The following is a 144,179-nucleotide window of genomic DNA, read 5'->3' on the forward strand; positions in this document are numbered from 1 at the left end:
ATATTAACTTTCATATACTCATAGTGGAAGACTTCAATACCCAACACTTGTCAACAGACAGGCCATCCAGACAAAAACTACACAGAGAAATAATAGAGTTATCTGACCTTATAAACCAGATGGACCCAACAGATATCTACAGAACATTTTATGCAAACACAAAAGAACACTTCTCACTACTTCATGGAATTTCCTCCAAAATAGAACACAAGTATCAACAGATACAAGAAAATTGAGAAAACACCCTGCATCCTATCTGACTACCAAAGATCAAAGCTGGACAACAATAATAACAGAGAAAACAGAAAGCTACAAATTCACAGATACTGGACAACTCACTACTGAATGAAAAATGGTCAAGTCAGAAATTAAGAAAGAAACTACCCTTCCCCTCTGAACCAGTGTCCTGAGCAGACCTTAGGCATTGACTCTGCACCCATTCCTACAACACCCAGAGGGAGCTCAACTCTCAGGTGCTCTGAAACACCCAGAATCACAGGAGAGGCCACATCTGCCCCAATACCTGCTCCAAAACACGAAATATATGTGTCCCCCAGGATCTAGGGACATAAGAACCCATGCCAAGACAGGGACATGGGTTCCTTCTGGTCTGAACTAGTACCCTGAACAGACCTTGGGCACTGGTTCTGCATGCAGTCCGACAACACCCAGAGGAAGTCTGACTCCCAGGGGCTCTAACACGTCCAGGATCAGAAGTGTTCTGAAACACCCAGGATCACAGGATCACAGAGGAAGCTCAACTCCCAGCAGATTGGACACAACCAGGAGCACTGGACTTCTGACACACTCAAGATCACAGTTGAGGCCACAGCATCTTTCCCAATACCCAGCGTAACTGGGACCCACACAAGAACCAGGGAAACCCAAACCCCATCAGCCAGAGGCACAGGTTCTTTCTAGCTTGCACCTGTGCCTGGAGGGAACCCAGGGCTCCGGCTCTCCACCCACTCCTGCAACACCCTGAGAAAGTTTGACTCCCAGAATCATAGGATCACAGAGACAGCTGAGCTCTGAGAAGTTCTTACACAACCAGGATGATAGGAGAGACAGGCTCCAGTCAAAGACAGCAAGGGCAGGTAGCACTAGAGATAACCAGATGATGAGCAGGAAGTGCAAGAAAATAAGCAAAAGAAACAAGGCTACTTGGCATCATCAGAAGCCAGTTCTCCCACTACAGCAAGTCCTGGATACCCTATCACACTGGAAAAGCAAGATGTGGATTTAAAATCACATCTCACGATGATGATAGGGGACTTTAGGAAGGACATAAATAACTCCCTTAAAGAAATACAGGAGAACACAGGTAAACAGGTAGATGCCCTTAAAGAGGAAAAACAAAAATCCCTTAAAGAATTACAGGAAAACACAAACAAATAGGGGAAGGAATTGAACAAAACCATCCAGGATCTAAAAATGGAAGTAGAGACAATAAAGAAATCACAAAGGGAGACAACCCTGGAGGTAGAAAACCTAGGGAAGAGACCAGGAATCATAGATACAAGCATCACCAACAAGAGATAGAAGAGAAAATCTCAGGTGCAGAAGATACCATAGAAAACATTGACACAACCATCAAAGAAAATGTAAAATGCAAAAATATCTTAACTAAAACATACAGGAAATTCAGGATACAATGTGAAGACCAAACCTACGAATAATAGGTATAGAACTAAAAGGGCCAGTAAATATCTTCGACAAAATTATAGAAGAAAACTTCCCTAACCTAAAGAAAGAGATGCCTGTGAACATACAAGAAACCTACAGAATTCCAAATAGACTGGACCAGAAAAGAAACTCCTCCCATCACAAAATAATCAAAACCACAAATGCACAAAACAAAGAAAGAATATCAAAAGCAGTAAGAGGAAAAGGTCAAGTTATATATAAAGGCAGACCTATCAGAATTACACCAGACTTCTTACCAGAGACTATGAAAGCCAGAAGACCCTGGGCAGATGTCATACAGACCTTAAGAGAACACAAATGCCAGCCCAGGCTACTATATCCAGCAAAACTCTCAATTACCATAGATGGAGAAACCAAGATATTCCATGACAAAACCAAATTTGCACAATATCTTTCCATAAATCCAGGCCTACAAAGGATAATAGATGGAAAACTCCAACACAAGGAGGGAAACTACACCCTAGAAAAAACAAGAAAGTAACCTAGTTTCAACTAACCCAAAAGAAGATAGCCACACAAACATAATTCCACCTCTAACAACAAAAATAACAGGAAACAACAATAATTGGTCCCTATTATCTCTTAACATCAATGGACTCAATTCCCCAATAAAAAGACATAGACTAACAGACTGGATACATAAAGAGAAGCCAGCATTTTGCTGCATACAGGAAATGCACCTCAGTGACAAAGATGGACACTACCTCTAAGAAAAGGCTGGAAAAAAACCTTCCAAGCAAATGGTCACAAGAAACAAGCAGGAGTAGCCATTCTAATATCAAATAAAATTGACTTTCAACCAAAAGTTATCAAAAAAGATAAGAAAGGACACTTCATATTCATCAAAGGAAAAATCTACCGAGATGAACTCTCAATTCTTAACATCTATGCTCCAAATGCAAGGGCACACACAATCATAAAAGAAACCTTACTAAAGTTCAAAGCACACATTGCACCTCACACAATAATAGTGGAAGACTTCAACACCCCACACTCATCAATGGACAGATCATGGAAACAGAAACTAAACAGAGACATAGAGAAACTAACAGAAGTTATAAACCAAATGGATTTAACAGAACATCCTAAAACAAAAGAATATGCCTTCTCAGCATTTCGTGGTACCCTCTCCAAAATAGGCCATATAATGTCACAAAACAGGCCTCAACAGATAGAAGAAGATTGAAATAATCCCATGCATCCTATTAGGTCACCAGAGACTAAAGTTGGTTTTCAATAACAACAAAAACAACAGAAAGCTGACAACATGGAAGCTGAACAATGCTCTACTCAATGGTAACTTGTTCAAGGGAGAAATGAAGAAATTAAACACTTTAGAATTAATAGAAATGAAGGCACAACATACCCAAACTTATGGGTCACAATGAAAGCAGTGCTAAGAGGAAAACTTATAGCTCTCAGTATCTCCATAAAGAAACTGGAGAGAGCATACACTAGCAGCTTGACAGCACATCTGAAAGCTCTAGAACAAATAGAAGCAAATACACTCAAGAGGAGTAGATGGCAGGAAATAATCAAACTCAGGGCTGAAATCAATCAAGTAAAAACAAAAAGGACTATACAAAGAATCAACAAAACCAGGAGCTGGTTCTTTGAGAAAATCAACAGGATAGATAAACCCTTAGCTAGACTAAGGGCTTAGAGACAATATTCAAATTAACAAAATCAGAAATGAAAACGGAGACATAACAACAGAAACTGAGAAAATTTAAAAAAATCATCAGATCATATTACAAAAGTCTATACCCAGCAAAACTGGAAAATCTGGATGAAATGGATAATTTTCTAGACAGATACCAGGTACCAAAGTTAAATCAGGATCAGAAAAACCATCTAAACAGTCCCATAACTCCTAAAGAAATAGAAGCAGTCATTAAAAGTCTCCCAACCAAAAAAAAAAAAAAAAAAAGCTCAGGACCAGATGAGTTTAGTGCAGAATTCTCTCAGATCTTCAAAGAAGACCTAATACCAAAACTCTTCAAACTATTCCAAAAAACAGAAACAGAGGAAACACTACCCAATTCATTCTATGAAGGCACAATTATGCTTCATAAACTACACAAAGACCCAACAAAGAAAGAGAACTTCAGACCAATTTCCCATATGAATATCAATGCAAAAATACTCAACTTCAAGTCTCTGAAGAAAGAGATCGAAGAAGTTCTCAGAGGATGGAAAAATCTCATGGATTGGCAGGATTATATATAAAAAATGGCCATTTTGCCAAAAGCAATCTAAAGATTCCATGCAATCCCCATCAAAATTCCAACTCAATTTTTCATAGAGTTAGAAAGAGCAATTTGCAAATTCATTTGGAATAACAAAAAACCCAGGATAGTGAAAACTATCCTCAACAATAAAAGAACTTCTGGAAGAATCACTATCCCTGACTCAAGCAGTATTACAGAGCAACAGTGATAAAAACTGCATGGTATTGGTACAGAGACAGGCAGGTTGATCAATGGAATAGAATTGAAGACCCAGAAATGAACCCACACACCTATGGTCAATTGATTTTTGACAAAGGAGATAAAAACCATCTAGTGGGAAAAAGACAGCCTTTTCAACAAATAGTGCTGGTTCAACTGGAGGTCAGCATGTAAAAGAATTCAAATTGACCCATTCTTGTCTCTTTGTACAAAGCTCAAGACAGGTGGATCAAGGACCTTCACATAAAATCAGATACACTCAAACTAATAGAGAAAGTGGGGATGTGCCTCAAACACTTGGGCACAGGGGAAATTTCCTGAACAGAACACCAATGGCTTCTTTATACTCTAAGATCAAGAATAGACAAATGGGACCACATAAAATTGCAAAGCTTCTGCAAGGCAAAGGATACTGTTCTGTTTTGTTTTGTTTCTATCTTTTAAACTTTTTCTTTTTCTTTTTTTTTTTTTTTGGTTCTTTTTTTTCGGAGCTGGGGACCGAACCCAGGGCCTTGCGCTTCCTAGGTAAGCGCTCTACCACTGAGCTAAATCCCCAGCCCCTTAAACTTTTTCATTGGACTTTTTTTATTTATTTACATTTCAAATGTTATCCCCTTTCCTGGTTTCCTGTCCATAGATTCCCCTACCTCATCCTCCTTTCCTCTTCTTCTATGAGGGTGTTCCCCCACCCATCTTTCCACCCCTTCCCACCTCTCCATCCTGACATTCTCCTACACTGGGGTGTAGAGCCTTGGCAGGAACAAGGGCTTCTCCTCCCATTGGTGCCCAACAAGGCCATCCTCTGCTGAATACACGGCTGGAGCCATGGGTCAATCACTATATAGTCTTTGGATGGTGGTTTAGTCCCTGGGAGCTCTGGTTGGTTGGTATTGTTGTTCTCATGGGGTTAAAAATCCCTTCAGCTCCTTCAATCCTTTCTCTAACTCCTCCAATGGGGACAAAGGACACTGTTAGTAGGACAAAATGTCAAGCAAAGATTGAGAAGAGATCTTTACCACTCCTACATCTGTTAGAGGGTTAATATCCAATATATACAAAGAACTCAAGAAGTTAGATTCCAGAAAACCAAATAATCCTATTTATTGGTTTAAAATGGGGTACAGAGTTAAAGAAAGAATTCCCAACTGAAGGAATATCTAAAGAAATGTTCAACATCCTTAGTCATCAGGGAAATGCAAATCAAAACAACCCTGAGATTCCACTTCACACCAGAATGGCTAAGATAAAAAACTCAGGAGACAGCAGATGCTGTTGAGGATGTGGAAAAAGAAGAACACTCCTCCATTGTTGGTAGGATTGCAAGCTGGTACAACCACTCTGGAAATCAACCTAACAGTTCCTCAGAAAATCGGACATAGTACTACCTGAGGACCCAGTTATACCACTCCTGGGCATATATCCAAAAGTTGCTCCAACATATAACAAGGATACATGCTCCACTATGTTCATAGCAGCCTTATTTATAATAGCTAGAAGCTGGAAATAACCCAGATACAGAGGAATGGATACAGAAAATGTGGTTCATTACACAATGGAGCAATGGAGCACAACTCAGCTGTTAAAAACAATGACTTCATGAAATTCATAGGCAAATGGATGGAACTAGAAAATATCATCCTGAATAAGGTAACCCAATCATAACACACATGGTATGCACAAACTGATAATTGAATATTAGCCCAAAAGCTCAGAATACTCAAGATTCAATTTACAGACCACATGAAGCTCAAGAAGAACAAAGACCAAAGTATGGATGCTTCAGTACTTCTTAGAAGGGGGAACAGAATACTCACAAGAGGAAATAGGGAGACAAACTGTGGATCAAAGACTGAAGGAAAGGCCATCCAGAGACTGCCACACATGGGGATCCATCCCACATGTAGTCACCAAACCCACTCACTATTAGGGATGCCAAGAAATACATGTTGACAGGAGCCTGATACAGCTGTCTCCTGAGAGGCTCTGCCAGAGCCTGACAAATACAGAGATGGATGCTCGCAGCCAACCATTGAACTGAGAGTGGGGTCCCCAATGGAGGAGTTAGAGAAAGGACTGAGATAGCTGAGGGGGTTTGCAAGAACAGCAATATCAACCAACCAGACCCTCCAGAGCTCCCAGGGACTAAACCACCAACCAAGGAGTACACATGGAGTGACTCATGGCTCCAGCTTCATATGTAGCAGAGGATGCCTTTGTTGGGCATCAATGGGAGGAGAGGTCTTTGGTCCTGTGAAGGCTCAATGCCCCAGTATAGGGGAATGTCAGGGCAGGGAGGCAGGAAGGAGTGGGTGGGGGGGTGGGGGGCTGGGAGAGCATCCTCATGGAGGCAGGGGGTAGGGCAATGGGATAGGGGGTTTCTGGAGGGGAAACTGGAAAGGGTGATAATATTTGAAATGTAGATAAAGAAAATATCCAATAAAAAACATGAAAAAAGAAAGAAAGAAACTAAAAGCTTTTTTATTGTTGAGTGAAAATGAATATACAACTATTGGGGTCACAGAGGTCTTTGTAATCACAGGGAAGTGCTAAGAGAACCAGGACTGTTAATCATGATGGACTGTCTCCTCAATGGAGGAGATAAAATCAAGGACCTACATTCCATCCAGAAAGCTGAGAGTGGATTTTGTTAATGACCTAATGGCCTTTTTGCTATCTGTGGAGGCAAACCTCACCCAAATTACCTAGAATGACCCTCCAGACTCTTTCCTCTCTAGTTTATTACCCTCCTTATGGGAATGTCACATGTACTTTATGGCCTGCTGACCTATATGGTATTGGTTAGAGAGCACATTAGATTCTAGACTTCTTAACTATAGAACCCACCCTCATGGTCACATGTACTTTGTAAAAGAGCTTCTATGTAGTCACACCTTAAGAAGCTTTATCACGTACATGGAGTTAGATTGATCTGATTGTTGCCTGAAAATCTTTTCTGAAATTCTACTGTGTTTAAAAAATGGTGACAATGAACTGGAATCCTCAAAGTCTAATTCAGGCTTAGAAAGTCAATCTGCACTGGGTTTTCATTCTTATCTCTTCACAGAATTTAATTCCATGTATAATACCTACAAGGACATATCAAAATTTATGGGGCACAAAGAAAATGATTATAAGAGACAAGTTTAAAGCATCAAGTACCTACTCTAAAAAGAAGAGGAAGAAGAAGAGGAGGAGGAGGAGGGGGAGAGGAAGAGGAGGAAGAGGAAGAGGAGGAGGAGGAGGAAGGGGAGGAGGAAGGGGAGGAAGAAGAGGAAGAAGAAGAAGAGAAAGAAGAGGAAGAGGAAGAGGAAGAAGAAGAGAAAGAGGAAGAAGAGGAGGAAGAGGAAGAAGAGGAGGAAGAGGAAGAAGAGGAAGAGGAAGGAGAAGGAGAAGAAGAGGAAGAAGAGAAAGAGGAAGAAGAGGAAGAGGAAGAAGAGGAAGCAGAGAAAGAGGAAGAAGAGGAAGAGGAAGGAGAAGAAGAGGAAGCAGAGAAAGAGGAAGAAGAAGAGGAAGAAGAGGAAGAGGAAGGAGAAGAAGAGGAAGCAGAGAAAGAGGAAGAAGAGGAGAAAGAGGAAGAGGAAGAAGAAGAGGAAGAGAAAAAAGAAGAGGAAGAAGAAGAAGAGAAAGAAGAGAAAGAGGAAGAAGAGAAAGAAGAGGAAGAGGAAGAAAAAGAGAAAGACGAAGAAGAAGAGAAAGGAAGAAGAGAAAGAGGAAGAAGAGGAGGAAGAGGAAGAAGAGGAAGAGGAAGGAGAGGAAGAGGAAGAAGAGGAGAAAGAGGAAGAGGAAGAAGAAGAAGAGGAAGAAGAGGAAGAGGAAGGAGAAGAAGAGGAAGAAGAGGAAGAGGAAGGAGAAGAAGAGGAAGAAGAAGAGAAAGAAGAAGAAGAGGAGAAAGAGGAAGAGGAAGAAGAGGAGGAAGAGGAGGAAGGGAAAGAAGAAGGAGAAGAAGGAGAAGAAGAAGAAGAAGAAGAAGGAGGAGGAGGAGGAGGAGGAGGAGGACAAGGACAGGAAGAGAGAGAAAGAGAGAGAGAGAGAGAGAGAGAGAGAGAGAGAGAGAGAATATCTCATACTAGTAATTTAACAGCATACTGAAAGCTTTAGAACAAAAAGAAATCCCACCCAAAAGGAGTAGATGGCAAGAAATAAACTCAGGCTGAAATAATAAAATAGAAACTCAATCAAATAAGGAAACAATACAAAGAATTAGTTAAACACAAAGTTGATTCTTTGAGAAAGTCATTAAGATTGACAAACCCTTATTCAAATTAACAAAAGGCAGAGAGAGAAGAGTCAAACTAACAAAATTAGAGATGAAAAGATGGGCATAGCAACAGACCAAGGAAATGGCGGAGAATCACAAGGACATACCCTAAAAACCTGTACTCCATCAAATTGGAAAATCTAAAAGAAATGACTAGTTTTCTCAATACATAGAAACAGTAATTAACATTTCCTAACCAAAACAAGCTCAGGGCCAAGTGGTTTTAGCTCAGAATTATACAAGACTTTCAAAGAAGAATTAATTGACATCCTCCTTAAATTATCCCACAAAATAGAAACAGAAGGGACACCTCCCCAGTTCCTTTTATGAAGCTACAGTTACCCTGATACCTAGACCACATAAAATTTTAAAAAAAAGCAAAAAAGAGAAGTATAGACCAATTTCCCTTATGAACATAGATGAAAAACCTCAATAAAATACTAACAAAGAGAATGAATCCAAGAACACATCAAAACAATCATCCACCATGATCAAGTAGGCTTTATTCCAAGGATGCAGGGATGACTTAACGTATGAAAAATCTGTTAGAGTAATTCACCATACAAACAAAGAAGAAGAAAAAACCCTGCATGATCATCTCATTAGATTCTGGAAAAGTCTTTGATAAAATCTAATACCCCTTTAATGGTTAAAGTCACGGAGAGATAAGGGTCACAAGTGACCTACTTCAACATAAAAAGGCAGTTTACAGCCAGCTCATAGCCAACATCAACTAAAATGGAGAGAAACTCAAAGCAATTCCACTAAAATCAGGGATGAGATAAGGTTGTTCACTCTCTTCACAGCTATTCAATATGGTAACAGAAGTTTTATCTAAAACATGAGACAACTGAAGGAAATCAAAGGGATTCAAATTGGAAAGGAAGAAACTAAAGTATATTTGTAAGTGGTATAATTTTTTTCAAGACAAATTCTTTTTTAAAAAGATTTGTTTATTTTATTTATAGGGGTGCACCGTAGCTGTTTTCAGACACACCAGATAAGGCATCAGCTCCTATTACAAATGATTGCGAGCCACCATGTGGTTGCTAGAAATTGAACTCAGGACCTCTGGAAGTGCAGAGGGCTCTTAACCACTGAGCCATCTCTCCAGTCCCTAGATGTATGATTTTATATATAAGGAACTCTAAAAACTTTATCTGGAGACTCCTACAGCTGATAAGCAAAGTAGTTGAATATAAAATTAACTCTAGAAAATTAGTAGTCCTCCCATATAAAAATGAGAAATGGAGCGAAACAGAAGTCAATGAAAAAAATCACCGTTTACAATAGCTTCAAACAATATAAAATATCTTTGTAACTCCAACAAAGCAAATAAAAGACTCATATGACTAAAAACTCTAAGACACTGAAGAAATTGAAGAAGGTATCTATCAGAAGATGGAAAGAGGAGTTGGGGATTTAGCTCAGTGGCAGAGCGCTTGCCTAGCAAGTGCAAGGCCCTGGGTTCAGTCCCCAACTCCGAAAAAAAAAGAAAAAAAAAAGAAGATGGAAAGATCTTTCATCCTCATTCAGTAGGATTGATATTGTAAAAATGGTCATCCTATCAAAAACATTCTAAAGATTCAATGCAATCCCCATCAAAACTTCAACATAGTTAGTTCTCCACAAAAGTTGAAAGGACAATTCTCGACTTCATATGGAAACACAGAACTTTCAGAATAACAAAAACACTTCCGAATAAGTAAAGAACTGCAGATAACAAAAGATCTCCAAGTCTCAAATAATAAATAATAAACACAGCATGGTATTGGCACTAAAACAGACATATTGAGCAGTAGTATTGAATAGAAGACCCAAAAATAAATCCACAAGCCTGTCGAGACCTGATTTTTCTTTTACAAAGAAGCCAGAAATACATACTAGAAAAAAGACAACATCTTCAACAAATGTTGCTGCTTAAATGTAGAAAAATGCAAGTAGATTCATACTTGTCACCCTCCACAAAACTCAATCAAATGGATCAAAGATCTCAACATAAAACCTGACACACTGAACCTGATAGAACAGAACCTGGAGACTAGCCTTGAACTCATTAGCACATGAACAGACTTCCTGAACAGAACACCAGTAGCCCAGGCACTAAGGTTAATCATTAATAAGCAGGACCTCATGAGACAAAAGCTTCTGGTGCAGCAAAGAACTCTGTCATTCAAAGTGGTAGCCTACAAATGGGGAAAGATCTTTTACCAACTACTCATCTGATAAAGGGTCAATATCCAAGATATACAAAGAACTCAGAAAACCAGATATGAAGTGAAGTAAAAACATAAGGGTTGGTTCTTTGGGAAGTCAATTGTGCTGGATGGTGTTTTACTGGGGCAAACACGTGTAGGAACATTTTGCTAAAGTGGACACAGGTAAAAGGCTAAGGCAGTAATGTCTGACTGAAGCAGACACAGGTGAGAGGATGTTCTGCTAAAGCGAGCATGTGAAAGGACACATGATGAAAGGATTCTTTGTTAACGACACACATGTATTGGTCCACCTTACATTGTGTAGTTGAACTGCATTTGTCAGGACTCCATAGACAGAAACAAAATGGAAAAACTTCTGGTGGTGTGATGTGGTTTCCTGTCACTTCCACGGATCTGGGCTGACTGGCAAAGTGATGTCAACTGATACAGACTCATGTGGAGTTTTGCTAAGTCAGACTCATGGGCTGAGACAAGACACTTGGTGAGGCAAGACCCATGGAGGACGCATGATTTTTGGGGGGATATAAATAGGATTTGATGGACAGTGCAGAAGGCTGAACTTGTCTTGCTTACACAGCTAAATGCTTCTTGGTCTAACATCTTCATTAATCTTCACTTCTCTGAGAGAGGCACAGCCAAGAAAATTTCCTAACATTCCTACTGGCCTTGGTCCCTCCTGCTGACGCTGAGGTTTGGTTGTCTCTGCTGGGCAGTGCTGATTCATGTTTGCTATCCTGACTGGACTGCTGGTGTATCTGGGAAGTGAAGCGTTTGCGAATGGTCTGAGCAGCCTCTGATGACCTATGAAGTGAACTACCAATTTCTAGGCAGCACAGACGGGAGTTGCTCCAAAGAACCGTTTTTAAACAGGTCTACTTCCCCCATATCCTTTCTTTTCCCCTGCCTCAGGTGGGTGGTGGGCTACAAGAAGGAGGTTAAAACATTTAAGAATCATCATTAAAAACAGGGTTTAAAAAAATTAAAGTTACAATCAAGAAGACAAATAACCCAATTAAAAATGGGACACAGATCTTAACAGAGAATTCTCAGAAGAGTAAATACAAATTCCAAGAAACACGTAATGAAATCTCTAACATCCCTTTACAAATGCAAATCAGAATCACTTTGAAATTTCATGTTAGTACGGCTTTCAGAATGGCTAAGATCAATGAAACCCATGGCAAGCCATGCTGGTGAGGTTGTGGAGTAAGAAGCAGTGCTCATCCAGTGTTGGTGGGAATGGCACCACAGAAATCAGTGTGGTGGTTCCAGGAAGATGGGAATTGGTCATACCCCAAGATTCAGTCATATCACTCTTGGCATATTTCCAGGGACATTTCATCCTACTGTAGAGTTTCTTGCTCAACCACGTTTATTACTGCTCTATTCATCATAGCCAGAAACCAGAAACAACCTCGATGTCCCTCAACAAAAGAGTGGATAAAGGAAATGTGCTACGTTCACATAATGGGATATTACAGTGTTTAAAAAAAATGAAACCATGGAATTCACAGGTAAAAGAATGGAACTAGAAAAAAAATCATCCCAAATGAGGTAAGCTAGACCCAAAACTACAGACAAGGCATGGATTCCCTTATATATGGATATTAGCTGTTAAGTCAATGATAACCAAGCTACAATCCATAAAACCATAGACCCCAGGTATGGAGTGAGGGATTTGGTGGAGGGCTTTTCGATCTCCCTGGGAAAAGGAAATAGAATAGATGTTATGGGTTGACGGGGGCAGGGGCTGGAATGGGAAGGTCAAGTGGGGAAGAGGAGGAAAGAGGAGGACTGACTGAAAAGAAGAAATAAAAGGAAGACATAGCTGCTCCTAAGGCTTGAGATTTTTATTAGAAATATAAGGGAGAGCATAGGCAGATGCATCTGGAGGGATCCAGACAGAATACGACCTGTAGATTGAATTGGGCCACATGAGGAGAGGGGAGAGGGGAAAGGAGAGAGCTGAAGCCAAGAGGTCAGGAGAGTGAGAATCAAGAAGGGCAGCCAAGAGCAACAAGAGTCAGAGACAAGCATAGCCAAAATGACTGGCTTATATAGGGAAGGGCATTTGTGGGAAGGGCAGTGAAGCTCAGGAAACCTGGCCCCCAGTGTTAGCTTCGATATGTTAACTAGGCTCCTCTGTCATTTTCTGGGGTTTCGTTGAGGCCTGATAGGAATAGGAGAGGGGAAATGGAGAGCCAGCTAAAATTAGGGGCCAGTTGAGGGTAGAAGGAAAACCTAGCACAGTAGAAGTTTGTAAAGATGTCCATATATGAAGGCTGTGTAAATGATGTTGCCAAACAACAAGGGAGACAGAACTCAAACTGGACATGTCTTGCCACTAAATGAAGCTTCCAGGAAGAGGATTCGGTTATATCTAATTCAGTTGTTGGCCAAAGGGGGTCCCATGGGAATTCCAAAACAACCCAGGCTCTTGCCAAGATTTAGAGGTTGTCCTCCATGAAGAAGGCCCCATTGCTGAAGACAACATCTACACTGAACATGGTGGTGTCAAATGGCACCTATATGAGTCTTCACCCCTGTGTGCTAGCTCTTTGGTATAGGAAGGTGTTTTGCACGTTACCAAAGGAGAAAGGGGAACACCAACTCAGCCACACACCCTCTGATTTAAAATGGTGTCTTGCCTGCAAGATACACTATTGCAATGGTAGCCTAAAGCTTTTGGGAATAACCAATATCTGATCTGAATTAAGGCCACTCCACAGGATGGAACCCATACCCAATACTGCGTGGCTGACCATCAAATACAGAGGCCCACAGCCAGACATTATACAAAGAATGAGAGAACTCGGAACGCTCAGACCTAAACAGGATATCATCTCCATCAAATCCCTCCCCTCAGGGCTCAGAGAACTCCTCAAAAGCTGAAGTAGAAAAAGTGTAAAAGCCATCGGGGATGGCGGACACCAAGGAAGCAAGGCCTCCAAAGCTTTAAGGTCAATGCACACGGGAACTCACAGAGACTGAGGCAGCATGAACAGAGCCTGCACGAGTCTGCACCAGATGGAGTCCTAGAGATGAAAGGAAGACGTGGACACATGCCCCATCCCTAACCAAGAAGCTATCTCCAATTGATAGCCACTTGAAAATGAAAATTTTCTCCGAGAGAGTCTCACTAGGGAAACACACTATCTCAGGGTAGCCTGCCTGCCCATCAGTGAGGGCCAACAGAAAACAAGCTCATTGGTGTCTGTGGAGGTTCCGTGTCTCATAATGTCGGGTCAGGGCTTTTTTATTTATTTCTTCGCCTTTTGATTTTATTTTTTATTTTATGAAAAAAGTTCTAAGGAAAGATACAGCAGATGAAGCAGTTTATGGTCATGATGGGTGGCTTGTTGGAAATGGAGACAGAGAAGGACAGAAAATAAATACATCAAAAATTGAGCAGAAAATAAGAAGACTGTAGGAGTCTGTATGAGTTTGAATGAGTGAACAGAGAGAGGCCCAGAGATTCAGGGTTCTTTGGTCTCCTCCAGGGGGTTCAGTTGCTATTGAAATGGGAAATGGGGCAGCTTCCTCTGTAACTCCAGCTCCAGGATTCAGATGGCACCCACACATGCACGCACACATTCATTTAGAAGATGAAAGGATATGTTTTAAAAATAATTTTTTTAAGTAAAATTGAGTGTTTTGAGGATTTGAGATGATGGGAAGGGAAAACAGGGAAGTTCATTCGTGTGAATGACTGGTTTATGGATTGGTGGGTTCTTTTCTCTATTACATTGTTTTGCTTTGTTTTACTGGGGTCACACCCAAGGCCTTGCCCAGGCTAGGCAAGCATTTAGACATTTGCCCCCATCCCTTGTCTGTACAAACATTTTTTTTTGAGCATCATCTAATTTGTATCAGACGTGTTCCCACCAAGCTGCAGTGTGATTTGGACAATAGTTTCCGCAGCCATTAACCAACACGGAACCCTCCCTCTGTGTGGCAGCCTTCACTGGCTAGTTTTACTTTTATTTTATTATTACCTAGAATATTTATTTTCTGCTATAGAATTTGGAAAGCCGAAATTTTCTTTTCCTAAAATAAATCTCTAGGCTTTGTTATATATGCATGGAATTCATGATGCAAAAGGAGAGACCATTCAGTTCACAATTGCCTTATTGCATTGCAAAGTCCTCTAGTGTGAAGCTTTATTTTACACACACACACACACACACACACACACACACACACACACGTATATACATGCATGTTTATATACATACACATACATATACATGAGTTACAGATGCCTGGTCCTCTAGAAGAGCAGCCAGTGCTCTGAACCAGCTTTCTCCATGGCGGGGAGGGAGTAAGAGAAATCCTTTCACTCTTCCTATTTTCCCACTCTAGTTATGGCCATGGATTCTTGAATCTGATGGCTTGAGATATGGCTTCAGGGACCAGCTTCCCAGGTTCAAAGGAAGAATTACTTCCGGAGACCAAATTCTGCCAAGGACTTCAGTAACAACTACTGCAATGTATTGAACTCGCTCTGCTTAATTCCATTTCCTGTCCCGAATCATTCCTAGTAACCCCTCTCATGTTGTGACAATATTGGAATTTTCAGGGACACAGCTTTGGGGAGCTGTTTTTGTTATAACGGATCATGGTATGTTTACTTTACCTCTTCCCTCTCCCGGAGAGTAAGCTGGCAAAGTGGATCTGAGGTACTCGGACAAGCTTTACCTCCTGTTTGCATTCGCACATGGTGTATAAACACTGGGTTACATGGTTCCTCTGCCCTGCTGGCTTAGGAAAACAGGGAACATTTTCATTCCCTACTGAGCAGTGTTTCTTCCTCTGCTGGGGAGCACCTGCTACTGGCCAGCCACAAGTGTTTTTCTAGAGAAGTAGTTTTCATCTTCTAAAAGTTTTCCAGTGAGGGCTGGAGAGATGGCTCAGTGGTTAAAGCAGTTCCCGCTCGTGCAGAGGACCTGGGTTCAGTTCCCAGCACCCACATCAGGTGGCTCACAACCCCTTATAACTCCAGTTCCAGGGGACCCAATACCCTCTTGTGTTGGCCTCCACAAGCACTGCATGCATGTGCTACACATAAACTCATGCAGGTTCACACACACACACACACACACACACACACACACACATAGAGGAATAACATAACTAAATCTTTAAAAGAAGAAGAATCTTCCTGGCTGGGCATGGTGGTGGCTGCCTTTGGTCCAACACTGAGGAAGCAGCGGCAGGCAAGATATCTTGTGAGTTCAAGGCTAACTTGGTCTACATAGTAAGTTCATAGGCTAGCTAGAATTAGATAGTGATACTCTCTTAGAAACAAGACAAAAGCTTTCCAGCATGGTGTATATTCTAGTCTCAAGCCCTAGAACTAATAGCTGAGGTACTTTTTTTTAAAGATTTATTTATTATATATAAGTACATAGTGCATTGTAGCTGTCTTCAGACACACCAGAAGAGGGCATCAGATCATATAGATGGTTGTGAGCCACCATGTGGTTGCTGGGATTAGAACTCAGGTCCTCTGGAAGAGCAGTCAGTGCTCTTAACAGCTGAGCCATCTCTCCAGCCCCTGAGGTACGTTTTAACATATCAAAGCTGACCTGGTTTCTCCCAGAATTCCTCAGTCCCTACCTGTTACAGTGGCTGGAATAAGCACCTTCTACCCTGAACTCTCCAGCCTGGGCTGGACTTTCCCCAGAGGCTCTCCCATATAGATTCCAGCCATTTTGATTACATGCTCCTTTTTAACCCTGTGCCCCTCTTGGCTACTGCACCTGCTCCCCACCCCCACCCCCACAGGCTCAGGTCACATCCACTCCGGACTCTTCAGATGTCCAGATGTCTCTGCCTTTGACTACGCTCTCCCTCTTTATCTACAATTAACTCTTCAATGCATAAAGCCATGCCTTTTCCTTTTTACTTCTTTTTTTCATTCAATGCAGAGCAAAGGTTTGGCACGTAGTGGGCACAGGCTCTCACACCAGCCTTGGGATTCTGGCACATTTTCAGACTTTGCTAAGGCTTGCTTTCCTAATGTTCTGACTTGGGATGTAATAGCAGATAAGTGTGAAGCTTAAGTTTATGGAGTAAAAACACAGGCTGGCCAGCTGTCTTCTCTGGCTTATAACTGGAGCCGTTCTTTGGGGGTGACATGCGTTCTAACCACAGTTTCACCACCACGGTAGCTGAATAGTTGATTGATTCCAAGAGCAGGCGATGAGAGAGGCCTATGACGTCCCCACTCATGTGAGTCTGTAATTACTACATGCACTCTAATTGCGATACTTCTTACCTTGGTATTCTTGATCAAAGAAAATACACTAACCTTGCTTTTATTTCAGTCTACTGGTGCTCTTGGGGTTAAACTGTCAACAATTGCCCGGTTATAGCCTAGGCTCCACCCCTTGAAGGGGTCGTACAGAGGTGACTGGGGCATACCGATTGGCAAACACTGTAATAACAACCTGAAATTGCATTTTCATGCAAGCTGAACTGTATGATTCACTACCAAAAACCACCCTCTGCATCTGGGTGGATGGGATCCACTGCTCAGGCTTCTCTGAAGTGTGGGTAGGTGGAGGGTGGAGAAAAAGCTTGCAGGCATTAAAACCATGTCACATAATCGTGCCTCTGTCCCTGTCAGCTAACCCACTGATCTCGCTGGCTAGGTGTTTGTTTTGTTTTTTGTTTTTTCTTCTAGTAATTGCAGCAAAGTCATATGTTATTTTTGAAACATCTTCCCACACTTTGCTGTGTGCTTCAGGTCCATGAAAAGTGTTGTTGGTGTAACAAAGCACAGCTCTCATCTTAGAGAGAGTAAGAGAAAGTTTATCCTGGAGCCACAATGCGTGACCGTGGCCCAGGGGTACAGGCTTAGAGCACCCCAGCTTCCATGTTCCAGCATGGAATCGGGTTCATGAAGTTTTTATTTTAAAAGATTTATTCATTTATTATATATAAGTACACTGTGGCTGTCTTAGACACACCAGAAGAGGGCATCAGATCTCATTACAGATGGTTGTGAGCCACCATGTGGTTGCTGGGATTTGAACTCAGGACCTCTGGAAGGGCACTCAGTGCTCTTAACTGCTGAGCCATCTCTCCAGCTCATGAATTTTTTTATGGTTTACAGAACAAAGAAAGTCAGAAATATAAAGGCGTGGTTAAAATACATTGGTGGGCACACCAGTGCGAGGAGGCGGGAGCTATTTTATAGGCCCAAGACACCCTCTCTCGACATTCTTTGCTTTTGGATTGGTGGAAGTTAGTGTTCTGCTAAGTTAAAAGCGTCTAAGAGGTTTGGGGTTTGTTGTTGTCGTTTGTTTTTGGTTTTGTTTGTTTTGTTTTGTTTTTAACATGCAGTATTAGTTCAGATACGGAATGGGGCAAGGGATGGCTGACTGTTCCAGAAGCTAAAACTAGTTCAAGATAAAGTAGTCTCTGAACCTACAAGATTCCAATCTGTCTACAGCACTGAGGTTCCAGGGGGTCCATCGGCCTCTGCAGATGAAGGCTCTTATCAGGAGTCTGTTTTCGCTTACTTCCAGGAAATTCATTTATAATGCAGAACCTCCTCCCAAAGTCCAAAGTTGGTGTTTTTGTTTGTTTGTTTTGTTTTGTCAAAACCAACATTCTTCTTATTGCTTTGGACACTTTGAATTCTGTTCCCCAGTGTGGGACTGGCTAATTATACAGAGTGGTAAAAAATATTTAGTGACTGTTTTGTTTTATTGTCTTGGAAAAAGAAAAGAAAGGAAAAGAAAAGAAAAGAAAAGAAAAGAAAAGAAAAGAAAAGGAAAGAAAAGAAAAGAAAGGGTGGGAGGATCCAGGAACTTGGTTCAGACAGTAGGAGAGCGATGTCACCAAGCTGGTTACTCAGTCTCAGGCCGCTGTGGTTTCTTCGCTTCAAGTTCACAGATAACGGCTTGGCTGTGATTTAACGGTAAGAAATACTGGCTGTGATTCTGGGGTTCACATAGGAAAAACACCAGATGTGTCTGGAACAAGGATGACTAAGTAAGCTGAAGTGCTGGGAGTCTGCAACATCTTAAGAGAAGGCGTAACCCTGCGGTGTAGACGCTTTGAGTTAACTGCGTCTCTGAGAATCTGGGTTAAGTACAGCAAGGCTAACCAGAAGCCTTCCAGGACAGCCCTTCTTTATCTGAATCTGATAAGACGAATGAAGCCTTTGATCTTTGATACTCCCTGTCCTAAGACACCAACCTTGTCCCCATTCACACCCAGCCCCATGCTTTGGCCACCCCTCCCCACACTGATCAGTCCTTATGTCCCCCACACCAGTCTGTTTACCGTAAGTAAGCGACTGCTCTTTCTTGCCTGCCCTGTTGGCCACCTCTGCTCTTCTCACCTCCCACTGCTGACCCTACCCTGCCATACTTATTTCTAATACAAGCGAAAAGACGTGCCCTGTGCTCGGGTTGTTCCCCATTCTCTTCTACTGTAGAGAGCAAAATTTACATTTAAATGTTTGTCTGCATAACTACTTAAGTGTTGCTTCACACAAGGTTTGTAAAGTCAGGGGAAGGGGGCCATACCTGCCTGGTCACAGGATCAGCTCAGTGCACTAATGTGGAGAGAAGGCAAGATGGAAACCAGAAGAGACAAACAATCCTTTAATGATGTATTCATGTTTACTTTATGTGCATTGGCATTGTGCCTTGATGTGTCTGTGTGAGGGAGTCAGAACCCTGGAACTGGAGTTACAGACAGTTGTGAACTGTAATGTGGGTACTGGGAAGTGAACCATATCTTCTGGAAGAGCAGCCAGTGCTTTTAATCTCTGAGTCACCTCTCCAGTCATTTCTTTAGAAAATTGTAATACTTCTCTGAAATATTTGTTATTTTTTCCTTTAGAATTACTTTGAGCCATTATAAATAGAAATACCTAAAAATTAGTATATCACCCCTAATTTTGGTTTATTAATTGCTTCTTTGCAATCATGATCTATAGTTTTGTCTGTCTGTCTCTCCTCTACGTATATATGTATATATATACATATACATGTATGCATACACACAAGTAAATACACATATATGTGCGTATGTATCTATGTATATACACACAATCATACTTAAGTATGAACTGTCAAAACAAACAAACCAAAAAATGAAAGAAAGATTCGATAGTGACTTTCTAGCTGTAAATGTCCCCAGTGGTTTTGGAGATGTCTTCAAAGGTGGGACAGAGAGTGGCTGTGACACAGTGACATCCATTGAGAGAGTCCATATGAAAGCATGAAGAGCACAGATAATATATTGGTCAGGAAGCTACGATTGCTAACACAATCTGCTTCCTCTTTGTCACCTCTATGCTTTACAGACAGCATGGGAATTCTTGAAGATTTAGCCACAGGGTCTCATAGAGTGCCGGCACCCTCAGTATACACACTCACACACGATGTACACGTGCTCACGAGTTTCGTGTGTGTTCAGGTTGTGGTCAACTTTTCCACTTAGTTTTATCTTCTTCTTCCGTTATTCGTTTTACTGGTCCACATTGTGACACACTGGGAACATTAAATACTTTCCTGTTGGGGACTTAGTCTATCTGCAATCTTAAATAGTCACGGATATTGAACATTTGTAGACCTTTATGCAGGAATATTTACCAAGTTGTATTTTACCAATGAGGTTATAAGTAAGAGATTTGTCACATTTTCATTCTTCTAAAGATTTTTGAAAGTTTCAGTTTAAAATTAATATATATTTTAAATATATATATAATATATGTTCTATATATTATATATAATATATAATATTATATATAAAATATATAATATATATTCTCCCCAAAACGTTTAGAAATAGTACCCTAGACCTCTAGCAGCAAAGGGTCCATTCCATTAGCAATGCAGACACAGACTGTAGGTATTAGCATTGCCTTGTGGAGTCATGATTACCATGGCATCCAAGTGCTGGAATGTCCTTCCTTCCTGAGAAAGAGACAATGCATTGACACTTCCTGGGGTGAAGAGGCTTTCACACACTGGCAGAAACAGGCGTCTTCGTAGTTAGTGCCACTGTGTCCATGGTCACAAGACCTATGCTGGCTAGACAGTGCAGTCTGCCCAGGGCACAGAGGTCTTCCTATCCAGCTATTGCAATAGAAATGAGCCCTCCCCCATCACAGATTTATATCACGGAGCAGTTGCAACTGGACAGACATCTCCCAGGTACCCAACAGGCTGCTGTGTAGCTAGAGAAAAGGCTTGGAGTAAGGAGGCTCAAGACCAAGCCCTGAAAAGCCAGGACACATTGAAGCTCCGTGATGTAAATCCTGCTCTGTTTTCAGTCATTCCTGAAGCTTGGCCTGTCTTATGGATCCCTCTGCATGTGACTGGTCTCTCCTTTACTTACACTGCCTTGGAGGATCTTGGGTAAAAGCCACTTGGAGGAGACTGAATGCTAAGACTCTAGGCTTTCCTTTACCACCTATTCTTCCATTAAGGTTCTGGGCGAGGTGACCTGAAGAACATATATACAAATATACATATATACATATATATATACACACACACACATACATCTGTTATATATATATGCATACATCTGCCATATATACACACATCTACTATATATATACATACATCTGCTATATATATATACATATATCTGCTATATATACACATACATCTGCTCCATATATACATACATCTGCTACATATATACCTATATCTGCTACATATATACATACATCTGCTATATATATACACATATCTGCTACATATATACATATATCTGCTATATATACATATATCTGCTATATATACATACATCTGCTATATATACATATATCTGCTGTATATATACATACATCTGATATATATATACATATATCTGCTATTACTTTCATCTTCACTTTGCAAGAAAGAAAATAAGATATAGGTGTAACAAAAGCAGTAAATAACTTGTAGATAACTGCGGGAGTGGAAAGAATATCATCCTCAAATGATTGGACTGAGGGTAACTCTAGCTGGGTCCCACTACATAAATCTATGCACAGATCTTTCCAGAAGAATCCAGAAGTGTGACCGAAAGCCTCTGTTTGCTCCAGAAAACTTTATGTGTAGTCTTCCTCTCATAGCTAGAAGATAGAAGTGAAAAGAGGAGAAAGGGGGGATTTAGAGAGGGAGAGAAGGAGAGAGAGGGAGGAGAGAGGGAGGGAGAAAGAGGGAGAAAAAGGAACTTGGAGAGAGGGGGAGGGGGAAGGGGACACAGAGGGGGAGGGGGAGATAGAGGGGTGGGGGAAGAGAGAAACAGGGAGGAAAAGGGAGAGAGAGAGGGAGGGGGAGAGGAAGAGGGAGGGGAAAGAGGGAGAGACAGTCTCAGGAGAACTGCTGTGGGATCCTAACTTCAGCCCGTGTACCCATGATGCGGCTGAAGCAGAGAATGGAAAGACTAAGCAAGATGTTTCTAATTCTCACTGGTAGAAAGTACTTGGAAATGAGGCATAAGAACATTCCCAACACAACCCTGCTAGAAATAGGGCTGTCATGTGACCTAGTGATTGTGAGAACCATGGAGCATCTAGAGGGTCATTTGAAATGAATTCCTATCTTATCTTGGATCTCTGAGAACATTTTGAAAACCATTTCTCACTTGTGTTCTGCCTCCTTGTGCCTATTTTGGGACTACCCAAACATGCTACTCCAGACATGCTAACATGCATAGGTTTATGTAGTGGGAACTTGGGCTTCTTTAAAAACACAGAAATATTATAAGAATGTGTTTCGTTCCCATCCCAGGTGTGGGAAACGGGGCTGCTTCCCAGCAGCTGCCTAATGTGTGTGACATTTGAAAGTCTGGGAACGTTTCAGAGGATGTATAAACACTAGGGCACTGAGAGATGGGAGGTGTTGGCCGGCTGACCTGCTGGTGGGCGCACGTCGTTACTGTTTGTCAAGTAGTCTTGCGCAAAGAGGCAAGAAAAAGAAACTAGATGTCCTGACAAGAGGATCAAGCCTGCCCCAAGGAACTCAACTCGCCTAATCAACAGGAAGAAGTCTGATGGCAATGCTGTCCCCTTACCCCTCCATCCTTTTTCTCTCTTATCTGGTGTTGGGGGTTGGGAGGGTGGAAGCCCCACGAAGTAGCCAAAAGTCTGATTATAGACTTAGGCCTTGCCGTTCCTCCTCAGCCTTGCCTGTCTCTTATTTCCTGCAGTTTCCTCCTTATCTTCATTCCACAGAGACCCAGAAACTGGGGAAGGGCGTGGAGAAAGAACAGAGAACTTTTGAGAGGAAAATGGGGAAACTTTGACATTTAAAAAACCCTCACATGTAGGATGATGTCATCACACAGGTGTAGGCAGGTACGAGATAGAACTAGGCCTGTCATTGGATGAGAAGGAAGGATGGGCGGAAGAAAAGTTTTAGAGAGAGGAGGAGACTGGAGCAAGGCGGAGAAGCCACGGGGAGAACACGGAGGCTGATGTTAAGATTCCTCTCTGCACATTTACAGGCCGTTATGAATATTCTTAAGAGATGGATATGTACAGGGTTTTGTGTGTCTAGATGAGCAATTATATCTTATCAATTGGATCAGAGGTTATTGTGTTGTGTGTTCTTTTACATGGCGATTTAAGTTTAAGAATTTGTGGTGGTGGTGAAGACACTGGGCCACCACGGAATTGAGATGTATATTTCTGGCATGGTGGCAGCCTGCCTTGGGAACTGGATGGGTAGAGAGATTGTTGCCAGGCTCAGAGAGAAGCCTTCGGCAGTGGGATATGGGATGGAGCACAGCCAGTGAGATGCTTCGCTGGCTGAAATGAAGACGTCTACCAGATAACTTGGGACACTACGGTGCCGGATCTAGTGCAGGGTAAAAGACAGCATTTTTTATAATTTTACAGCAACAGTCACACCTACCACAGAGTTACCATGCACTTTCCTATTTGTTTATTGCCTAAGCTGACGGGTCGGCTCTCAATTGAGATAATGGTATGACCAAGTCAAGAGCTCTCTTGATTTAAGATTTATTATTGTACTTCTATGTCCTGGCCGCGTCTATAGAGACTTCTGAGAGAAAATGTGGGGCTCGTAGTCAGGGTCTTAGGATGTGTTTAGAGTCCTTTATAGTCTCTGAGCTTTGTGGGAACGTGTGCTGTCATTCTGTACTTTTGACCTATGACATTGGGGATTTGGGGGAAATTATTGAGGCCAAAATTTCATTAATCAATGAAATAATATACAAGTCTTCATCCTTAGTCACTTACAAATTATTAAAAGAGTTTGGGGAGTCTCAGTAGAGCACTTGCCTAGCATAAATGAGCCCTTAGATTTGTCCCCAGCACTGAAAAAAAAAGGGAAGAAAAGAAAAAAATATAAAAGGAAACTGTAATCTAATTTACATTTGTGGCACATCATGACAGAAAAGGTGTAATGTAAAATATAATTACCACTATTATTCAATTGATGTGATGCTGCTTCTCAGGACAGAATATTAAATTTGTGATCTTTTTCATTGCTGGACCTGCCCTCCACACCTTTAGTTTCTACCTCAAGGGAACCTTTCCCACTTGACTGTGATTTCTGTTGAAAGCTGTGTTCTCCAGGACCGCCATCAGTTTTATCTTCAAGCTGATGCTTTTGTGTTACATGTTCACCCAAAAGGGAGGGAGGCTAATTCTGCTAATGGGAAACAGCTCTGGGCCCACAGCACAGACCTAGGAACGTGGGCTGGAATATGGACAGGGCAAAGAAAGGGTTGGTGAAACAATGTTTCAAACCACGTTCTCCACACGTGTTGGCATGAGCCTGTGTTTGTACTAGGATGAATGTGAATCCTAACGGGCCTGATTGAGAAGCTGCTGAGTTGCTACACGTGGGGAGAATGGCTCCGGGCTCCCGGCAAACCCCAGCTCTCTGTTCCCAGTCCTTCAACGTTTGTTTCATCCTGATGTTCTCTGCCCTTCAAAGTCTAAGGGACCTGTACTTTATTTTTAATTGAAAGGTTCTTTCTCTCTCTTTCTTTCTTCCATTCTTTCTTTCTTTCGTTCTTTCTTTCTTCCTTCCTTCCTTCCTTTCCTTCTTTCTTTTTTCTTTCTTTCTTTCTTTCTTTCTCTTTATCTCTCTCTCTCTCTCTCTCTCTCTCTCTCTCTCTCTCTCTTTCCCTCCCTCCCTCCCTCCCTCCCTCCCTTTTTCTCCCCCCTCCCTCCCTTTCTCTCCCCTTGAGTCCATACCCCAGCCCACACTCTGGTAAAAGTTCACTGCTCTGCCCAGGGCTGTACCAGTATTCAGAACCCTGAGGTTCTGATCCCACCCGCCTTCTGCCAACACACCTTAGAGCCTTCCCAGATTCCCCAGCAGCTCCTCCTTCCCTCATCCCCACATCCTGCACCTCAACTCTGACAAAAGACTCCCATTTTACCCAAGCTAAGGCTGGTATCCAGAACCCCAGAGGCCACATGGGTACCCAGAAACCCAGAAACTCTTGCTCTACCAAAGGCCATGTGTATATCCAGACCCCAGAGGCCATGCAGGCTGCGAAAACCCCAGGAGAGACCTACTAGACCTGAGGACTTGCTGGTAACCAGAGCCACAGTCTACTCAGACCACAAGACCATAAAGGACACAAAAATTAAGGGGAAAAACATCATACAACAAAGTTAAACTCAGAAATCAGCACCTAAACCTGTAATTGCCCCAAACCCGGATGCCTAGAGACCAGTATGAAAACACAATCAACAATAGCCAGGACAATATGGCTCCACCAGAGCTCAGCTATCCTACTACTGTAAGCCCTGGATGTTCCAACACAGCAGAAGCACAACAACAAAAAAAACCTTAAAACCAATTTATGAAGATGATAGAGGGCCTTAAAGAGGAGATGACCGAATCCCTTGAACAAATCCAGGAAAAAAAACAAACAACTGGAGGAAATCAATAAATTCCTTTTAAAAAGCCAAGGGTAAACAAACACGTTAAGGAAATGAGTCAAAGTATTCAAGACCTGAAGATGGAAATAGGAGCGATGAAGCAAACACAAACTGAAAGAATTCTGGAGATGGAAGTCTAGGTAAGTGAACGGGAACTCCAGACACAAGCATCACCAAGAGAATACAAGAGACGGAAGAGAGAATCTCAGAAAAGAAGGTACAATAGAAGAAATGGATACTTGGTCAAAGAAAATGTAAGATCTAAAATGTTCCTGACACAAAACATCCAGGAAGTCTGGGACTCTATGAAAAGACCAAAACCTAAGAATAGTAGGAATAGAAGGAAGAGAAGGATCCCAGCTCAAAGGCTCAGAAAATAATTTTAACAAAATCATAGCAGAAAATTTCTCCAATCTTAAAATGGACATGCCTATAAAGATATGAGAAGCTTACAGAACATCAAAACTATTAGACCAGAAAAGAAAGTCATCCTCCCAATAAGAATCAAAATACTAAACATACAGAAGAAGGCGTGTTAAAAGCTGCAAGGGAAAAAGGCCAAGTAACATATAAAGGCAGGCCTATCAGAATTACACCTGACTTCTCAACGGAGACTCTAAAAGCCAGAAGGGTCTGGACAGATGTTCTGTAGACACTAATAGATCGCTGATGTCAGCCCAGACTACTCTAACCAGCAAAACTCTCACTCACATTCGATGGAGAAAACAAGATATTTCATGAAAAGTCAAATTTAAAGAATGTCTATCTACAAATTCAACCCTACAGAGGTGTTAGAAGGAAAACTCCACCCCCAAGGAAGCTAACTACATCTATGGAAACACAGGAAATTAATAATCTCACACCAGCAAAACCCAAAGAAGGGACACACACACACACACACACACACACACACACCACCACCACCACCACCACCACCACCACCACCACCACCACCACCAACAACAACAACAACATAAGAGGAATTAACAATCATTGGTCATTATTATCTCTCTATATAAGTGGTCTCAATTCTCCCAATTAAGAGATGGATGCTAACAGAAGGGATGCAAAAACAGGATCCATGCTTCCACTACTGCACATAAGAAACACATTTCAACATCAAAGACACATGTTACCTCAGAGTAAGGGGCTGGAAAAATCTTTTTCCAAGCAAATGGACCCAAGAAGCTAGCTGGTATAGCTATTCTATTATCTAACAAAATAGACTTCCCAACAAAATTAATCACTTACATATACTATCATATAATCTGCAAATATAGTATTACTTCTTCCCTTCCTATTTGTAACCCCTGATCTTCTGTTGTCTTAATGATGTAGCTGAGACTTCTGTGCTGTATCGAATAGGTATGGGGAGAGTGGACAACCTTGTCTTGGTCCTGATTTCAGTAGAATTCCTTTGCATTTATCTCTTTTTAGATTAATGGCGGCTGTGGTCTTGTTGTAAATCACCATTATTATGTTGAAGAATGTCCTTTGTATCCCTGGTCTCTCCTTGACTTTTACCGTGATGGGCTGTTGGCTTTTGTCAAAGTCCTTTCCCGCATCTAATGAATGATCATGTGGGGTTTTTTCTTTCTATCAGTCTGATTGTGTGGTAGATTACTTTTAATGATTTACATATGCTGAACCACCCCTCAACTTCTGGGATAGAGCCCGCTTGATCATGATGGATGAGGTTTTTTATATCATCCCATTGCATCCTATAGATTTGCATATGTTCTGTATTCATTTTGACCACTACAGACTTTAATTTGTGTTTTATTGAGAAATGTTGCATCTATGTTCACAAAGAGTCTAATGAATAGAATTGAATAAGAATATTGGTCTAACTTTCTTTGTTGGGTTTAAGTATCAGAGAAATTATAGTTTCATGAAAAAAATTAGGCAATGCGCCTATTTTGTCCACTTTGTGGAATAATTTGAGAATTGGCTTTACTTCTTTAAAAGTCTGGTAGAAATCTGCACTCAATGCGTCTGGCCCTGGGGTTTTGGCTGAAGACTTTTAAACACTGCTTTAGGGGTTTTAAGTCTGTTTAAATTGCTTATCTAATCTTGATTTAACTTTGGTAAATGGTGTCTACTGAAAAAATTATCCATTTTCTTTAGATTTTCCAAGTTTCTGAAATACAGGTTTTTAAAGTATGTCCTTATATTCTTTGGATTTTCCTTTGTGTCTGCTGTTATATCCCATTTTTATTTCTAATTTTGTTAATTTAGATCTTTTCTGCTTTTTAGTCATTTTAGTTAAAGGTTTGAAAATCTTATTGATTTTTTTCTCAAAGAAGCAACTCCTTACTTCATTGATTCTTTATCTCTATTTTATTAATTTTATCCCTGAGTTTGATTATTTCTTGTCATCTACTCCTTTTGGGTGGGATTTCCTTTTCTGTTCTAGAGCTTTCAGGTGTGCTGTTAAAATACTTCTATAATATCTTCCTTTTTAAAATGTAAGCACGGAATATTGTGAGTTTGCCTCTTAGAGTCACCTCTGTTGTAACCCATAGATTTACATATACTGTGTATGCATTCTCACTTTTCACTCAATCCTGAAAAGGTTTTCATTTCCTTCTTCATTTCCATGCTGACCCACTTTTCTCTCAAGAGTGAGTTGTCCAGTTTCCATGAATTTGTAAGCTTTCTGTTATGGCTGATACCCAGTTTTAATCTGTGGTGGGTTGCATAGGATGTGAGGTGCTATTTCAATTTTCTTATAGTGATTGGGACTTGCTTTTTATCCAAATGTATGTTCAATTTTTGAGAAAGTGCCATGAGCTGCTGAGAAGGAGGTATAGTCCTTCGTGTTTGGGCGAAATGGTCTATAAATATCTATTAGACTCATTTGGTTTATGACATCATTTAACGCCAGCATTCCCCTATTTAGTTTTTGTCTGCACCCTGTGTGCTGGTGAGTGAAGCCACTCTGTCATTGTGTGAAAGTATGGGATTTCGGTGATAACACTGTTTCTTTTATGAATTGAGGTACCCTTGTGTTTGGTGTATAAATGCTTAGAACTGCAACGTCCCCTTGGTGGATTATTCCTTTGATAAATATGTAATGTCTTTCTCTGTCTTTTCTGATTGGTTTTGGCTTGATGTTGATTTTGTTAGATATTAAAATGGCTACACCGGCTTCCTTCCTGGGTCATTTACTTGGAATGTTTTTTCCTATCTTTTTACCCTGAGGTGATGCCTACCTTTTATGGAAAGATATGTTTCTTGGTTATAACAAAAAGAGTAGTCCCTGTTTTCTAATCCAGTCAGTTAGCTGTGTCTTTTATTGGGGACCCGAATAATGGAGAATTATCAATTAGCAGTGTTTACTGATTGCTTTTGTTGTTATGCCTTGGGGTGTGCCCTCTCTTGATTTACTGTTCTGGGATTATCCATTGCTTGTATTCTTGGGTGTGGTTAACCTCTTCTGACTGAAATTTCCTTCTACTGTCTTCTGTAAAGCTGGATTGGTAAATAGGACTTAAATATGGTTTTATTGGCGATTTTTCTTTTCTGTCTATTGTAATTGATAGTTTTTCTGTGTATAGTAGTCTGGACTGGCATCTGTGGTCTCTTAGAGTTTGTAAAACATCTATCTAGGCCCTTCTGGCTTTTAGAATCTCCATTGAGAAGTAGAGCACCATTCCAATAGTCTGCCTTGCCTTCATATGTTACTTGATCTCTTTCTCTTGCAGCTTTTCACATTCTTTCTTTGTTCAGTACATTTAGTGTTTTGATTATTACGTGCTGTGGGGACTTTGTTTTCTGGTCCAGTCTGTTTAGAGTTCTGTATATGCTCTTTTCATGTGGATAAGCCCACCTTTCTTTTCTTTCTTCTTTCCTTTTTGTTCTCTCTCTCTCTCTCTCTCTCTCTCTCTCTCTCTCTCTCTCTCTCTCTCTCTCCTTCTCTGTTGTTGTTTTGAGACAAGGTTTCTCTGTGTAGCCCTGGCTGGCCTTGAACTCACAGATCTGTGCCAGTCTCTGCCTCCCAAATGCTGAAATTAATGACATGTGCCACTATGCCTGGCTGTCCTCCTTTTTTTAGGATAGGAATTTTTTTCTTCTATGATTTTGTTGAAAATGTTTTGTGTGCCATTGGGTTTCTTCTCCTTCTTTGGTTCCTATTATTTGTAGATTTGGTTTATTCCTAGTGTCTCAGACTCCCTGTGTGGTTTTTGCCTAGAGTATTTTAGACCTTGTTTGAGGCATTAAAAAGCGTAAACCCACTGCTACTGGACCAATCCATAATCATATGATGCCACTGCTTCCCTTGAGTCAGCATGGCTGTGAAAATGCTCTGTGCAGTGCATAGGGAACCAAAGTCTTCAACCTGGAAACAGTACATCCAGTCAAGGGAACTCAGACAGGGCCGTGAAATATCCGACCTGACTGAAGAACTTACAACCACAGAGGTGTATAGGGTTTGACCTGACTTAGAAATGCCTGGACTGGGGTTGGGGATTTAGCTCAGTGTAGAGGCCCTGGGTTCGGTCCCCAGCTCCGGAAAAAAAAAAGAAAAAGAAAAAAAGAGAAAGAAATGCTGGACTATGGATGGCTCTGCCACTTTCAGACCCCCAGAGGGTAAAACTCTTCAGACAATGGCAGGCCCAAGTGTAGAGCAGTGCAGAGGCCCCAGCATTGGGCCTTAGCCAATGGTATTGCAATCTGATCTAAACATTGGAAAAAGACAAACTTACAATTAATGGAAAAGGTGTTTGGTTTAAAGAGGCCTGAATGTTTATAGCAACTCTGATATCAAAATATCTATGAAGTATGTAGTACGCACACCAGCAAAGGTACAGAAGCAGCCAAACATAAAACTACCATCGATCAACTATCCAAGGTCAACACAGCCAGATTAAATAAGAACAAGTACCTAGGAATAAACTCAAAGGGGAAAATGACACATGGGAGTAAATACTGCCTGCTGCTACACTAGAGAAGGTGACTTCCTGTCAGAACATGATCCAAGAATAGAGTGTGTGAGGTTTATGAGTGCTTGTGAGAAGACTCCACGGAACCAATGAGAGTCTCGTGACCTCAGTATCTTCAAAAACATTGAGTTATTCTTGGATCACGCTTCCGTGCTCCTCGCAGGAGCAGCCGATAGGAAAGGGTTGCTCTAAATTATTCATTACAGCTAGTTATTGTTATTGGTTTTGCTGTGTGTGACTTATCCACCATGTGTGGCTTGTCTGCCACGTGCAGCTTGCCCTAGTGATTGGACACTTTACTCATGTGACTCCTCTTTACCCTCAGAGTATAAATTGTCTGATGCTCTGAATAAAATTGGCCATTGCATGAGATTTTAGTCTGCCTCATTTACTGGTTCCGTTCTCCCAGGCCCCACCACTTCTATAGCAGTAACCAACTTACACCACCACGTCAGAAACGAGGACATCCAGGAACACGTGAACTAAAAACTGGCTAGATAAAGGTAATATTCAGGCACCCAGGCATGCTACTAAGAATACTAGTGAAGGTTGGGGGAAACAAATAAACAAACAAAATTGTCCACAGAAGTCAACTAGATACCACCGCCTTGGCAAGACCACATATTACGAGGTAGATGTATTTAACTGTATAGTTCAAATAGACTCTATAGGGCCATTGACCACATTTAGGAATAAATACACATGTCCAATGGCGGGTGACTTGCATGACTAGGCGTAGCAATAGCACACACTAACCCCACACAGCAAACCATCATGAACACCCTGGTTCTGGTACAGGCCTTTCCTAAGTCTATGGGAACAGATTCTGAGCAAGGCACACACTTCTCGGGGAGAATGACCCAAGAACTGGATGAAGAGTTAGATATCCAATGGAATCTCTATGCAGCAACCTAGAGCATCAGGGAACAGAGAGGTTGGCATGGCCAAAGAAGAATTAACGCTGTCTAATAAACGTAAGCTACGGTTGGCTCTTATTCACCAAGGAGCAAGCACCCTGAACTTGAGACCCAGACCATGCATGATACTTTTTTCTGAATCACCCCAAACTAAAAATCCCATGATTAATTTTAAAATATGTACAAATAATCTGAGAGATAATTCTATTCACGGAGATCTCGACGGTCGCAGATGGAAATTCTTTCGGACAATGAATGCAGGGATGTTCTCCAGCTACGCACCAGCAGACAAACAGCACATGCTGTGCTGCCTCAGTCACCAGCCTTGAAGGTCACTGCCATCGTCTGTATTGCCCCCTCTGTGCTGTGCCTAGCCTTGGACATTGCTTGCTCTGCCCCCTGGGTCCCCATGAATACCTGGATACATAAGGTACTAATTATACTATTTGCTTCACTGACACCTTGATTAGGAGATAAAACTCTGGTATTGCCACCCTCAAATTAATGTTTCAGCAACTGGACAAGAACATAGTCTTACTGGGACTGGAGAGATAGATGGCTCAGAGGGTAAGAGCACTGGCTGCTCTTCCAGAGGTCCTGGGTTCAATTCCCAGCAACCACATGGTGGTTTCCACCCTCTCCTGGCATGCAGATGTACATGCAGGCAGAACACGATATACATAGTAAATAAATCAATCTTATTTTTAAAAGGATCAACTAAGAAAAAGAACATAGTGTCACACTAATTGTTCAGCCTCCAGAGGGTCTACAGTACCTCATAGCTGCCTCTGACTTTGTTAAGCTTTATCAGTTCCTTGCGTTTGATATGCAGAAGGATTGGAATCTGAGATTCTGTCCTTCTGGTTCATCTTACCTTGCTCTAGACTCTTTTCAGTTAGGAGGGAAATTAACCAGCTCTACCAGCCTACCCTCCGAAATGAGCTTGTAACACACAAGCTCATATTGGGGGTGGATTTCACTTTGGCTCTGGAAGTCAAAATGAGACTATATCCTAAGACTTAAAGGCAGGAACATACCTGATCACTCTCCTCACCTTTCCTATCTCTTTAACTGTAGTCCTACTAGCCTCTCTTTTTAATTGGCTCTCTACCAAACCCTATGAAACCTCCATCCTGGTGCCACATGCTGACTGGGACAGCACACAGAGACCTGATGTTGATCAACCGCCCTCCTTATACTGATGATATATAGATAGAGACAGAGACAAAGACATAGATCTAGACATATTCTGAAGATACTACCACTGGTGTTAGCAGCCACTGCACTTGGCCTACTACATCTTCCCCCAAGAACTTCTAATCTTGTAGAAGGATAGAATGGACTGAGTACTTACTAATACCAATGCATAGCCATTATTTGGAATATAACAGAATGGAATAAACTCTATTGAATTACAGATGAGGACCATAATTGTAAACAAGTATGCAAATTTCTAAGCGTTATAACCAACGGGTTAGACGTTTACCAACCCAGACAAATGGAGCAGCCCTCCTGAAACCTCTCTCCATTGTAATTGTTGTAAATATCTGGAAGATTATGGAAAGGTGCAATATGCTAAAGCAATTTATGCAGACCGCTGGGTACACTTAGACTAACGTACAAACTTATTGGCTGGGGCGTGTCATCTGCTGGGAAACCATCTCTACAAGAGGAGCCTCTAATTATTCAAGAAACTATTAGCTATGATGGGACTTTGCATGAAGCAAACCTGTGTAAGTCGGCTTTGCATCCAAATGGTATCAGTTCTGGTTCCAACCCAGGATGAAGCAGACAAGAACTATGAATTAGGAACTGAGGGGCCCAAGAATGAAGATGACATAGCAACAACAACAACCAAACCAGCCCTTCGCAGACTTTATTTTAAGCCACTTAATGATGTTATGAGATCTGCTTAAATCCAACATAACTCGAATACCGGCTCAATGCAGATGACAAAAGTGTATTGTTATCAAGCAACTACTGACTGATCAGGGCTGCAGAACAGACCGGGTAGTTGAATTGCACAAGACCATATCATAGAACATTTAAGTTTGCAAGCCATAAACATCTATGCAAGTTATGTTACATTTTCCCATCAATCAGGATAGGAGTTGGTTCCTGGGCCTGGGAACATGAACTTAGTTTAACCCTGCCAGCAAGATGGGGAAATTGTCCCTGAGATGGCTGGACTCACACAACTGAGAAGTCCCCAATTCCCCTAGAGCCTGGTACCTTGAACTCAGTTTTGCCCTACGATTAAGTGAAGTCTGAAAACAAAATGGCAGTATTTAGAACAAGTTTTTTTTTTCTTGTTCCCAACAGTACATACCTACATTTGGAATAGAGGAAGGAACAGGAAAAAATGGTGTGTGTGTGTGTGTGTGTGTGTGTGTGTGTGTGTGTGTGTGGTGTGGTATGTGTGTATATGTGTTTGTGTGTATGTGTGTATGTGTTTGCGTGTATGTGTGTGTGTATGTGTTTGTGTGTCTGTGTGTATGTCTGTGTGTGTGTGTCTGTGTGGTGTGTATGTGTGTGTATGTGTATGTGTGTGTGTTTGTGTGTGTGTGGTGTGGTGTGTGTATATGTGTGTGTGTGTGTGTTTGTGTATCTATTGAGTATCTTGACCTATCCACCCCTAAGGTGTAGAATACTTCACAAGCATCATCTTGAGACTGGTTGATGTCTAATATCTCTCAAACAGATACTCAATCACTATAGAATTCTAATGCCTTTAGAATGTATCAGGGATACGTAGCAACACCCACTTGTGTTACTGAGCTTGAATATCAACCCTTAGGATACTCTCTAGGAAGCTCCTAGCAAAAGAGTTTAAAACAAACCCAGGTATTCACCCTTCTAAAACGCAACCTTGTGTTTTTACACTATTACAAACCAGACTTTAGGGGCACATGTAAGTTTAATTCCACCACAGTCCCAAACCACACCTCTCTATATTGTCTAACTTAGAATTAATTTGTGTATGCTTAGAAGTAAAATGAAACTCCCAACACCTGTGGGCATAATTTAACAATATTTGGGGCAATGAACCTGTTGGACACTGGATAGCTTATGCAGAAAACCCCAACTCTAGATCACTGTCCTACAGGGATGAGATGTATATGGAGTAGGTGCACCCCCTCGTGGTGTACAGTGGTACTACACTAATATGAGCAAATTGGATCAACCTGCGGAAAGGATTCTGATCAAGATAAAGAAAACTTCAAAGTCTTTAGTGATCAGGGAAACGCAAATCAAAACGACCCTGAGGATTCCACCTTACACCAGTCAGAAAAATCCTCAGGTGACAACACATGCTGGCGAGGATGTGGAGAAAGAAGAACACTCCTCCATTGCTGGTGGGGTTGCAAACTGGTACAACCACTCTGGAAATCAATTTGGAGGTTCCTCGGAAAATTGTAAATAGATCTGACAGAAGACCCAGCCCCTGGTACACCACTCTTGGGCATATAACCAAAAGATGCCCCACCATGCCACAGGGGCACATGTTCCACTATGCTCACAGTGGCCTTGTTTGTGATAGCCAGAAGCTAGAAACAGCCTAGCTATCCCACAATGGAAGAATGGATACAGAAACTGTGGTTCCTTTACACAATGGAGTACTACTCCGCTATTAAGAATGAGGACATCATGGGTTTTGCAGGTAAGTGGATGGAACTAGAAAGTCTCATCCTGAGTGAGGTGACTCAGACCCAAAAGGACATGCATGGTTAGGTGGATAATAACCAAAAAAGTAAGGAATGTTGAGGATACAGTCCACAGAACTCAAGAAGGTTAACAAGAAGAAGGTCCCAAGTGAGGATGCCTGAATCCTACGTGGGAGGGAGAAGAAAGCAATCACAGGGGGCAGAGGGAGTGAGGGATAAGGGTGGGAGAGGGGACTGGGAAGTGAAAAGAGGAACACGCTCAGGTATTGGGGGAGAAAACAGGAGTGAAGCCCTGAGGGACAGGAGAATGAATGGAAACAGGCGACCTCAGGAGGTAGGAGGTGGGGGACCCTCTAGAATGTACCAGAGACCTGGAAGGTGAGAAATTCTCAGAACTCAAAGGAAGGGATCCTAGATGAAATGCCCAACAGTGGGGAGAGGGAACCTGTTGAGCCCACCTCCATCAGAAAGACAGGGCTTTAAGTGAGGGATGGGGTTGCCATTCCACAGTCAAAAACTCTGACCCATAATTGTTCCTGTCTGAAAGAACTGCAGGGACAAAAATGGAGAAGAGCCTGAGGAAAAGGAGGTCCAGCTCAAGGGGAGGCCCCAAGACCTGATACTGAGGCTATGGAGTGCTCACAAAAAGGGGCTATCATGACTGCCCTCCGAAAGACCCAATAAGCAGCCGAGTCAGATGCAGATATGTGCACCCAACCAATGGACAGAAACTGCTGACCCTGAGGTTGAATTAGGGAAAGGCTGGAAGAAGCTGAGGAAGAGGGCAACCCCATAGGAAGACTAGCAGTCTCAACTAGCCTGGACCCCCAAGATCTCCCAGACACTGGGCCACCAGCCAGGCAGCGTACAGTAGCTGATATGAGACCCTCAGTGCATATACAGCAGAGGATGCCTGATAAGGACTCAGTCAGAGAAGATGCACCTAAGCCTCAAGAGACTGGGGTCCCCAGGGAGTCGGGAGGTCAGGTGGGTGTGGGTTTAGGGCAGAGGTGGAGATGGGTGTGTGGGGGAGGAGGTATGGGATGTGGAACAGTCAGAGGGTGGACCGGGAGGGGGATAAAATCCGGACTGTAAAAAAGATTAAATAAAATTAAAAACAAAACAGAAAGTATCAAAACAAAAACAAAACAAAACAACAACAACAACAACAAAAGCATCTAGGGTGATGCACCAGGCATGGAGAATATACGATGATTCTGGGATTGCGAGAAGTCAGTCAGGAGCTCACACAACAGGACTTTACGTACACAATCTAATTGATAAACTAATTGTCTTGAAGGACACGAGATACATTTGTGGTTAGGTTCTGGAATTCTGGACAGGGACAACCTCGAGAATCTACCAGTCACGATGTGGTTATATGCGGGTCATAGCCACCCTCAGAGGATACCATGGTAAGACTGCACGAGTGGACTCGAGACGGTTCATCATGGAAGACAAAGACCACGTGCCCACCGATAAAGGCAGAGTCTTGGCCATCATCTAAACATGGGGTTACCAGATTCAGTACCTCTACATACCAATGACATGGTCAACTGAACAAGCTAACTAACATCAAACACGTTTGACTACACTCACAATGCTTTGTCAGGGTTTTAAAATGCATCTTTACCTGGGTATTCTGTATGCTTCTTGGAGGTAGCAGAAAGATTGACCCTGCTTCTTAGTCCAATCTGTTAGTCTGTGTCTTCTTACTGGGGAATTGAGAGCTGTCAGTGAGCAGTGTTTGTTGACTCCCGTTGTTTTGCTGTGGTGTGAGTTTCCCCTCTTCTAATGTACTGTTCTGGGATTGTTCATTCCTGGTGTTTTCTTGGGTATTGAAGTTTCCCTTCTAGTGCCTTCTGTAGATCTGGGTTTGTAGATGTAGATTGCTTCAATAAAGGTTTTATCATGAAATGCTTTTTTTACTTCATCTATTTTGAAGGGCTTTTAGTGTCTCCACTGAGAAGTAGGGTGTTTCTAATAGACCTGCCTTTTGTGTTACTTGGACTTTTTTCTTTACAGTTTTTAATAGTCTTTCTTCATTCTGTATGCCTAGTGTTTTCATGATCACGAGTCCCGGGACTCCCTTTCCTGGTCCAGTCTATTTGGTGTTCCGCATGTTTCATTCATCTGAATAAACCCTTATTTCTTTAGGAAAAATTTCCTCTGATTTCTGTTGGAAATATTTTATGTGCCTCTGGCCTGGGTTTCTTCTCTTTCTTCTGTGCCTATTATTTGTAGATTTGTTTTTTCATGGTGTCCCAAATTCCCTGTATGCTTTTTGCCTGGATTTTAAGATTAAATAATTTTCTTTGCAGTATCTTTGCTTCATCTTGTCTTCGGTGCCTGAGTCTCTCTCTCTCTCTCTCTCTCTCTCTCTCTCTCTCTCTCTCTCTCTCTCTCTCTCTCTCTCTCTCGTCTCTCATGTTCTGTTGACGAGGCTTGCCTCTGAGGGCTTGTTCAAGTTCCTGAAATTTTATTTCCAGTTTTACCTCAGTTTTGGTTTTCTTTAGTGATTCCTTTCCACTTCCATGTCTTGAACTGTTTTCTTCATTTAATTCCACTGTTTGCTGATGTTTCCACAGATTTCCTTAAGGGATTCATTCATATCCTCTTTAACATAGGTGGTGGTTTGAATAGGAATGACCCCCCTAGGCTCCCATAGTTAAATGCGTAGGAATCGTGGAGGTGTGGCCTTGTTGGAGGGAGTATGTCAGTGGGGTAGACTTTGAGGTTTCAGATGCCCACGCCAGGTCCAGCGGCTCTCTCTCTCTTCCTGTTTCCGGCAGATCTGGATGTAGAACTCTCAGTTCCTTCTCCAGCACAATGTCTGGCTGCATGCCACCGTGCTTCCTGCATATTGAAAATAGACTGAACCTCTGAAACTGTTAAGCAAGCCCCAATGGCTTATAAGATCCTTATGAGATTTGCCGTGGTCATGACGTCACTTCACAGCAGCAGAGCACTAAGACAGGTTCTTACAATTTTCATAATTGCTTCTTTGAAGTCCCTGTCCTGTGCTCCAGCTGTATTGAATTTCTTGGGACTAACTGTAGTAGAGTTTTTGGTCTCTAGTGAAGACATACTGTCGTGGTTGTTATTGGTTGTGTTTTTATGCTGACACAGACATCTAGCTTTGAGATGATTGTAATTCTAGTTGTTAATATCTGGCCTTATTTTCATTGGGTGAGTTTTTCATTCCTTGGTTTCTGTAGCCCTCCCTGGATCTTAGGAGATTGTGCTAGGTGTGGATTGCCTGGTAGGAAATACTTCTCAGTCCCTGTCAGGCACGGCTACTGGGAATCCTTTGTAGAATGTATCTCTAGGTATTGGGAGCTGGCATGAAGTAATGTGGATGGGCTAGAAGGGTGGGGGCTCATAGTCCACAGGAGGAAGGAAAGGTGGGTTGGCCAAGAGGATCTGTGGAGTCCTCAGGGAAAAGAGAAAGAGAAAGAGATGAAAGGCCCCTGTAGGTGATCTGCTCCAGGTTTGAGGATGAGGTACTGAGTTTACAATGGAGGATAAGAGAGAGAGAGAGAGAGTGAAGATTGCCCACCTGATTCCCAGGCTGGTGTGAGCAGGGTTTCCGGGAGAGATTGCCTCTGGTTGCTAGAAACTGAGACAAAGGGATGGGGTGAGAGAGGAAGGCTGTTTGTGAAGACCTGTGCAGTCCCCTGGGAATGGGGCCAGAAAACTTTGTGATTTTTGTGACTGGGTCTCACTCCATAGAGTGACCTGGGTGGGAAAAGGGAGTGGGAGTGGAAAAGGGGAACATGAACAGGTATGAGGGTGGGGGGGGGCAGGAGAGAAGTCCTGAGAGCCAGTGGAATAAATGGAAACGGGTAAGCTCGGGAGGTGGGAGTTGGGGGACCCTCTAGAATGTACCAGAAACCTGGGAGCTGGGAGATTCTCAGGACTCAAGGGAGAGACCTGAGATGAAATGCCCTACAGTGGGGAGAGGGAACTCATAACAGAGCCCACCTCCAGTAGAAAGACAGGGCATCAAGTGGAGGGATGGGGTTGCCATCCCATAGTAAAAAATTCTGACCCAGAATTGTACATGTCTAAAAGAACTACAGGGACAAAAATGCTGAAAAGACTGAGGGAAAGGTCCAGTGACTGGCCCAGACTGGGATCCATCCAGAGTGAGGCTCCAAGGCCTGACTCTATTACTGATGCTATGGTGTGTTTAACAGACAAGGAGCCTAACATGGCTACCCTCTGAGAGGCCCAACAAGCAGCTGAGACAGACACAGATACTTACACCCAACCAATGGACTGAAGTTGAGGAAGAGGGTGACCCCATGGGAAGACCAGCAGTCTTAACTAACCTGGACCCACTACATCTCTCAGACAATTAGTCATCAACCAGGCAGCATACACTATCTGTTTTGAGGTCCTCATCACATACACAGCAGAGGACTGATTGGTTTGGCCTCACTGAGAGAAGATGAACCTAACCCTTGAGGCCCTAGGGAGTGGGAAGGACTGGTGGGGAGGGTTGTTGAGGGATAGCAGGGTGGGAGTGTAGGGATATCCTATTGGTGATGGGGAGGAGGAATGGAGTGAGGAACTGTTGGAGGGCAGACTGAGAGGGGGATAATGACTGGACTGTTAAAAAAAATTAAAGATAAAAAAAAAGAGGGGTTGGGGATTTAGCTCAGTGGTAGAGCGCTTGCCTAGCAAGCGCAAGGCCCTGGGTTTGGTCCCCAGCTCCAAAAAAAAAAAGAGCTTAACTCTAGGCAGGGTTCAAAATTTCTCACAGAGAGCCAGCATTCTTTCTAGATGAGCTCCTTAAATGGTGGGTGGGTTAGGTTTTGTTTAGTTGTGATTATTTTTTGAAATGGCATCTTTTTCTTCATTATGTTTTCTAGTTAATCTTGCTTTGCAAAAATAAAGTCCAGTATTTCAGGGGGCAGTGCATCACCATACATAGCCATGCTGGGGTTTTAAAAGACATGTTCTGGGAATCAGACTCAGATTACAATTACTCTATCAATAGAACTATTGTTTTTTTTTAATGGATTTTTAAGGCTTAACATGTTTCTTTCATTGAAACTAAGATATTTTTATAGAATATCATCATAATATGATGATAATCATAATATGATGATATCTCAAATGGCCCCAAACACTGGACAGGAAATGCTACAGACCCACTGAAGTCATTAACAATATGGCTCTCTAGAATGTTCTGCCATTTTGAAACTCTTGGGGTCCAGAAGTTCCAGAGCAGTTAGAACAACTCAATGGATGGATATGAGCAAGGTATATGTAGCTGAATCAATTTAGTGAGAAAAAAAAGTCTGGAAGATACAGTAACAGTCATCTTCAAAACTCCAGAATAACAATGAGTCTTTGGACTATCTTATATCACCCAGGGCCATAATGAAATCCCCTTGTATAAAGCTGGACTGTGTTAGTCCACTGTGGTAGAGGCTATCCCCCAAGCCCTATAGAGCCACATGTCTGAGATAGGACAGTAGTTAGAATCGTGTACTAGACTGCAAAAACTCCAACACATGTGCCTTCATTATCTGTTTTCCTTTACAATATAAAACTATAGAAATACAAAGAGAAAATCCCCAACTCATAACATTCATTAATAATAGAAAAAAACTATTGTTTGCTATGAATACATTAATTGAAACTTGGAAACATGTTTATAAATAGTGCTTACACATTTATAGGAACATATTATCTTTCTCTTTAGCCTAAGAAGAAATTTTCGAACATAAGAATGAAATAATTTTATTAGTTTATAAATATTTTATTAGGCAAATTTATTCTCCACCTTGTAAAAAAATTACAGAATAACCTTGGTTGCAACACTTAAAGTAAACGATTAGCCTACAATTTAATTATGATGCTGAGCTTCAGAAAGTGTTCATGGAAAGCTTGAACTTCTTGCATACATATTTTCAAAGTACTCTCTGCTCTACCCTTTATTTGGAAAGGATGGGAAACGGGAGGGGATAATACTCTCCCTCTACTCTTTTTTTAAATTTTTATTATATATTTCTTTACTTACATTTCAAAGGTTATTCCCTTTCCCAGTTTTCTGTCCATAAGCCCCCATTCCCTCTCCTCCCCTCCCCCATATGGGTATTCTCCCTATACATCCCCCTTATTGCCCTCCCCCACATTCCCCTGCACTGGGGGTCCAACATTGGCAGACCAAGGACTTCCCCTTCCACTGGTGCCCCAACAAGGCTGTTCTCTGCTACATATGCAGTTGGAAGCCAGGGTCAGTCCATGTATAGTCTTTCGGTAGTAGTTTAGTCCCTGGAAACTCTGGTTGGTTGGCATTGTTGTTTTTATGGGGTGGCAAGCTCCTTCAGCTCTTTCAGTACTTCCTCTAATTCTCCCCAAGGGGGTCCTGTTCTCAGTTCAGTAGTATGCTGCTAGCATTGACCTCTGTATTGGAGGTGCTCTGGATGTGTCTCTCAGGAGAGATCTAAATCCAGTCCCTTTCTGTATGCATTTTTTAGCTTCATCAATCTTATCTAGTTTTGGTGGCTATATATATAGGGGCCACATGTGTGTCAGGCTCTGAATGGCCATTCCTTGAGTCACTGCTCTAAATTTTGCTTCAATATCTCCTCCTATGAATATTTCCCCCCTTTTAAGAAGGAGTGGGAGAATCTGCATTTTGGTCATCCTTCTTCTTGAGCTTCCTGTAGTCTGTAGATTACATCTTGGGTAATTTAAGCTTTTTGGTTAATATCCACGTATCAATGAGTGCATACCAAGTGTGTTTTTCTGTGATTGAGTAATCTCACTCAGGATGATATTTTCTAGTTCCATCCATTTGCTTATGAATTTCATGAAGTCACTGTTTTTGATAGCTGAGTAGTACTCCATTGTGTAGATGTACCACATTTTTTGAATCCATTCCTCTGTTGAAGGGCTTCTGGGGTCTTTCCAGCTTCTGGTATTATAAATAAGGCTTCTATGAACATAGTGGAGCATGTGTCTTTGTTGTATGTTGGAGCATCCTTTGGGTATATGCTCAAGAGAGGTATAGCTGGGTCCTCAGGTAGTTCAATGTCCAATTTTCTGAGGAACCTCCAGATTGATTTCCAGAGTGGTTGTACCAGTCTGCAATCCCACCAACAATGGAGGAGTGCTCCTCTTTCTCCACATCCTCACCAGCATCTGCTGTCACCTGAGTTTTTTATCTTAGCCATTCTGACTGGTGTGAAGTGAAATCTCAGGGTTGTTTTGATTTGCATTTCCCTGATGACTAAAGATGTTGAACATTTCTTTAGGTGCCTTTTGGCCATTCGATAATCCTCAGCTGAGAATATTTTGTTTAGCTCTGTACCCCATTTTTTTTGAGCTGGGGACCGAACCCAGGGCCTTACGCTTGCTAGGCAAGTGCTCTACCACTGAGCTAAATCCCCAACCCCAACTGTACCCCATTTTTAATAGGGTGATTTGGCTCTCTGGAGTCTAACTTCTTGAGTTCTTTGTATATTTTGGATATTAGCCCTCTATCAGATGTAGGATTGGTAAAGATCTTTTCCCAATCTGCTGGTTGCCGTTTTGTACTAATGGCAGTGTCTTTTTCTTTACAAAAGCTTTGCAGTTTTATGAGATCCCATTTGTCAGTTCTTGATCTTAGAGCATAAGCCATTGGTGTTTTGTTCAGGAAATTTTCCCCAGTGCCCATGTGTTCAAGACTCTTCCCCACTTTTTCTTCTATTAGTTTGAGTGTATCTGGTTTGATGTGGAGGTCCTTGATCCACTTGGACTTAAGCTTTGTACATGGTGATAAGAATGGATCGATTTGCATTCTTCTACATGTTGACCTCCAGTTGAACCAGCACCATTTGTTGAAAATGCTATCTTTCTTCCATAGGATGGTTTTAGCTCCTTTGTCAAAGATCAAGTGGCTAAAGGTGTGTGGGTTCATTTCTGGGTCTTTAATTCTGTTCCACTGATCTACCTGCCTGTCTTTGTACCAATACCATACAGTTTTTATAACTAGTGTTCTGTAAGACTGCTTGAAGTCAGGGATGGTGATTACCCAGAAGTTCTTTTATTGTTGAGTGTAGTTTTCGCTATCCTGTGTTTTTTGTTATTCCAAATGAATTTGCAAATTGCTCTTTCTATCTCTATAAAGAATTGAGTAGGAATTTTGATGGGGATTGCATTGAATCTGTAGATTGCTTTTGGCAAAATGGATGGCCAAATTTACTATATTAATCCTGCCAATCCATGAGCATGGAAGATCTTTCCATCTTCTGAGATCTTCCTCAATTTCTTTCTTCAGAGATTTGAAGTTCTTGTCGTACAGATCTTTCACTTGCTTGGTTAAAGTCACACCAAGATATTTTATGTTATTTGGGACTATTGTGAAGGGTGTCATTTCCTTAATTTCTTTCTCAGCTTGTTTATCCTTTGAGTAGAGGAAGGCTACTGATTTGTTTGAGTTAATTTTATACCCAGCCACTTTGCTGAAGTTGTTTATCAGGTTAAGTAGTTCTCTGGTGGAACTTTTGGGGTCGCTTAAGTACACTATCATATCATCTGCAAATAGTGATATTTTGATTTCTTCCCTTCCAATTTGTATTCCTTTGACCTCCTTTCGCTGTCTGATTGCTCTGGCTAAGACTTTGAGTACTATATTGAATAAGTAGGGAGAGCGTGGGCAGCCTTGTCTAGTCCCTGATTTTAGTGGGATTGCTTCAAGTTTCTCTCCATTTAGTTTGATGTTAGCTACTGTTTTGCTGTATATTGCTTTTACTATGTTTAGATATGGGCCTTGAATTCCTGATCTTTCCAGGACTTTTAATATGAAGGGCTGTTGAATTTTGTCAAATGCTTTCTCAGCATCTAATGAAATGATCATGTGGTTTTGTTCTTTCAGTTCGTTTATATAATGGATCACGTTGATGGTTTTCCGTATATTAAACCATCCCTGCATGCCTGGGATGAAGCCTACTTGATCATGGTGGATGATTGTTTTGATGTGCTCTTGGATTGGGTTTGCCAGAATTTTATTGAGTATTTTTGCGTCAATATTCATAAGGGAAATTGGTCTGAAGTTCTCTTTCTTTGTTGGGTCTTTGCATGGTTTTGGTATAAGAGTAATTGTGGCTTCATAGAAGGAATTTGGTAGTGCTCCATCTATTTCAATTTTGTGGAATAGTTTGGGTAGTATTGGTATGAGATCTATGAAGGTCTGATGGAATTCTGCACTGAACCCATCTGGACCTGGGCTCTTTTTGGTTGAGAGACTTTTAATAACTGCTTCTATTTCTTTAGGAGTTATGGGGTTGTTTAGATGATTTATTTGTTCCTGATTTAACTTTGGTACCTGGTATTTGTCTGGAAAATTGTCCATTTCCTCCAGATTTTCCAGTTTTGTTGAATATAGGCTTTTGTAGTAGGATCTGATGATTTTTTAATTTCTTCAGATTCTGTTGTTATGCCTCCCTTTTCATTTTTGATTTTCTTAATTTGGATACACTCTCTGTGACCTTTGGTTAGTCTGGCTAAGGGTTTATCTATCTTGTTGATTTTCTCAAAGAACCAGCTGCTGCTTTTGTTGATTCTTTGTATAGTCCTTTCTTTTCTACTTGATTGATTTCAGCTCTGAGTTTGATTATTTCCTGCCTTCTACTCCTCTTGGGTTTATTTATTTCTTTTTGTTCTAGAGATTTTAGGTGTGCTGTCAAGCTGCTGACATATGCCCTCTCCTGTTTCTTTCTGCAGGCACTCAGAGCTGTGAGTTTTCCTCTTAGCATTGGGAGGTTGTATCTTCATTTTCATTCAATTCTAAGAAGTCTTTAACTTCTTTCTTTATTTCTTCCTTGACCAAGTTGTCATTGAGTAGAGAATTGTTCAACTTCCATGTATATGTGGGCTTTCTGTCATTTTGTTATTAAAGAACACTCTTAGTGCATGGTGATCTGATAGGATGCATGGGATTATTTCTATCTTCCTGTATCTGTTGAGGACTGTTTTGTGGCCAATTATATGGTCAGTTTTGGAGAAGGTTTCATGAGGCTCTGAGAATAAGTATATAATTTTGTTTTAGGATGGAATGTTCTGTAAATATCTGTTAAATCCAATTGGTTCATAACTTCTGTTAGTTTCTCTACGTCTCTGTTTAATTTCTGTTCCCATGATCTGTCCAGTGATGAGAGTGGGGTATTGAAATCTACTACTATTATCATGTGAGGTGCAATGTGTACTTTGAGCTTTAGTAAGGTTTCTTTTATGAATGTAGGTGCCCTTGCATTTGGGGCATAGATATTTAGGATTGAGAGTTCATCTTAGTGGATTTTTCCTTTGATGAATATGAAGTGTCCTTCCTTTTATTTTTTAATGACTCTTGTTTGAAAGTCAATTTCATTTGATATTAGAATGGCAACTCCAGCTTGTTTCTTTGGGTCATTTGCTTGGAAAATTGTTTTCCAGCTTTTACTCTGAGGTAGTGTCTGTCTTTGTCTCTGAGTTGTGTTTCCTGCATGCAGCATAATGCTGGGTCCTCTTACGTATCCAGTCTTTTAGTCTATGTCTTTTTGTTGGGGAATTGAGTCCGTTGATGTTGAGAGATATTAAGGAATAGTGATTGTCACTTCCTGTTATTTTCGTTGTTAGAGGTGGAATTATGTTTGTTTGTCTCTCTTTTGGTTTCATTGCAAGGAAATTATATTCTTGCTTTCTGTACGGTGTAGTTTCTCTCCTTGTGTTGGAGTTTTCCATCTATTATCCTTTGTAGGGCTGGATTTGTAGGAAGGTATTGAGTAAACTTGGTTTTGTCATGGACTATCTTAGTTTCTCCATCTATGTTAATTGAAAGTTTTGCTGGATATTGTAACTTGGGCTGGCATTTGTGTTCTCTTAGGATCTGTATATCATCTCTCCAGGATCTTCTGGCTTTCATAGTCTCTGGTGAGAAGTCTGGTGTAATTCTTATTGGTCTGCCTTTATATGTCACTTGACCTTTTTCCCTTACTGCTTTTAATATTCTCTCTTTGTTTTGGGCATTTGGTGTTTTAACTATTATGTGACAGGAGGAATTTCTCTTCTGGTCCAATCTATTTGGAGCTCTGTAGGCTTCTTGTATGTTTGTCGGCATCTCTTTCTTTATGTTAGGGAAGTTTTCTTCTATAATTTTGTTGAATATATTTTCTGGCCCCTTAAGTTGGGAGTCTTCACTTTCTTCTATACCTATTATCCTTAGGTTTGATCTTCTCATTGTGTCCTGGATTTCCTGTATGTTTTGGGCTAGGAGCTTTTTGTGTTTTAAACTATCTTTGACAGTTGTGTTGATGATTTCTATGGTATCTTCTACCCCTGAGATTCTCTCTTCTATCTCTTGTATTCTGTTGGTGATGCTTGTGTCTACGGCTCCTTGTCTCTTCCTTTGGTTTTCTATATCCAGGGTTGTCTCCCTTTATGCTTTCTTTATTATTTCTATTTCCATTTTCAATTCCTCTACCTGTTTGGTTGTGTTTTCCTGTAATTCTTTCAGTGATTTTTGTATTTCCTCTCTAAGTGTTTACTTGTGTTTACTTGTGCTTTCCTGCATTTCTCTAAGGGAGTTCTTTATGTCTTTCTTAAAGTCCTCCATCATTATCAAAAAATGTGATTTCAAATCTAAATCTTGCTTTTCTGATGTGTGTGGATATCCAGTATTTTCTTTGGTGGGAGTACTGGGCTCTGATGATGCTAAGTAGTCTTGGTTTCTGTTGATTAGGTGCCTGCTCTTGCCTCTAGCCTTTGGGTTGTCTCTGATGTTTGCCTGTCTTGCTGTTTCTGGAAGTGACTTGGCTCTGCTGCAGGGCTCTGTGTCAGCACTCTTGTAGAACTGTTTCCCTGTTTTCTTTCAGCCTTTCCTGAGAACAGGTGCTCTGCTCTCAGCTGTGGTAGTGCTCCTGGAGACTGTCTTCCAGCTCTAGGCGTGGGCAGGAATCAAAGGGTCCTGCCCCTGATTGCTCGTGTAGGTCCTTGCACCCAGCGGGCACAGTTGGCACTATGCGATTCCCTCTTGGCTCTGAACTGTGGGCAAAGGGTATTCTCCTCTGACTTCTCACCCCTGTTGGTGACATCACTTACCACGTTCATTCAGCTTTCAGGCTTAGGCGTGCTTAGTTTGATTCTACAACTCTTTGCCTTCATCCTGACACACAGAAGGCAGGCTTATATTTTTCAAAACGTACTTTAACGAGAGTTCTTAAATGCTTTAACCTTCCTTCTAGTCTACTACCCCTCAGAGGTATCAGAAAGGCAAGGTTATTAGGGCAAAGGGGTAGTGGACCTGTTTAGAAGTAGTTCTTTGGTGTAATTCCAATCTTCGTTGTCAGGATATCAGCAGTTCAGTTCACACAAATCACCAGTGGTAGCTCCATGGAAAACACCATTCACAAATCAGCAATGGCAGCTTGATCTGGAAGAAACCACAGGGATCTGCCAATGGACCTGAGTCCACAGAAGCGGCAAAAAGCTGAGGGCATATCACAAGAAGTTCTTCAGTGTGCTTCTCTCCACAAAGTTAAGACAGTTATCAGTGAAGAAGGCAAGGTGAACCAATGCCTGAGTGTTGTCATCAGTGAAGACCAGCATCAGCAAAGTCCAACAAAGACCAGCAAAGAGTAGCAAGATGACCTAAGGCCAGAGTATCGTCCACTGTCTGTTGGCCTATACCTATACTCTTTCAAAACATTACATGTCCTCCCAAGCATCTGCTCCAGGAAGTAGCTTCCAGAAAAACACAGCAATACATACTGTTCTCAGAAATACATCCTCTGGTAATACAGTTTCCAGAAAAAAAAATCACATGACTCAACTGAGTCTCCGCAGAAACCTGAAATTTCCACTTCAGCAAGGCAGTTTATCTGAAGCTGGCCCCTGAAAGAGACACAGTTTTAGGCTATTCACTGGATATACAAATCAGAATAAATAATAATAATAAATATATATAATAAATAAAATAAATATAAATAATAAATAAATTATCTGGGTGTGTGTCTGTGTACCATGTGTGTGCAGAAGTCTACATGGGTCAGAAGAGGTATCAGAGCCCTGGAATTGGAGTCGTGAGCTGTCATGTGTGTGCTAGGAATTGAACCCGAGACCTCTGAAAGAACAGCCAGTACTCTTAACCACTGAGCTGTCTATCCAGCCCCTACAGGCAGGTTTAAAAATCTTATTCTGAAAAAAATAGTTGGAATTTTTGTCTTGATTAACCCCTACCCTATCTGTTGAATCTCTTTATAAAAGTGCTCACCTCTCTTGTACTCAACTCTTCTGCACAAAAGGTATATGTGAAAATTAAAACAAATACAAAACAAAAAAAATCAAGTTGTAATTACTAAATGGGCACACAAAATTTATTATAACAGAGAAAACAAAAGCCCAACACCTAGGGAGGTGGGGAGAAATGGAGAAGGCATCAAACATTAAAACCTTCCTAACTGGGGCTGGGGATTTAGCTCAGTGGTAGAGCGCTTACCTAGGAAGCGCAAGGCCCTGGGTTCGATCCCCAGCTCCGAAAAAAAGAACCAAAAAAAAAAAAAAAAAAAAAAAAACCTTCCTAACTGTTCTCCTCTAGAGAAAAGAATCTGCTGTGATCACTTGAAATTCAAAGTGGTCGCTAAGCCTCCCTCCAACCAGACAGATAGAAGACAGCAGGGTTGGCTCCTACTTCTGTCTTTCCCACAAAACACCTTTGTACATAGTCTAGATACAGACAAACAGAAGCCAAGGATAACTAAGTCTTTCTAACTGACTGCCTGAGAGAGTCCCTCTGAAACTAAATTCCTTAGGATGACATAGGAACAAAGAAGAGAGTGGAAGGCTCCACAGTGGCAGACCATACTGGGATGGCAATGACCTTAGACCAGTCAACAGATCTCCTGAGTAGAAGCGCCCTAGCAATTGTGGAGTACACTAACACATGCTGCATGGGACTGTGTGTGTGTGTGTGTGTGTGTGTGTGTGTGTGTGTGTGTGTGTGTGTGTGTGTGTTTGCGCACACACACATACACACTCTATAGTGTTAACAGCTTAACCCAAGACAAGTCAGAATTATGTTGTTAAACTGAAGACCAACTTTAAACGTTAGTACAATTCAAGACTGGCAGCCTTGAAACACTTGAAAGGCCATGAATCCTGAGCTCAAGACTAGCATGTGCAAGACAGAAAGACACTATCTCAAGAAACAAACAGAAGCAACAAAAAAGTCAATACAAAAACTTAAATAATGGGGCCAAGTGTAGTGACAGTCACCTTTAATTCCAGAACTTAAGAGGCAGAGGCAGGGGGATCTCTTTAAATTCTGGCCTTCAAGCCAGCCTCTCTGCATGGTGAGTTCCAGGACAGCTAAGCTTACAGAGAGATCATACAACACCAGAATCAAACAAACTTAAGAATGAAACCATGTAAAATTTAGCTGGTTATGTCCAAGACACTTAAAAGATACAGCTTGGTCTCACCCCATTGCAAGGAATCTGAGCTTTCTCTAGATTATGAGGCTTCTTGTATGGGGATATTTTCATCTTCTTTCCCCTAGCTCTTCTAGCTTTTACCAGAAAGGAGAACTAGAAAGGAGGCTGGATCAGTATTTGGGAGTAAATCAGATCTCTACTGCGTTTATCGCTTTGTTCCACAGATATCATAAATCCACCAATTTTCACCATGTGCAAGGCAGTAGGCATGCAGTGCCTATGAAGAGCTTATCTTCAGTCAGAGACCAATCAAGTCAGCCACACAGTGAGTGAGGCAGGCGTCAAGGACGATTCCAAGCTTCAGTAATAACTGGATGCTGGAGAAGGAACAGAATCTGACGGAACTAAGGTTATTATTTTCAACAAAGCAACTATGTCTGTTAGATTATCATTCAAGGGAATTACTAGAAGATAGAATTTAAAACTTAGGAGTCAATGGCACAGAGAGCCAGAAAATGTTTCTTTGCATATGGAAAGGGGAAGGGGCATGATAGCTGGGGAAAGGTGTTCTGATGAGGTCACAAGGCAATCTAGCATTTAAACAGAGAAACAAGACCTAAAGAAGACAGAGAGTAGGCTGGAGAGATGGCTCAGTGGTTAAGAGCACTGACTGCTCTTCCAGAGGTCCTGAGTTCAAATCCCAGCAACCACATGGTGGCTCACAACTGTCTGCAATGAGATCTGATGCCCTCTTCTGGTGTGTCTGAAGACAGCGACAGTGTACTCATATAATAATAAAAAAGTAAAAAAAAAAAAAGGACAGAGAGCATTGACTAAGACAGAAGGAAAGCCAGGACAATCAGGAAATCATGAAAACTAAGCTATGTGCATAAAGTGGAATCTTATTCGGAAGGTAAATCAATGGAGCCTTGTAGTTTATACGGAAGAATACACAGGAGAACCAAGTAAGATGTGGACAAAAGTGCAAAATGGTGCGTCCTCCATAGCTCAGGCCCCCCAACATGGATTCGACCAAACACAGACCAAAAATATATTTTTAAAAGTTACAAACTGCATCTGTACTGAACATGTTTAGATTCTTCCCATCGTGTAAGAAATACAATATGACAACTATTTACATAGCACTTATACTGTATTGTGTATTAGGGAACCTAGGAATGATTCAAAGTTTACGGGAGGATTGCATGAGTCATATATAAGCACCATACCATTTCATATGAGTTATCTGGGCCTCAACTGATCTGGGTAAGCTTGAGTGGTCCTAGAGCCAAGTCCCTAGAGATGCCGAGGAACAACTATAAGTATATTAATACTTCGTGGAATTCTGGCATCATGATGGATGATAAGCAATTGAGACTATGAAGAGATAGTGAGGAGGAGGAAATGATGGATGTGTTTAGTTTACTCCTTTTAGAAGCTTAGTGGTGAGGGCAGGGGAGGAGACTGAAAAGGCTTCATGGAAAAAAATGTATGGTTTGAGGGGTGAAGACGAGAGAGGAGTGTGACTGAGAACTGAGGTGAGAAGAACCAATGGAGAGGAAGATGAAATACACAACGAAGACATGGATCAAATGATTCATCAAGGCCCTTCATGGAATCAAACACAGCAAGGCCCTTCATGGGGTCTGGTGCACAAAGACAGAGACAGGCACAGGCTATCTGCATATGAGGTCTATCAAGACCTTTCTGGGCAAAGAATTATCTACCTGTAGTTATATTTTCTGTTTGCTTTCCTTTATTTGAGTAGCACACTGGCCTGGGCAATGGGTGTCTCCCATATACACCAGAAGGAAAGATAAGCAGTCAACAGTCCAGCTTACTGAAGGGAAACGATGGCATGTATAAAGAGAAACATTGCGTATTTTTATGAGGTATCACATACCACACTGTTGAGTAGCATATGAAGATTGATTGCTCTAGCATCCAACAGCTACTTCTGGTGACTCTATCTGGGATACTCTCGTTTTTTAACAGATTATCAGTTCATGTCACTGTTTTTTAAGTCACCCTTCCAGATGCGCAGACCCCTGTTTCAGCTTTACTGTCTCACAGATTTTTCTCTCTAGAGACCCAGTCTACTAAGAAATTCCAGACTGTTTTATACGCAGCCTCCACTCCTCTTCTTCGTGTACCCCACAACGTATTTCTCTAAGAATGCAGACTAAAGAAAGCCATCCTAAAAGTGGGGATGACATCACTGAAGACAAGATGTGCTTACAGCTAAAGAGACTGTAGTAAGCCGTGGTTATGGGTGGATCACACTGCAGATGTGAAATGTTTCTTCTAACAACTTAAAGGATGCAAACCTGGGCCGTTTGGTCATCTGCACCAGATTCACAGGCTGGTGGCACAGCTTCAGGGTCGGGAAGGGCAAGGAGCCTCGTTCTTAAGTTACTGACCAGACGGGTACTGGGGACACAGCCGATAACGTTTTCTGGTTATCAATGTGACTGACATCCAGAGCTAAAACTAACTTAAAATGAGCATAAAAAATTCTTAAGGCTGCAACACTTTTCAATGAATGAAATAGATTTTCATTAAACATATTACCACATGAATTCCAGACCCAATCTTATACCTATTAGTGTATATACACACCTCACGTTGTTTCAATATATGTGTCTATGAAACCAGTATTGCGGCCACACATGTTCGTAGAAGGTTAGGCACCTCATATACATTAACATGGAATTCAGACTCTGAACTGGAATTCAGTTTAATGAGGGAACTCAGGCCTGGAGAGGTTAATAATTTAACCAAGAGTCCATACTTGAGTAGAAGCAGAATTTCTCAAGGGTCTGTGAGCCTCGAAAGCCTAGGCTGTCATTCCCTGAGATTAGTATGGCTTTGTTTTCGATTAAGCTTTTATACATGTATATATTGTATGTTGAACATAGTGTCTCTCAATGCACGGTAAGCGGTTCATACTTTTCTAAAGTTAGAGATAAACATAGGTAGAAATAAGGATAAAGGTGGAGATAGATATTCGTGCATAGATAGGTACCCTTACAGGCATAACTAACAAGATTAGGTGAAAACATATAAATATCTTTTACCTTATGTTTTAAGGACATAGTATAAACTTTAATGCATTTAACAAAGCTGAAAGTTATACTAGTTGGCGAAAATTACTAAGTACGTCAAGGATGTGACCACATAAAACGACCTGTAACATGAAATACTATGTTATGATTTAGCATATTTCAAAAACACTGGGGATAATGAAAAAAGTTCTGGAGATGTGTAGAGATGATACAGCACTGTTATATGTGACTATACTTAGTCCATTCAATTGTACTTTAAATGATCAAATGTTTATTTGCTACATGTAGTTTATCAAAATGGGGGGAGGGTAGCAAAAGACTTTTAGAGTCTACATAAAATTACGGACTTTAAAGCTGAAATGAGGGATTAAGTTTGTCATACAGAACTATCATAGACACCATAGAAGCCAAAGTCACTGAGCTGAAGTCACAAGATGGAAGGGACATCTGACCCGGACAATACAAATGTGAGGTCAGACTTGCAGCGAGCTCTGTGTTATGTACATTTCCACTTATTTTCAGTGCATGTTATAATCTGAACAAACATGACCACGTTCTCTAGAGTAAGTCATCATTTCCAAAGCACCACTTGGCATTATTAACTCTTTAAAATTTGTTATCTCTGAAACCAGCATTTTCTTTCAATCAAATAAATGACCAAAAGTCAAAGAGGAAAAAGTCTTGAGGTCAAGATCAGGTGCTCAATGCTGTCAAAGTCTAGCATTATCTTAATAAAGTGCATGAAGCACATAAACACTCTAAACAAAGACAGCAGGCGTAGCTGAAGGGCACTTGTGAGATGTTATGCTTAGGAGAATATCTGTCTACTGAGGGGAGCCATTCTTGATTGATTCACTTTCGAAGACACAACTCTGCAAATAAAACCCAGAAGGTCCCTTAGATGGCGATCGGCAGCGTGTTGTTTCTTAAGAGCAGCTGAAAAACAGATTAGCTTACATTTGAAGGCAGCAGGATAATGTTTACCTTATCCAGATTACACGTAGACAGCAGATTTAAAACACAAATTTAATTCATAGTCTAGGTTTTCAGTAATAAATTTGAAAATTTGAGAATGGAAAAAGTAAAAAATTAAATGGAGTGTAATGAGGCATTTTTATGTGTGTGTATGAGAAGAGCAAGCATGTTAGCATGCTCATGTGTATCTAGCCTTTGCTACTTTGTAGTTTTTCTTTTTCCCAGGCTTTATCTGTGCTAGTTTCACCCCTATCACTAGATAGGAGAGAAAGAGGGGGGTGGGGAGGGAAGGGAGAGGGGGAGGGGGAGGGGAGAGAGGGAGAGAGAGAGATCCCTGAATTTAATTTCTTTCCTTTTGTTTCTTCTTTGACCACTGATCAAACTGAAGCCAAACCCCTTGAGCCACCGACAGCCACCAACCCTGCCACTCGGGGCTCTGGCATTTATAGACCCTATGAAAAGTTCCCAGAATTCCAAATGTCACACAATTGCAGAATCTATCTGCAGCTGGCAAATTATGCTTTTTCTAGAGCACAAGGCAAATCATAGCCAGCTGCTGTGGTCGGTCCAAATCTGTCCCATATCCCCACACTTGGGATTAAAACAGAAACCCACTCTTAGAATATTTCTGGGTTTTAAAAAGAAACCACAAACCTGGAATTCTCATTACACACATGGGATGGTTCAATCACCATTGTCACCTTGGGTGGGTTTGGAATCACCTAGGAAATACATGTCTAGGTGTTATCTGTGAGGATGTTTTCAGAAGTTTAACAGAAGGAAAGACCCACCCTGGATGTGGGCAGCACCACCCCAGGTGCTGAGGACCCAGAATGAGTCAAATGGGAAAAGAGAAAATGGCTGGGCGCCAGCCTTCATCTCTGTCTGCATCCTGACTGTGGAGGTGATGTGACTGCTTTGTCACACAACTGCTGAATGCCTTCTCGATGTGGTTATAATAAAAATTAAGTGAACGCTGATGAGCCATTTTATGTATATGTATGATGAGAGTCATTAGAATCCCCAACCAGAACCACAGATAATTCTTTCGCATTACAAATGTTGTTTCTTAATTGGTATTTGGTCTTTGATACCTAGTATAGTGTGTGTGTACTTGTATCTATTTTTAAGAATTGTTATTTCAAAAAAGCAATGGATGGCTAGTCGAGTCCAGAGTTCTATTATAAAGAATTTGGGGGAAGGTGATCTGAAAACTTCTAAAAATATATCGACAAATATATATTTGCATGTATTTGACAAAGAAAGAAGTTCATAGCTTTTATCACACTTTCAAAAAATCTATTATTCCTGATCCTCTCACCCAATTTTTAATATCATATTTCTAAAAGAGATCTTATGATGAGGTGACTAGGTATGACCCCCTTAGACTCAAGTGTCTGAACAAGCCTAGGGGTGGCAGGAAGTGTAATGTGGTGGTGTAATTATGCTTGTGCCATGGGAAGTGGCCTTCTCAGGAAGTGTGGCTTTATTGGAGGAAGTGTGACCTTGTTAGAGGAGTGTGTCACTATGGAGGCTTTGAGCCTAGTTCTTGCAGATGGAGTCTTCTCTTCCTGGCTGCCTTCAGACCAAGATGTAGAACTCTCAGCTCCTCCTTCACCATGTCTGCCTGTACGTGCTTCCTACCGTGATGATAATGGACTAAACCTTTGAAACTGTAAGCCGGCCCAAATAAAATGTTTTCCTTTATAAAAGTTGCCTTTTATTTCATGGTGTCTCTTCACAGCAATGAAATCCTAACTAAGACAACAACAAAGTGAATCTATAAAATTTGCAAAAATTAGAGAGACTTTATGTTCTTAGATCCTAAAACAAATCAAAAATGACAAGTCGCATTCTAGAACTGAGTCTGGATTATTGACTGGTTAGAGTTAATCCTGCCCTAACCAGTAATTTCAGTTTCCAAACCAGCATCAGCATCAGCTCCAGCCTGTCTCTTAGGAGAAGCATCAACATCAGCCTGTCTCTTATGACTAACATCAGCATCAGTCTGTCTCTTAGGAGCAGCATCAGCTCCAGCCTGTCTCTTAGGAGCAGCATCAGCTCCAGCCTGTCTCTTAGGAGCAGCATCAGCTCCAGCCTGTCTCTTAGGAGCAGCATCAGCTCCAGCCTGTCTCTTAGGAGCAGCATCAGCATCAGCCTGTCTCTTAGGAGCAGCATCAGCATCAGGCCTTCAGTAACACATGTACCTGTTACACATTTCAGGGTCCATGCTGGCATCCTGTCTCTTCTCACTACACCCCTTAACCCAAACTTCCCCAGCTTATGGGTTTCTGTGCCTCCAGTCACTCATTTTTCCTTATAGCCCTGCTATTTTGGCTCTCCTCTCTGTCTCTGTTTCTCTGTCTCTCTCTGTCTCTGTCTCTATCTCTCCTCTCTCTCTTTCTCCCCTCCTTCCTCCTGGCCAGGTCCGGTCTGCTGGCCATGTTCAGTGCACTACTTTCTCTGCGCGCTGGACTCTTCCAGATGCCTCTAACTATTGTCTCCCTCATATCTACAATAAAAAAAATCTGCTTAACTGAACCTTGGAGAAGTCATGTCCTCAGTTTATACATTTACAAGTTTGCCGCTATTGTGACCCTCTGTCAATCACAGCAGGAACAATGTTTTATCGCTGTGCATTTATACAATATTGTGTCTTTATTCCCCCCTCATGTAAGTCAATATTAATATTAATATTAATTGGGATTTTAATATCATTTAATTTTAAATACTACATATTAAAATATTAAATACTAACAATTACCAAGCTTTTATTTTATCCAAGATACTGGTTTGAGCTGTACACGTATCAGTTATGTAACCTCAAAACAATCTTCCCAAGTCGGCTGTGTCGTTACCCTTGTTTCACAGATAACAGACATGGGGCACAGTGTGAATGAAGCAGTTTGTTCTCTCTCTACCTATGCATCTAACCCAGAAGAGACACGAAGAACTCCCAGAGGTATCGTGTTAATGAGACACGGTGACTCACAGTATTTTGGAAAAAAAAATGGCCAATTTTAGCTACTTATCCCCTTAATTACATTAAAGCCACAGCTCACAGTTCCACTGCTCAGAATAGAATTCTACTGGAAACCATGGCTTTAGTTTCATCTCTCCGGCTATAATAACATATCCCAAGGACAGTGAAAGCATGCTTGTCCTCTGCTCCTGACTATGGATGTGGTGTGACCAGTTCCAAGTCCCTACTGCTGTGGCTTCTGTGATACCAGAGACTAAATATGGAACTTGAAGCCAAGCATAAGTCCTGCACTGTCATCGAGACTAGGTGCAAAGTCACTGCTAACTCAGAGAAGACTACTAAATGAACAGCTCAGCAGGACCCTGAGACCACCTACTGCTCCTCACAACCCTGTCCTCAAATGGAATTTTCAAAAGGAACAGAGCAGAGCTGGAAACCATCACATATGTAGGCGAGCTAAAGGGGGAATTTTTCTAAAACACGTCATTATGTAGTTGCTTGAAGTTCAACTCTTCAAAAAGGAGTAAATACATGAGATAACATTTACACATATCCTTTATATAACTTGAAATACACAAATGAAATAGCATTCCACCCACTTATCTATATCATGAACATTAATAAATGTTTCTAGCATTACTTTATCGATAAAATATTAACATCATACTGAAAGTCCCGAGGAAAGGGGTGCCACTTTAACTAATAAGTTTACCTAACCAGGGGGCTGGGGATTTAGCTCAGTGGTAGAGCGCTTACCTAGGAAGCACAAGGCCCTGGGTTCGGTCCCCAGCTCCGAAAAAAAGAACCAAAAAAAAAAAAAAAGTTTACCTAACCAGGCCTCGGACACTGCCTTCTAAAGTGTTCCAAGAGCCTATCACTTCTCTACAGCAACTCCAGTTTAAATATGAAGTTAATATCGAGCATCGGCAAAGGTTTGGTTTACCTGGGAGTGCTCAGCTCACTCCGTAGTTACAGTGAGCCTCTTAGGTATTGGTCAAAGTAACACATGTCAACACATTTTGGTGAGTTCTGTTGAGAATTTGATAAGCGTATTAAGTGAGCTCACATGTGTGAAATGCTTAAGAGAATGCCTAGCAATGACAAGCAGTTTGTAAGCTTCTTAACATAAATCTCACATTGCCCCCGAGGACACAACTTGCTCCATCTGTTCCTCTTCACAAAACCTGTAGCTTAGTTTTAGTTTTAGAGTTTAGCTTTGTTGTTCCTGATAGGGTCTTGCTATGTTGCTTACGCTGTCCACAGCTCTTAGAGTCAAGCAATCCTCCTGCTTCAGCTCCTCCCACCCCCACGTAGCTGTTACTACAGACTCTTGGTCTAAAATTTAACACTGATGTCACTTTGAAAGACTGAACAAAGTGGTCAAGCTAAAGGTCATTTGCTCGCATTGCTTTGTGCCTTTCGTATTTGCCTTTGGAGACTCCAGAATAAAAAGGAGGATAAAAAGGGCAGTCGTATTTCACTAGCATGAGTCTTAATATCCATAATACCAAATATTGAGTGAATGATAGATGCCCTTTCAGGAGTTGTTTTTGGAGGCATTAGGGCATATATATGACCATGAATTATCATTTAGGCATATATTTAATAAATGAGGTGTAATTAAACCTTTTATTTCTCTCCTATTCTTCTTATCAGACTTCCAGCAAGTTAGGACCACTGAGACCAATAAATGCAAAAGCTATTCAAGAGAAAAATCATCTCTGAATTTCCTCCTCAAATATTGGAAGAGAGTAAACGTGCATATAAAAGATTTCTCCTTTGGTCAGACAATGTGTTTATCATTGTACAAACCAGTCTCACACCTGACAGTTTGGTCCAAATAGTTCTCCTTGGCAGGCTTCCCCAAGTGAAGATGTGCATATTATACTTATGACATCTTGTGCATGTTGACATGTGAGGAAAAATACAGTGGATTATTGTTCCATTCTTTAAAAGCGAAACAAAATGCATACTTCTGCCAGTGTGATCCAAAGGTAATCACTAAATATTCTAGATCTGTTAAAATTTAGAAACATTACTTCCTAATTAAAGATTAATTTAATTCAAATTCCATGCATATGTGGAGTGGGATGGTGGTGGTGGTGTCTGCGCACTTGAATACTAGTGATCGTGAAAGCAGGAGGGCCTGTGACTCCCCTGGAGCTGGAGTTACAGCCAGAGCAGCCATATGAGTGACAGAAGCCAACTCCAGGCCTCTGCAGGACCAGCGCGTGGTCCAAGCCATCTCTCCAGACCCTCCTAAATGTGCCTGCAGGGTTTTTTGAAGAAAAGTATCTATTACAGTGAAGAAAAAATAAAATCTTTAAGGTATACGTTTTTATCGTTTTATTAAATCTAGGCTTCTGAGGCTGCAAAGTAACGATTTTGCACAAAATTCCTAAAATAATAACTCATCTACTTTGTAGTCTCTTGTCTCTAAGAATAAAATCAAGAGTGAACTTGTTCCTGGGAACATTAAAAACAGAGAAATTAACACAACACATTGGTGCCACATTGAGTGACATGATGAAATCTCACATAACCATTCTGCATCCTGTTATATAATTTTTCAAATGAGCAGATAAAGAATTCCATGAGGCCCTCTGTTCGGGTTTTTATTTAACAGAAAAGGAAAAGACAAGAACATTCCATTCCAACATGGTAACAGAGCAAAGCTGGCGCTACCTGGAGACGGCGTGTCCACAAATGAAATAAACACTAATGGCTTAACTAACATATCTATTTAGAGCTAAAGCTATAGAAAATGTCCATACAGTTTTCAGATTTTTTTTTTGAAAAATACCAGAAGGTAGCAATTCAAGGATATAATTTTTAAGATGGTGGTTCATGAATAAATTATGGGCTGCTCTGAATTTGGAGATAAATATTCCACTTTGTTTATTTAAAAGATACTGCTTTGTTACATGATTAGGAGGAATTAAATGTCAAACTATATTCCCATGAGCATTATTAAAAGCTCTTAAGGAAAGAATAACTACAGTCAATGGACTACAGCTTAAAGTTCAGCTATGACAGACTATTAGGAAGCTGTCAAACTGTAGGTTAACTCCCCTCTGTGACCCAGCAAGTCTGCAGCCGTCCGCTCCCTTGTATCAATAATGTCCACATGGTGATTTAATGTTCCTGCTGCTACCCTTGGGTGCTACAAGCTTGTGCCACCATGTCAAGAGTTAACATGAAACTTGTAAGTTTTATCAGGGACAAGACAAGGCTGCCCACTCTCTCCCTGTTTATTCAATATAGTACTAGCTAGAGCAAGTAGACAACAAAAGGAGGTCAAAGGGATAAAGATTGGAAAGGAAGAAGTCAAGGCATCACTACTTGCAGATGATATGATAGTATACATAGGCGACTCCAAAAATTCTACCAGAGAACTTCTACAGCTGATAACCAACTTCAGCAAAGTGGCCGGATAAAAAACAACTCCAACAAATCCGTAGCCTTCCTCTATACAAAGGCTAAATGAGCTGAGAAAGAAATTAGGGGAAAAAAACAGCCTTCACAATAGTCACAAATAATATAAAACATCTTGGTGTAACTCTAACCAAGCAAGCAAAGGATCGATATGACAAGAACTTCAAGTTCCTGAAGAAAGAAATCGAAGAAAACCTCAGAAGATGGAAAGATCCCCCATGCTCATGGATTGATAGAATTAGCATAGTAAAACTGGTCATCTTACCGAAAGCAATCTACAGATTCTGTGCAATCCCCGTCAAAATTCCAACTCAATTCTTCACATAGATAGAAAGAGCGATTCTCAACTTCATATGGAATCCACCCAAGATAGCAAAAACAATTCTCAACAATACAAGAGTTTCTGGAGAAATCACCATCCCTGGCCTCAAGCTGTACTACAAAACAATAGTGATAAAAACAGCATGGTATTGGTACAGAGACAGACAGGTTGATCAGTGGAATAGAATTGAAGACTCAGAAATAAACCCACACACCTATGGCCACTTGATCTTTGACAAAGAATCCAAAACTATACAGTGGGGAAAAAGACAGCATATTCAACACATGGTGCCCATCTAAGTGGCAGTCTGCCTGTAGGTGAATGCAAATTGATCCATATTAATTTCCTTGTACAGTGTTCAAGACCAAGTGGATCAAAGACCCCCACATAAAACCAGATACACCAAGTCTAATAGAAGAGAAAGTGGGAAATAGCCACAAACACATCAGCACAGGGGAAATTTTCCCAAAAAGAACACCAATGGCTCAGGCTCTAAGATCAACAATTGACAAATGGGACCTCATAGAACTACAAAGCTTCTGTAAGGCAAAGGACACTGTCAATAGGCCAAAATGGCAACCAACAGATTGGGAAAAGACATTTACCAATCCTACATCTGATAGAAGGCTAATATCTAAAATATACAAAGAACTCACAAAGTTAGACTCTAGAGAATCAAACAACCCTATTAAAAATGGAGTACAGAGGGGTTGGGGATTTAGCTCAGTGGTAGAGCGCTTGCCTAGGAAGCGCAAGGCCCTGGGTTCAGTCCCCAGCTCCGAAAAAAAGAACCAAAAAAAAATGGAGTACAGAGATAAACAAAGAATTGTCAACTGAGGAATATCAAATGGCTGAGAAGTACCTAAAGAAATGTTCAACATCTTTAGTCATCAGGGAACTGCAAATCAAAACTACCCTGAGATTTCACCTCACACCAGTCAGAATGGCTAAGATAAAAAACTCAGGTGATAGCAGGTGCTGGTGAGGATGTGGAGAAAGAGAAACACTCCTCCATTGTTGGTGGGATTGCAGACTGGTACAACCACTCTGGAAATCAGTCTGGAGGTTCCTCAGAAAATTGGACATTGAACTACCTGAGGACCCAGCTATACCTTTCCTGGGCATATACCCAAAAGATGCTCCAACATACAACAAAGACACATGCTCCACTCTGTTCATAGAAGCCTTATTTATAATAGCCAGAAGCTGGAAAGAACCCAGGTGTCCCTCCATGGAAGAATGGATACAGAAAATGTGGAACATTTACACAATGGGATACTACTTAGCTATTAAAAACAAGGACATCACAAAATTTAAAGATAAATGGATGGAACTAGAAAATATCATCCTAAGTGAGGTAATCCAGACTCAAAAGGACATACATGATATGTATTCACTGATAAGTGGATATTAGCCAAAAAGTTCAGAGTACCCATGGTACAATTTACAGACCATATGAAGCTTAACAAGAAGGAAGGCTCAAGTGTGGATGCTTCAATCCCATTTAGAAGGGGAAATGAAATAATCACAAAAGAGAGAGGGAGGGAGGGGCCTGGGTGGGAGAGGGAAAGGAGAGGAAAAAAGAGGGCAGGATAAGGTATGGGGCGAGAGAGGAGAAAATCCCAGAAAGCCAGGAGAATGACTAGAAATATGCAGCAGTATGGGGTAGGGAACGGGGGGTGTGTGTGTGTGGGAGGGCACTAGAAAGTCCCAGACATCAGGAGTGAGGGAGGTTCCCAGGACCCAGTGGGGATGCCATTAGCCAAAATGTCCAACAGCAGGGAGATAGATCCTGACGAGAACACCTCCAGTAGTTAGGCATGGCCCCCCAGTTGAAGGATGGTGAAACTCACCTATCGCAAAAATTTTAACCGAGAGTTGTTCCTGTCTAAATGCAGGGACAAAAGAATGGAGCAGAGGCTGAAGGAAAGGCCATCCAGAGACAGTCCTACCTTGGGACCCATCCCCGACACTATTGCTGATGGCAAGATATGCTTGCAGACAGGATTCTGGTACGGTTGTCCTCTGAGAGGCTCTACCAGCACCTGACTGAGCCAGGTACAGGTACTCACAGCCAACCACTGGACTGAGTCTGGGGACCCCAGTGGAAGAGTTAGGGGAAAACCCGAAGGAACTGAAGGGGATGGCAACCCCATAAAAGAACAACAGTATCAACTAACTGGACCTCTCAGAGCTCCCAGGGACTAAGCCAGAAACCAAAGAGCATACATGGGCTGGTTCATGTCTCCCACCCTGCTACATATGTAGCAGAGGACTGCCTTGTCTGGGTTCAGTGGGAGGAAAGGAGCTTGGTCCTGGGGAGGCTTGATGCCCCAGAGAAGGAGAGGATACTAGAGGCGGTGAGGTGTGAGTAGGTGGGCAAGCAACCTCTTAGAGGAGAAGGAGAGAATGGTGTAAGGGGCTTGTGGAGGGGGGTCTGGGAAGGGGGACAACATTTGAAATGTAAATAAATAAAATAATTAATAAAAAATATTCACTTGAGTTAAACAAGTTAGAAAAGTGTGTTCGAAAAACTTACTTGCTAAATCAAATTAACTTAATTTTCAAAGTATTTTAAAATAAAATGTATATTGCTCATTAGATTAATATCATATACTTTCTTTTGTATCACAAATGGCTTAATCCAGGCAAACAAGAGTAAAGACCATTACCCAAATTCTTTAGTCAAATTATCCATGTTTCCTTTTCTGACAGGTAGGGCTATCTCCCTGAAGCAGGGTTTGAAAAGTAGCGTTGAACACAGAGAGAGCAGGGGTTACATAGGCTCCTAAAACTGTAAGACTGTGGGGTTTTCATGGGCTCAGGAATTTCTAGAGGAATTTTGGTTACATAGGAACTGGACTGAACATTTAGAAATTATTTGGAAGAACATCTTATAAGGGTGGATGCCAGGATGTAGGGTCATGTCAAATTCTAGAAGATGGGCCAAGATCTGGTCAAATCCAAGTTTTACAGAAAACAAAAATGAACGTATTTTGACCTTGTAATACAATGTCTTCTAATCTTAAGATCTTGTCAGGCTGGTCCACCAATAACCTTTTTTTTTAAACCCAGAACCTTTGCTATGTTGTAATTTCAAAAGATATTTCAGTGTAGAAGGATCAGTCTGGGCCTTAATATTCCTAATATTTCAACACATTTTAGTATTCGAGGACAGTATCTTCTCTTCTTAGTGGAGTTTTGGGGTTTTTTTCTGCTTTGTTTTTGTATGAGGAGAAACAGGATATAAGAAAAAGTCTCATTTTGAAGAACAGAAGATTTAAACAAATTTTCTTCACAAGCTTTATAAAATTACCACTAGTGGAAATACTTAACATGATGTATTTTCATAAAACTCATGTAAATGACTTTATTTTTCCCCCCTGGGGCTGGGGATCGAACCCAGGACCTTGCGCTTCCTAGGCAAGCGCTCTACCACTGAGCCAAATCCCCAACCCCTGTAAATGACTTTAAATGAGGTGAATTAGTATATAATAGCATTTTCAGTTGTTCTTAGATTTCTGATACCCAAAACCACTGCTTTTTTTTTCTATTAGTATTTGTGTTAACTAACTGAAACTCGTTAAAACAGAGATTCGAATTGAAGTGTCCTGATAACACAGTAAAGTCATTTCTCCTCAAGGGGAAATTAGTGTTTGTGAAAAAGTTAGTTTACCTATTACACTTTGTAAATTGAAAGAACAAAAGGGCAAAGCAATCTAGAAACTTTCTATTTAAAGGTGTGTGTGTGTGTGTGTGTGTGTGTGTACTGAACACACATACCCTAAACACACCTTCCCTGAGCACACCTGCCCTGAACACACCTGCATTAAGCACACTTGCATTGAACACACCTGCCCTGAACACACCTGCATTGAACTCACCTGCACTGAACACACCTGTACTAAACACACCTGCAGTGAGCACACCTGCCCTGAACACACCTGCAGTGAGCACACCTGCCCTGAACACATCTGCACTGAACACACCTGTACTAAACACACCTGCAGTGAGCACACCTGCCCTGAACACACCTGCAGTGAGCACACCTGTACTAAACACACCTGCAGTGAGCACACCTGCCCTGTACACACCTGCAGTGAGCACACCTGCCCTGAACACACCTGCAGTGAGCACACTTGCACTGAACACACATGCTTCGCATGCACCGGTCACTCAAGCAGAGAGATTTGCATTCATTACCACAAAAAAGTAGGTTTCCTTTGCTGCTACACTTTCCTCATCCCTGACTTTCAGTTTCCAATTACAGCATGAGCCTGCAAGGCTAGCTATGGGCCTCCTTCTGCCATCCCCTCTCTCTCCCCACTCTCTTGCCAGCACACTGGCAAATTGATCCATCAAGGTTCTGAGGCATTCCTTTGCTCATTTTAGAACCTACTTTTTGGGATTCCAACACAGATTAAAGACCAGGAGCTCTTTAGGAATCTTCTAGGACCCTAGCACCAGATTGAAACTGCTGAGATAACTAGACTCCTGGACAGAACCAAGGATGCTCCTGGACAGAACCAAGGATGATTGGCCTTTCCATCAGTAGACACCCATTATGGCCTACCCAGACCACAGCCTATAAACAACTCTAATAAATCTAACTTTAATATTCATCCTTTAGGGAACCCTGAATAATACAGGTGACTTTGGGTGGAGGTGGCACATGCTTTTAATGCCAACACTCAGAAGGCAGAGGCAAATAGTTCTCTGAGTTCAAGGCCAACCTGGCCCAGGGCTACATAGAAAAACCCTGTCTTAAAAACAAACAAAATGGGGTTGGGAATTTAGCTCAGTGGTAGAGCGCTTGCCTGCCCTGGGTTCGGTCCCCAGCTCCGAAAAAAAGAAAAAAGAAAAAACAAAACAAACTGAAACCAAAGTGGGCAAAACAAAAAACCCCAAAAACCAACTAGTAACTAGTACATTCTATATTATAATCTGACAGAGAAGCTTAATAGCTCTTCCCTGCCTGGGTAGGCCTCGTGGAGTGAATATGCTTGACCCAGGGACTGGCACTGTTAGGAGGTGTAACCCTGTTGGAGAAAGTGTGTCACTATGAGAGTGGCTTTGAGACCCTCCTCCTAGCTGCCCATGAGACAGTCTTCTGGTTTCCTTCAGAACAAGATGTAGAACTCTCAGTTCCTTCTCCAGCACCTTGGGGTCCATTCTGGATACAAATTATAGCAGTGTTTGAGAGAAATAACCCAAGGAGAGTAGGTTTTGTTCAAGGAAATAGATATATACTATGACTTTTCATTTTAAAATACTGTTACACCAAGTAAAACCTAAGGATACCTTTTCATCGTACATCCTAATTTTATTTTAAAGAGAAACCACCTTTCAGTCATTAATGCACATTTTCAATGGAGACTGTGCCCTAAAATGGCCATTATGACAATTAGAACAAACATTGTAAAAAGACCACACACTGGAAGAAGCCTTTGGGGTTATCATCAGTCAGCAGGTTTGTATTTAAGGTAGTAATCATTTAAAAAAAAAGGTAGTAATCATTTGTAAATATTTGACTTTACTTTTTAAAATATTTGTATCACACACACACACACACACACACACACACAATCTATTTTTCTAGTTATCTTGAAAAATACAGAGTACAGTCGTGTTGGTGTTGGACTTTATACTTGCCAACAAACCCCAAAGCTATATGTCACACACACACACACAAATCCATTTTTCTCGTTATCTTGAAAAATACAGAGTACAGTCGTGTTGGTGTTGGACTTTACACTTGCCAACAACCCCCAAAGTGTCTGTTTGGGCAGGAAGCGTGCTGTCTAGTTCAGTACAAATCCCACGAGACACTGCTCACAGCTTGTTTCTGGCAGGTACACACATGTGCAGTTGTGTTTGTTCTGAACTACCCAAGCTTATAAAAATCATTTAAATAATTGATTTCTTATAATTAATATTAAAAGGGTGTACTGGTTGCTCTTCATTTCTTCAGGATTCCTCTTTTTTATCCTCAGTTTCTGAGCAGACAAGGACTGAAGTCCTAGAACCTGGAAGGTCTGAACTTCAGGAGAGGCAGGGGTAAAAATCTCACATGATGTCTTGATAGGAGCTGGAAGAAGAGAGAGGCCATTAGGAGAGAAAAGGAAGGAATAAAGGAGGGCTGTGGAGGAAAGGAACACATGGACATGGGAGACTTACCGTCTCCTTTTCCTGATGATATAGTAGGCCACAGCACACACCACTAGAACCAGTACGCCTACTATCAAGAAGATCAACACCGGGGATACTTGTCTGCCACCTGTTTTGGAAGAATACAATGTAACTCTCAACAAAGAACCTGTCTCCTTTTCAAGTTCTCTATTCTACTTAAAAGTATATCCCCCCTTTTTTTATTCCTCATGAGTTTAGATTGACCATCTCTTGTCAGGATCTGGCTACATGCTATCCAAACAAGTGTGAATCTGTCTACTTCCAGCCCTTTCTGTGTGAATCTGGGTGGTTATCTTCTCTTAGCAGCAACTCTTCATTCTCAGAGTCAGAATAACAATACTTGCTTCAAAGCTAAGTGACGAGTTGAAATGAAGCGCCCAGAGCAAAGTAACCAGTGCTCACTCAGGATGCACCCAAATATACTACAGTTATGTCTGGGGTCCTGGGTCCTCTCGACCAGGGGATGGATCTTCCTGAACCTCTTTATTTGCCATGTCCTCTGGATCCTTTGGGTTTCTTCTTATACATAGTGCATCTTATCTCAACTCTTTTTATCTAGAATCCCCTCCTTCTCTCTCTTCTTTAATAGAAGCTTCACCTCTGAAAGTAGGTTTGTTCCACTCTCACTCCATGTTTGAAGGGCACCTCTACTCACTGGCAACCCAGGCTGCAGTTCTTTCTTACCCCAGTAGAGGATGATGTCCTGCCCCTCTAGACTGCTGTGCTTCACCCTGCAGGCCAGGCCAGCCTCGTCTCCAGCCTCCACATCCAGGGTTGCTTGAAGATACCATGTCTCATCCGCATTTGGCAGGATGTCACCTCTGTGAGTACCCCCTTGCTCCTGGTCACCCCGCATCCACATCACCCACACAGGCTTTGGGTGGAAGCCAGAGACATGACATACCAGCTGCAGATGGCCATGGGCAGGGTTGGGGCCACGGGATAACCAGGCCACTGGCTTCTCTGTACCCATCAAGAGAATAAGAAAGTGTCTTAAAGCAAGAATTTTTATATTAGGGGCTCCAGGGCACCTATCAAGTTCATGATTCTCACAGGCCCACCTCTGGAGATGAAATTGCCTATAAGTTTAATCTATTTCTACCCCTCTGACTAGGAAGACCATCCCGGATACCGCTACCCTCATCTGAGCCTCCGGTAGCCCTCCTCTGTACTCTAGAACAACCTGAGCTCAGCTGATATAGCCTGTCTCAAATACCACATGGCTTAGCTTTTATCCCCAGTGTTTATTTAACTCAATTTATAGAATCCAAGAATGTCAGTGAAAAGAATAAATCCTGCATGCCTTAATCATCTCTTCCTGGGCCTTGCCCTTCCTCTACAGCTGACAGCGATGGAAAAAACCTAGATGGATCCAAGTGGAGAACCAGGGTGAAAATAGCAGGCTGACCTTGCTTTTCTAGGTCTGGCTTCCCTGCTTCTAGGAGGCCACGGACAAACTGGGGGCAGGTGTCGTTCAGGAGTATCTGCACTGTTTCTCTCGTTCCTTCATCAGCGTTGAGCATTTTGATGGGCAAATCTAACCAAGATGGGGCCTCTGGGACCTTCTGCCAGGATGTTCCATGGAATCTCACGACATATTCTCCTTGAAATGCTACGTGTAAAAAGCTTTCTGAAGCATTCCCAGGGTACGTTTCACAGCCAACAGACAGTTGGACCTCGATAGGATCTGTAAGGAGGAGTGGGTGGAGACCAAAGAGCAATTAAGGGTTTGGAAGAAAGGAGAAGTTGGCATGAAGATTATAGTTAGGTGTTGGGAAATGATCATGGCTGATCTAGGGCAGAAACGGGTTATTTTTAGAAGGGACACAGATTATTTTTAAACAGAAGTGAAAATCAGAAGGGTGCACAGAGAGAAGCTCATCATGTATGCCCAGTTATCCAGTCGGGGTTCTGGATCACTCTTGCCCACTGGGTTCAGGGTTCCATCCCTCCACTCACAGTCTTCTTTAGGTGACATCATTTTGACTATTTCCTTGATGTCCCTGGTAAAGCTGGTTCGATACACTTGAAACATATGCTGCAACTTCTCCCACTGCTGGTTACTGAATTTGCCCTGGGACCACGGCTTTGTGAAGCTGATGGTGTCTGAGTCATTACTCCAACGGTGTGTCTGCAGATCCCCCAGCCAGACCACACTGTCTGTGCGGGACCAGCTTCGGTTGGCGAAGGAAGAGATCTGCAGGCAGCGGAAGGTGTAATTCTGCTGGACTGGAAACAATGGGAAACGAAAGGACATAGCGAATCAGCAGATAGACTGCAGGAGGAAAAAGCACCGCTTTAGGTGGGCTTGAGAAGTGGCAGGCTCAGCGAAGTTCTGTACTGTGCTTGTTGTGAGCCTGATCCACACTTTGTACCTCCCACTTGTTGCTGCAAGGCAGGAAGCGATTCTCACCCCCACCCGCCCACTACCGCACAGCGATTCCAGCCAGGCTCTCTCCCTTCTTTCCCCAGCTGGTTCTGTGTGCGCTTTTACTCACCTTCGGATTGTCCCCAGACCTGTGGGAATGCCCACAGCAACAGGCACGGTAGGTACAGCATAGTGCCGGCGGTCTACACAGCCCTGGGCTCCGACTTCTGCACTTTACCCTGCTCCCCGCCTGATGGGGCTCTGTGGCTTTTAGGCACTGAGCCTACCAAACCCGGAAGGAGGCACAGGCACAATTGATTGGTAAATTACTCTTTTACAAAGCCAACTCCCCTTGCCGCCGCCAGAGTGCAGCTTTAATGAGTATCCTTCACAAACCACTTTCCTCAACCGTCTTTCTTTAATGCTAAAGAGTGAGGTGGAGACTGTTTGCCATTGTGTTACAACTCCGATGGTATTAAAAATGCAAGGGGAACGACAGAAGGAAAGTTTTGGTCTAGCTAGCAGAGACTGTCTGCAGGTGCTCTGTTTTACATGTTTGGCTCCTCCCAGATCTCCACAAGTATCACATTAGTAATAACAATGATGATGATGATGATGATAATTATAATAATAATAGACGTGATTCTCACAGTGGTGTATTGAGAGAATAGGACTAGGTGGGTTAAGTTCCTTCATGGCTTTCGTATCTCCACAGTCTCCCTCGTCAGATTCTTTCTCTTCTTCCCAGGTGTCTGTTCTCCCTTGCCTTACCTCTGGCTTTCCTGACTCCGTTTTGGGAGAGTACAAGCATATTTTAATTGTACTATATATTGTACTATGTCATGATTTGAGAAAATCGAAGACTTGTGGCAGTCTGATGTGGAGATGAGCTAAAAGTGACGCGATGTGCCCACTCAAAAGGCTACAGCCCAGTGAAAACACGCGCCCTGTACACCTGCATACAGGCGCATTTCCCTCTCACTGGCAAAGAACGAACCTCTTGTTTTTGAGAACAGAGATAAGATTGCAGGGTGTGCCCGTGAGTTTGTATGGCTATTCCCAATTTCTCATGCTTAAAACAATCAGTGACAGAAACAGTTGCTCAAAATTTCAGTTACCGTGAGAAAGGAGAAGTCGTCCCTCGTAAATCGGACTGTCGCAGCCTCCTGATAGCATCTTCCTCGTTCCTTTTTAGTCACCCCACTGTATGTTTTGCTCTGTCTTTTTGTCTTGTCTCCTAAGTGGGTCCCTTCTCTATGTCTACCATTAACATCACCACAACCTTTTTCTTCAACTGTATGAAATACCTTCATGAGAAGTAAACAAACAAACAAACAAACCAGCCTGTAGGATCATTCTGGCCCTGCTCTGGCTTGCCTTGGAGCATTGTCTGGGAATCTACCTCAGCCTCAGATACTTTCAGTCCCTTAGATACAGCTTCTTCCTGACTGTGGTCTGCACAGATAGACCCCTTGAGGAACTCCTGCCTCCAAGACCCTGCCTAGTTTCCACTCAGACTTCAAACTCCAATGTAATTCTCCCAGGAGAGCCTTCTCAAGCTCCCCAGGCAGTGTGAATAAGGGCAGGGAAGCTAGTCAGTCTCCACACCCTGGGCGGGGGCTATGCTTGGGGGGTCTTTCTTCCTAACACATAGGCCTTGTAATTACAGAAATGTCAGTTTGACCCCTTCTTTGTCCTCGCTATAGTTAGCTGGAGTCTTGTCAGAACACAAGAATCACATTTCTTAACCCGACTCCTCCCATTCTGCCTTCACTAAGACTTCACTCCTGCTGTGCCCCACTCTAAGTCCTAGTGGACAAGCTTCTCCCTCTAGGCTGTGCTTCTGGAGGTGGCTCTGATCCACTAGCCCTTACTTTACTGGATATTGCTCCCAATGGTTTGACATGACACTGAAAAGTTTTGTTTAAAAAAACAAAAACTAAATGGTTAAAACAATAATTATTTAATTAAAAATATTTTGTTTTATTTTATTACAATATAATTATCTTTTCCCTCCATCCTTTTCCTTTCTCCAATTTCTCCCATGCCACCCCTACCCCCACTCATTCTAAGTTCCTTGGCCTCTTCCTCATTATTGCTTTAAACACACACACACACACACACACACACACACACACACACGCACGCACGCACGCACTATCACATATACAAACACTGCTACCCTCTGTCCATTTGGTGCTTTTCTCAAGTAAATGATGTCAGAACTTACTGCTTGTATTGGATAACCACTTAGTAGTTACTGTTCCCTCCCTGGGGGGTAGGAATACATCTTTCATTTTCAACATCTCTCAGTTCTTTATCTAGAGGCAGGGCCTTGTGCATTGGTGTTGTACTTGTTCAGAACTTGTTTGGGTAGCCATTTTGTTGAGGTGTCATTGATGAAGCTTCTCCATCATCCCTAGGACATAGCCCTACCATTCCCGTGTCCTCTGTCTCAAACATTCTTTCTGTCTCCTCTTCCATGATGCTCCCTGAGTTCGAGGTGAAGGATTTGTATTGTAGATTGTCCACTGGGGCTGCTCACCCCATGATCAGTTGGTGTTTGCACTTTGACCTCTTGTGGTTCCCTGAACTGTTACCTGTCTGCTGCAAAGAGAAGCTTTTTGATGTGGGTTGGGTGCTACTCTTATCTGTGGATATAAGGATATGTGTTTAGAACACAGCCAGGGATCATGCTGATCTAGTACAGTGGTCGGGGTAGGTTCTCTGAGATCAATGACCTCAGTAGCCCCAGCTAGTCTGTTAGGTTTCCAGTACTAGGCATGAGTGGACCGTCTGTTCTATTAGTGAACTGCTGGTTAACACCAAGATATGAGTGACAGTGCTGTGTCTTCAGAGAGATCTTGTCATGCTGCTTTTTGCCGTGTTTCATAGACTTTACATGTGGGAGTGACTCCCTTGGCAGCTTGAATGGCACCTTCTGAGATTATAAACGCCTTCAGGGAGGAAGCTCTCAGGTTGGATCCAACTGGAAACTTCCGAGCTCTGTGTCTTCAGCAATAGGGCTTACCTTCAACCTCTAAAAGGTGACGTAGGACAATAGTAACAGCCTATAATGTGTGGAGTCCCCTTACCAACAACCCCATGCCTGTATGCTTACACAAATTGTATGTCATTTTAGGTAAATGCAAAGCAACACAATGCCTTAAGGCTTTTCCAAGCATCCTTAGTGTTATTTGTCCCACATGTCCCTCTCTCCTTGTGCATTGACCCCTTCTCAAGTAAGAGGTCCCCTCCTTGTTTTTCCCTCCCTCTTTCATAGCACCTGTATTCAGTGTCCCCCTTACCCCCCCCCCTTTATGTGTTGGTTGGTTTCATGCCAACTTGACACCAGATAGAATCATCTTGGAAGAGCGATCTTCTCTTGAGAAAACATCCCATCTGACTCTGTTGTGGGCAAGCCTGTGGTGCATTTTCCTGATTGGTGATTGATGTGTCCAGCTCACTAGGAGCAGCACCACCTCTGTGCTGGTGGTCCTGGTTCTGTAAGAAAACAGGCTGTGAGGAGCAAGCCAGAAAGTAGAGCGCTTTCATGACCTCTGCTGCAGCGCCTGCTCCTTCAGTGATGTAAATAAATCCTTTCTTGGGGTTGGGGATTTGGCTCAGTGGTAGAGCGCTTGCCTAGCAAGCACAAGGCCCTGGGTTCGGTCCCCAGCTCCGAAAAAAGAAGAGAAAAAAAAAATAAATCCTTTCCCCTCCAAGTTGCTCTTGGTCCTAGTGTTTCAATCACAGCAGTGGAACTCTAAGACATCCTCTCCTGGACCCCTTTTCCCTTTCCTAGTTTCTGTGGTTACTCGAACTTATATGCTCACAGCTCAAGTTTGGAATCAAGTTTATGAAAGAGAGAAGAGAGAACACGCAGCACTTGTCTTTTGGGGTCTGGTTTACCTGACTCCGTGTAACATTTCCTAGTTCTACTCATTTACCTGCAAACTTTGTGATTTCGTTTTCCTTTATAGTTAAGTGGTATTCTGTTGTGGTTATATACTGCGGCTCCATCATTCCTTTGTCAGATGAAAAGCATGTAGGTTGTTTCCATTTCATAGGTATGGTGAACGGCGACAGTCACGGCTGGGGCAGTGTCTGTGGAGGAAGGGTTAAGTCCCTGGAGCATATGCCAAGCAGTGATGTGGTTGGGTCATGTGCTGGGTGAACTTTCAGCTTTTAGAGAATTGTCCAAACCGTTCTCTAGAGTGGCTGCCAGTTTATAATCTCTCCAGGAATAAATAAGGGCTCCCTTTCTCCACATTCTCTTCAGAACTGCAGCCGGGAGCTGCATCTCGCACCTTTGCTGTTTTAACTGAGACGAAATCTCAATGTTGTTGCTATTTGCATCTTCCTTTTGCCAACATAGGAGGATGAACATTTTCTGAAATATTTGGGAGCCATTTTTGTTTCTTTGTCCAAGAACTCTTTAATCTATATGGGTTTTAGATGCTTTTAATTTATATGGGTGTCTTGCCTGCATAAATGTCTGTGCACCTTGCAGAGGCCAGAAGAAGTCAGACATTTTCCTGATCCCAGAGACATAGAAGGCTGTTACTGCATGTGGGTACAGGAAATTGAACCTGGTTCCAGTAGAAGAGTAGACGTGCTCTTAGCCACTGAGACATCTCTCCAGCCCCCATTTCTGGTTTTTTAAATGTGGGAACTTAGAGCTATGAATTTCCTTCATAAGACTGTTTTAGTGATAGAAAGATACTGTCTGAAAGTGTGAAAGAATCACTCCAAAGAAGGACAGAGAGACAAAGAAAGGACAGAGAGACAAAGAAGGAGGACTGAGGTTTTGTTTTCTTTGTTTAGTTTGAGGAATTTTTTCTTTTTTGGTTTCTATCTTTGACCCATTCATCAGTGGTGAGTAGTTCAATCTCCATGAGTTTGTGAACTAATTAGAGCTGTGTTTGATGTCTATTTTACATTTTATTGCATCGTGGTCAGGTAGACTGCAGAAAGATAGTTCAATTTTTCTGAGTGCTTTTAGGGTTTGTCCTGTGTTGCAGGATTTGGTCTATTTGAAGAAGTTTTCGTGCGCTGCTGAGAAGAATGTGTATTCTTTGGTGTTCATTATCTTTAAGTCCATCTGATATTCAATGTCATTTCTTTGTTGTTTTGTTCAGATGATCTTTTGTGTGCATTAGAGAAAGTGGGAGTATTGAAGTTGCTTATTCTTTTTTTTTTCTTTCTTTTCTATTTTTCGGAGCTGGGGACCGAACCCAGGGCCTTGCGCTTCGTAGGCAAGCGCTCTACCACTGAGCTAAATCCCCAACCCCGAAGTTGCTTATTCTTAATGATTGACATCCATCTGTCTTTAATTCAGTAGAAGGTTCTCCATAAAACTAGAGTATGGTGCATATATATTCAGAGTTATAAAGGCTTCTTGGTTAATCGTACCTTTAGTTAGAATGAATTATCCCTTTGTCTCTTCTCATTAGTTTCAGCTCGAAGTCTATTTTCTCTGATGATAGAAGAGCAACACCTGGTGGCTTCTCGATCCATTTGAGTGGAATGATTTTTCCCCATGCTTTCAGGTTGCATCTATCTTTAATTCTAAGGTAAGTTTCTTGTAATCAGCACAAAATGGATTTTGCTTTAAATCATTCAGCCAAGCTTGTCTTTTGATTGAAAAGTTAAAGCCGTTAACATTTAAAGTCATTAGTGAGAGGTGTATGTTACAGTCATTCTGAAGCTTTTGTTTGCTTGCTCTTTGTGTTCTTGTTGTTCTATAAATTTAATAACGATAGCGTCAGTTCTTTTCTTTCTAGAGGCCCTTCACTGTACTCATCTCTATCTTTAGTCCAAAGTGTTATTTCCTGAATTCTGCTTAGGGTTGGTTTTCTAGATAGAATTGTGTTAGCATAATCAGGTCACGGAAAGGTTTTCTTTCTTTTTTAACCACAGCATTATATGTTACAGTAGTCTAGGTTGGTAGTCACGGTCTTTTTGAACGTGGAATCCATTGTTCAAGGTTCTTGTGGCTTTTAAGTTCCCATTGAGAAATCAGGTATCATTGTGAGGAGTTTTGGTTTATATGTAGCTTGTGTTTTCTCATAGCTTCCAATAGCTTCTTTGTTCTGTGCAGTTAGTGTTTTAATCGTAATAATCGCCATAAGGGATTTCTTTGCTGGTCTTGTCTACTGGGGGCTCTGCATGCTTCTTGCATCTGTATGGTCATGTCTTTCCTTAGTTTGGAGACGTTTTCTTTTGTGATCTTGTTAAAGACCTGGTCTGTGCCTTGTCTTCTCCCTCATCTATGATTATAATTGGAAGATTCAGTCTTTTCACAGTGCCCACATTTTCTGCTTGTTCCTTTTCTGTGTCTTTTAAATTTTTTCAATTCTTTCTTTGTGTGGCCTAACTCCTCTACTTTATCTCCAGGTCCTGATGTCTTGTCTTCTGTTTGATCCATTTTACCTGTTCGCCTTTCCTGTGAGTTTTCTAGTTGGGTTATTGTGTTTTTCAATTCCATTTCATATTAGCTTGCGTTCTCTTCGATGTTTTTATCTCTTTATTGAATTTGGTTCTCAAACCCTGGATTATCTGTGCTGTTACATTCCCCCTTGTGTTTGTGTTTTCTTGAATATCTCAGGCATTTTATTCTTTTTTTAGTTCATTTTCTTTATGTTCCTTGAGCTAGTTGTGTCTTCTTTAATTTCTTGAAGTCTTTGATGATGTTTATAACTTTTTAAAAAACATTTTGTGTTCTGGGGTTCCTATGGGCAATTCTCACTGGAGAGCATTTCTATAGGACTGGTAGATTTTGAGGAGTACAAACTGTCTTGACCTTTCATGTTTTTATGGTGTGACATAGGCATATATGCCTCTTGTGTTGGCTGTGTGTCTGAGGTAGACACAGCAGGCTAGGTTGTGCTACCTGGCCTGAACTATGTAACTGCCAGGATGTACAGGTTGGTCATCTGCATCTCTGCACAATGTGGTCTGACTAAAGGATTACTGGTAGGACAGAGTGTAGAGTCCAGGGAGTTTCTGTGGGACAGTGAAAGGCACCCTGGTTCCCAGTTGAGCAAAGGTTCCCAGTGATCCTGAAAGGGACGATAGGCATTTTCGCCTGACTCCCGGCAAACCAGGCCCTGTCACTAGCCACAGCCCTCCATTGATTTGTGGCCATCAGTCACGTAAGGGCAATGGCCCAAGCCCAAGGTTCAAGAGAAGGTCATGATCTCTACCAAACAGCCAAGGGCAGACTGGAGTTGATCCACCTTTAGTTCTTGGGATGTGAATTTTCAGGCAGTATTTTCTAACTCTTTTTCTAAATACAACTTGTCCTTTCTATCATGGCTTTATCTTCGCAGAAAGCCTTGTTAGAGTTCTCTGTTTCCTCATGTAAATGCCTTTATACAATCTGTATAAGACTGGATAGGCCAGAGACATAGGGGAAACCCAAATACTATTGTTTTGCTAAAGGAATGTACCAATAAAATGACTCCTGATGACATTCTGCTATAGTCACAGATCAGTTGCTCAGCCATTATCAGAGAAGTTTCCCTCTGCGGTATATGAGAGTAAAAATACAGAGGCTTACACAGCTGGACAATGGGCAGAGAGTGATATACATTGGAATACTCTGTCCTTAGTGGAATGTCTCTACCAAATCCCCCCTCCCCTCAGGGCTCAGGGAACCCTGTAGAAGAAGAGGCAGAGAGAATGTAAGAGCAGAGGGGATGGACAACACCAAGAAAACAAGGCCTGAATACAGCAGGACAGCTGCACATCTGAGCCCGCACATAGTGTGGCAGCATGCAGGGAGCCTGCACAAGCTGCACCCACTGGGACCCAGTGCTGTGAGGGGACACGGACACAAGTCCATATTCCTAAACCAGGAGCTATCTCCAACTGATAACCACTCACAAATGAGAAATAAGCCTTCTCCAGTGGAGTCTCACTGGGTATACAAGCCATGCTTACGGCCTGCTCAGCCGTAGATGGCTGACAGATAATAAACGCAATGGCATTTTCAGAGGTTCTTAGTCTCATAATGCTTTGTTGGGGTTTGTCTTTTCTTTTTTCTACTTTACAGGTCCTTTGCATATATACCATGGTTTTTGGTTTTGAGTTTTTATTTATTTATTTATTTTGTGAATTTGTGTGTTTCTGTATCTCTATATGTTTCTGCAGCTTTCTCTATTTTTCTTTGATCTGTTTGTTTTGTCCTATTCTGGTTTATATGTTTTTCCTTTATCTAATTTTATATTATTATTATTATTATTATTATTACATGATTATTTGTATTCTAGTGTGAAATAAAAAGAAAGGATGTGGATTTAGTAGGGTGGAGCAAGTGGAAATGATCTGAAAGGAGTTGGGGGAGGGGAACCATAATTAATATATAATAATATATAATATTTTAAAAATTTGAAAAGAAAACTGTGTCACAAGTTCTTCTGCCAGAGCCCTTAGAGTATCAGTTGGATAGTTCTTGATTTTTAGTCAGTTTTTAATTTACTAGCTGTGATTCACCTTATATAGACAACAAAATGTATTCTCAAACCAGAACATTTCACAAGCCTAGGGTTTTAATTTCTCCTGGATACCTTTTGTTCTTCTAAATCTAAGACTACCTCAAAGATTCTCATCCCCAAACATGGCCGTAAGACAGAAATGTCCTTATGCTTTTGTTGCAGACCTTATGAACAACAGAGGATTGTACTTAGGAGACTTGTTTTTTTCCATTGTCACCTCTCATCATTCCATGGCAGTCTACAGGCCCCTCATGGATGTTAGAAAACATTGCCCAGCACATAGAACCAGAACAGTCCAATGTCACTTTGTCAGCTCACTCTCACTATTATAGATTTCTTCCTCCCCCCCCCCCGCCTTTCTTTGTAGGCAAGCTTCTTTGAGTTTATATCCAAGATGAACATTCCATGTAGCCTTCCCCATACTGATGACAAACAGATTGAGAAAGACATCAGGGAAACCTGTCTTTCATAGTAGCCTCAGGAAAAATAAAATATCTCATGATAATTCTAACCTAGCAAGTGAAAAACTTATGTAGTAAAAATGTTAAGGGGTTGGGGATTTAGCTCAGTGGTAGAGCGCTTGCCTAGCAAGCACAAGGCCCTGGGTTCGGTCCCCAGCTCTGAAAAAGAGAAAATGGAAAAAAAATGTTAAGACATTGAATGAAGAAGTTGAAGAAGACACTGAAGATGGAAAGATTTTCCATGCTCATGGGTTGGAAAGACTGATATAGTGAAAATAGACACCCTACCGAAAGCAGTCTGCAGGTTCAGCACAATCCCCACTAAAATTCTAAACATAATCCTTCACAGAAATTGAAAAGACAGCTTCATATGCAAACACACACACACAAAAGGTCCTAGGATAGCTAGGACAACTCTGAATGATAAAAATGCTGGAGATACCATATTTCTGATTTTTAAGTTGTACCACAGAGCTAAAGTAATAAAAATGTCATACTATTGGCATAAAAACAAACATTTTAATGGAATTTTAGACCCAGATATAAGCCCACATACCTACGGACACCTAAGTTTTGACAAAGAGGTTGAAACACACACTGGAAAAAAGAAGCATCTTCAACTAAGGGTGCAGTAGACTAGATGACTGCATATAGGAGGCAAATAGGTCCATAGTCATTACCCAGCCCAAAACTCAACTCTACATGTATCACAGACCTCAATGTAAGGACAGATACCCTAAATCTCATAGAAGAGAAGGTGGGGGATAGTCTTGAACTCATTGACACAGAAAGTACTTTCCGACACCAATAGACAGGTACTGAGAACAATTAATATTAAGAACCAAAAATCTTCTGTATGGCAAAGGATGCCATCCTTCAGGAAACGTGGCAGCCTGCAAAATAGAAAAAGGTCTTTAACACATGCCTTAAAGGGTTAATATCTAGAATATATAAAGAACTTAAAAAAACTGGACTTCAAGAAGACAAATAACCCAATTGAAAATAGCCATATCCAGCACATTGAAGGCTAAAACTTGGAGTTCCGGGAAGAGAAGAGCACAAAAATTGATGACATGAGCACTCTGTGACATGGCTAAGAGGAAGGTTTTATAGTAGACATGAGACGGAGAACAGTCAGAGGGATCTAACAGAGTTCAGAGCAGAGAGAGAACGTAGTAGACTGAACATGGTCCACAGACTGGACCTGGCCATGATAGAAGCAGAAGCTGAAGAGAGAGAGAGAGAGAGAGAGAGAGAGAGAGAGAGAGAGAGAGAGAGAGAGAGAGAGAGAGGATGAGGGAGAGATGAAGTCAAGATATAGCTGGAACAGCAGGGTTTTAAAGAGAAGGGAGTGGCTGAGGGGGAGAAGCTCATGAGGTGGAGAAGTGTAGAGTTGGGGCTGCTATGTACCTGTGATACTGAGAAAACATGGAGGCCGATGTTTGCTTTGGTATTCGAATAGGCGCCATTTTAGAGAGAATATTGTGTGTATTGTATGGAGGCATCACCTGTCAATTAAAAAACTATGGCCTAGGGCTGGAGAGATGGCTCAGCGGTTAAGAGCACCCGACTGCTCTTCCAGAGGTCATGAGTTCAATTCCCAGCAACCACATGGTGGCTCACAACCATCTGTAAAGAGATCTGATGCCCCCTTCTGGTGTATCTGGAGACAGCTACAGTGTACTTATATATAATAAATAAAATAAATCTTTAAAAAAAACTATGGCCTATGGCTTAAGCAGGAAATAGAGGTGGGACATCCGGGAAGAGAAAAGACTTCTGGGACAGAGCCAGAGGAGTAACTCACTGGAAAGATGTGAGAAGACAGAGAGCACAGGTGAACAGCCACATGGCAGGATATAGGCCAGAATAAATGTGATGTTTTACATTATATCTAGTCAGACAAGAGCTATATGGCCAAGGTACTTGCAAATATATTTTGAGTCTGAGTTTTATATCTTGGAGCATGGGGTAGGAGGAAGATCCAGGCCTAACTCCAACACACCATTTGTCCCTTTTGCCATTACTAAGGGAAATGGCTCCTTTTATAGAGTAGAACCTGCTTCACAAGTTCCTGAGGAATGCTGGCTTTTGTCTAACTGCCAGAATTTGGGGACATAAAGTTTCCTTTGGACATGACAAAGATCAATGACCACGCAGGCAGAGTCACTCAGACTCTTTGTTTTTTGTTTTTTGTTTTTTTAATAGAGAAAGAAAGGAAGGAAGGAAGAATGAAAGAGAAGAAAAGAGAATGAAAGGGAGGAGTGAACAACTTTATTTTACTGTGTGCTGTATTTAAAGGACAGGGTTGTGTAAGTGGGAGCACCAGGCCTTGCCTGGATGGAGCTTTAGAGGTTAGAAGGCTCAGAGCTACCACCTGAACATATTTCCTGAAAATGCTCATCTATTCACACGTTCCTCCTGGCTATCAGATTGCCCTGTGGTATTCCACAGAGACATGTGAGAAGCCAAGGGGAGGTTACCTCTGAAGAGAGCTTTACAGGCTTCTGTATAACAACAACAACAAAACGGGATACAGAACCCAAATGATAACATTAGACTCTGAGAAACAGAGTCCTCAAATGATAAAACATAAATGGCTGAGAAACACATGAAGAAATGTTCAACATCCTTAGTCATCAGGGGAAATGCAAGTCAAAACTACCTGGAGATTTCAACTTAAAAATCCAGAATGGCCAAGATCAGTTTATACAAAAAAGACAGTTCATGTTGGCGAAGATGTGGATAAAAGGGAACACTTATTCACTGCTGGTGGGAGTGAAAACCTGTACAGCCACTGTGGAAATAACTGTGGTGGTTTCTCATGGAGCTGGGAATAACCTCAAGATCTACCTATACCACTCAATCTTGCACATGAATCCAAAGGACTCTACACCCTACCACAGAGACACTTGTTTATCCATGTTCGTAGCTGGTCTACTTACTGTTGTGTTATAAAAAAGATAAGGAGAGGGGAGATTATGTTCTATGGAGGTCTGGGGAAAGGGGGTGCCTCAGAGGGTCCATGCTAGGCATCCCTTCCCCCTGAGGGACGAGAGAGAGAGAGAGAGAGAGAGAGAGAGAGAGAGAGAGAGAGAGAGGAAGAAGGAAGAGGAGAGGAGAGGAGAGAAGAGGAGAGGAGAGGAGGGGAGAGGAGAGGAGAGGAGGGGAGAGGAGAGGAGAGGAGAGGAGGGGAGGGGAGAGGAGAGGAGAGGAGAGGAGAGGAGAGGAGAGGAGAGGAGAGGAGAGGAGAGGAGAGGAGAGGAGAGGAGAGGAGACCAGCCATGAGCACGTGGAGAGAAGGGGAGAGGGGAATGGGGCAAGAAGGGACAAAGGGGCAAGAGAGAGCAAGAGGAAGCAGGAGCAAGAACAAGAGACTGAGTGGGGAGGGCAAGCAGCTCCCTTTATAGTGTCAGGCATACCTAGCTGTTGCCAGGTAACTGTGGGGTAGAGCTTAGACAGAATGCTAACACTTAGAATAGACAGGAAGTAGGAATATCCTAGATGTCCGTCAAGGGAAAAATAAATAATGAAATTGCCGCATATTTACACGAGGAATATTATCCTGCTTATTAAAGATAAACAAAAACAAACAAATGTGAAATTCAGAGGTAAATGGATGGAGCTAGGGGAAAAAACCACCCAGAGTGAGATAACCCAGACTCCCTACAATATGGTATGTATTTATGTAGCTGTTACTTTGTAAGCTGTTGCTAGACAGGCCAGAATCATGTAACTGTTGGGTTCGGGGTGGAAGCCACGAAAACTCACCTCAGAAAGTGAAGCTTAAAATGAAAGCTTTTTTCTGTGTGTGCAGACAGGAAGCTATTTTGGGATCTCATTCCCAAAGGGAGATCTTGCTGATGGAAGCAGGCGGCAGGTTCTGACAAAAATCACACCGTGCAACAAGTCTCATGTGAGGAGTTTATTAAGAGGAAGAGGTATAGAGGCTACCTGTGGATGGAAGGAAGAGAGGAAGGGATAGGGGAAGGCAAAACAGCTTCTTATTGGGGCCCTGGCTCATGCTCAAGAGGACATGAAACAGGGGCCTCTGGGCATCTAATGATGTGTCTTCTCACAGGGTCCCTGGGAGCAGGTTGTGAAGATGCCCGATTGTCAACATTGTCCTCGGAGTCCCTTTTGCTGTCTGTGGATGCACCTGATTGCTAACACAATATTTTTAAAGCATTGGGGATAGCATGGGCTGTTGCATTGACCAATCATATTTTGACACAGGGGTTAACATTGATGACTGGGACTTCTCCGGGTCACCTGGTTTGAGGATCCTTGAATCAACTTTTGCTGTCAGGTCCCTCCTGGACTCTGAACTGGAATGTAGAGTGATGAAGGAACAAAGGAGGGGCAAGCAGCATGACATCAATTAAATCAAGACAGGCAACACATTTATGATGTGTGCCTTGGTTTAGGGAACAGGGTAAAAGCATCTCCCTTCTTTACATCCCTTGCTGGTTAACAGACAAACATGAAACACGTGAAGAAACAGGATAAGAGTTGGGTTCAGGGCTTGGGAGAATGAACTTAGTTTTGATCCTGCCAGTAAGTGGAACTTGTTCCTGAGATGGCTGAACTTGAGGAAATGCTTCCTAAAAATAACCTTAGAGGTTAGATACAGAGAAAGGGACTGGGGGGAAGGGAGAATCTCACAAGGAAGGGGAAATAGAATTCATAGGTATGGAGATATGAAAACCTTAGTTAGGGTTTCCATTGCTATAAAAATACACCATAGCCAAGATAACTCTTGTAAGGACAACATTTAATTGGGGCTGGCTTACAGGTTCAGAGGTTCAGTCCATGATCATCAAGGCAGGAGCATGGCAACAATCAGACAGGCATGGTGCAGGAGGAGCTGAGAGTTCTACATCTCTCCTCTGCCAACATACCCCCACAGCAACATGCTTCCTCAAATAAGGCCACACTTACTCCAACAAGGCCATACATCCTAATAGTGCCATTCCCTGGGTCAAGCATATTCAAACCACCACGTGGAGAGAGAGGTGGGGGGGGGTTGAAATGGGATGATCAAATGGGGAGGAGGGGAGTGGGGAGGAGGGAATACAACTAATTCCAAGGGTCATTTGAGTGTTGATGGTGGTAGTAGGAGTCATATGGAAACACACTACTGTAAATGCTTCTTAAAATATATACATATGAGGGTGGGAGAAATATATATATATACATACACACACACACACACACACACACACACACACACACACATACACACACATATATATGAAGGAAATCTAACTGGAGTCACCAACTAACAGGAGAGACAAAACCCAACCAAATATCTTTCATCATCAAGTAAAACATCTATTGCCAGGAATGAGTTATATCTAGTTGAGTCATTTGACAAAGGTGCATGATAGAAACCCCCAAACAACTCAGGGCTAACACCAAGGCTGACACTCCTTGGGTGGCCAAAAACCTGAGCCTAGATATGCCATAGACCTAGACTTAGTGGGGGAATGATCAGACTCTTGTCTTGGTGTCCTTCTTGGCATCTCTTGCCCCCCATTCTCTCCTAGGTGGTCCCCAACCTCCGCTGACTGCCCTGCAGGCTGGGGCATGTTTGTTTGGTTGGTTTATTGATCTTTTGTCTGTTTTGATTTTCATTTTTGTGGTTTTTTTGTGGGATTTTTTTTGTTTCTTCATTTAGTTTTTTTTTTTTTTTTTTTTTTATTAACTTGAGTATTTCTTATATACATTTCGAGTGTTATTCCCTTTCCCGGTTTCCGGGCAAACATCCCCCTCCCCCCTCCCCTTCCTTATGGGTGTTCCCCTCCCAACCCTCCCCCCATTGCCGCCCTCCCCCCATAGACTAGTTCACTGGGGGTTCAGTCTTAGCAGGACCCAGGGCTTCCCCTTCCACTGGTGCTCTTACTAGGATATTCATTGCTACCTATGGGGTCAGAGTCCAGGGTCAGTCCATGTATAGTCTTTAGGTAGTGGCTTAGTCCCTGGAAGCTCTGGTTGCTTGGCATTGTTGTACTTTTGGGGTCTCGAGCCCCTTCAAGCTCTTCCAGTTCTTTCTCTGATTCCTTCAATAGGGGACCTATTCTCAGTTCAGTGGTTTGCTGCTGGCATTCGCCTCTATATTTGCTGTATTCTGGCTGTGTCTCTCAGGAGCGATCTACATCCGGCTCCTGTCGGTCTGCACTTCTTTGCTTCATCCGTCTTGTCTAATTGGGTGGCTGTATATGTATGGGCCACATGTGGGGCAGGCTCTGAATGGGTGTTCCTTCAGTCTCTGTTTTAATCTTTGCCTCTCCCTTCCCTGCCAAGGGTATTCTTTTTCCTCATTTAAAGAAGGAGTGAAGCATTCACATTTTGATCATCCGTCTTGAGTTTCGTTTGTTCTAGGGATCTAGGGTAATTAAAGCATTTGGGCTAATAGCCACTTATCAATGAGTGCATACCATGTATGTCTTTCTGTGATTGGGTTAGCTCACTCAGGATGATATTTTCCAGTTCCAACCATTTGCCTACGAATTTCATAAACTGGTTGTTTTTGATAGCTGAGTAATATTCCATTGTGTAGATGTACCACATTTTCTGTATCCATTCCTCTGTTGAAGGGCATCTGGGTTCTTTCCAGCTTCTGGCTATTATAAATAAGGCTGCGATGAACATAGTGGAGCACGTGTCTCTTTTATATGTTGAGGCATCTTTTGGGTATATGCCCAAGAGAGGTATAGCTGGATCCTCAGGCAGTTCAATGTCCAATTTTCTGAGGAACCTCCAGACTGATTTCCAGAATGGTTTTACCAGTCTGCAATCCCACCAACAATGGAGGAGTGTTCCTCTTTCTCCACATCCTCGCCAGCATCTGCTGTCACCTGAGTTTTTGATCTTAGCCAATCGCACTGGTGTGAGGTGAAATCTCAGGGTTGTTTTGATTTGCATTTCCCTTATGACTAAAGATGTTGAACATTTCTTTAGGTGTTTCTCAGCCATTCGGCATTCCTCAGCTGTGAATTCTTTGTTTAGCTCTGAACCCCATTTTTTAATAGGGTTATTTGTTTCCCTGCGGTCTAACTTCTTGAGTTCTTTGTATATTTTGGAAATAAGGCCTCTATCTGTTGTAGGATTGGTAAAGATCTTTTCCCAATCTGTTGGTTGCCGTTTTGTCCTAACCACAGTGTCCTTTGCCTTACAGAAGCTTTGCAGTTTTATGAGATCCCATTTGTCGATTCTTGATCTTAGAGCATAAGCCATTGGTGTTTTGTTCAGGAAATTTTTTCCAGTGCCCATGTGTTCCAGATGCTTCCCTAGTTTTTCTTCTATTAGTTTGAGTGTGTCTGGTTTGATGTGGAGGTCCTTGATCCACTTGGACTTAAGCTTTGTACAGGGTGATAAGGATGGATCGATCTGCATTCTTCTACATGTTGCCCTCCAGTTGAACCAGCACCATTTGCTGAAAATGCTATCTTTTTTCCATTGGATGGTTTTGGCTCCTTTGTCAAAAATCAAGTGACCATAGGTGTGTGGGTTCATTTCTGGGTCTTCAATTCTATTCCATTGGTCTATCTGTCTGTCTCTGTACCAATACCATGCAGTTTTTATCACTATTGCTCTGTAATACTGCTTGAGTTCAGGGATAGTGATTCCCCCTGAAGTCCTTTTATTGTTGAGGATAGCTTTAGCTATCCTGGGTTTTTTGTTATTCCAGATGAATTTGCAAATTGTTCTGTCTAACTCTTTGAAGAATTGGATTGGTATTTTGATGGGGATTGCATTGAATCTGTAGATTGCTTTTGGTAAAATGGCCATTTTTACCATATTAATCCTGCCAATCCATGAGCATGGGAGATCTTTCCATCTTCTGAGGTCTTCTTCAATTTCTTTCCTCAGTGTCTTGAAGTTCTTATTGTACAGATCTTTTACTTGCTTGGTTAAAGTCACACCGAGGTACTTTATATTATTTGGGTCTATTATGAAGGGTGTCGTTTCCCTAATTTCTTTCTCGGCTTGTTTCTCTTTTGTATAGAGGAAGGCAACTGATTTATTTGAGTTAATTTTATACCCAGCCACTTTGCTGAAGTTGTTTATCAGCTTTAGTAGTTCTCTGGTGGAACTTTTGGGATCACTTAAATATACTATCATGTCATCTGCAAATAGTGATATTTTGACCTCTTCTTTTCTTATCTGTATCCCTTTGATCTCCTTTTGTTGTCTGATTGCTCTGGCTAGAAGTTCAAGAACTATATTGAATAAGTAGGGAGAGAGTGGGCAGCCTTGTCTAGTCCCTGATTTTAGTGGGATTGCTTCAAGTTTCTCTCCATTTAGTTTAATGTTAGCAACTGGTTTGCTGTATATGGCTTTTACTATGTTTAGGTATGGGCCTTGAATTCCTATTCTTTCCAGGACTTTTATCATGAAGGGGTGTTGAATTTTGTCAAATGCTTTCTCAGCATCTAATGAAATGATCATGTGGTTCTGTTCTTTCAGTTTGTTTATATAATGGATCACGTTGATGGTTTTCCGTATATTAAACCATCCCTGCATGCCTGGGATGAAGCCTACTTGATCATGGTGGATGATTGTTTTGATGTGCTCTTGAATTCGGTTTGCCAGAATTTTATTGAGTATTTTTGCGTCGATATTCATAAGGGAAATTGGTCTGAAGTTCTCTTTCTTTGTTGTGTCTTTGTGTGGTTTAGGTATAAGAGTAATTGTGGCTTCGTAGAAGGAATTCGGTAGGGCTCCATCTGTTTCAATTTTGTGGAATAGTTTGGATAATATTGGTATGAGGTCTTCTATGAAGGTTTGATAGAATTCTGCACTAAACCCGTCTGGACCTGGGCTCTTTTTGGTTGGGAGACCTTTAATGACTGCTTCTATTTCCTTAGGAGTTATGGGGTTGTTTAACTGGTTTATCTGTTCCTGATTTAACTTCGATACCTGGTATCTGTCTAGGAAATTGTCCATTTCCTGAAGATTTTCAAATTTTGTTGAATATAGGTTTTTATAGTAAGATCTGATGATTTTTTGAATTTCCTCCGAATCTGTAGTTATGTCTCCCTTTTCATTTCTGATTTTGTTAATTTGGACACACTCTCTGTGTCCTCTCGTTAGTCTGGCTAAGGGTTTATCTATCTTGTTGATTTTCTCAAAGAACCAACTTTTGGTTCTGTTGATTCTTTCTATGGTCCTTTTTGTTTCTACTTGGTTGATTTCAGCTCTGAGTTTGATTATTTCCTGCCTTCTACTCCTCCTGGGTGTATTTGCTTCTTTTTGTTCTAGAGCTTTTAGGTGTGCTGTCAAGCTGCTGACATATGCTCTTTCCTGTTTCTTTCTGCAGGCACTCAGCACTATGAGTTTTCCTCTTAGCACAGCTTTCATTGTGTCCCATAAGTTTGAGTATGTTGTATCTTCATTTTCATTAAATTCTAAAAAGTTTTTAATTTCTTTCTTTATTTCTTCCTTGACCAGGTTATCATTGAGTAGAGCATTGTTCAATTTCCACGTATATGTGGGCATTCTTCCCTTATTGTTATTGAAGACCAGTTTTAGGCCGTGGTGGTCCGATAGCACGCATGGGATTATTTCTATCTTTCTGTACCTGTTGAGGCCCGTTTTTTGACCAATTATATGGTCAATTTTGGAGAAAGTACCATGAGGAGCTGAGAAGAAGGTATATCCTTTTGCTTTAGGATAGAATGTTCTATAAATATCCGTTAAGTCCATTTGGCTCATGACTTCTCTTAGTCTGTCTACATCACTGTTTAATTTCTGTTTCCATGATCTGTCCATTGATGAGAGTGGGGTGTTGAAATCTCCCACTATTATTGTGTGAGGTGCAATGTGTGTTTTGAGCTTTAGTAAGGTTTCTTTTACGTATGTAGGTGCCCTTGTATTTGGGGCATAGATATTTAGGATTGAGAGTTCATCTTGGTTAATTTTTCCTTTGATGAATATGAAGTGTCCTTCCTTATCTTTTTTGATGACTTTTAGTTGGAAATTGATTTTATTTGATATTAGAATGGCTACTCCAGCTTGCTTCTTCTGACCATTTGCTTGGAAAGTTGTTTTCCAGCCTTTCACTCTGAGGTAGTGTCTGTCTTTGTCTCTGAGGTGTGTTTCCTGTAGGCAGCAGAATGCAGGGTCCTCGTTGCGTATCCAGTTTGTTAATCTATGTCTTTTTATTGGGGAGTTGAGGCCATTGATATTGAGAGATATTAAGGAATAGTGATTATTGCTTCCCGTTATATTCATATTTGATGTGAGGTTATGTTTGTGTGCTTTCATTCTCTTTGTTTTGTTGCCAAGACGATTAGTTTCTTGCTTCTTCTAGGGTATAGCTTGCCTCCTTATGTTGGGCTTTACCATTTATTATCCTTTGTAGTGCTGGATTTGTAGAAAGATATTGTGTAAATTTGGTTTTGTCATGGAATATCTTGGTTTCTCCATCAATGTTAATTGAGAGTTTTGCTGGATACAGTAATCTGGGCTGGCATTTGTGTTCTCTTAGGGTCTGTATAACATCAGTCCAGGATCTTCTGGCCTTCATAGTTTCTGGCGAGAAGTCTGGTGTGATTCTGATAGGTCTCCCTTTATATGTTACTTGACCTTTTTCCCTTACTGCTTTTAATATTCTTTCTTTATTTTGTGCGTTTGGTGTTTTGACAATTATGTGACGGGAGGTGTTTCTTTTCTGGTCCAATCTATTTGGAGTTCTGTAGGCTTCCTGTATGTCTATGGGTATCTCTTTTTTTAGGTTAGGGAAGTTTTCTTCTATGATTTTGTTGAAGATATTTACTGGTCCTTTGAGCTGGGAGTCTTCACTCTCTTCTATACCTATTATCCTTAGGTTTGATCTTCTCATTGAGTCCTGGATTTCCTGTATGTTTTGGACCAGTAGCTTTTTCCGCTTTACATTATCTTTGACAGTTGAGTCAATGATTTCTATGGAATCTTCTGCTCCTGAGATTCTCTCTTCCATCTCTTGTATTCTGTTGGTGAAGCTTGTATCTACAGCTCCTTGTCTCTTCTTTTGGTTTTCTATATCCAGGGTTGTTTCCATGTGTTCTTTCTTGATTGCTTCTATTTCCATTTTTAATTCCTTCAACTGTTTGATTGTGTTTTCCTGGAATTCTTTCAGGGATTTTTGCGATTCCTCTCTGTAGGCTTTTACTTGTTTATTAATGTTTTCCTGTGCTTCCCTAAGTGTGTTCAGGTCTTTCCTGAAGTCCTCCAGCATCATGATCAAATATGATTTTGAAACTAGATCTTGCTTTTCTGGTGTGTTTGGATATTCCATGTTTGTTTTGGTGGGAGAATTGGGCTCCGATGATGGCATGTAGTCTTGGTTTCTGTTGCTTGGGTTCCTGCGCTTGCCTCTCGCCATCAGATTATCTCTAGTGTTACTTTGTTCTGCTATTTCTGACAGTGGCTAGACTGTCCTATAAGCCTGTGTGTCAGGAGTGCTGTAGACCTGTTTTCCTCTCTTTCAGTCAGTTATGGGGACAGAGTGTTCTGCTTTCGGGCGTGTAGTTTTTCCTCTCTACAGGTCTTCAGCTGTTCCTGTGGACCTGTGTCTTGAGTTCACCAGGCAGCTTTCTTGCAGCAGAAAATTTGGTTTTACCTGTGGTCCCGAGGCTCAGGTTCGCTCGTGGGGTGCTGCCCAGGGGCTCTCTGCAGCGGCAGCAACCAGGAAGACCTGTGCCGCCCCTTCCGGGAGCTTCAGTGTACCAGGGTTCCAGATGGTCTTTGGCTTTTTCCTCTGGCGTCCGAGATGTGTGTGCAGGGAGCAGTCTCTTCTGGTTTCCCAGGCTTGTCTGCCTCTCTGAAGGTTTAGCTCTCCCTCCCACGGGATTTGGGTGCAGAGAACTGTTTATCCGGTCTGTTTCCTTCAGGGTCCGGCGGTGTCTCTGGCAGGGGTCCTGCCGCTCCTGGGCCCTCCCCCACGGGAGCCCAGAGGCCTTATACAGTTTCCTCTTGGGCCAGGGATGTGGGCAGGGGTGAGCAGTGTTGGTGGTCTCTTCCGCTCTGCAGCCTCAGGAGTGCCCACCTGACCAGGCGGTTGGGTCTCTCTCTCACCGGGTCTGGGAGCAGAGAGCTGCTGCGGGCCGGGATCCGCGGGTGTGGGACTTCCGGTAAACACAGAACGTGCCCGGTTCTAGAGAAATTCTGCTTCCGTGTGTCCCAAGCTCACCAGGCAGCTTTCTTGCAGCAGAAAATTTGGTCTTACCTGTGGTCCCGAGGCTCAGGTTCGCTCGTGGGGTGCTGCCCAGGGGCTCTCTGCAGCGGCAGCAACCAGGAAGCTAGTTTTTGTTCCTTGTTTTTTGGTTCGTCTTTTGAGAGAGAACATAAATTCAAGTGGTAGGGAAATGGAACCATGTGTAAGGAGTTGGTGGAGGGGAAAAGATGATTAAAATATAAATTGTATGAAAATATTTAATAAAAAGGAAATTATTTATAGCAATGTCTGATGTTGCTTTGTTCTTAGATCCCTGACAGGGAGCATTTATAATTCAGAATGGAGAAAAGGAGAAAAGGCTTAAATCATCAAAGTGAGATAGATACCTTTGCAGTATTGAGGGATTACAGATGTCTAGCCAGCGTTTAGAAGATTTGTTACAGAGAAATGGGAAATCATTGCATTGATTAATGGCATTAGGGTTGGTGTGAAGGTTATCAGAAATATTTGTGTCTCTGTTGGAATCGTATAGTAAAGGACAATTCGATTTTTATGAGCTCTGCTAATAGGGATGTCTATATTGAGCCTGGAAGCCTGTATGTCCAATAAGTTGCTGAATAAATCATTACATAGACTAGATGTCTTAGTTAAAATTTCTAATTCTGTGATAGAACACCATGAGCAAAAGCAACTCAGGGATGAAACTGTGTTGTGCTTAGATTTTCATGTCACCATTCAGCATCGACAGTCAGGACAGGAGTTCAAACTGTAAAGGAACCTGGAGGCAGAAGCTAAAATCAGAGACTATGGAAGAGTGACTACTGGCTTGCTCCTCATGATTTGCTCATCTTTCTTTCTAGAGAACCCAATAACACCAGCCATGGGGTGGAACCACCCGTGATGCACTAGTCACTAATTAAAAAAATGCTACATAGGCTTTTCCTCAATTAAGGTTTCCCTTCCCCAAAGCCTTGACCTAAAACTAGCCAGCACAGTAGAAGCTCCCAAATCTTAGATATTTGATTGTGTGATGAAATTCTAATCCCAGGAGCTCACCATTCACATTCTATAGTTTAAGAATCACAGAAATCTTGGTGGCTGCTCTCAGAATATCCAACTTTGAGTTTGTAATATTCTCTTCCAGCTGTTCCCTACAATTTACAATGCAAATGTCTTTGAAGCATCAACTCCATAGAATAGCCAATTAACTGCATGTGTGAGTTTCTTAACCATATGTTTTTTATCTCTTGGTCTTGCTTCATTATCCCTGCCATATTTTCTCCTTTCTCATTTCTCCCCCTTTACCCCACACCACTTGTCTTCCCTTTTTAAACTGACCTCCATCTCCATCCATGTCTAACAAGGTCATTCTTCTCTTTCCCTCTCCCACATTCTTCTTTCCTCCTTTTCTCTCTCATTTTTTAATCCCTTCATCTCATTCTACCTGTGGAGAGTGTCATCACCCCCATTCCTAGTGTAGTCACGCCTGTGTTAGAATAAAAGCACAAATCACTGTGAGTAGCATAGAAATCTGGTTACATCTAAGGAGCCCTGACCTGACATCTTTGATTAGCTCCTGTTTCACATAGAGATGACTTCAATGTGGATTTCAGAGGAAGTGAAAAGTTCAAAGAAAGAAGTGAAACAAGTTTAGGGAAGCAAAGTGGCCTCTTAGGTCAATTCTTTGATTACTAATATTTCATGAAGAGTTTCTAAGTGGAAATTTTATAGTAAGTACTTTACACTAAATTTTCCACAAAATTTTGATAAATACTGCTATTAACCACATTTTCCAGATAAGAAAACCAAGTGTTGAAAAGACAAAGTAAAGTCCACAAGATTATACAATTTGAGGGTACCAGCAACATGACTGGTTTCTTAACTGCTAGACTCAAAGAGGGAAAATGGGGACCTCATTCCCTTCTCTTTCCCATCCTCCTCTGAAGTAGAAATGGTTGAGAATATTGTAATAAGGTCATATATCGACAAAAACAATAATGCGAGAATATTGGTTTTCAGAGTGGAAATATGGGACTTTGGATTCCAAAACAAAAAGAAGAATTTGAACAAATCTGAAACACTTATAAAAAGGGAGATAGAAAATGATTCAGGTTCTGACCATGGTGAGATGGTAGAAGCCTGTCTTCATTTGTTGGCTATTTTGGTTTATTACCATGCTGCAAACTGTAAAAGGATAAGGAAGAAAAGTCTAGTAGAGCATAACAGACTAGCCAGTAATTGCTTATCTCAGCATCAAAGCAAATTTAGACAGATGTGTCAATTAGGACAAGACTCTGAAGCTCGCTCAATAATTTCCACATCAGGAAAGTAGAAAGAATTAACTTTTCTTTGGTGTTTGGATTGATTTTGGGGTACAAATATATGATATTATTATCATGTAATAGACAAATGTTGTAAATGTTACTTTTATTTCCTCTGATGATGGAATGAGATGAGAGTCATAACAAGGTGTGCAAATACATGAGTTGGGCTGATGCCAGAACATTGCTTTCTCTGTTCTAACCATCTCTAGGTCCAGGCCTGGAAGCTTCTAGCTTTCATACAATCTAATCTTCCAAGCTGACTGATTCAATCTGGCTTCTCTTGGCTTCTAACTGAATTGCTCTGTTTGGCCTTATACTAATTTTGAGAGTATGCTCTTTTTTTTTTTTTAAGATTTACTTATTTATTATATATGGGTACACTGTAGCTGTCTTCAGACACACCAGAAGAGGGCATCAGATCTCATTGCAGATGGTTGGTAGCCACCATGTGGATGCTGGGTTTTGAACTCAGGACCTCAAGAAGAGCAGTCAGTGCACTTAACCACTGAGCCATCTATCCAGCCCCCATGGTAGTATGTTCTAATCTTCTGACTCTTTCCCATTTTCTGGCTTATTCCATCTTCACCTGTCTCTAGCCTGTCCTTATAAAACTGCCCCAGTAAAACAGCCACACACACGCACACTACCATCATCTTTTCTCTCCCTGAACTGCTCTTAAGGAGCCTTTCTTTCCTGTACTGTTCTCATGAGAGTTGGGCATATCCTATCTCTGAGATTCTGTCAAATCTTTCTCTGATTCAAAACTTTGTCTGCCCCTTAATTAGACATCACTTTCAAAAATGGAAGCTTCCTTCTACAAACTAACCTTACCTTCACTGTTACGGATTAAAGATGTGTAAAAAGTGTGTGTATATTCCAGCCAGATCATACCATAATCCAGAGTATGTCTGCATTCCAGTTGGATCACGTAGACCTAGAAGGTCTTTGGATGCGATCCCTTGCCAGAGTAGCCATGTTGATGGATTAAAATTCTTCTACAAATTGTATTCAACAGGTCCACAGTTCAGTTCCTGAGTCCTTGCACTCTCAAGCCTACCCTAAATGCACATCTTATACACACACGTGTGTGTGTGTGTGTGTGTGTGTGTGTGTGTGTGTGTGTGTGCAAATAGAACTGTAACTTACTACTTTCTTTTCTCGATTCTACCCTAGGCTCTCAAATCTACCAACTCTTCTCATCTAACCAACATCCTGCACTACTCATCACCCCCCCCACAACTGCTTTGACTAGGATCATTTTTTCCCATTTAGACAATCACAATGGCCTCTCTGCCTTATCCTTTCATCTTACAGTAATCAATCTTAAATCCAGAGGAAGATGTGTACGTTTCACTAGCTCCCATTCTTTATCTGATCAGAGCGTTACTGATCACTCAGTTCTTGCTGTGATGTCTGCCGTGCCTCCCTAGTCCAGTATGCTGACACATTCTTTTTCACTCATTCGGTAACCATCATGGAGGAGTCTGATTTCTCAGGAACGTATTTCTGTGAGCATTTAGACCTGGAATACTTCCCCCTGCTCTCAGCATTGTGTATATCCCCACCTCCTTCAGAATCCTAGTCAAGTATTATCTGTATTTTTTTCTCACCTCTTTTCTTGAAGCCCCTTCTGCTTGTTCACACTATGCCCAGAGCTGATTTTCTTTGTAGTACTTGAAATAGCCCACAGTTGTACTTGATATCTGCTCCACCTTTCGCTGTCGTTCCCCACAGTGTGTTACCGTGGTGAGATCAAGGATGCTGTCACTGATGCTCATTCAACATCTAGACCATCACAAACCAAGCCTTGGGAAATCAGCAAAGTATTTTTCAGATTCATTTATTGAACAAAACCTGAGTTTTCAATCCTTAATAAAGTACTAAGGATAAGATATGAATATTTAAAATAATTTTTATTTTAAGAAACTGTGTAGGTACTTAAATTATGTAAATGGGTATGACAAACTATGTATTTGTTCGTAATAATGCCATGCCGGTCAGAGTTAATAGTTGACAACATAATGAATGGGCTTAAGTGTGAGCTATCTATCAGTTATCATGCAAAATGCCAAGGTGAATTATTGCATGTACTTTCAGGTTGGTATATTTTCTGTAAGGGTCAATGAGGGTACATTTTCTCAAATTTGATACAGATAAAAAAGATTAATATCCTCTGTCTTAGTCAGGGTTTCTATCCTTGCACTAACATCATGACCAAGAAGCAAGTTGTGCAGGAAAGGGTTTATTCAGCTTACTTCTATGCTGTTCATCACCAACAGAAGTCAGGACTGGAACTCAAGCAGATCAGGAAGCAGAAGCTGGATGTTACTTACTGGCCTTCTTCCCCTGGCTTGCTCAGCTTGCTCTCTTATAGAACCCAAGACTACCACCCCAGGGATGGCACCACCTACAAGGGGTTGGGTCCTCCCCCCTTGAACACTAGTTGAGAAAGTGCCTTACAGCTGGGTCTCAGGGAGGCATTTTCTCAGTTGAATCTCCTTTCTCTGTGATAAATCCAGCTTGTGTCAAGTTGACACCCAAAACCAGCCAGTCCACCCTTCAATTAATTTGATTGTTAGCTGTTTTTAATGTGTAAGTGGCAATCACTCTCCTCTTCATTGTTGTTAAGGTTTCACCAATGTCTTTCGTTAGAGAGCACTTCACTTAATTCTGATATTGGCCATGGTTTGGGCCCGGCAAACCCCCTTCCCTTTCACCTCAAAGGGAGTCCCCTTGTATGTGTCCACCCACTCACCATTAGTGTGCAGGTCAGGCTGAATCTGCTCCCAGATCTTCTTCTCAGGGTTCAGCTCCTAGTCCAGGCTCTCCAGGGAAAGCATCAAAAGTAATTCTGTCTCTAGGAATGAACCCGCTGGGAGGGGCCAGAATCTCCACTTTCTCTGGTGAACTGGCACACATCACCACTGCTTGAGACAGTACTCCCTGGAGTTTTGCAGGCTTCAGATGACAAAGTAAAACCACCATCCGGTTTTGCATTTATTTAGAGGAACATGATTCACCAGTCCACTGACGACCGTTCTTGGGGCTGCTTCTCCCACAACTACTTCTACATACAATGAATCTGCATCCGGGTGTTTTTTGGCAGTAATGATACAACCAATTCAAAGAATCCAGGCACAATATAGGATTAGATCTAATTTATAGGATTAGATATAGTTTATAGGATTAGATATAGTTTATAGGAGTTGAGTCAGCACTTGTTGCCTACTGCTGCTTCTCCTTTCTCTCCTTTCTTTTCAGTTTTCTGTTTTACCTTCTTTTCTTCCCCTCCCCTTCCTTTAATCTGTTCTTTTGTACCAGAAGAGGCGGTCGTTTCTACGGATGGAGACTATGTCACACTTTCAGAAACAGTAGAATTAGTCTCTAGTGAAGAACTGGATGGAACCGGTATTTGCTTTGCTCCACTGTGAATTTCTGCCTGACGTAGCTCTTGGTTTTAGTTCTTCAATATTTCTTTTTTCAGTTCAGCCTTTTCAACTCGAAGTTTCTTTTCTTCTCTCCAAGTTGCCTGCAAAATTGCTTTCTCCTTGAGAAGAGCAACCTGCGGCTTGAGCTGTTCAACGAGCTGATCCACCTCTGCGCCCTTTGACTCCAGTTTCTTCAGAACATCATCATCGTTCACTGCCATCTCTTCCCAGAACCGGCAGAAACCACGAAGCAGTGAAGCGCAGCTCTTGGGCAGCCTCAGCCAGGTGTCGGAAGGAACTTTTTTTTTTTTTTTTAATAAAACCACAATTAACTGACTAGAGAACAGATAGAGTTTAATTTTGCTGTGTGTCCATTTCCTCATCCGTAAGCTGGAAGTACTAGTTTCTATTTTACGGGCAGTTAGTGATGGTTTAAGAGGTCGTGCACATAAAGTGCTTAGTGCGGTGGTGGATACAAACTAAGTATCAATAAATGTTAACTGTCTCTGCCTTTTTAGTTTTAATGTTTACTTATTTTCTATGTATGCAGTGCTCTGCCTGTGTATATATGCCAGATCTCAATATAGACCATTGTGAGCCACCATGTGGTTGCTGGGCATTGAACTCAGGACTTTCGGAAGAGCAGCCAGTGCTCTCAACCCCTAGCCATCTCTCCAGCCCCTCGCTGTTTCTGTCTTACGTACCTTGGCCAAATAAAGTCTTTGTTCCTGTCTTGTCAGAGAGTTCTAAAGTCCTTGGGATTTTCTGACTGACAAAGATGGTGTAAAGTGATGTAAAAAAGACTTCTATGACTCTTGGTGGGCTTCTAGATAGACTCAGAGCAGAAGTGAGTCACTATAAAGACGAATTCATGGTTAGAGGCTTGGGAATTTTAGCTCTGTGATACTGGGAGAGGAACTGGAGATGAACTTGATCACAAATAGCAAATGCCTCAGTCTTGTCATCTAAGCCTTTTTAAAAATGTAAGTCTTTTTTTAAAAAAATCATTATTATTATTATAAAAATGTTGTTATAAATATTTTTATGAAAACATTTGAATGCAATATATTTTGATCATTTTTTCCCTTCCCCAGTTCCTCCCAGATCTTTCTGACCACCTTCCCAACCCTACTTTATAGTCCTTCTCTCTCCTTTAGATCCTCTCTTCACCCTGAGGTGCTTATTAGTACCTCACTTCTGTGGTGATTCAGATTGTAGTACACATACTGACGTCGGTAAGCTACTTTCAACATGAAAATTAAAATATTCTATATTTGCCTTCTGGGGTGTAGTTACCTCACTCAGGATGATGTTTTTAAGCTTCATCCATTTGCTTGCGAATTTTCTTTAATTTTTCTTAACAGCTGAACCATATTCCATCCTGTAAATGTACCACGTTTTCATTATCCATTCATCTGTTGGTGTACAGCTAAGTTGTTTCCAATTTCTGGCTATCGTCAATAGAGAGACAGTGAACATGGATGTACAAGTGTCTCTGTAGTAGGAAGTAGAATCCTTTGTGTATATGCCCAAGAGTGTCACGCGTAGCTGTCACAGCTGGATATGGAGGTTGATGTATGCCTTAGTTAGAAGCCATTCCCACACTTAGGCCTCAGTCCAAAGTGGCCCAGGAACCTATTTTGCCTGGTGAGCTTTTCTGACTCCTCCCACCCCATGGCATTTCCACCCGCCAGGCCTACCTCCAAACACACTTCAGATGCACCGGCTGTTCTTGGCCTAACTCTAGGTATTGTTCCTCCTGCGATGGCCCAACCTAAGTCACATAAGAATCACACATCACATCGTGAAAGATGGCCTCATGCCCTGATGGCATCACAAAAAGACAAACCATATGACAGGCCATGTGTGTCTCCATTCGAACCCACTAGGCCTATGACAATTTCTCCAATGAGAATGACCCAGGTTAGACTCCAAATACAGAATTTAAAAGAACAACCATACACACTGCATCAGAGAACTCTGGTGATTTAAAGAATACAGAATACATGCACGACCCAGTGAACTTAAAGAAGACAGCAATAACTGCGTCCCAGAAAACACAAATATCTGAATGAATGAAATGACAAAGCGAAGTCAGGCTAGGAAAATTGAATTCTTAGAAGAGATAGAAACATTGAAGAGAAATCAAGCTGAAACAAACGATCAAACAAAAACTGGAATGAAGAATTCAAAATCCCAATTAGAAAACACAGGGGAACAACTTTTAAATATAATGGACCAAGTCAAAGATAAAACAACAAGATAAGGCAAAAGTAGAGTGCTCAAGCAAGAATATAAAAAATAAAAGAAAAAGAAAAAATGGGGGCAGGCATTTATAGCAAAAATTTCAGTCCTGGGGAGTCTGTGGGCTCTCTGACCTCCACAGGCCCTAAGTATCTATGTGGTATGTACACATACATGTAAGCAAAACATTCTACACATACATTCTATACATTCCATACATTCTATACATACATGTAAGCAAAACATTCTACACATAAGAGAGTAAATAAAGACATCATTTTTAAAATTAAAAGTCCCCGGTAAAATACTGGCAAACTGAATACAGGCACATATCAATCCCATCATGCCCCATGATCAATGGAGCTGTGTCCTGAATAGTTTGAGGGGCGGTTATTGAAAAAGAGAAATAGGGCTGGAGAGATGGCTCAGAGGTTAAGAGCACCCGACTGCTCTTCCAGAGGTCCTGAGTTCAATTCCCAGCAACCACATGGTGGCTCACAACCATCTGTAATGGGATCTGATGCCCTCTTCTGGTGTATCTGAAGACAGCTACAGTGTACTTATATATAATAAATGAATAAATCTTAAAAAAAAAAAGAAAAAGAGAAATAATTTATTCCAAATATATATGTTTTATTTTGGAAAGGATGAAGAAAAGGAGTTTTTGCTGCTTCAAATAAAAAGTTTAACTCATTATTATTTAGTTTTTAATAATTTCATAGAGGAATACTGTCTCTAGGTCACTTCCTGTTCCCTGTCTCTCCAACCACTCCCACATGCCCTCTCCTTCCTCTCAAACTCATGGCCTCTTACTCTTCAGTGATTATCTACTTATTATTATCTTATAATATTTCTATTACTTTTTAAGCATTTCATTAGAGCATTTAGAATGTGTTCACACAACCCTCCTCCAATTCTCCCCAGTAACTTTGCTGCCTTCCCATCCCTACCCACCGCCTTTGAGATGATTTCATTTTCTTTCCCCACTGAGCTCAGTTTGTGTTACTCAGCTGTCTCAATGCCAAGACCTGCTCTGAGGCGTAGTCAACCAACGGGGTCACATCATAAACAAACAAACAAACAAACAAACAAACAGACAAAAAACCTGACTCTTCTTTCCTAGTGGCCAACAAAGTCTAAGCACCTCAGCTAGGGGTGGGATTCCACATCCAGAGCCCCACATTCTATTTTGGGATTCCGGCTGGAGTTGGCAACAGGACTTGCCCATGCTGCTAGTTTACGGGTGCCTCTGCCTTGTCTGGAATACTGTTTTCTTCATGTTTTCCCCACTTCTGGCTCTTGTAATCTTTCTGCTCCCTCTTCCGCAAAGACCCCTGAGCCTTGCGGTGAGCTACGGATGTTTAATATGGGGGTGAGAATTCTACAATCTTTTGTTCTCTGTATGTGGGCCAGTTACCAGCCTCTGGGGGAATAGCCATCTACTTCGAGGAGAGGCCTCTTGATGAGAGTTGAGAGATGCTGTGACGAAGGGGTGAACCAGCAAGTCATCTTAATTCTATGACTAACAGAGCGATGGGACTGGATTCTTTTTGTGTCTCGTTACATTGCTGAAACTGTTAATCACTTCTAGATGTTTTCTGGTGGAGTTTTGGGAATTTCTTATGTGTAATTATCATAGGGATAGTTTGATCTCCCTCCCAATTTGTAGCCCTTCACCATCCTGCCTTGTCTTATTACTCTAGTAGTGCATTACGACTATATTGAAAAAGAGGTGTGAATAATGGACATTTGTCTGAATTTTAATGGCACTGCTTAGGAGAATGTTGACTGTGGGTTTGTCACATACACACTGTTATGTTGACACATACTCCCTCCAGACTTACTTTCTCTAGGTCTCTTATCTTGTCAAGGACTTCTCCTGAATTTATTGAGATAATCATGTGACCTTTATATTTAAATACACTTATAGGATTCATTACATCTATTGGCTTACATATATTGAAACATCCCTGCATCTCCAGGACAAAGCTCAGTTGATCGTAGTGGATGATGGGATTGATATGTGCTTGGATTCAATTCGCAAGTATTTTATTGGAGTCTTCAATTTTAAAAATGATTTTATTACTTGCTAACTTATGGGTAGAATGTTTTGCTTGCCTGTATGTGTACATAGCACACACATACCTGTGGAGGTCAGAAGAGCATCCAGATTCCCCAGGACTGGAATTTCTGCTAAAAGTGCCCACTCCCCCTTTTTTCCCTTTTAGATTTTTTTTTTTTTTTGATTCTTGCTTGAGTGGTCTGCTTCTCCTACTCTAGCCTCAAGTATCTTTGACTTGGTGCATTATATTTAAAAGTTGTTCCCCTGTGTTTTCTAATTGGGTTGTTGAGTTTTTCAACTCCATTTCTTTTGTTTGTTTCAGCTTGAGTTCTCTTCAGTGTTTCTTCCAAGAGGAAGTTTTAAAATGATACTCTTTTGTCTACTTTAAGAAAAAAGATTGATTTCCTTTTTTTTTTTTTTTCCTTTTTTGCGAGTTAGTTTCTGGGGGGGAAAACTTTTAACTTCAAGCTCATGGTAGCCTCTCTGTTAACTGTTTGCTCTCTGTAGTTGTGAGAAACACCATGTCCAAAGCCACTTAGGAAGGAAGGAAAGGGTTCATTTGGCTAATGGCTTACAGCCCATCACTGGAAGAAGCAAAGGCAGAAGTAGAGTCGGGCGCTCGCAGCCTAACTACATCCGAGTGCTACTTCCTCCCTCGCTCTGCTCCCTCTCTTATGCAGCCCAGTCCCACAGGACCACACCCATGACATTGCTCTCGGCTATCTAGACTGGCTACACCAGTTAGCAATCAAGAAAATACCCGGTAAACATGCCCACAGGCCAATCTGATGAAGGGAGTCCCTTGTCTGAGATCACCAATTCCCAGGTACGTCTGGGTTTGTATCAAATCGAACACAGGCAACCGGCTCATTAACCTGTCCTTCCAGGCACAACCTATCATGTCACTTTACCACTACATTCGCATACACGTCACCCCAGACATTTCCAACCAGGGCTCTCCCCTTAAAGGCCACCTATTTTTGCTTACGCTCTCAGGGCCGCGTTCAGCCCACTGGGAATACAGGTGCCCTGTGGGCTCTGGGCTGTGTACTCTGCATCTCAAACTGAAAGTCATTCTTTCCGCTTGGCCCCCTGGGACAAAGAGGGTGGGGTTGTTCCCTTCCACCAAGGGGAGATCACTTTAATCAGGGCTCCTGCGGACTTCCTCCACTGGTGACAGCGGTGGTTTTTATAGGTGAACAAACAGATGGAATTGAAAGGCCTTGTGGCCAAGGGAGAAGATATGCATTCAGAGCGGGCAGACGAGGATCCAGATAACATTCTTCTAGAGCTGACTCCCCCGTCACTTCTCAGGCTAGCTTTCCTACCTTTGAAGGAGTGGGGGTAAGAACCCTGTTCACCAGGGGGCGTGGTTTCTAGACGTCACTCCACGATAATTCTGTGCCTCAGCGCTCCCCTCTCCCCCTACAGCTTTCTCTTTGACCCACAGATGCTCTCATTTGCGCAATATAGAGAAGAGTCTGTGTCTTAGTTGGGGTTTTAATTACTGTGAAGAGACGCCATGACCAAGGCAACTATTATAAAAGGAAACGTTTAGCTAGGGCTGGCTTATTTCAGCGGTTTAGTCCGTTATCATCATGGTGGGAAACGCATCAGCATCCAGGCAGGCATGGCGTTGGAGAACGAGCTGAGAGTTTTACATCTTGACCTAAAGGCAGCAGAAAGAGATTGAGTCCCACCCTGGGCGAAGCCTGATCATGGGAGACCTCAAAGCCAACCTACACAGTGACACACTTCCTCCATCAAGGCCACACCTAGTCCAATAAGTAATAGCGCCACTCCCCGTGGGCCAAGCATTCAAACACATGAGACTATGGGGGCTATACGGACTCAAACCACCACAGAGTATATAAAAGGACTGTAAGGTGTAGAAGGATCGTAGGTGGGAGTAATGTGGGTGCTGAGAGATACAGGGTAAGTCGGTGTGAAGCCGATGAGGTGTGAGTAGGGAAACAGGAAACATCGCAGCAGAAAGGAGAAAGCAGCTCTGTGGCTCAGAAAGTGACTGTGACAGCTGCAAGGGCCGGGAAACCCTGTGGGTACTGACAAGAAAGGAAGAGCAGCACGGGGAACCGCAGATTTCTGAAGTGCTTCTGGAAGTGTATCCCTTCGTTTATTAACGATGTGAATGCCTCCAGACCTGGTAGTTCCATTATCCCCAGGGACAATAAGCCATCACCCCCATAATATAGCTTAGTTACCTTCTTCTATTCTCTAGGATGTCCACAAACCCACTCATTCTTTCTGCACCCTGCATTCCCCTCAGTTTCTATCATTTGGAGCTAAAGGACAAGCCAGACCAGCTGCATTGTACGCATATGGACACCAGGTGGCAGCAAAAGTCAATTAGTATAGTCGTTGGAGCAGCCAGTAGCCAAAGGCTCCTTCCATCACTTTGGACTCTACAAAGGTGTCATCGAGTTGTCCATGTAAAGCTATTCTCCTACACCCCTCTGTTACGTAACACTTTGGAATTTTAAAAATATCACCCCTCAGTTCTGTGCTGGCTCTTGAGTGTGGTCTCGACTGTAACCCCAGGGCGTTATTGCAGGTAGACAGCTAAAGCTGAGGCCTAGAGCCTTGGCGAATCAGCCATTCACTCCCAACAAGCCCAGCCGACTGTCCTCTGTCGCGCTACATTGGCCTTCTTTGTAGAAGAAGAAACTCCTTGCTTGAAGGAGTTTTTTAATCAAGTTATTCTTTTTTTCTTTCTGGAAAGTGCATGCTGTTCTCTATTAGGAACTGAGCAGGGACTTCATGACCCTGTGTTCTGCATCTGTCTCTGTTGCCTTCTGTTTTATTCACTCCTGGTGGAGTATAAGCTGGTATAGCCACTATGGAAATTAGTGTAGTGCTTCAAAAATCAAAAATAGATCTGTCCGATCTATGCCCACTGGGCGTATACCCTAGAGTCTGAGTGTGAGAATCCAGTTCAGGAAGACTTAGACTTCAATTTTTAGATAGGTGAGTTAAGTTGGGATGAGTGTCAGTAGAAGCCAGGCAGCAGAAAAGGTCCATGAGAAAGTCGGTCCTAAAGAGAGGCACGGGGAAGCTCATGCAATTATGAAAGGAGAAGCCTAGTGGGACGCCTTGGTGAAGACACTTGCCACTGAGGCCGACAACCTGAGTTGGATCCCCAGGATCTACATGGAGGGAGAACAGAACCAAGTCTGGCACATGCCATGTGGGATGTACATGTGGACACACACACATACAAATACACACACACACACACACATACAAATACACACACACACAAACACACACAGACACACAAACATACACAAACACACACAGACACACAAACATACACAAACACAGACACACATACACATAAACACAGACACAAACACAGACACACACATACACACACACAGACACACAAACACATGCAAACACACACACAAACACACATACGAACAACAACAACAATAATAATAATTTTAAAACTTGAAAGAACAGGAGGGAATACGAGAGGAAGAGAGATTTAAAGTCATCAGCAATCCCACCAGGCTACAGACTCCCACGTTACGATAGTGAAGCACCTGGGAAGCCATTCCCTCTGGTGTAATCATGGCGTGAGTGCTTTGAACGTAATCAGTTGTTTCCTGATTGGATCTGAGGCCCACTACATGGGAAGAAACCTGTCACTGTTCAAAAACATATGGTTTAGCTGGGCATGATAGCACATCCCGATAATCCTAGCAGAGGAGGCAGAGGCAGTCCGGACCTCTGTGAGTTCAAGACCAGCTTACTCTACATAGCAGGTTCTAGACCATCCAGGGCTGCATTGTGATACCCTACCAACAAACAAACCAAAACAAAACACTATGGCTAGGGAAGTCCTATGCCCCATGTGGGAATCCACTGGCAATGCTTTGCCAGATAGACATGTGATTAAATTGTCTTTTAAGTACATGTCTGTGTCCAAACACTAGTGCTGCTCTCAGCCTTCTTCAGAGAAGTCCGTCTGTCAGCACATGATGCTCAAAGCAGGAACTCACGGCTGGTACAGAAACCGAGAGTAATGACAGTTGATCACTTGGCTCTGTTGGAACACCTACGTCTGTCTGTCTGTCTGTCTGTCTGTCTGTCTGTCTCTCTCTCTCTCTCTCTCTCTCTCTCTCTCTCTCAGAGGGCCAAGGATCATCACAGAAGAGAAGTGTGGAAAGAATGAAGAACCAGGGGATGGAGAGAAGTGTGGTGAGCTCTGTCTTCTGTGACTGCTGCACAGAGCCTAAAATACTGAGAGACAAAAGTGGGGAGGGAGGGCTGGTTGGGAAGAAAGGGATCAGCAGGAGGGAGGGACATCAGAAGGGTAATGGGGGTGAATATTATCATAGTGTATTGTATGCAAACCTGACATTGTCAGAATGTGTGTGTATGCTTCTGTGTGTACATAAAAAGTGCTGAATACACTCTGTGATCCCAGGGCTGGGGCATGGTCCCTGGGGCACTGGCCAGCCAGTATAGCCTACTCAGTGAGTTACAAATGGAGAGAGACTCTGTCTCTAAGGAGGTGGATGGAATTCCTAGGACGACACTGAACTCCTGTGCTCTACACACACACACACACACACACACACACACACACACACACACACACACACATACACATAAAATTAAATAAACACTTTCTAAAATTTTCAGTTCTGCCTATTTCTGTGACTTTGCCTATCCCATGCTGGCCACGTGAACTGCATACTTGTAAGATTTTCTTTCTGATTGACAGCATTTTACATGTGTGTGCAGGAGGTAAGAGTTTAAGGGGTGTGCAATGTACAGAAGTCCATCTTTGGAACTCTGTCAGGGAGCATGTAATGGGAGAGGGGGCCTTGCCTCACTACCAGTCTCTCTGCTCTTGCTGCTGTCTTGTTTTCATGTGTGTGTGTGTGTCTGTCTGTCTGTCTGTCTGTTTGTCTATGCTAAATGATGACACAAGCAAGGTGAGACCTGTAGACAATTTGGAATTGGTAGAGTTGTCTCCTCAGAATGATGCAGAGTAGAAAGAGTGTGCACGGGTCTTTCTCCAGTTAGGGAGAGGGAGTGTGTTTCTCAATGCTCCAAAACACTAATTTAAAAAAGCTGTGGACTTGGACTAGAAGGATGGACCAGCCGTAAAACACTTGCCCCTTCAGCACCAGGACCTTTAATATGACCCCATGCTAAAAGCCAGGTAGACTTTAACCTATAATCCCAGTACAGGGAAGGTAGAAACCAGCAAATCCCTGATGTTTAGTGACGAGCCAGCCTCACTGAACCAAAGAGCTCCATGCTCCCTGGCAGACCCTGTCTAAAAAAGTAAAGTGGGTAAAGATTGAAGAGGGTATCCAGTGCTAACCTCTGGTCTCCACGTAAACACTCACACATTTGCATCCATAAGCATGTACAGAGATGTGCATGAACACACACACACACACACACACACACACACACACACACACACGTGCAGCCATGAGTTTCCACAAGTGCAGAAACCCAAGAAACAGCACTGCCTACAGCTCTCATCATCCTGACGATTCAAGGAGTGTCGGAGCTGGAAGGTTTCAGGACACCCACGATTCCATTCTCCTATTACTGGGAGACTCCCCAGAATACAAAAGAGTGCGGTAAGGGCAGTGCCAGCCCTGAAAAGGCTCAATCTCACCAAGGCCAGACAAGCCTGAAGCAGCAAACTGGCTCTTCTGCCCCAAGCTGTGCCCACAGGAATATTACCTCGCTGCCGGTTCTCCAGCATCCTCCAGGACCCTTGTATGGGATCCATTCACAAGCTTGGAAATGTGTCCATAAAAATAGCAAGATGTTACTTCCCTCTACACGCTTATATTTTTAGGGTACTGAAAAGTTTTTAAGATATGATAAAATGTGTTTTAAAGAAATAGAATTAGAGACATCTTGTCTAATTGTGTTGTTTATATTATACAAATTTCTTATTTTTAGTTTCACTTGAATTAATAACACTTTTAAACATGCAGTGGGCTTTTCAAAAATGTGGTGACTATGGATAAAAATAATACACATCAATACCAGCTCTGTAGAATCTTCCACTGTTTTTAAGATTGTGAAGGGATCCTGAAGGTAAAAATTTGGCACAGCCCCAATCCAAACTCCTCATGCCTCAGTTCCCTCTGCTGTAAACAGGAACAAATGTTTTCAGGGGATGGTTTATGGCTTAAGAAGACACCTCGAATTAAACGTTTGCTTGAGATTTCACAGCAAACTACTGCCTGCCTAGAATCAGACATTTTGGTTTTGGTCTCTGCCTTTTGTTGTTTGGAATTTTGTTTTGTTTTTCTAGGTAGGATATTGCAATGCAGTTCTCGTTGGCTTGGACTGACCTGGAACACACTGTGTAAATCAAGCTGGTTGCACACTTAGGGTGATTCTCCTACCTCTCCTAACCAAATACCAGGATTACTGCTTCTTAAATCTTCAATGATTGACAATTTTTCTAGAGTACAGTGGGCAGTGTCTGCAGCCTAGGGAGCCACGGTGTTACAGAGCACAAAGAAGCCTTCCTGCTGGAGGGCAAGTTCTGGGTGCACCTGAGAACTGTCTGTATTGATCCCTCTGTGTAAAGGACCCTGGACAGTGAGTGAAGATCCTGGCCATATCTCATTAAGCAGCCGGATCTAAGAAATGTCAGCACTGCTGTAGTTCACTTCTCTAGCCACCAGAGGGCAGAAATAGCCCAATGTTAGAAGGGGGGCACTTATTGAATGTTCTAGAACTGGCAAAATCTCTTGAGGAAATACTTCCCTCAAGCCATGACATTTCCCAACTATGAGAAAGGTAGTTGGTTTGACAACAGGATGATGACTCCCTGTCCAAGAGGAGGAAATCTCCCTAAAGAGGCCCCCACAATTAGCTTCTCTTTAAACAGGAAGGATTTCAGTATGGCCCAAACTCTCCTGTCCTTTGTCAAGGCTGCCGTTTCCCTGAATAATTCCATTTTATCTTTAAGGAGATGGGAATGTCAGAAGATGCGCTCATTGCCCCTAGTTCCTGTAGTAGTGAGTGGATGTTTTCGTGCGCGAAGCAGAGAGGAAAACTACACGCACACCTTATGGTATTGAGAAGAAATTAGATTCCGGTGAGGGTATCTTTACTGTGTTCTGCCTCTCCATCAGGGGTGCCCGGGGCACCACCCTAGGGGAGGCAGAACGAAGTCTGGAACGGAGGTTCACAGTCTGTGTTCTCTCCTTCACTGGACTCGAAAGGGAAACAAACGCTGTGGTTCCTTGTCTCCTCTCTGGATTCCTGGGCAGTGGGTCAGAAACGGGGGTGAGGGCTGGGAGTGTGGTGTGGTGTGGTGTGGTGTGGTGTAGTGTGGTGTGGTGTGGTGTGGTGTGGTGTGGTGTAATGTTGTAGGGGTGAGGGGGCGAGGTCCTTGGCTAAAGGCTGTCTTGATATCTCGTCAGCGTGGAGACAAACTCAAGGTGTTATATTATGACTGCTCATGGTCCTCTCAGTGGAGTGTTGTGGTTACACGTTCCAGAGCAAGCACACAGACAGGTAGGGACCTGCTCCACCCCTACCAGTCTCAGGTGTCTGAGATTCCCAGACTTCGCTGGCTCAACATTGCCAGTTCTTACATCTGTCTGGTAACACAGTCCCTCATGCCCTACAAAGGTGTCCTCTTTAACTCTTGTTTGTAAGAGCTGATAGAAAAGTTCTCGTTAAGGTAAGCGAGAAATATAAATGTCTCCACCACACTGCAAAGGGGACAGTGTTAGAGCAGGGCAAGGTCCCTGGAGCTTTAAGCATCTCTGACTTAGTGAATGCCTAATCTAAAGAAGCTGGCTCTGAAAGACAAATGTACAAATAGCCCCTGAGAAAAGTGTACCTTACTCTGTGTGTTAATTAAAGCCATGTAATAGCATGGAGTTTGCAAAGTGACTCCTCCTGAGGACAGACAGACATCTCTCAGTGGGTTCAGGGAGTACAGGAACTTGCAAGCCTCAAGTATGTCATAGGTACAGCCAGGTTTGCATCCAAGACTAGCATCCCCCCAAGAAGATTCCAGAAGACCCCCCTCAATTCTCAGTAGCAGAATTGAGTATAGAAGTATAGAAGCACTGGCTGATAACGGCTTTTGCACATTCCAATCTGTCAACCCTGCTGAAGGTCCTACTACCTCACCCCCTCCTGTTAAATACTAAGTTGTATCCTATCCCTACTGAGTTAGCCAGCCTCTTCCTTCCACTTACTGATACACTGCTCCCTTCCGCTCACAGGGAAACCTGCCCAGGCAGTCTCTGCAGACTGTGTCAAGGGTGGCTGTGAGCTGGGGACTAGAACTGCTGGAGGAAGACAGACTGGGAGCTCTGCAGCAGAGCACTGGGGTACCTGTCAGAGAAGAGATCATTTAGCAGCAGCGGAGCAGAGGCCTGGCCAGGCTTCAGTTCTCTCTGCCTCAAGACTCCCAGCCCAAATCTACTAAACACCTTGTGTATTTCAGAACTCCTAGGTAGACTCAAGGAAAAGCAGGCATATATACTGTCAAACCCAGAGTCTGGGGGGAAGGTTTATTTCGTGTCCTCAATTGTCCACCTCTAACTTGCACTTTTTAAATTCAACTGGAAGTGTATTTAGGCCCACTGCTTCTGCTGTGGACCTGGGATCCGTAGTCATGGTTTGTGGGTCTAAGAGCATGGATGGAGACTCACTACGTGCTCACCAGCTTCTGAGAGAATTCCCAGTTCCTTTGTCATAAGCCAGAGCAATATTAGCAATACTTTTGCCACTAATAGAACCCAAGATGTTTTCATAGCGTATCTGTCAGTGTAAGGCTCCTGAAAATTTCACACTCATCACAGCTTAGAAATCACAGTGCTCACTAGACTGCTGCTAGGCTTGCTTACTGTGATGCATTATTAAAGGACGTAGTAGATGGCTATGTCACGGGTCTATTTTCTGAGCCTTTCAAGAGCAATATTTCAATAAAATTGGTTTCCTGTATAATCCTGTGTTTTAGTCCCTGTGTTTGAGAACATGGGGGAAAAGAGTCCATGGGCTCCAACAGATTACTAACCAGTGCCTGGACACAAACAGCTTAGGACTCCTGAACCAGAATGTTCTTCTTACCAAGGTCTCACTGTTAATCTTCTCTTCATATCCAGGGACTCCAGAGAACGCTACCTTGTTATTTGTTGAACCTCCAACAATTATAAAATGTCTCTACCTTGTTTAACTCCTACACAAATCCGAGGAAGAAAACAGTGCCACATACTGTGAACGTGACATGTTAGAATCCAGCCTCTACCCTGGCCGCAATATAGGCTGTAGTCTCTTCACAGATGCCCACAGGTACCTGCTGAGGCGTTGTCTGCTGTCCCTAGGTAGCAGACTTTCCGCGGCCAGGATCTCGCCTGGGTACAAATCCTAATCCCATGCTTTGATGGCTAGTCTATGTTATGGACGTGACTATACCTGGAATTAACTAAAACCCAAGCTTCTGGGTACAGTGCAGAAGGGTCCTTCACTGGGTCATTTGAGGGGGTAAGATCCACCGTAAGTCTGGGACGCACCTTCAGGTGCTTGCCTCTGTAAAGGACATGGAAGGACTTTGCGCTCACTTGCTTGCCTTCACTCTTGCTGGCAAGTTCATTCCTTCACGGGTGTTAGAATGCACTTTAGGATTGCTACATATACCGAAGACCAGCTGAGACTTCCAGCCTTGTGGACAGAACCACTGTGGATTCTTGGACACAGGAGTCAGCCATTGTTGGAATAGTCAAACTACAGCATATAAGCCACTCTAATAGACATACATATATTCTAGTTCTCAGAGAATATTGACTAATATACACATCCCTTCCTCGACTCCTTCCTGGTGCCAGGCACAAGCTGTGAGCCTTCACTTTACCCTTTAAAAAGTGCATCTAAAAACGCCGTGCTTTTGTTTACATGGGTTCTGACTCCTCTTTTCAAAAGTTCTGAGATGCTGACTGTCTCTGGTTATGGGGCCTATCTACCACTCCCCAATTCCTGCTGTCCTGCTGCCTCTCTGTTGTGTCTGTCTATGGTTTTAGTATCTCTTCTGATACATGCTTCCTCTAGCAATCCATCTCACTACTTCTCCTGAACATGCCCCCAATACACACATACACGCAGGCACGAATGCATGCACACACACAGCCATTTCACATATATCTTAAAGAAGTAACAGCTTAGATTCAAAAGCTGAGAGACAGGCACACAGTTCACTGTATTATCCAAGAAGTAGACTGGGGAGGGTTGAGTTACATTTCTCAAGAGATGTGGCAACGCCTAAATACTTCTATCTTTAACAGCAAAGTAAATCAAGAAACTCTACAAAGCAGAGAGGGATTCTGGAGTTTGTTCTGAAGAGCATCAGTCCACCATCTGGCAAGCTTCCCACTCCCAGCAAAAGGCAATGAAAGGCCAAGGACCTAAAAGCCTCAGAGGGACTGAGAAGCCCTTGACTTGACTGATGACACCCAAGGAAGCTTCTTGTAAAGAAAGTCACATAACAAGCTTCCTGCATCCACCACTTAAAGACCGAAGATTGACTGGTCTGCAGATGGACTCTCCCATCCCCCAAGCCCGCCTGTAAAATCTGAAGACCCCACCCCCCCCACCACATGTGTGCAGTCTCACTTCCAAAGAGACTTCAGCCCTTCAGATGTGAAGGAACGATTCTGCTTCTGGAGATGCCTGTCTGCTCTGCTTTACTTCCACATCGTCTCCATCAGCCCCTGCCTAACAGGAAGCATTCACTGCAGAAGACTTGGAAGCCCTGGCTTAAGACAGAGAGGGTTATCAAACCTGCTTTATACTTTCAGTAATGGACATGTTCAAGAGTAGCCAAGGAGGATGACAGTATGTGGTACTCACATCGGCACAGGGAGAAGAGCTGTCAGGAAACCATATGTTCTCATCACTTGACCAAAGCAGCTGCAGAATGGTAGCTTAAAAAGACACGAGCTGAGTCAGCAGTATGGTAGACTGAGACGCTCTCTGGACCCCACTTTAGGAAACTCAGAGTAGAGGCTGGAGAGGTGGCTTAGCTGTTAAGACAGCTTTACTGTCCCTTTAGAGAACTCAAGATTAGTTCTCAATGCTCATGGTGAAGAGCCTACAGACATCTGAACTCTGCCTCTGTGCCCCCCTGGTGTGGGGTGTGAAATACCCTCTTCTGGCCTCTATGAACATCCATACAGGAGAGTCATTCATTCACACAAACCGTATACATACACACTAATAAAACAGAATTGTCAAAAGGTTTAAATCACAGAGCGAGTGTCATGGGACAACATGTTGAAACTTGACCAGCTGAATACCTCTAGATTGTGGAAAGGAAGCTTTGAATCAGAAGCACACAGTATTCGGTGGTGTGAAAACATGGTCAAAATCAGATCTACAAAGGACAGAGACGCAGTCTGAGCAACGTGCAGAATATCAAGACCAGTGGCACAGAGGTGGACCAATGTGACCCAGCTTTGCAAAGGGCCGCCCGGAGACAGGACTAGCATTCACAGCAAGAGTCCTGGAGGAGTGATCAGAAGTATGAGCAGGGTTGGGGATTTAGCTCAGTGGTAGAGCGCTTGCCTAGCAAGCTCAAGGCCCTGGGTTCGGTCCCCAGCTCCAGAAAAAAAAAAAAAAAAGAGAAGTATGAGCATCCTGTGTGCCAGCAACTGTGAAGGACCACCCAATGGCAAGAGCATCATCTCCCATGTGATCTCTCCCAGAAGTGAGAACAGCATTTGAAATGATGTCTCAGAGGTGTGCTCACCATCCAAGACCCAACCTTATAAAGAATGCTGAGGGAAGCCAGGAAGATGGATCTAGGATCTCAGAAGGGAATTCTGAGAGGCTCAGTGTAGACAAGAACAAGCAGGGAAGGCCACATTCACAGTCTGTATACCCGCCTTCCCCCCTTCATATCTATTCCTCCATTATTTAATGCACATTACCAGTTGGGCAGGCCAGTTCTATCTTGATCCATGTCTTCCCAATCTTTTATTTATTTATTTATTTATTTATTTATTTATTTATTTATTTATTTATTTATGTCCTTTTTAACAAGCTCTCCCCCAAAGCATTGACTGGTCTAGCTTGTGAGGTCTGCATCTTAGCTCCCTAAGAACCAGTACTGTTTTAAAATGGCCTAACTACATCTCTTTCTTTTCTTTTTGAAAAGGATTTATTTATTCATTTTGTGTATATGAGTACACCGTTGTTCTCTTCAGACACACCAGAAGAGGGCATCAGATCCCTTTACAGAGGGTTGTGAGCCACCAGTGGTTGCTGGGAATTGAACTCAGGACCTCTGGAAGAGCAGTCGGCGCTCTTAACCCCTGAGCCATCTCCCCAGCCTCCTAGTTGCATTTCTTTGCCTCTCTCATTTCATTTCACCTTGGGCCCAGACCCCCACATCTCACCCCCATATCCATCATCACATCTATCTATTTCTTCCTCTATTTTTTCCCACCAACCTGATATTAATTATTGGCCTTACTCAGAACTTTTCCTTTTCATACATTTGCACAGTAGTCAATATATTAGTACACACATTATTCTCAGTGCCCATTTACTTTCTAAAATGCTTGGTACTGAAGAGGTGGAGTTTTTAAAATCTATTAATGGGTCTAATTTCTTATACTGATTGCTTTCTATTAAATGGAGGAATCCAGGGGATCAAAGTTGGTCCCCTAATTTCAGCAGAAGAAAATGATAGGTTGACCCCACTATAACCTACTTCATCTTCTCCATTGTAAACATTTCCAATGAAAGAATGAATGTGAGAGGTAGCCCTTGCTGTTAGGAGTCCCACAGGAAGAACAACCTACACAACCATTACATGTCTGCAGAAAGGCTATGTCAGAACCCATGAAGGCTTCCTGATTGATGATTCGATCTCTAGGAGCTCCTGAGCCCAGCTTAGTTGATTCTGTGGGGCTTTTGTGGTATCCCGGACCCTTCTGCTCCTACAAGCTTTCCTCCCCTTCTTCCATAGGACTTCCTAAGCTCTGCCTGATGTTTGGCTGTGGGTCTCTGCATCTGTTCCTATATCATGCTAGATGTGGTCTCTCTGATGACAGTGTGGCTCTGGCCTAGAGTATAGTAGAGTATCATTAGGAATCACTTCATTGACTTTTTTCCAGTCATGTTTGGTGCTATCCCAAACTCTGGGCTATCCTGCCTCTGGTTCCTGGCCCTCCAGGCTGTGTCGGGGTGGCTCCCTCTCATAGCATAGGTCTTAAGGTTGACCAGTCACTAGTTGGCCACTCCCACAATTTCTGTGCTACCTTTAGCCCAGCACATCTTGAAGGCAGGATTAACTAAGTTGAAGTTTTTGTAGCTGGGCTGGAGGCCCAGTCTATCTAGCGGGAGCCTTGTCGGGTTGTAGAAGATGGCTGTTTCAGGTTCTGTACCCCCACTACTACAAGTCTCAGTTAGGGTCATCCTTGTAGATTCCTGGGAGCCTCCATTGTTCTAGGTTTCTACCTTACTCCCAGGGTGCCCCCCAATTCCAGTTGTCTCTCCCAGGGCTCTCTCTCCATCTTCTCTGACCTGATCTGTTTGGTTCCTGTCCCCACCTGACCCCAGCCCACCAGCAATATCTACTACTGTATGTCCCCAGGGAGATTCATGAGTGCCCTCTTGAGCCTGCCTTGTTCCTTAGCCTCTCTGGGTCTGTGAATTGCAGTATGATTGTGCTTTACTTTACACTAATATCAACTTCTAAGTGAATACATAGAACTTTGTCCTTCTGGGTTACCTTACTCAGGATGATTTTTTTTTTCAAGTTCCAGCCATTTGCCTGCAAATTTTATGGTATTTTTTTAAACAGCTGAGTAATACTTCATTGTTTAAATGTACCACATTTTCTTTATCCCCTTTCCCCCTCCTGGGTTGCCTCATCCAGCTCTAATATGAGGGGATATGCCTAGTCTTATTGCGACTTGATAGCCATGTTTGGTTGATATCCCTGGGAGGCCTGCCCTTTTCCAAAAGGAAATGGAGGAGTGGATCTGGGGGAGATGTGTGGGGAACTAAGAGGAGAGAAGGGAGGGAAATTGCAGTCAGGATAAAATTATGGAAAAAGGATAAATAAATTTAAAAATAAAAGAAAGATAAGTATGACTTTAATATATATATATGTATATATATATGTAAACTGTCATCACTGTCTTCAGACACCAGAAGAGTACATCAGATGGGTGTGAGCCACCATGTGGTTGCTGGGAATTGAACTCAGGACCTCTGGAAGAGCAGTCAGTGCTCTTAACCACGAAGTCATCTCTCCAGTCCCAAGTATGACTTTTAAAGTTTTGGACAAATGATCTAACCCCTGATGTGCCAGTCCCAATGCAAAAACATAAGATATGTGAAAACCCACAGCAGTGTGACTCCTCCCCCAAACAATTAATGAACATTAGTGATTTCCAATTAAAGTAAACTAGATGAGATCATAGAAAAGAAATAAAAAAAAATATTACAGGAATGTTCCAGGAAGCAAAGAATGATGAATGAATTAGAAGAGAATACAAACAACCAAATACCATGGAAACAATGAAATGTAAGTTATAAAAATGAGATTCAATAAAGAAATAGAAAGAAAGAACAACTGAAAGCCAGGGAATGAAATCTTCAATAAGCCAAATAAAAGACTCCAAGAAAAGCGTCTAATAAAGCGGATCAACCATCGTCCCTGCTCAGAGTCCTCTGGGGCACCACAGCTGCCCCAAGCAGCCTGCTATCGCTGCAAACCTCCATTTTCCCTTTGCCTCTCAGCCCACCTTGCTCCATACAGCTCAAGGACACCCATCAGAGGCCTGCCACATCAGGATCATCGAGGTTAGGCCCCTCTTCCAATTCCTACGGCAACAAGAAAGCCCAGTGATCAAAGCCATCCAGATGACTAAAGGCCCTTGAAAGAACACAATCAACAAAAGCCAGGGCAATGTGACACGTTCAGAGCACAACTATCCTACAACACCAAGCCCTGGACATCCTAACATGATTGAAGCACAAGAAAATGACCTTAAATTCAACCTTATAAAGATAATAGAGGCCTTCAAAAAGGAAATAAATAAATCCCTTAAGGAAATACAGGAAAATAACTATTAGACAGGTGAAGGAAATAAGTAAAACTGTTCAAGACCTGAAAGTGGAAATAGAAACAATAAAGAGAACACAAACTGAGGGAATCCTGGAGATGGAAAACCTAGGGAAGAGAACAGGAACAACAGATGCAAGCATCGCCAAAAGAATACAAGAGATAGAAGAGAGAATCTTAGGTGTAGAAGATACAATAGAAGAAATTGATATACATTTAAAAAAATAATAAATCTAAAAATTCCTAACACAAAACCTCCAGGAAATATGGGATACTATGAAAAGATCTAGCCTAAGAATAATAGGAATAGAAGAAGGTAAAGAGTCCCAGGCCCAAGGACTAGAAAATATTTTCAACAAAAATCACAGAAGAAAACTTTCCCAACCTAAAGAAAGAGATGCCTATAAACCTATAAGAAGCTTCTAGAATACCAATTAGATTATACCAGAAAGAAATCCTCCTGCCACGTAATAATCAAAGCACAAAATCTACAGAACAAAGAATGAATATTAAATGTGGTAAGGGGAAAGGCCAGGTAACATATAGAGGCAGACCTATCAGAATTATACCTGACTTCTCAACTGAGACTCTAAAAGCTATATGGTAATCGGAGAAGAAGCAGGTTTTGGTTACTATGAGCCACAAAGGCTTGCAGAGTATTGTAGCTGCTGTGGAAAAAGCAAACTGCTGGTTTAAGAGAAACCTACAAGGTAACCTCTTGCCCTCAGGAAATGAACCCAGGGACCTGTCAGCTCTAGGCCCAGCAGCAAACAATATGAGTTGTTTTCCTTTAGTCAGTCAGGAGATAAAAAGTAGCAAGAAAATTAGGTATTTCTTATCTTCTATATACTACAGAAGGAAGAGTAGCTTTGGATCTGGCCACAGATACCCCTCTTACATTATCCCCAAAACTTGAATGTTATTCGTTATCCAATGGTGTATGTGGTCCCTTACCTTTGGGGACAGCAGGAACGATCTTGGGAAGAAGTGGATTAACTTCTCCAGGATTTATTGTCTATCCAGGTATAATAGATGGGGGTAGCAAGGAAGAAATAAAAATCACAACAAATGTGAAAAAAGGAGATGCAAATTGAATCAGAGAATAGAATTGCTCAATTCTCATTTCCTTACATCAAGGGTAATTCTGCTCCCATTGAATGAACAGGGGCTTCTGGGAGCCCTGATCATTGGTTTGGTTTGCTCCATCTCACAATTTTTTGCTAAAAACATTCATGTATTGGTCCACTTTGCATAGCATTGTTGATGTCAGCTTGTAGTAATACCATGGCCATTGAAAGAAACTCACCCAAGAGCTGCTAATGAGGTTCCTGCGGTAGCTTACTGCTTCTATGGCCCTGTCTCAGTGGTTGGCGAGCTTCGTGGTTCTTCAGTATTAAACAATAGCTACTGGTTCCTGCCTGGTGTTTGCCTGCTGAAAGGACTGGACTGTAGCTGCTGAGTCATGTTTGGTGTTTGCTACAGGACTGAACTGCTGAGAAAAAAGATCAAGCTCACTCCCCAGAGAACTATCACTGAGCAGGTCCACTTCCCTCACATCTTAATAACTTTTCTCTTCCACTGCCTCTGCAGAAGATATGTGCCTACAAATGGCCTGGACACGCATCTTACGACCTCTTAGCAACCCCAGGAACCAACCCACTACCATACTCAGCAAAACTCATAGGTGGAGAAAACAGGTATTTCAAGACAAACTCAAATTTAAACAATATCTATCCACAAATCCAACACTATAGAAAATACAAGAAGGAAAACTTTAACCTAAGGAGGACAACTACATCCAAGAAAACAGAGGAAATAAGTAATTCCATATCAGTAAAAACAAGAGAAGCATTCACACACACACACACACACACACACACACACACACCACACACACACACACACACACCACACACACACACACTACACACACACCACACACACACACTACACACACACCACACACACCACACACACCACACACACACACCACACACACACACACCACACACACACACACACACCACCACCACCACCACCACACACACACACACCACACACACTACACACACACACACACCACACACACACACCACACACACACACACCACACACACACCACACACACACACCACACACACACCACACACACCACACACACCACACACACACCACACACACACACACCACACACACACACACACACCACCACCACCACCACCACACACACACACACCACACACACTACACACACACACACACCACACACACACACACCACACACACACACCACACACACACCACACACACACACCACACACACACCACACACACCACACACACACACACACCACCACCACCACCACACACACACACACCACACACACTACACACACACACACCACACACACTACACACACACACCACACACACCACACACACCACACACACACACCACACACACACCACACACACACCACACACACACCACACACACACCACACACACACACACCACACACACACACACCACACACACACACCACACACACACCACACACACACCACACACACACACACACACACCACCACCACCATACCACACACACACACCACACACACACACACCACACACACCACACACACACACCACACACACACACACACACCACACACACACACACCACCACCACCACCACCACCGCCGTCACCACTGCCACCACCACCACCCACCAACATCAAAATAACAGACAGTAACAATCACTAGTCATTAATATCTCTCAACATCATTGAGAACTTAATTTCCTCTATGAAAAGATGCAGGCTAACAGAATGGATGCAAAACAGGACCCATCCTTCTGCTGCATCCAAGAAACACACTTCAGCAACAAAGATGGACGCTACCTCAGACTAAAAGACTGGAAAAAAGGTTTTCAAGCAAATGGTCCCAAGAAGCAAGCTGCAGTAGCCATTCCAATACCTAATAGAATAGACTTTCAACCAAAATTAATCAAAAAAGACAGGGGAAGACACTTCATACTCATCAAAGGAAAATTCTACCAAGATGCTATCTCAGTAGAGAACATTGATGCCACAAACACAAGGGCGTCCGGATTTGTAAAAGAAACATTGCTAAATCTTAAATCACAATTAAACCTCACACATTAATAGTTTCAACACCCCACTCTCACCAGTTGACAGGTCATCCAGACAAAAACTAAACAGAGAAATCATGAAACTAACAGGCATTATTAATCAAATGGACCTAACGGACATCTACAGAATATTCACCTAAACACAAAATAATATTCTTTCTTCTCAGAACCTTCTGGATCCTTCTCCAAAACTGACCATATAGTCAGTCACAAAACAAGCTCAACAGATACAAGAAAACCGAAATAATACCTTGTATCTTATCGGACCACATGGTTCGAAGCTGGACCTCAATAACAACAGAAACACCAGAAAGCCTACATTTTCTTTCTTCTTCTCTATCATCCTGATCCCAGTTGTTAGTCTTATTGTCCATTTTTCTTCTCCGTTTTACTAATATCCACCATAACTGATGTACTATCAATCTTTTACCCTATAAATGAAAAATGCTTAAGGAAAATTGCTTTATAGTTTACTCTAGTCTCATACTCTAGATTCATTATGATGAATCTAGATAGTGTCTGTGGTAACAGACAGTATTCTACTGACAGCAATGTACTGTAGGTATAACCTAGGGCTCTGAAGACCTGTCTAAAAGAGGAAAATAACACCTCAAACATACTAAAACCTAGTCTATTTCTGAAGCAGGAAATAACAACAACAACAATAACAATAAAAATGTCAACCAATGATCTAACTCCTAGCATACATCTAATGTACAAATGCCAATGCGAAATAGAAGAAGCATGAAAAAGCAAGATATGTCCCTTTCCCAACCTATGAATCCCAATATAATGTCTGTCGATGCGGATTACATAGACAAATTCCAATCAGAAACTGAAAAGAACATGTATAAAAAGTGTCAAAGAGGACACAGTGGTGATTGAACAAGAATGGTCCCCGTAGACTCATGATTTGAAGGCTTAGTCATTAAGGACTGGCATTACTTAGAAGGGTTAAAAGGTGTGGCCTTTGTTGGAGGAAGTAAGTCACTTCGGGTGGGCTTTGAGAGGAAGTATTAGGAATTGAAGACAAAATAAGAGAATTGATACATTCATCCAAGGAAAGTTAATTTTTAAAAGTGTGAATGGAATACAGAAGTTACCTGAGATCCCAGGTAAAGACCAAACTTATGAGTCCAGGGCATAGAAGAACAAGACTATGCAAAAGGTACTGTGGCGGGGTTGGGGATTTAGCTCAGTGGTAAAGCGCTTGCCTAGGAAGCGCAAGGCCCTGGGTTCAGTCCCCAGCTCCGAAAAAAAGAACCAAAAAAAAAAAAAACCAAAAACAAAAAAGGTACTGTGGCAGTTTGAATGGAGAATGTCTCCCACAGGCTTATACTTTGAAGCACTTGGTCCTCGGTGTTGCTATTTGGGAATCTTATGGAACTTTAAGAATGTGGAGCTTTGCTGGGGTGGGGGGGAATAGATCACTGGGGAAAGGCTTGGAGCCCTCCTTCCAATTGATTGTCTTCACCCCCCTTCCAATTCATTGTCTCTGATTTCTGCATGTGGTTGCTCTATCTGCTTCCTATGTGGCCAGCTGCTACCAGGTCTGCTCTATGGGCTCTCACTTTGGAACTAAGCCAGAGCAAGCACTTCTTCTGCAGGTGGCCTTTGGTCGCTATGTTTTACCACAGCAACAGAAAAGTAATGAAACAGGCACAGGAAAATTTTCAGTACAATCAAAGGAGAAAATGTCTCAAATCAAGGGAAAGAGAATTTCATCTAAACACTAGAGGTATATCATACGGAACCGGAAAAGAAACTTTCTGCATCATATTATGGTTAAAATATTAAATATACAGAACAAAAGAAATATGTCGAGAGCTGCAAGAGCTATATGCCAAGTCACATAGAAAGGCAGGCTGTAAGAAAAACAGCTAAATTATAAATAGAAACTCTAAAAATGAAAAGGCTTGGAAGGATGTATTTCAAGTTCTGCAAAACGACATCTTCTAGCCCAGGAAAACTCTCTGCAAAATTAATAGAAAATGAATAACATTCCATAGTAAAAATAGGCTAAAGTAATAGTAAAAATGCTAAAGGCATTTATGATCACCAATGGGGTGCTACACGGGCTACAGAAAGATTATTGTTTGTTGTGACTAGTTTTTTCTTATGTAGCTCTGGCTGGCTCAGAATTCACTATGTAGTCCAGGCTGGTCTTGAACTCACAGAAATCTACTCGCCTTGGCCTTAGACAATATTTTTTTATACTGAAAACAATGATGAACTCAGTCAAGAGGTTACAAGGAGAAATGCAAAAGCTAGAAAAGCAATTAACTAAGTAATAGGTGTAAGTAGACAGGATCAACAAGTGACAGAATGAACACATGCCTTTCGATAATAATTCTGAACTCTAGCAATTTCAATCCCCCAATCAAATCATACAGGGCTCCAGTGACATGGATCAGCAAGTCAGATGCTTGCTGCATAAGCCTAGTGATCTGAGTTTGGTTCCAGGGTCCATATAAAGGTAGAAAGGGAGAACCGCTGCTCTACACAATTATCCTTCAACCTCCACATGTGCCTTGATGTACACACACACACACACACACACACACACACACACACGTGTGTGTGTGTGTGTGCGTGCGCACTATACAGACACACACCATATACACATACCATACATCCATACTACATACACACACAACACACCTACACATAAACACACACATACATATACACCGAATATACATATACCATACACACTCACAAACACAAACACACACCATACACACATATAATACACACACACAAACACAAATGCACAACACACCACACAGACATATACACACACCCAATACACACATACCATACATACACACAAACACAGAAACACACACTATATATGTACAATATACAAACACACACGGACACATACACAGAAACACACACTGTACACACATGACAAACAGACACACACACCATACACACACACAAACACACAGAAGCACATACTATACATATACAACATACAAACACACATGCACACACACACACACCATACATACCATAAACATACACATTCACACATATATACATCATATACACACAGTAATGATAATAAAATACATTTTGGAAGAATTCTTTAAAGACATAGACTAGTACACTGGATCAAAACCCATCTACTTGTTACTTCTAGGAAACACATCTCCTCATCAAAGCTAGACGTCACTTGAGGTAAAGACTGTAAAAGACATTCCAGACAAAGGGCCCAAGAAAAAGTTAGGTCTTCCCATTCTAACAGCTGACAGAGTGAACTTCAAATCAAAAACAGTGAGAAGAGATAAGTGATGTCACTTCATTCTGATTAAAGGACAAACCCTCCAGGAAGACTATCCAACTTTAAACATATACGTATGAAACACAAATGAAACCAATTTCATAAAGCAAATACGCTAAACGTCAAGCCTGATTAAACCTATCTGAGTAGAAGGATATCAAATGGACATAGATTTTCTACAGAAAATCCCATCTAAATACTACAGAACACATTGTTTTCAGCAGCCCTTCATCTAAGATAGGTTGTATGCTATGACACAAAGCCAAAAATTTGAACTAATTTCTTTTATCATATCATAATGTAATGGAATAAAGCTAGAAATCAACGAGAAAATCTACAGAAAATTCACAAATTAAGGGAAGATAAACAATATACTCCTGAATGGGCCATGAAAAAAATTAAGAAAAAAAATCTTTAAAACTCCTATAGTTGAAACAAAATGAGGGGGCTAGAGAGATGGCTCAGCACTTAAAAGTACTGGCTGCTCTTCCAGAGGACCCAGGTTCAATTCCTAGCACCCACATGGCAGCTCACAACTGTCTGTAATTCCCGTTCCAGGGTATCTGACACCCCACAGAGACATACAAGTAAGCAGAAATACAACGTACATAAAATAAAAAAGAAATAAAATCAGAGGGCTGGAGCAGCTCTCTGCCCCCAGACCCTGTGAGAGAGAGACCCTACCGCCTGGTCAGGTGGGCACTCCTGAGGCTGCAGAGCAGAAGAGACCACCAACACTGCTCACCCCTACCCACATCCCTGGCCCAAGAGGAAACTGTATAAGGCCTCTGGGCTCCCGTGGGGGAGGGCCCAGGAGCGGCAGGACCCCTGTGCCTGAGACACCACCAGAACCAGAAGGAAACAGACCAGATAAACAGTTCTCTGCACCCAAATCCCGTGGGAGGGAGAGCTGAACCTTCAGAGAGGCAGACAAGCCTGGGAAACCAGAAGAGACTGCTCTCTGCACACACATCTCGGACGCCAGAGGAAAAAGCCAAAGACCATCTGGAACCCTGGTGCACTGAAGCTCCCGGAAACGGCGGCACAGGTCTTCCTGGTTGCTGCCGCTGCAGAGAGCCCGTGGGCAGCACCCCACGAGCGAACTTGAGCCTCGGGACCACAGGTAAGACCAACTTTTCTGCTGCAAGAAAGCTGCCTGGTGAACTGAAGACACAGGCCCACAGGAACAGCTGAAGACCTGTAGAGAGGAAAAACTACACGCCCGAAAGCAGAACACTCTGTCCCCATAACTGACTGAAAGAGAGGAAAACAGGTCTACAGCACTCCTGACACACAGGCTTATAGGACAGTCTAGCCACTGTCAGAAATAGCAGAACAAAGTAATACTAGAGATAATCTGATGGCGAGAGGCAAGCGCAGGAACCCAAGCAACAGAAACCAAGACTACATGGCACCATCGGAGCCCAATTCTCCCATCAAAACAAACATGGAATATCCAAACACACCAGAAAAGCAAGATCTAGTTCCAAAATCATTTTTGATCATGATGCTGGAGGACTTCAAGAAAGACGTGAAGAACTCCCTTAGAGAACAAGTAGAAGCCTACAGAGAGGAATCGAAAAAATGCCTGAAAGAATCGCAAAAATCCCTGAAAGAATTCCAGGAAAACATAAATAAACAAGTAGAAGCCCATAGAGAGGAGACACAAAAATCCCTGAAAGAATTCCAGGAAAACATAAATAAACAAGTAGAAGCCCATAGAGAGGAGACACAAAAATCCCTGAAAGAATTCCAGGAAAACACAATCAAACAGTTGAAGGAATTAAAAATGGAAATAGAAGCAATCAAGAAAGAACACATGGAAACAACCCTGGATATAGAAAACCAAAAGAAGAGACAAGGAGCTGTAGATACAAACTTCACCAACAGAATACAAGAGATGGAAGAGAGAATTTCAGGAGCAGAAGATTCCATAGAAATCATTGACTCAACTGTCAAAGATAATGTAAAGCGGAAAAAGCTACTGGTCCAAAACATACAGGAAATCCAGGACTCAATGAGAAGATCAAACCTAAGGATAATAGGTATAGAAGAGAGTGAAGACTCCCAGCTCAAAGGACCAGTAAATATCTTCAACAAAATCATAGAAGAAAACTTCCCTAACCTAAAAAAAGAGATACCCATAGACATACAAGAAGCCTACAGAACTCCAAATAGATTGGACCAGAAAAGAAACACCTCCCGTCACATAATTGTCAAAACACCAAACGCACAAAATAAAGAAAGAATATTAAAAGCAGTAAGGGAAAAAGGTCAAGTAACATATAAAGGGAGACCTATCAGAATCACACCAGACTTCTCGCCAGAAACTATGAAGGCCAGAAGATCCTGGACTGATGTTATACAGACCCTAAGAGAACACAAATGCCAGCCCAGGTTACTGTATCCAGCAAAACTCTCAATTAACATTGATGGAGAAACCAAGATATTCCATGACAAAACCAAATTTACACAATATCTTTCTACAAATCCAGCACTACAAAGGATAATAAATGGTAAAGCCCAACATAAGGAGGCAAGCTATACCCTAGAAGAAGCAAGAAACTAATCGTCTTGGCAACAAAACAAAGAGAATGAAAGCACACAAACATAACCTCACATCCAAATATGAATATAACGGGAAGCAATAATCACTATTCCTTAATATCTCTCAATATCAATGGCCTCAACTCCCCAATAAAAAGACATAGATTAACAAACTGGATACGCAACGAGGACCCTGCATTCTGCTGCCTACAGGAAACACACCTCAGAGACAAAGACAGACACTACCTCAGAGTGAAAGGCTGGAAAACAACTTTCCAAGCAAATGGTCAGAAGAAGCAAGCTGGAGTAGCCATTCTAATATCAAATAAAATCAATTTCCAACTAAAAGTCATCAAAAAAGATAAGGAAGGACACTTCATATTCATCAAAGGAAAAATCCACCAAGATGAACTCTCAATCCTAAATATCTATGCCCCAAATACAAGGGCACCTACATACGTAAAAGAAACCTTACTAAAGCTCAAAGCACACATTGCACCTCACACAATAATAGTGGGAGATTTCAACACACCACTCTCATCAATGGACAGATCATGGAAACAGAAATTAAACAGTGATGTTGACAGACTAAGAGAAGTCATGAGCCAAATGGACTTAACTGATATTTATAGAACATTCTATCCTAAAGCAAAAGGATATACCTTCTTCTCAGCTCCTCATGGTACTTTCTCCAAAATTGACCATATAATTGGTCAAAAAACGGCCTCAACAGGTACAGAAAGATAGAAATAATCCCATGCGTGCTATCAGACCACCACGGCCTAAAACTGGTCTTCAATAACAATAAGGGAAGAATGCCCACATATATGTGGAAATTGAACAATGCTCTACTCAATGATAACCTGGTCAAGGAAGAAATAAAGAAATTAAAAACTTTTTAGAATTTAATGAAAATGAAGGTACAACATACCCAAACTTATGGGACACAATGAAAGCTGTGCTAAGAGGAAAACTCATAGCGCTGAGTGCCTGCAGAAAGAAACAGGAAAGAGCATATGTCAGCAGCTTGACAGCACACCTAAAAGCTCTAGAACAAAAAGAAGCAAATACACCCAGGAGGAGTAGAAGGCAGGAAATAATCAAACTCAGAGCTGAAATCAACCAAGTAGAAACAAAAAGGACCATAGAAAGAATCAACAGAACCAAAAGTTGGTTCTTTGAGAAAATCAACAAGATAGATAAACCCTTAGCCAGACTAACGAGAGGACACAGAGAGTGCGTCCAAATTAACAAAATCAGAAATGAAAAGGGAGACATGACTACAGATTCAGACGAATTTCAAAAAATCATCAGATCTTACTATAAAAACCTATATTCAACAAAACTTGAAAATCTTCAGGAAATGGACAATTTCCTAGACAGATACCAGGTATCGAAGTTAAATCAGGAACAGATAAACCAGTTAAACAACCCCATAACTCCTAAGGAAATAGAAGCAGTCATTAAAGGTCTCCCAACCAAAAAGAGCCCAGGTCCAGACGGGTTTAGTGCAGAATTCTATCAAACCTTCATAGAAGACCTCATACCAATATTATCCAAACTATTCCACAAAATTGAAACAGATGGAGCACTACCGAATTCCTTCTACGAAGCCACAATTACTCTTATACCTAAACCACACAAAGACACAACAAAGAAAGAGAACTTCAGACCAATTTCCCTTATGAATATCGATGCAAAAATACTCAATAAAATTCTGGCAAACCGAATTCAAGAGCACATCAAAACAATCATCCACCATGATCAAGTAGGCATGCAGGGATGGTTTAATATACGGAAAACCATCAACGTGATCCATTATATAAACAAACTGAAAGAACAGAACCACATGATCATTTCATTAGATGCTGAGAAAGCATTTGACAAAATTCAACACCCCTTCATGATAAAAGTCCTGGAAAGAATAGGAATTCAAGGCCCATACCTAAACATAGTAAAAGCCATATACAGCAAACCAGTTGCTAACATTAAACTAAATGGAGAGAAACTTGAAGCAATCCCACTAAAATCAGGGACTAGACAAGGCTGCCCACTCTCTCCCTACTTATTCAATATAGTTCTTGAAGTTCTAGCCAGAGCAATCAGACAACAAAAGGAGATCAAGGGGATACAGATCGGAAAAGAGGAGGTCAAAATATCACTATTTGCAGATGACATGATAGTATATTTAAGTGATCCCAAAAGTTCCACCAGAGAACTACTAAAGCTGATAAACAACTTCAGCAAAGTGGCTGGGTATAAAATTAACTCAAATAAATCAGTTGCCTTCCTCTATACAAAAGAGAAACAAGCCGAGAAAGAAATTAGGGAAACGACACCCTTCATAATAGACCCAAATAATATAAAGTACCTCGGTGTGACTTTAACCAAGCAAGTAAAAGATCTGTACAATAAGAACTTCAAGACACTGAGGAAAGAAATTGAAGAAGACCTCAGAAGATGGAAAGATCTCCCATGCTCATGGATTGGCAGGATTAATTTAGTAAAAACGGCCATTTTACCAAAAGCAATCTACAGATTCAATGCAATCCCCATCAAAATACCAATCCAATTCTTCAAAGAGTTAGACAGAACAATTTGCAAATTCATCTGGAATAACAAAAAACCCAGGATAGCTAAAGCTATCCTCAACAATAAAAGGACTTCAGGGGGAATCACTATCCCTGAACTCAAGCAGTATTACAGAGTAATAGTGATAAAAACTGCATGGTATTGGTACAGAGACAGACAGATAGACCAATGGAATAGAATTGAAGACCCAGAAATGAACCCACACACCTATGGTCACTTGATTTTTGACAAAGGAGCCAAAACCATCCAATGGAAAAAAGATAGCATTTTCAGCAAATGGTGCTGGTTCAACTGGAGGGCAACATGTAGAAGAATGCAGATCGATCCATGCTTATCACCCTGTACAAAGCTTAAGTCCAAGTGGATCAAGGACCTCCACATCAAACCAGACACACTCAAACTAATAGAAGAAAAACTAGGGAAGCATCTGGAACACATGGGCACTGGAAAAAATTTCCTGAACAAAACACCAATGGCTTATGCTCTAAGATCAAGAATCGACAAATGGGATCTCATAAAACTGCAAAGCTTCTGTAAGGCAAAGGACACTGTGGTTAGGACAAAACGGCAACCAACAGATTGGGAAAAGATCTTTACCAATCCTACAACAGATAGAGGCCTTATATCCAAAATATACAAAGAACTCAAGAAGTTAGACCGCAGGGAAACAAATAACCCTATTAAAAAATGGGGTTCAGAGCTAAACAAAGAATTCACAGCTGAGGAATGCCGAATGGCTGAGAAACACCTAAAGAAATGTTCAACATCTTTAGTCATAAGGGAAATGCAAATCAAAACAACCCTGAGATTTCACCTTACACCAGTGAGAATGGCTAAGATCAAAAACTCAGGTGACAGCAGATGCTGGCGAGGATGTGGAGAAAGAGGAACACTCCTCCATTGTTGGTGGGATTGCAGACTGGTAAAACCATTCTGGAAATCAGTCTGGAGGTTCCTCAGAAAATTGGACATTGAACTGCCTGAGGATCCAGCTATACCTCTCTTGGGCATATACCCAAAAGATGCCTCAACATATAAAAGAGACACGTGCTCCACTATGTTCATCGCAGCCTTATTTATAATAGCCAGAAACTGGAAAGAACCCAGATGCCCTTCAACAGAGGAATGGATAAAGAAAATGTGGTACATCTACACAATGGAATATTACTCAGCTATCAAAAACAACGAGTTTATGAAATTCGTAGCCAAATGGTTGGAACTGGAAAATATCATCCTGAGTGAGCTAACCCAATCACAGAAAGACATACATGGTATGCACTCATTGATAAGTGGCTATTAGCCCAAATGCTTGAATTACCCTAGATCCCTAGAACAAACGAAACTCAAGACGGATGATCAAAATGTGAATGCTTCACTCCTTCTTTAAATGAGGAAAAAGAATACCCTTGGCAGGGAAGGGAGAGGCAAAGATTAAAACAGAGACTGAAGGAACACCCATTCAGAGCCTGCCCCACAGGTGGCCCATACATATACAGCCACCCAATTGGACAAGATGGATGAAGCAAAGAAGTGCAGACTGACAGGAGCCGGATGTAGATCGCTCCTGAGAGACACAGCCAGAATACAGCAAATACAGAGGCGAATGCCAGCAGCAAACCACTGAACTGAGAATAGGTCCCCCGTTGAAGGAATCAGAGAAAGAACTGGAAGAGCTTGAAGGGGCTCGAGACCCCAAAAGTACAACAATGTCAAGCAACCAGAGCTTCCAGGGACTAAGCCACTACCTAAAGACTATACATGGACTGACCCTGGACTCTGACCCCATAGGTAGCAATGAATATCCTAGTAAGAGCACCAGTGGAAGGGGAAGCCCTGGGTCCTGCTAAGACTGAACCCCCAGTGAACTAGACTATGGGGGGAGGGCGGCAATGGGGGGAGGGTTGGGAGGGGGACACCCATAAGGAAGGGGAGGGGGGAGGGGGATGTTTGCCCGGAAACCAGGAAAGGGAATAACACTTGAAATGTATATAAGAAATACTCAAGTTAATAATAAAAAAAAAAATCAGAGGGCTGGAGAGATGGCTCAGCGGTTAAAAGCACCCGACTACTCTTCCAGAGGTCCTGAGTTCAAATCCCAGCAACCACATGGTGGCTCACAACCATCTGTAAAGAGATCCGATGCCCTCTTCTGGTGTGTCTGAAGACAGCTACAGTGTACTTATATATAATAAATGAATAAATCTAAAAAAAAAGAAATAAAATCAGAAAAATATTTTTAAAAGAAATAAAGTGAAGACATACCATGCCAAGTCTTGTGGGACACAGTTAAAGCAGTCTTGAAAGGGAAGTTCAAAACTGAGAAAGACCAACACAATCACTCCATGATATACCTTACGGCCTTGAGCAAGCAAGAGAACCAAAAAGCAGAGGTCACAAATAACTAACATCAGAACAGAACTCAACAAAATAAAAAAAATTAAAAATCACCCAACATAAAGTGGGGTCTTAGCTGAGAAAACAGCACACCCTTGGGATGGAAGAGAGAAGTCAAGCTGGGGCTGAGCTGAAGCATCCTCCGTCTCCACTGGCTGGTGTCCGTCCACAGGAGGACACGGAGAAGGCAACCTTGCATTTTGCCTGTTTTCCCACACTCTTACAGGCAAGGCCATCCCTCCTATTCCTGAGATGTTATTTCACCAGTTATTAGAACCAAACTCTTTGAGATTACAACATAGACAGAAGATGAACAATGCTCCAGGAGTCCTCCAGGCCATTATTGTTAGACTAGGATTCTAAGACACTGGCCTTGTGGACTGAGCTACTACTGGATTCTCAGTCTTTCTAGAGTGAGAGGGACATTGTTGGGCTACCCAGATTGCGTTCTATAAGCCAGTCTAATGTGTGATATAAATATATAAAAGAACAGGACTGATAGAGTATATTCTAAAGTAACAGTCCTGTTCCTTTACAGAACCCCAACTAATTCAGCTAAGGAAGGCTTAGATCCTAGGAGACAACTTACTATGTTGTTTACCTAAACTGAAATGGCACAAAACTGCCTTCCATATATTATGCTTATAATCATAGGCAAATGCTGCTATCACTCTTGGACTGAGAAGATTCCCTTTGAAATGAATGGCAGGGAATGCAGAGTCTCACAGTGGCTCAAAAGTGCTAAGAACAAATAACAGTTAAGTGCTCAATCCTACCAGGACATTTATACTACCCCTGGAAGGCTGTAAGCAAACACTTCAGAGGAAGGGGTGGAAAGAAGAAAGAGCTGGGAGGTAGGGAGAAGGACTGCTATACCTCACTAAGTTTACGATCTCACAGTATCTGTGGCAATCTGCACAAGATTGGACCTGTCAGTGGTCAACCATCTGATATGGGGCATGTCTCAAGGGGTCCTCTTTTGAGGGCTATTAGCTGTGACAGATTCAGGGGGACACAGAAATCATTGTCACCAATGATGTATCCTCTGGTGAGTCCACCAGGTTTCACTGGGTAGTTCAAGACAAGGTGACACACACCCCCAATTACAAAACAAAATAAGAATGTCTGTGAGTTCAATGTCTTTGAATGATATCTGCTAGAACACCAAAATTTCAACAAGTTATACACATTATCAATAATAACTGAGTATTAATGGTCTCAATTTCCTGGTAAAAAGCAGTATTTTATTAAGTTGTTGCCTCCAAGAATCAATGGCAGGCATCGCACTGGGGTAAAAGGATGGAAATGAAATTCTAAGCAAAGGGGACTAAAACGCAGGGGTAGCTATTTTAATTTCTGACAAAATAAGGTTTAAAAAAAACTATTCAGGAAGATAAGGTGAGACATTTTATATTCATTAAAGGAAAAATAATTCACCTATCAGACATTACAATCCTAAGCATATATGTATCAATCACAGGGGAATCCTAATTTCTGAAAGAAACTTTATTAGACCTAAAACAATAAATTGACCCTAAAAAAGTTGTTGGAGAACCCCGCCACTGAGGTCACAGTCTACCACGTCTGCATAGCCCTCCAAACTTGGTGAACAATGGAGGACTCCCTTTTCCACTGGGGCTTCCTCTTCTCTACCTAACCTTAATTGGAGAGTGCCTCTGTGTTATGGTAAATATTTAAAAATATACAGGGCACCATGCACCATGCCACACTACCTCCCGCTACTCTCTGACCCTGGCAATCTCTCTGCCTCCATGGCTAGCCCCATGTTGGCGCTGGCTACTCTCTGGCCCCAGCAGCAGCTACCCTCTTGTGACTGTCTGCTGTGAACTCTGCTCACACTCCCAGCATCTTCCTCCTGTGGTCACAACCCCCAGTAACCGTTAAAATCAAAACCCAATAAGCTTGTAATTTATTGATCAGATTTATATCAGTAATTCTCACTCCACAAGACCTCTACACAATAAATTCACAACCAATTGATAATGATATAAACTGCCCACCTAGATAAGACAAACTGTCCTATAAAAGTCTAACCATTATGAAACATTCATGGCTACCTGTGGCCCTTTAAGGCCACATGGATCTGGGTTGTCCTTCTCTGCCTCCATATTGGTTCTTCTCATTTCTTCTATCTCTCCGGCCTCTCAAAAACCCTGTCTCTGCCTTTCCTTTTCACTGCCCAATCACAGGCCTTGCCTTATCTTGTGCCTGCCCTCCCCTGCACATAGACACCAATCCACATCTCTGAGTACAGGAGCCTGACCTTACTTGGAGGATGACCCTGCACAGAGCTTCCTGAAGCCCTGCAAGACACAGCAGACAAGCCCTGCTCCTTCCTTCCAGCTGTATGATAATTAGGTGCTGTATTATGACCAATCAGCCCTTCCCACCCACATCCTAAGAACCCTTACATACCTTACCCCTGGATTGACAAAACGAGCTGTCTCTCTGAAGCTGACTCCTAGAAGTCTTTCCACCACACTCATGGCCATCTGAACCCTGCTTGCTGCTCCTTTCAACATGTGAACTGCTGTCAGATGACCCACGAGGAAAACGGAGAATCATACACAGTGACAGTGGTTTTTAATACATTACTCTCAACAATTGACAGGTAATCCATAACTAGACAGAAACTCTGAAGTTCAAAGACGCCTTAAATCAAATGGACCTAACACATCCCACCTGCAGCCCAGCCTACTGCACACCCTACACCAGGGTTCACAGTCTATGCCCCCAACCCAACATGCTGTGTCAACACCAGACACACAACCAACACATGAGGTCCTCATGCTCAGATCTTATCACAAAAATAAATCAATATAAAAGATGAAGAAAACTTGTGCTCTCCCCTGCCCCCAAACCTGCCAGTCTTCTAGAAATGTTCCCCAATGAGGATTTCCTAGATGAACCTTGGGACAAAGAACTCAAAAGAACAATCATAAACTCTATTAAAGAACTCAAGGAGTGTAAAGAAGACACTAAATAAACTTAGAGATCATGAATTCCTGGTATGAATGTGGGCGAGGGGCTTCTACGGAGGCGGGAAATTTCTTGGTAATGGGATAGAGATAAACAAGGATGGGGAAAGAGAAACCAGTGGGCACCATCCACATGTATGAAAGTTTTAAACAACAAATGCAGTAAGTATTTTTAAATTGTAGGTAGGCCAAGCATGGCTGCACATGCCTTTAATTCTAGCTGACATTATTCTTGGCCGACAGAGACTGGTGTATATCTGTGAGAAAACATGAATATGGACTGGATGAAATAAGGAAGATAACCCAGGATTTGGAAACCAAGCTTAATAAAGATATAGAAATATCTTTGCGAATTGAAACAGGGATGAAGTTGTCATTAAAAAAAGCTTGATAACTCAATGAGAAGGCTCAGGGGAAAGTCTTGCATATGTGTTGAATGGTTTGAATAGAAGTTGTGCTATTGATACTCAAAGCTGATACTGAAGTAGAAGAGGTAGGACATATAAGTGAAGAATAAAAAAGCCAACAAACACGCTAATAAAAACATACTCATGATACTGTAGAAAGAAAGCAAATGAAGCTGTATGCAGAGCATGACTAAGAACACAAACAGAAAAAAATAAAATGGCTAAAATCAACAAACACCTTCCAAATAAAAACATTAAATGTTAACAGCCTCACTTCTTCAATCACAAGACACAGGCTACCTAAATGGTTTAAGAAACAAAATCCATATTTCTGTTGTATAACAAAGCACTTCATCTTGGCTTTAAAGATAGGCACAATCTTAAAGTAAAGGAATGGGAGTAGGGAAAGAAAGAACTCCAGTCAAAGGACCCACAGAGCAAACAGATGTGATGTCTGACAAAATAGACTTCAAACTAAAATACACCAGAAGAGATAAAGAAGGACGCTTCATTCTAATCAAGGAAATAATCAGCCAAGACATTACAATCCTAAATATATATGCACCAAACACTGATGTAGTCAAAAGCATGCTAATAAAATTAAAGATACAGATTAAGATCAAACCCATTAACACTGGATTATTTCAATATCCCACTGTCCCCAAAAGATAGGTCATCTGGACAAAAAATACAGAGAGCAACATCAGAATTAAGAGACATCTCACATCAAATACCACTAAATACCAAAGAATATATATATATATGTTCTGCTCAGCACCCCATAAGAGCATCTCTAAAACAGATCATACTCTATGACACAAAACAAATCTTAACAAATTCAGAAAAACTGAGTAACTGTATATGCTATCTGATTATAATGCAGGAAAACTTAAAAAAAAAAAACCTCTATAAACAAACTCATTGAGACTGAAGAACTAATGAATGAAAAAGAAATCAAGAAAGAAATAATAAGTTCCTGGAACTAAATGAAAACGAAAACACAGCACAAAACCTCCAAAACACATTAAAAGCAGCTCTATGAGGGGCATTTGTAGCCTAAGGAAAAATATCAGAAAGAGAACAAACAAAAAAGTATTGCTTCTATTAAATTCATTTGGGCCAAATTTTTGATTAGCTCCCCCGTCTATTCTTTCTGGGTGTTGTTTGTTCTTATTTTTACTATGCTTTCGTGCACACACGCACGTACACACACACACACACACACACACACGCACAATCAGTGGAGTCTGTTCAGTGATGTTTGATGTATATTTTGGTCTTTGGGGCTGACCACTTGGTACGTGACAATTCTCCCTCTCTGTGTAGTTGTTCATTGTTAGCATCTCTGTGGTGTTATGGTTCTTAGGGTACGGCTTTGGCCGCCCTACTGTTGAAGTTTCGTGTGTGTAGATGTCATTTACAGGAGCCCTCACTGCCAACTTCCTGATCCTCTGGCTCTAACAATCTCTTCATCCCCTTTTCCACAATGTTTCCCTCCCTCGTTCACTGATTGTAGGATCATGAAGTGTAAAAATGGATGACCTACACAAAGCAATCTACTTATTTAACCCAATCCTCACAAAAAAAAAAAAAAATCCTAAATTCCAAATGGAAACATGAAATCCACAGGATAGCCCTGTTGTGGTTTGCCCTGGAGTTATCTGTATTTTGATGCTAATTCCACTGCCCCAAGCACAGCTGCCTAGTCACGTACTCAGGAACCAGGTGACTTCACCAGAACCTCCCCATTGAATTTGTAAAGTACAGGTAAGGGGCAGGTTCAGGATAGAAGGAGGCCTGTCATTGGAGGAGAAGGAAGGATGGGTGGGAGAGAAGTTTGAAGGAAGAGAGGAGACTAGAAGAGAAAGGAAGAGACAGGAGAGAGGAGAGGGTGAGAAGCCATGGCAGGTAATATTAAGATTCTGCTCTGTGTATTTACAGGTTGTTATTAATGTTCCTAGGGATGGATGGTACCGGGCTTTGTATGTTTAAGTGGGCAATTGTATCTTACCAATTGTTATTACAAGGTTACAAGGTTATTGTGTTGTGTGTTCTTTTATGTGACGGTTTGAGTGTAGGAAAGTGTGCGGCGGCTGGAGACACTGGGCTGCCGAGGAGTTGGGATGTGTTTCCGCCAAGATATCTAGCAGATATCTTGGGGCACTGAGGTGCTGGACCTAGAACAGGTAAAAGACCACATTACTTTTTTTATTTTTATATTTTTACAACAACATAGCCCAAACAATTCTATACAACAAATTTGTAGATTTCACCAAAATCTTGGAATCAAGTTACAATGTGGAGTTATAGTAAAAAAAAAAAATGTCATGGCACTGGTCTGAAAACAGAGTCATGGATCCATAGAATACAATTGAGAACTCACGTGTAAGCCCACGCTCCTACTGTGACCTGATTTTTGAAAAAGATGGCAACAATACACACTGGAGCAAAGACAGCGTCTTCAACCAATGGTTCTGGTCCAACCAGACAACTGCAGTTAAAATGAAGCTCAATTCTTCTCTCTTACCCTGCACATAACTCATCCTCTAAGTGGATCAAGGACGTCAGCATAAGGTCTACACCATGAATCTAATCAGACTGTCACCAAAGAAGCATCAGAAACAATTTAGACCACGAGGAGGGGGAAGACGCCCTGGAGCACTGACTGTCAGGTATGACATGACTGTTGAGCTCTTGAACTCATTAGCCAAGGTGATTGCTTAGTAGATCTGCACGAGAATGGGCCAATCAACAGCCTGTATGGAAAGTGTGAGGGCCAAGTGGGTCTTAACCTTCCTGAGGATTTAGATGCAGCTAATGGTTGACAGGGGGAGAGACTTTTATTTTCCCCTTTACTGTGACACTGATAAAGTACAGCTACTTCTAGAAACAAACCCTTGCCCATCCTCCTTTATGTGACCCTAATTAAATCCATTGATTTATATTTTAAAATATAAAAGGCATGAAAGTAAGGAAGGGCTAGGTGGGAAGGGAAGTGCAGCAATGTAGGGAAGAGAGCCCAACACGGATGCATACGAACTACATACACTCTGCACAGGTATGAGAGGTCATAATGAAGCCCACATTGTGTATGATTAACATATAATCAGAAAAATGATAGACAAATGAGGAACACAAAAGCACAAACACTACAAAATGTCTTAAAGTCCAGAAATTAATAACTACTTTCCCCAAAACTCCTAAACATTAATGTTCTTAACCAGCAGTTTCCCAATCGAAAGACAAATAGACTGAAGAGAAAGGAAGGGGATAGGGCAGGAGATCGTGGGACTCAGCTGAGAGCTTTAGGGTTTTATTTTGGGTGCTAGTGGTGTGTGTGTGTGTGTGTGTGTGTGTGCGCGCGCGCGTGTGTGCATGCGTATGTGTGATCTTAAGGTAGTTTGGGAGGGGCTAGGAGGAGCCAGCAATGGCTGAAGGAGCTAGAGATCGACTAGAGATCGAGTAAGGAGACATTAACCACACTACCCTGAACAATAAACACCCCACCCCCCACCCCTCCTCACTGTCAGGGCAGCTGCATCATCTATACCAGCATCACAAGACAAGCTGAGGGTTTCTTAGCAACAGTAAAGGGTTCTGAACGGATGAAGCCACACCCCTCTAAGAAGACAGGCAGCCCATCACCAGAGCTGTAGTTTGTTGACACACTTATTTTGGGTTCATATGCACGAGTGTTGGGCCGAATGCACACAGACTCACAGACTCATGGGAGTTCCCCTAGGTCCTCAGCTGACTGCTTTGCCCTTTGATTCAGAATTGCAAAGTTTGACAAAGAATGACCTTTGTGGATAAGCATCAAGTCCTGGATCATGAACCACTGCTCCCTCACCGCTGCCCTGCCCCCTGGTAGCACTGCCAGACTGCAGAGACTACAGGGTGGAGAGGCCCATTCTGAAGGCCTTTGGATTCAGTGCCATATTTTATGACCTCCGACTTGCAGGATGGAGTGGGGTGATCCCTGGGTGTGTGGAAGGTCTACATCTCACAGGACCTGCTGTATCATAGAGACTGCATCTGCTTCGCACTGAAGTCTGAAGGAGCATTACCACATCAATGACTTCACTATAAACAGATACGGCAAGAAATATTCCTCTGAACGAGGTGCATGGCGGATGAGAAGGCCTTAGCTCAGAGTGAAGAATACCTGGGGCAGCTCTCAATGTTCGTGAATCTGAGCCCTTTAGCTTCACTCGGGGTCAATGAAAGACGCACCAAATCTCATCTGCATGTGACACATAGCTTGGTACAGTGATGGAGCCTCTCTAGGGATAAGGGAGGCAGCTGCCACTGAGATTCCTGGAGCCGTTACAGGTCGCATCCCAGAAAGCTTACCGAACTGTGTTAACAAAGAACTCTTGGTTCCTTCCACTCCTTGGCCTGTCATAGAGCAGCAAGCAGTTCACTCCAAACTCATCTGGTGCCACAAACATCTGACTTCCTGATGCCAGGGATTTCAGTGACTCACAACCTCCTCAGAGTAACGCGCCCTTCCCAAGATCCCTCCCAGCCGTCCCACAGAACACAATCGAGAACACCCCAAGCAGAGTAGCAGAGAATGCGGGAAGGTAATCATTCATAGAAACTTGGGATCAAGAGACATCGGGAAATGGATGGGCTTAAAAATCCCTCCACAGAGAAGTGTCCCTCACATCTGAGTAGCACACTAAGAGTGAGTTCAGTAAAACCTTCTGATGATGCAGGGCAGAGGGAAAAAGAGGGAAAACACCAAGTATTAAGTTTCATGCACTGTGCTCAAATACATCTTCTCAGCTTCAGATCTCAGCTATTTTATTTAGTGGAAAGTCTTGAATTAGAAGGGCTCAGGAAGAATAATGTTGCACGTTTTTCCTTATATCACAGAGAACACTTTTTGTGGTTAACTTGTCAGATTGTCTGTGAACAAACTCACTTTTTTCGACATTGATAAATTCTTTTCTTCATTTGGTGTTTTACCCAAGAGCATTCTGGAGGTGCCGTTGATGTGACTGATTTTAGTAGATCCTGTTAGGTTTTTGTCAGCTAGTTACATATTCTATCCATAGTCTTTGTGAATCATTGCCTTTGTTTAAAAAGATGGCCTATTTGGAGTTCCTGTGAAGGTGTGTTCTTGTTTTTGTGACACAAGAAAAGCTTTAAACTGCCCCAAACAGAAAAGCAAAGGCTTTCAGAAGCATGTTTTGTTCTAGTGTGTTACCATTGCTGTATCTGTTTATTGTAAAGGCAGACATTTAGCACTCAGTGCAGTTTAAAATAAAAAGTAACTAAAATTTCTGTTTAAAAAGGGACACCCTCACCCCCAGCCCCAGCCCCCTTCAATGTTGTTCTTCTATCAGCAGGGACAGAGCAGATGGCAGTCCTTGTTCATCCTAGCTTGTTGCCTGGCTCTGAATTGCTCACCCCCAAAATCTATATCATCTGTGAATGGTTGGGAGGTATGAAAGGGGTGTGAAAGGGCCAGCCCTGAGGATCTTGATGACAGGACAACTGGAGGAGTTCTGAGGATCCAACACTGATGGTGTCACAGAAGCCAGAGATCTGGAACCAGATTGATGGCTCGTTACATTGAACATTTGCAAGGGAAGATGTGTGGGCAGAGGGATGTACGGTGGGACACACAGACACTACAGCTTCCACGATGAGATGATGAGATGATTTCTATGCTTGTTGTGGCTGTTGTTGGTTGTTTGCTTGTGGGAGAGAGGGGAGATGAATGGGACTGAGGTGCATGTGAGACTCACAAAGCATCAACAGAAAGCTTTTTAAAAAAGAGGCACCTTCTGGCAAAGTTAATAATAATAATAATAATGATTTCCATTAGTTGTTGCTAAGGAACATACTTCACTAACAAAGGCAGATATTACCTTAGTGTGAGGATAGAACCATATTCCAAGTAAAAGGAACCAAGGAGCAAGGAGTTGTCATTGCCCCAATACTTAACAAAATAGGCTTCAAACCCAGACTCGTCAGAAAAGCTAAAGTCACCTCAAGCTGATTAAGAAAACAATGCATCAAGAAAACATCACAATTTTAAACACACAGAACCTGCTGAATGGCTCAGGGGTAGAAACGCTGGACTGCAGGCCTCATGACCTGAGCTCTATCATTTGATCCCAGAAGGTGACAGGAAAGAACCAAACCCAAGGGGCTGGAGAGATGGCTCAGCGGTTAAAAGCACTGATTGCTCTTCTAGAGGTCCTAGTTCAATTCCCAGCAACCACATGGTGGCTCACAACCATCTGTAATGGGATACAATGCTCTCTTCCTAGTGTGTCTGAAGACAGCTACAGTGTACTTACATACATAAAACAAATAGTTTAAAAAAAAGAAAGAACCAAATCTAAGAGTTGTCCCCTGACCTCCCCACAGGCTGTGGCACACAGAAACAATAAACAAACACGTTACACATATATGTATTACTGTGGTTGTACTTTGTTTCATAAAACTAATACTAGACATAAAACCATAGATTAGCCCAACAGAAGAATATTGGCTGACCTCAAAAACCAGTCTCATTAATAAAGAGGTTGTCATAGTCTGCTTTCTGTTGCTGTGATAAACACCATAATCAAAGAACATAATCAAAGAAAGGAAAGGGTTATTTGGCTTACAGGACCATCACTGAGAGAAGCCACAGCGGGAACCTGGAGGCAGAACTGAAGCAGAGGCCAAGGAGAAATGGAGAAATACTGACTGCTTCCTGGTTTATTCTCCATAGCTCGTTTCTCTCTCTCTCTCTCCTCTGTCTCTCTCTCTGTCTCTCTGTCTCTCTGTCTCTCTGTCTCTCTCTCTCTCTTTCTCTCTCTCTCTCTCCCCGTCTCCCTCCCCCCTCCCTCATTCTCTCTCTCTCTCCTCTATCTTTGAAAATACTTGAATGCACTCTGTGTTAGTCAACTACTCCTGGGCACAGGACTCGCTCTGGAGTGTGATCAATATATCAGTTGTCACACCATTGAAGAAAACTGGCTCTCCCTCTCCCAGCAGCCATCAAATGCCAATAGTACCTCATCTAGGGGTGGGACTTTATGCCTACTGCACCTTGTCTATCAGGCCTTGTGCATAATACCACACTCTCCGTGAGTTCATATGAACATCTGCCTTGTTGTGACTGGGAAACTGTTCCCTTGAAGTCATCTACACCCTAGTTCTTACGATTTTTCCACCCCTCTTCTGCAAATATCTTCGAATCTTGAGGAGAAAGGTGTGATCAGGCTTCCATTCAGGGCTGAGAATTCTGAATTTTCTTTTTCTTTATATGTTGTTGACCAGCTGTGGGCCACTGTGTTAATTGTCATGCTCTGGGAAAAAGATTCTCTGATGTAGGTGGAAGTGATCTACAAATTTCATAATTTCAGATTTTTTTAACAACTGAATGTTCCATTGTGTGAATATATATCATTTTCATTATCTGTTTATCAGTTTATGGAAATCTAGGCTGTTTCTATCCTCTGATGACTGGGAACAGGCCAACAATGAACAGAGATAAACAAGTATCTCTGTACTAAGATCTGGAGTCTTAGGGGCTATGCCTAGATTGATTTTCAACTTTTTGAGGAACTTTCAAACTGATTTCCATAAAGAGGGCAACATCTGCTCACCCACCATGCCAGCTTCTGGCCATTCTGACTGGGGTATCAGCTCTTTTCTTATATAACCCAGAGCACCTGCCCAAGGGTAAAACCACCTTCAATGGGCTGGGCCCTCTCACATCAATCATTAATCAAGAAAATGCCCCAGACACGCCAACAGTCCAATCTGATGGAGGCAATATGCCAACAGTCCAATCTGATGGAGGCAATTCCTCAACTGAGGTTCCTTCTTCCCATGCAACTCAAATTTGTATCAAGTTGACAAAACTTAACCAATGCAAATGTCATCCTAACAAAATAGAAACTTAAATGACACTGTAGAACAAATGGATCTAATAGATACCTACAGAGCGTTCCGTCTAAACACTGTAGAATAGTCTACTCAGCAGTTCATAGAATTTCTCTAAAATGGGTTATATAATAGGACACAAAGGAAGAAAATAAATAAATAATTGAAATTATTCTCGTATTCTATACAATAGTATAATAATAGAATTCAATAGCAAGAGAAACTACAGACCATACAGAAACTCGGAGATCAAGCTATTAACAAATTAATTAATTAACTGGAACAGAAGGGAGTATTGCCAAGACACTGTTACTAAGCCAGCATCATCCTGATACCCAAACCAGATTAAGAACATGCATGCACACAGATCAAAACCATCACAATAGAATACCTGTAGTTGGATTTAAGAAAACATGTAAAGATCGTAACCTTGTTCAAGGTGGCTTAATTCCAATCAATGCAAGGTGGCTCAGGGGGTGACACTATTAGGAAGTGTGGCCTTGTTGGAGTAGGTGTGGCCTTGTTGAAGTATGTGTGTCACTGTGGGTGTGGGCTTTAAGACCCTCAATCTAGCTGCCTGGAAGCGAGTCTTCTAGCAGCCTTCAGATGAAGATGTAGAACTTTCAGCTCCTCCTGCACCAGGCCTGCCTGGATGTTGCCATGCTCCCACCTTGATGATAATGGACTGAACCTTTGAACCTGTAAGCCAGCCCCAATTAAATGTTGGCCTTATAAGAGGTGCCTTGGCCACTGTGTCTGTTCACAGCAATGAAACCCTAACTAAGACATACATCAACAAATGTAATCTATTATTACAGTATGTGATGTCACATAAATAGACTCAAGATTAAACCCACATGAACATTTCAATAACTGAGGAAGACTCTTGACAAAATCCCTTCATCATGAAAGACCCAAAGAGATTTGGAATAGGAGGAACTTACTTCGACAAAGACTGTGACAAAGTTATCACCAGTGTTACGCTAAACAGAGAAAACCTCAAAGCATTTCCACAGATGAATGACAGAAGTGTCCACTTTCTGTACTCTTTTTCAATATACTCAGTGCTATGCTTGAACGTTTAGCTAAAGCAATAAAACAAGATAAGAATATAAAAGGGGTACAAATAGGAAAAGAAGTCAACGTTGTTTACAGAGGAGATGATTCCAGGCATAAGAAACCCTAGCCATTACAGCACATTGAGATCCATAGAGACAGCGCCAGGACAATCGAGAGCCAGACAGACACTGGGGATGAAAATCAACTAAACACGGGCATAGGAGATCCTAAGAAGCCGAGAGGCAAAATGTCCTCAAATGCATTCTTTGTGCAAACCTGCCAGGAGCACAAGAAGAAGCACCCGGATGCTTTTTCAACTTCTCAGAGTTCTCTGAGAAGTGCTCAGAGAGGTGGAAGACCATGTTTGCTAAAGAGAAGGGGAAATTTGAAGATATGGCAAAGGCTGACAAGGCTCGTTATGAAAGAGAAATGAAAACCTACATCCCCCCCAAAGGGGAGACCAAAGAGAAGTTCAAGGACCCCAATGCACTCAAGGGGCCTCCTCCAGCCTCTTCTTGTTCTGTTCTGAGTACCACCCAAAAACCAAAGGCGAGCATCCTGGCTTATCCATTGGTGATGTCGCAAAGAAACTAGGAGAGATGTGGACCAACACTGCCATGATGACAAACAGCCCTGTGGGAAGAAGGCCGCCAAGCTGAAGGAGTACGAGAAGGATATCACTGCCTGCAGAGCCGAAGGAAAACCTGATGTAGGGAAAATGGGGGTGGTCAAAGTTGAAAAGAGCAAGGAAAAGAAGGAAGAGGAAGACGACGAGGAGGATGAAGAGCGTGAGGAAGAGAAGTAAGATGAAGATGATAATGAATCTGGATGATAATGGTTCTAGAGAAGTTTTGTTCTTGTGTATAAAACATTTAACCCCCCTGTACACAACTCAGTCCTTTTAAGGAAAAAAATTGAAATGTAAGAAAGAAAGAAAGAAAGAAAGGAAGAAAGAAAGAAAGAAAGAAAGAAAGAAAGAAAGAAAGAAAGAAAGAAAGAAAGAAACAGTGTACCACCCTGAATGGCTGTGTTGCTGGGCTCGGGAGGTTGTTCTGAGAGGGCTGGACAGGCAGACAGGATGTGAAGTGCTACACCCTGGGAGAGATTCAGAAGCACCAAGACATCAAGAACAGCTGGGCGATGCTGCACCACAGGGTGTATGATCTGACCAAGTTTCTGGAAGAGCATCTTGGTGAGGAAGAAGTCCTAAGAGAGCGAGCTGGGGGACATGCCTCTGAGAACTTTGAAGATGTTGGCTGCTCTACTAATGGACAAGGACTGTCCAAAGTGCACATCATTGGACTGTTCCATCCAGGCAACAAGCCACATTTAACAAAAACCTCTGGAAGCTCTGATTACTACTATCAAGTTGAATTCTAATTGGTGGGACCAACTGTGTAGCCCCAGCCACCTCAGCAGTAACAAGAATTAGGAATGTAAACCAATGGAATAGAACAGAAAGGGATCCTTTTTTGACAAATATAGCAAATATATACATTGGAAAAACGGCTTCAACAACAATGGATGCTGGGGAAACTGAATAGTCACACGTAGAAGAATAAAACAAGATCACTGCGTTAGTTAGCAACTTTCTGTTGCTGTAATGAAACGCCACAAACAAAAGTTAAGTCACAGGGGGAAGGATTAGTTCCTCAGGCTCAGAGAGTCCGTAAGAGCAGGAAAGCACAGCCTCAGGTATTCAGAGCAGGGGAACTGGGAGGATAGACTCCAGTTCAGCAGGACTGTGAACTTGACATGGGGTGAGGTTAAGAACACTCAAAGCTAGCCAGGTGGTGGTGGCACACACCTTTAACCCCAGCACTAGGGAGGTGGGGGCAGTCGGATTTCCATGAGTGAGAGAGACCAGCCTGGTCTACAGAGCGAGTTCCAAGACAGCCAAGGTTACACAGAGTAAGAGCAAAACAAAACAACAACTAACACCCTTTCCCCAAAAGCAATACATTAAAACAAAACAAACACTCCAAGTCTGCCACTAGTGACCTACTTTCTCCAAGACTATACCTCAAGATTCCATTCCCTCCCCCAAAGGGGCACAGAACTGTGGACCATGGATTAAACTATGTGAGTCTCTAGGGAACTCACACAAGCCATATTCTACTTCCTGGTCCCCATAGACTTGTGACCATCTCATAATTCAAAATCTATTTGGTCACCATAATCTTTCAAAGTTTCAACACTGTTTTTAAGTTCAAAGTTTCTTTTGAAACTCAAAGCCTGCTCTTAAACTGTGACCTTCTGTAAAAGCAAAAAAGCAAATCAAGTTTTAGGAAGCTGGCAAGGGCAATAGAAATAGCCTTTATTATTAACCTTTATTATTTTGGGAGTCTCTTGGACCTTAGGGAACTTAAATGTAAGCCCCTGTTCCCGAAGATGTCACATATTTCAGACACAGGGATGGGAGGAATTAAGTTGGAATTGGCCTGCAAGCCTTCTCCCCAAAGGATGGCTCTATAGTACTGGAGGAGGTGCACAAGCTGCCTGGGGTTGGGGGTGGGGGTGGGGGTGAGAGGCTGGAGCAAGCAACAGTTCTAACTAGCTGTAAAACCCATGGACCACACAGTGACTAGCCTGGCAAGGCATCTGCAGTGATGCCATGGGTGCTTGGGTAACTAACAGATCTCTGTTTGGACTGAAGGCCTGCTCAGTAAGAGGGAATTCAAGTCTGGTGCTCCAAACCTGTAGCTGGAGAGGTCATAGATCCCAATGGAAAATGTACCATTGCCATCTTCCTAAATCAA

At 42.1% G+C, this 144,179-nt stretch overlaps 1 protein-coding gene, 2 long non-coding RNA genes, 1 other non-coding gene and 2 pseudogenes across 5 annotated transcripts; 2 read left to right on the plus strand and 4 right to left on the minus strand.

The window, feature by feature from the left end:
- Window positions 1-59,069: 59,069 nt before the first annotated feature.
- LOC148006711 (uncharacterized) lies at window positions 59,070-64,293 on the minus strand. Its single transcript, XR_015676082.1, has 3 exons — window positions 64,197-64,293; window positions 63,707-64,136; window positions 59,070-63,605 (listed from the first exon to the last, which is right to left on the minus strand). It is a non-coding gene; the product is annotated as an uncharacterized LOC148006711 (long non-coding RNA).
- Window positions 64,294-65,543: 1,250 nt separating this feature from the next.
- On the minus strand, window positions 65,544-69,082 carry Cd1d1 (CD1d1 molecule). Its single transcript, NM_017079.1, is given in 6 exon segments — window positions 65,544-66,325; window positions 66,415-66,514; window positions 67,111-67,389; window positions 67,835-68,113; window positions 68,386-68,655; window positions 68,925-69,082. Coding segments are annotated over 6 exon segments (1,011 nt in total). The 5' UTR covers window positions 68,986-69,082; the 3' UTR covers window positions 65,544-66,303.
- LOC147996337 (uncharacterized) lies at window positions 68,831-96,178 on the plus strand. 2 transcript variants are annotated; one of them, XR_015676081.1, is made up of 3 exons: window positions 68,831-68,972; window positions 74,248-74,367; window positions 95,725-96,178. It is a non-coding gene; the product is annotated as an uncharacterized LOC147996337 (long non-coding RNA). The 2 variants fall into 2 exon arrangements; XR_015676080.1 differs by having other exon boundaries at window positions 95,766-96,178.
- Window positions 74,008-74,088, minus strand: Trnar-acg (transfer RNA arginine (anticodon ACG)). Its single transcript has one exon. It is a non-coding gene; the product is annotated as a tRNA-Arg (tRNA).
- Window positions 94,842-95,957, minus strand: Aimp1-ps3 (aminoacyl tRNA synthetase complex-interacting multifunctional protein 1, pseudogene 3; annotated as a pseudogene).
- Window positions 96,179-136,302: 40,124 nt separating the features above from the next.
- LOC147996338 (C-terminal-binding protein 2 pseudogene) lies at window positions 136,303-142,014 on the plus strand (annotated as a pseudogene).
- The last annotated feature ends 2,165 nt before the right edge of the window (window positions 142,015-144,179 follow it).

The sequence above is a fragment of the Rattus norvegicus genome, chromosome 2 (genome assembly GCF_021556685.1).
Source record: "Rattus norvegicus strain SHRSP/BbbUtx chromosome 2, alternate assembly SHRSP_T2T, whole genome shotgun sequence".
In the NCBI taxonomy this organism is placed as follows: Eukaryota; Metazoa; Chordata; class Mammalia; order Rodentia; family Muridae; genus Rattus; species Rattus norvegicus.